This window comes from Dryobates pubescens, chromosome Z, assembly GCF_014839835.1.
Source record: "Dryobates pubescens isolate bDryPub1 chromosome Z, bDryPub1.pri, whole genome shotgun sequence".
Taxonomy (NCBI): Eukaryota; Metazoa; Chordata; class Aves; order Piciformes; family Picidae; genus Dryobates; species Dryobates pubescens.
This window is the reverse complement of record NC_071657.1, coordinates 38,212,903-38,357,081: the sequence shown is the minus strand read 5'-3', so window position 1 is coordinate 38,357,081 and position 144,179 is coordinate 38,212,903. Positions and strand designations below refer to the sequence as shown.

Here is a 144,179-nt window from a genome sequence, read left to right as displayed (position 1 = left end):
CGTCCCTAAATCAGGACAAGTGGCATGGTGGTTAGCCATCTGCTTCAGGAATGGGTGTTTGGGTGATCCTGGGCATGCCACTTAATGTATCCTGTCCATTTCAATAGTCTGCTTCTGAGCAGACCAAGGATATGTCTTCTGCTCATAAATCTAATCCAGTGATTCTGAGTGCTGGAAGAGTATTCCAGGAAACTCCTTGCCTGCAAAATGTCAAGAAACCCTGAGGTTTTCCCTGGAGTCATGTGAGGGTCTGTATTTTTCCCTGGATGCAGGACACTGCTGAGGTGAGCTTCACCACTTAGTATTCCAATTGCCTTTGTGCTGCTTGCCTTTCTCCTTACATACGCCTCCTCTCTCATTAGCCTGTAGCCAGCCATCTCCTTTGATGGCACCATAGCTGCCCCTGTCCTGCCAAGTTCCCTTTCCTGGAGTGCTGATTCTCAGCAAAGTTGCATTTTCAGTGCCAAACTCAGGAACTTTCAACATCCACTTGGAAAACTCTCTCCAGTGTTTTTATGATAAAGAGATAGTGTCCCATGTGCTTTACTTCCAGGACAGGAAATTGCTATCCACTGGGATGAGAAATGGCACAGCCTTATCTTTGGTAGTCTGTGCCATGGAGTGACACAACCTGATTGCAAGCATTGTTGCAACCCAGTGCAAGTGGTGCTGTAATTGCCAGTGGCCCAGCTCCACTGAGCAGACTGCATCAGCACACCACTGTAGAAATTACAAGGTCATGGACTGCAGTTCTTTAATATTACAGGTAACCAACCACATCATGCCACCCAGATCACAAATTTATCATGATACAGCATAAAACTATGTCAGCTTTCTGTCCCTGTAATTCCAGCAGGGAAGTGCTCACACAACCTCATTCCTCTGGTGCTTAGAAACCAGACTAATCACCAGCCTAAATTTAGACACGAGGTTTGGATGTTGCAGTGCTGTGGCAGGTTGTGAGACTTTTCCAAGAAGGCACCTCTACAGGCAAGGACTAGTGTTTCACTTAGTTTTCAGGCATTTAAAAGAGTAAGCAATGCCACCTACCGGCACCAAAATGGAAGATTTAGCTACTGTAATGGCTTGGTGCAAGGGAAAGATCATATGGAGAAAGTTGCCATTGTTCAGATGGTCTTTTGCAACTGAAAGCAAGGTCAAGGCAGACAGGAGCTTTTTTTCCTCACAAGTGTTACTCATTTAAACTCTGTAGGAACCATTCTGCCACTGGCTCACTCACTTTCACCATTTGAGAATGAGCAGTGAGGAAAGCATCGTGTAGATCTGATGTGGATGTGCAGCCTGCATGCCAGGGTAGCTCCTGAACTTCCTCATGTGGTGAACATGGAGTGATCAGGTGAAGTTACACCTTTGCCTAGCAATTTTTGTAGGTGAGTTCAAACTGGGTATAGGTAAAGCCTCTGAGGAAGGCAAGAATCTCATGCAGCTTCAGTAACTGAAGGATCAGGATTTCATTTCAGAACAAGTCACAAATGAAAATTTAAGGCGATGCCTCAGTTACTGAATGGCTTTGTGGATGGATAGCTGGGTAATTCCACTCTCATAATAACACATGGATGCAAAAATATTTGCAAATCATAGGCTTAAGAAATTACAAAGGGGGCAACTAAACTAAGGAAACCTCTAGCACAAGATATTCTTGAGGTGACTACCAGTGTTTGTGTGGCTTCCTCCATCCCCTCTCCAGAGGTCAAGTACACTGAAGTAAGCACTTATGCACAAGTGGAATGCAGTTCCAAAGAGCTGATTAGTTCCCATCCCTGCTCCCTCTAAATTCACAAGTGGGATGCAGATGTGTGCATCTATAAAGCCTCCTCCTTCTTCAGAGAGTACACTGACCTCCAGAGAGCAGGAGAAGCAGAACCCTCAGTGACCACTGCCACAAGCAAAGCCACAGGTCAGCTGTGCCCCCTGGCAGGGGAAGGAGGATGCCATAGTTGGCATTGCACCAAAAACCCTGGAGGGGCAGACTCTCCTGCCGTTCCTTCATCTGCCTTTCACTGACCCTCTCCTGTAAAGGATAGTTGTGGACACTTAATCAACCACTGTTCTTGCAAGCACAGGTATTGCCCCAGGTACCTACCCTAGAGCCATCCTTATGTTCCTGGCTGCACCAAAAAAGGGCTTTCCACTTGGCTTGCCAAGGTTTCCTTTCCTGCCTTCTTCCATGCTCCAGGACAGGGGAAGTTAGAATAGAATAGAATAGAATAGAATAGAATAGAATAGAATAGAATAGAATAGAATAGAATAGAATAGACCAGGCTGGAAAAGACCTTTGAGATCATCAAGTCTAACCTATCAACCAACACCATCTTATCAAATAAACCATGGCACCAAGTGCCTCATCCAGACTCTTCTTAAATACCTCCAGTGACAGTGACTCCACCAGCTCCCTGGGCAGCCCATTCCAATAGCCAATCACTCTTTCTGTGAAGAATTTCTTTCTAACATCCAGCCTAAACCTCCCCTGGCACAGCTTGAGACTGTGTCCTCTTTTTCTGGTGCTGGTTACCTGGGAGAAGAGACCAAGCCCCACCTGGCTACAACCTCCCTTCAGGTAGTTGTAGCAAGCATTAAGATCTCCCCTCAGCCTCCTCTTCTGCAGGCTAAGCAACCCCAGCTCCCTCAGTCTCTCCTCATAGGGCTTGTGCTCCAAACCCCTCACCAGCTTTGTTGCCCTTCTCTGGACACCTTCCAGCAACTCAACATCTTTCCTAAACTGAAGGGCCCAGAACTGGACACAGCACTCAAGGTGTGGCCTAACCAGTGTTGAGTACAGGGGCACAATGACTTCCCTGCTCCTGCTGACCACACTATTCCTGATCCAGGCCAGGATGCCATTGGCCTTCTTGGCCACCTGGGCACACTGCTGGCTCATGTTCCACATACTGTCAACCAGGTCCCTTTCTACCTGGCTGCTCTCCAGCCACTCTGACCCCAGCCTGTAGCACTGCATGAGGTTGTTGTGGCCAATGTGTAGAACCCGGCACTTAGTTGTAGCAGGAACATACACTAAGCAAATATATGGGCACAGGACCAGGATGGGTCCTGCTGAAAGCATTGTCAGTCACGCTGCATACTAAGTGTCTGCTGTGCTCCTGGGCTTCTCTGCATAAATGCTGCAGGAGGAAAGGAGCATGCTGGCAGCAGAAGCATAGCCTAGTCCACAGCCAGGAATCTTGGTCTGAGCCAGAAATCACTGGAGGATTCTTGTACCTTTCTCTGCAACACTTGCTTCTCATTGCAGCTGGATTCAGACATAAGGCTCAATGAACCATGAGTCTGAATCCAGCTCCTGCTTTCCTACCTCTCATTTTTGGCTGGATGGAAGGACACAGATATCTGGCCAATTTTCAATTAAAAAAAAAAAAAAAAAGAGTGTCAGGTCTTCCTTGCATATTTCTCATCTCCCAGGAGATGATGCTCTTTTTCTTCTTTCTGTGTCAGCACAGAGCAGGTCTTTCAGCAGGTGGATTTTAAAAAGGTATATTCATGCTTCCCCGCCTTACAGTCTGTTTTTGACCAGAAAAAAAAGACAAGAAGCACCATGCTTGGAAACACTAGAGACAGCTGGAGGAGGACAGAGGCAGTAACATGGAGGCAAAGCAGAGCTGTATGTGGTGCATGAGACCCTGCAAGCTGATGTCAGTCCTTGCAGCACCTCTGACTGTGGGTGTCCCTTCTGACTCTTTTCCTGTAAAATTAATGATGGCATTAGACATTGATGGTTCTTCTTCCATGCCCTGGCTGGATCCTGACTTCTTCATGACTTTCCTGCTTGCCTCTAACAGGCAAAATCTGTAACAGAGCTGTGAAGTAAGAATGGTCTTCAAGAACAACAGAGAAGTACTGAGAGTTCCCAGTGAGTATAAACATAAAGTAAAATATGTGTGATCACTCTGTTTACACAATGGAGTGCCTTCAAACAGTATCACAAACTATACTATCACTGCAATTTTACAGGCTGAATGATCAAATGCATGGACAGTTCACTGCTGTTGAATTCCCCGTCCAGCTCCTATCAAGATTCTGTGATACTGAACCCTGTGCAAGTTAATAAATTAGAAGAGGTTACAAGTAATTATTTTTTAAAAGGCTGAGATTGAACGTGTCCATAGATGCATTCACCTTCTCCCCTGCCACCTGTTCCTGAAATAATTAGTTGCAAAGGAAAACAAACAAACAAAACCCATACAATATGAAAGATTACAAGCCATAGCTTTGCTAAGATTGTTATATTTCACGCTGGCCTCAGTTCAAAATGCATTTTGCCACAAGCTCTATAAGATGTATTGAAGCCAAAGTTGCTGAAGTAATTCGGAAACAGTGTAAACAAAGCATTGCAATAAAATGTTTTCTGCAAGATAGAAAGTTAGTTTTGGCAGTGGTTTGGAAGAGACTCGTTCAATATCCTTCTCTGCCACATTATTTTCTGCATGATCTAACACTTCATGACATAATAAGGTGTGTACCTTATAGCCTATGTTTAAAACTGCAACTTTGAGTGTGTTGGTGGTGCAAGCTGAACCATACTTATATGGAACATGGCTGTACTGTTTCATTCCAGGTCCAGTAACACCTTTCCAAGAAATGAACTGGGGATCTGACTACAGTATTGTCATAAGACATGTAAACTTAAACTAAATTTATATCATAGAGTCTGTAGTTTATGCAAACGCTTTGGTTTGGTAAGGTAGTACAGTAGAGCAGAAGCCTTAGACCAAGACGTCCATGGGCAATGGAGACAGCATTATATCTGAGACACAGCTGAAAGCTCTCCCTGTTTGCAAGGGGAAGAGGAGCAGAAAGAAACACACACACACCTTTTCAATGCCCACATGGCAACACGGCAGGACTGTTGCTCACTGTTGCAGAGCCCTCCAGGCTTGGGGTGGTTTACCTGCTATCCACCCATCCCTAAAGTGATGCATATCAGCTTTGAGTCAAAACCTGCAGACATTTAAGCTCTGCCTACTACATAATAGCATTGTGGGGATGAAACCCCAGGGTATTGCCCAGATATTGCCTCTGCCCAGCTCTTGTACTCAACACTTTACTAGCCCCTGTTCACATGTGAGGCTTTCCAATATACCACCTTGTCTGCATGATGTTTATGGCTGAGCTTCTGACAGTATGAGTACAGTACCTACTGCCACTGTCTGCAGTTCTACCCAGTTCAGGAACTTGTTGCTGATCTGGCAGCACCTAATTCATTACAGGAGGGTGATGGTATTAGCTGCAAGCTATAAAGGGTACATCACTCACATGGCTGAAAATCATGCTTGTCAATATCTCTCCAAGCACAATCAGCAAGGTGCCTCTCATCCAACCTTTACAAACAGCCAAGCATGGTATCACCATGCTTGTTTCACCACTATGTATTTTTCATGAGTCTGGAAGAAGGTTTCATTTATGATGCAAGCACAAGATCTGCATACCTCAGTTCTCTGGAGAAAACAGAGAACAGTTAGTTGGCATGGTATCAGCAGAAATCACCATCTGTTTCTATAGGTGAGGGCAAAATTAAGCTCATAGAGTTTAAAGCCAAACATATCATCCATCCCAAGCAAATTCATCCAGGGACCACCATGGAGCCCAGAAAAACAAAAACATGGTACTCTGTCCAGGCTATCCAAGTATTATGAGAAGTGACTCAGCAAAGTCTCTGCAGAAAGGTGAGGGCCAGGACAAGCAAGGCATGTGATTGTGTTTCTACACCCCGTGTAAAGGAAACCAAAGGTGTAATACTGTGTCTGAGTATGTTTAATGGTACTTGAAACATCTGTGAGTAGGGACACTGAGAAAACTAGAATGGGCATTTGAGGCTATGATCAGAGCAGATGCCCAGTACTGAGAGAAGTGGAGAGCTTAATCTGTTTAGCTCTTCAAGAGTAAATAAATAGTGCATGACTGCAGTGCAAAAGCATCTCTATGGGAGAGAAAATTCTGGCTCCTGAAAGGCTGTTGAATCAGGCGAAGAAAGGTACAATGGCAACCAATGCAGGAAAGTGAAGTCTGTTGTTTACACTGGATTTAGAAATATTTGTAAAAATTGAGAAAGAATTAACCATTTGATGGGAGGTATCAAGGGCAGTACCCATGGACCTCTTTTGGGAGAACAGATCATGGCTGATCCATTGTACTGACATGCATACTATTAGGATAATGCAGGGAATTTTCCGCCTGTAATGTGAGGCTAAATGCTACAACAGCACCTCCATTGTACCTTTCTCACCCTTGATTTCCTCCACATTATTGTCCACAGGAGGTAAGACTAGGCTGATCAAGTAGCACCATTACCAGCAAGCCTCTGTTTGTCCATTTTTGCCCACTAGAGGACTTTCCTGTTATACCATGGAATTTTGGGGGTTATCTTCTCTCTTCCTTTTTTGAAAAGGAAAACAACAGCTCCCAGAGCCCTGGAATCTGAGGGATTTTATTTTGTATTTTTTTTTCATCATTGTTCTCTATGTGCTTTCCACACTTCTCTTAGGAGAGCAAAACTTCATTCCCAGTTCAGCCTTACAGTGTGAAAGGATACCTTCAGCTAATATACATCTAAATTAGCATTTGTCAGAGTAAAATATAATGGTCTTACTGTGCAAAATGGCTCCTGTTTCAGTACTAATCAATACTTGTTTGATGGATTGCCTGCCAGGAGTCTTTCAGGCACATAATTTGAGCTGCTAGACTTTCTGCTTGCTCATTGCTTAACAAAATAAATAGAGATGAATCATAGTATTTAACATAGAACTCCAACTCAGATTCAAAGCTGCTTAAAATGCACAGTGGTTTGCCCCACTCCATCCTTCCTTTCCCTTTGCTCAGGAAGAATGTTAAGTCCTTCTAGAGCAGGCACAAGGCTGGAATGATAACCACTTCACCAAGGACTGCCCTTTCCTCTGCAATCAGTGACTGCATTCCCAACACAGGGCTCCCGTCCTCATTGACCCCTGAATCAGAAACTGTTTGGGAAAGAAAGAATTGAGATTTATGCCTGCGTGGCTGATGGGAGGGTGGTATTTCACATATGCCTTTCTTAGCTGCTGTGATGCAATGCACAAACTGTTCCCTCTTGCTGCTGCGCCTATTGTGCTACTAATCTGTGTGAGAGCTCCTACCACTGAATTGTCCCCACCTGCAACTGCATCAGATTTGAAACTACACGAAGCAACAAGATTTTTGAGAAATGTTTGGCTTCTCAGTAATAATAAATAGATGTATGGCTCTCCAGAAATCCATATTTGTATTCAGAAACATGGTTGCTGATTTTTTTTTTTTTAATCTGGCTTTTAAATTGATAACACTTTTCTTGAAACCCTATCCACCCACAGCCCACTAATAGCCTTGTAGAGGGTGAATAATCAGAGCAGCAACTTTTCTTGGCCAAAGAGGAACATCAGGCTCATCTAACAAGTTCTGCCCCATCTCTTATCTTGCCAGCCTCATCACTACTCTGCAGTACCACTCAGACAATCAAGCAGGAAGCTTGAAGCAATGTGGGATCCATCTTCAGACTCTGAGCCATGACTCATGATGTGCTGACCCCCACACCAGCAGAAGACTCTGAAGCTAAGATTTGCAGCAAAGGACAGAGACACTGGTGTTTCTCCCACGAGTCCCCTGGTTGTCCCTGCCCACACCACACACAAGCCTCTCCTGCTGCCTGCTTGTTTGTCCTCTGACAGCCAGAAGCACTTGCCCAGCTCTTCTGAGCCAGACTTATACACAGCACTAAGTTTTGGCTCTTCCTTAATTCTCAGCCCTTCAGCCCATTCTGCCTTTCAAGCCCCGTTCCCATGGCAGATTTTCCTTACCTCTCTCCCAGAGCACTGATGTCCCTTGGGCTGTGACAGGTGGTTTTGCATGCTGGCACCATGTTTTGAGCTCTATTCTGGCATGTTTGTGGGGATTCTGCTTTTTCCTCTCTCTTCCCAAAGGCCACAGCCACAAATCATTCATTCCTACAACGACAGACAGGCCTGCGGCTGCCTAGACAGGACTGCTGCTGTGACCCCTTAACTCCTCCAGCAGCACTAGCAGGTGTCTGGCAGGGAATTTGCTGTGTTCTGTGCATGGTGCAGGTCACGCACTCTATCCCTACCAGCTAAGTATGGGGGAGATTTCCCAAAGGCCATACAGAGCTCAGGGCAGCCAGGAAGGTGCCACTACTGGGAGTGTTAACAGGGAGAAATTTGAGAACTGACAGATGAAGAATCAAGAAGGAAGTGTCCCTATCATATGGGCTCAGATAAGACCAGATAACATCTTGGCAAGAATGCCATGCACCAGCAGAAAGAGTTCAGGTACCTAGGAAAACTGTCAGGCAAATGGTGAGGAGTATGGCAGCAAAGAGGCAAATGCTTCACTCTGGCATCTCAGGGTTTTAGAGCAGAGTGCTACACACTGGCATGCAGCAGAAGGACCTGGATGTTCTTGGGGGCAGGCATGCACAGAACTGCAGACAGCAGTGTTTTGGAAAGAGAGAGGAAAGCGGACATGGAAAAGTTGGTGGTTTTCAGACGCAGCTCAGCTCCATGAAGGAGCAATGGTGTCTTTCAGCTTGAAAGCTCTCCTTCTGCACCTCCACCTCGTCATTCTCCACTTTCAAGGGACGCTGTCTGGGGAGGCACATACAAAGCCAGTAGGCATATAGCACAGAGAAATACCAGAACAGCACATTTTCATCCTGTTAGGACTCCTGTGTTGCTTTTGGCAGTAGTACAAATACCTTATGGCTACGTGGTACAAGTCAAGGATACATAGAAACAAGCATGGCACGCTTTTTGCAAGTGAAAAGGCACAAGTGGATCCCTTGAAATCTTTCCATCAGAGTTTTCCTAGCTCAAACCTATAGGAACTAAGGGCTGACATTTTGTAGAGCACCCCGTACAAAAGCTTGCACTCACTGGCAATAATAATGCCGTCTGTAGCTTTGCAGACTGATAAGAAATGGATCTAGGACATTACCAACAATGTTATTTCTAGCCTTAAAATTGAGAACTATTTCTTGTTTTCATTTCATATTAAAATCTTGCACTCAAAACACTTTTTTACAGTTTTGGCAAATCCTTCAGTTTTCAGTAACCTTGTCCCTCATCTTTAGCTTTGTTGTAATCTGACATCTCCATGTTTAATAATTTCTGTGTTAGCAAATTCTTTAAACTACACATAAAGAACTGGGAAAAAAATCAGAGAAGAACTGGAATACTTCATATTAAGATAACATGTTTTATGATTGCTTACAGAGTGAAAATACAGGGATTTGGCCAATGTTGCGTAGTTTATGCTGTACTGAAACAGGAAAACAGAGGCCAATGCTTAGATTTGTTTGAAGCTGTGCCGTCCTTTTCTTACGTGGCAGGATGGAAGACACTAGCAGGGCAGAGCTAACTCTCCACCCTCAATCCAAGCAACCCCTATTCTTCTTCCTATTTTGTTGTTGTTGTTTTTGTTGTGCATAACAAAGAACAATTGACCATAACAAAGTTATGAGCATGGGTGAATGGCCACAATGTGCCTCTTTCCTTTCTTTGTTTAACCGTCCTAACTATTTTGTCTGCTAAACTTCATGCTCTACATCCAGCCACTGCAGCCTTACCCTATTAGCACCTAAATGGCAGAAAGTCCAATAAATCTCTTACCTCTGAGTTTCAGCTGGGATTTAAGCCTTTGGGTCAAAGCCACAGTCTGGGAGGCTTACATGCTGTTTAGCATAGAACTAGTCTGAACTCAGGTGATGACTGTAGCACAAGTGACCACAAATACATCTGTCCAGTTCCGCTGCTTGGTCCAAGACTGTTCTGCACTGAGGTAAGACAGCAGAACATATGATAGAGGTGTTAGTCATAATTGCAGAGATTCAGCCAGTGGTGAAGTCTTCTCTAACAGCAGTTCAGACCTAAAAAAACTGAGAGCAAGAAGGAAGGGTAAGACCAAGAAGGGATGGTCTTCATAAATGAGGTCAAGCTGTCAAAATACTCATGGCAGGTACAGAAGGAAGGAGCATGATTGCCTCTTCTAGGAGAGGGGAATTCACCTTCCACATGTTCTCACAAATTTCCTGAGTGACCAAGTTAGTTAGGCTTTTTGTGCTTCATTTTACATCTAGATACAATATGATGTGGTCAGTTAACACAACTGAAGAGCACAAATAAGCAAGGAATGGCATACTTCAATGAGAGTAATACCAGCTTCCAAACATGTTTGGTGTTTTCTCATAACAAACACAGCCAAATGCAGATCAGAAGTAACCGCAGCAGCATGTCATCATTCAAGGTGGGACAGTGCAAAGACTGCAGAAACTAACTATGTCCTAAGACATACCTGCTGAAGAAATGTGGAATAAAAAGTTTACTTCAACAAGAGGCACCTGAATGGATGAAGAGGAGCATGGGATTTTTTTTCCTTCTCATTTTAATATCCTTTTGCAAGTTCAGGGCTCACAGGAGTAGAATGATAAACCTGAATATTCCACTGCATGAGACTGGATTTGGTTTTCTTCTTTATTTTTTTTTCTTTTTTTTTTTTTTTAACCCACTTAGATGAGAGACAGATCAGACCAAATTTACAGGAGAAGTTCTTTAGGCATGGCACCCCAGAGAATCTACAGTTTGTTGCCCACAAAGCTCAGCTCAGAGCTCAGATGATAAAAGCCAGCTGAGTGATCTTTCTTTGATCTGGGGTCAGTTGCTTCCACTATGGTTTCAGCACCCAGAACTTTTCAAGTCAAACTCCATAATGCTTGAATCAAGGGGATATTTAAAACCCTGAAATTCCAGGAATCAGTCTTGGTGAGTCAGAGGGACTCTGCCCGTTTGATTGATCATCGTATCTGTGACTCAAAGCAAGTACACATTGTTTAAATCGTAAGGATTAATATTTATTACTATTGAATGTGCATGTCTGAAGCCTCTGCTCTGGAGAGTTGGCAATGTAAATAGTGCAGGCAGACCAGTGTGCACATACACAGCTCTGGCCTTAGTCTGCCTCTGGGAAAGCAGAGAGTGAAACCTCCCTGGCTCCTGGACAGAGGCAGATCATGGTGAGGGGTGCAATGGATTTGGCACCTACCTGGAGGAGCAGATCCTTCTCTGTAAATACAAGAGGCTGAGCCCTAGACTGCACAGTCAGTACACGTGAGTCCCTCCAGGACTTCTGCAGCTCCTAATGCTTGGCAAGGAGGCTCCAGCAGTCAGGCTGCATACGGAGCTAAACATCAAGACACATTTGATGAAACATAAGCACAGCAAGAGCCCAGAGGGCTGCAAAATCCCTCTACCAACTTGTTTATGCCAGATATTTTATAAAGTTCAAGAGGAGTTAGCTAGAGATGTGAATCAAATTGTTGTGGGATTTAAAAATAGGATTCATCTTGCCTTGCTCCAGCTATGCTACATTGAGGGTACCCCCACAGGTGTTCAGCACAGTGCAGATCACCCATTTTAAAGGAGCATTACCTAACTTGATGTGTAGATACCAGCCAAGACCTTTGTGATAGCATCAGCTCCCACCTGGAAATGAAGTGATCTGAAGTCACAGTGCTCAGTCATTCTGTTTCTGAAGGGTCTCAACAAAATGCACACTATAGATCAAAGGCTGAAACAACCCAAAGGTTGATCAGCTCATCTTACCTTCCTGACTGGGTGGTAACAAGCCCTAAGAGAAATTATAAGAGAGCAAATAAAAAGCTAGTGAACAAGCAAGTCAGTATAAACCAAGTGTCACCACCATGACAGGCAAGCACATATCCTGGGAGTGATGCAACAGTCTTCAGACTTCACATATAAAGCAGTGGAAATGCTGTGGCTGTGAGATGAAACTAGGCAGCAGATTGCCTAGAAAGCTGATGTCTCAAAAATCCCCAGCTCAAGTGCTTCCCAGGCAGCTGCTTGTGGCGTCAGTTGGAGGCACTGCTCCAGGCTGGAGAAGGGCAGTGCAGCTTACTGATGCAAAGTAAGCTGCATCACAGATGAAGCTCCTGAGGAGGCTGAAGCTGGACCAGCAGCACACATGTTACTGGCTGTCTGAGGACTTTGAAGAAGTTTTCACATCCAACCTCAACAATTACCTTTGTGTTGCTGTAACCCAATGTTCTTGGCCTCTCCAGTACCTTTGCTATGCTCAGAGGATTACCTGCTCATCTGCAGGTGAATGAGCAGCTAGGGGTTACCACGAGAAGCTGCCCCTGTGGCTTCACAGCTCTTATCATCTCCCAGAGTTGGAGGTGCAGTCTTAAAAACAGATCTAATGAGGGATGGTCAGAAAACCAGCCTGCAAGGAGTTTGTTGAGGAAAAGAAAACACCAGCAAAGGAAGAAAAGCTCTCCAAGGTTTCAGTGTGCTGGGTCCCCATCATCTGCCTACATTTTGCCCACACACAGTTTAATCAGCATGCTAGGGTGCCTGGCTCCCTGCCAATGGCAATGCGGATTCTAACAATTTGTCTAAAGTGTAGTGAGAAATTGCAGCTGAACAGAAAGAGCACTTCTTTTGGGCTTTGGTTAGTGTCTGTGTGTATGCATGTGGGCTTCCCCCCCATCCCCTTCCCCTCCCCCCCTTGTTGTCTCCTCCCCCCTCCTGTCCGTCCCCCCCCCCCCCCCCCCCCGCCCCGAAACAATTACAACCTCTAAATGCCGCCCACACCTCAGTTGCCTGAGAAACGCAGCGTGGGAATGGCTGTGGTAATAGGAACTCAGGTTTTACACCATCCTGCTATCACTGGCTGGCTGCAAAAGCCCCCACAAAACTCAGCATGATGAGTAGCCCAGACATGGAGAGTATTCCCACCCCAGGCACAGCCCACTGCAAGATCTTACCATGGTGAGCATCTTTTTTTGGAGAAGCCAAGGCTGTAGTAATTGGTGGGTTTATTCTCTGGTAATTATGCTGGTTGTGGCCCTGACTCCATCCACCTGCATCCATATCCATGCACTTAGTTCTGAACAGTTCAGCCCCAGATGGGATAGGATGAGATGGAATGGGAAAGGAAGCAAGAGCTAGGTATCATGCTTGCACTTCTAGGTTCATGGGAACATTCTCCACACCCACCATCACAGGAGCATCCTTGTCATCACCTTGATCAAATCCACTTCTCAGATAACAGGGTACATGCCTGTGCTGAAAAGCATACCTGCACCAAGTGTCAAGAGACACACGTCTTGTTTAACAAGTGCTGAAAAGAGAAAGGGTGCCTTTTTTTGCACTGTACACCTGGGCAGAGAGGAGGAGGTTGCTCATGCCGAATAAAAATAATCACCTTCCCAAGGAGGTGGCAGAACATGTCTACTGCACACTTCTCAGCTCAGCATTACGAGGCCAGGTACATCAGAAAGACGATTTCTGGCTGAACAAAGATATTTTCAGGGAGGGAGTGTGTGTGTGTGAGAGGGGGTGTGGGGGTGTGTGTGTGTGTGTGTGTGTGTGTGTGTGTGTGTGTGTGTGTGTGTGTGTGTGTGTGTGTGTGTGTGTGTGTGTGTGTGTGTGTGTGTGTGTGTGTGTGTGTGTGTGTGTGTGTGTGTGTAAAACCACCACTCACCCACCCACTTAAATCCACATATTTCGAACAATCTCTGTATGATGGTGAGGGGGAAATGGGCTTCAGCTTGGTTTTCAAGGGTTTTTGTTCTGTCTTTTTCAGCAAAGCTACTCCCCATCCAGCAGACAGCACACAGACCCAAGGATGATGCTGTCTTCCAACCTACAAAGAATAGGCAGGCATATTTGTCTTGGTTAACTCTGATCTGTTTTCCCTGAAAGGCCAGCACATAGCCTGCTGTGCTGACCTCATGGCAGCGCTGAGTGCTCAAAAAGCCTCTGCAAACCATGAGGGAATGAGAACTTTTCACCAGTAGTGCACTTGGACAAAGGGAGGAGTTAGGCAACCTTCACAGGTGGCTAATCCTTTCCCATTAATGGATTGCCTGTTCCACATTATAGTCTGTGTACTTTATAATTGGTTGCCTTCCATTCTTTTTCTTCAGTCTTCTTCAGCTTTATTCTGGCCTCAGGCTTTCCAGTAGTTCCTGGTTACTCTTTCCTTGAGCCTGAGTCTTCTGTCCCCACTGCTATCCTCTGCTTTCTTCTGCCATCTTCTAGCCATCTGTACAGTACATTTCACCTACATTTCAAGACTGCACAGATAAAGGCCCACCAGTGCCCTTACACATGCAGACATGTTTTCCAACTGAGAAAACACAATGCATGTACACTATAGTCTGTTCCTGAGATTTTTTTCAATTCACAGACCTTGTTTTTCCAGTATGTCCTTTTTACTGTTATTTTTGCATTCTCATCATTTTTAACTTGCAGTTTGTGGTCACTGGCACAGCTCCCACATACTTCAAATACTTTCAAGTATTCCTCCAAACATTGTTGCAGTTGTCTAAGTCATTAAACCTATTATGTCTGGAGCAAGTTTACACTCTAAACGAACTGTCCCAGAGACTTTCTCCCCATTTAACTGTTATTTCAGGAAACAACTCCTTCCATTTAGATTGCAAGATCAAGATGTAATGATTTAGAAAGCTAGAGTGTTTAGTGATTAAACAACACCCTGCTACAGAACTGGTCAATCTATTAAGTAATCAATACCCTAATTATCAAGTAAACATGCTATTGCTAATCTGCAACAATACTGTTTTCCACCCTATTACACAGCATTGTAAAGCTGTTAATCTAACACACATCTACTATTCATTAACAAATCCACCACTTCTGCCTCCCTGTGTGACCTATCCCAAGGGTGGAAATCTATCCCTCTGGAAGCCAGCCCCACATATCTGCTTTTCAAGCATAGCCCTGATGGAAAGCCCAGTGAGAAGACCCAATGGCTTGGGTTTGTAAGTCAGCATCGTTGTCGTCTATAGATGTCTGCACTCCTGCTGTCAGAAGACTTTGCATCCATAGTTCTTTACCTGCTCTACTATATTCATCGTTGTTTCTATTTATGAACAGCCTTTTTTGCTACCTTTGTACCTCTCTTTCTCTACTCAAGCTCTTCCCTAAGACATAAAATGTTCCTCATTACTTTTGCCTTGCTGGTCCAATTCAGTAACATTCATATCAAAATCATTGAAGCAATCTCAGCCTTATGCTGAGCTACACCCTGCCTAGATACTGGGGGGAAAAGCCTCCCTATAAATTTCAAGATTGCAATAGCAACACATTACCTTACAAATTCTCTGAGGCAAAGCGGTCTACATAGCCTTGATTCCTCCCCCCCTCATCTCAGTTATGCTTCTTGTCTCAAGAGCAGACCATCAAAGCAAAGACTACACCATCTGTGTACTGATCTACTCAAAAACTAGCTGTGGAATGGGACGAGGACAGATGCCCCAAAATGAACATGACTATGACAGCAAACCCAGGATGTTGTTCAAGTTTTCTAGGATGATCCTTCTTCTAGGAGAAATGGATAGTATGGTGCTTGCTGGTGGCTTTTTTCTTTTTTTTTTTCAGCATTGAAGAAGCTGCAAACATGGAAAGAAAGAGCTGAAAGGTGATGGCTTCACATGATGATGAAAAAATGGGTCATCCTCATACCATTCCCCTTCAGGCTCTAAATTAAAAACTACTGGGTTATTTTGGACCTTTCCTTGACCTTTAGGAGGCCACTGCAGTCCATCAATGCTTGAGTAAGAACTTTATTCCTATTTCTAATCTAGCTGTATCCATAATAACTTCAGACCAAGCTGTGCTCTACTTTTGGGCTATATTACTCTCTCATGCTAAATTACTTATAAATAGCCATAGAGAGGCGTAGCTTCTGTGGACTGTGGAGGTTTCACCTGCATAAACAAACTAGACCTTTCAGGCTCCTGTGTATTCTGTATTTGGAAATTTGAACTGAAAACGGACAGTGGAGAGAATATAAACACATCTGTCTTTCACTTTGGACTCCTTCTGTCATTCTTCTTTTTTCTGTTTTAATGCATTATGAGCAAGGTGACACAACTAATGATTGCAGGCAGAAAAACATCAGAAAATTTTCTGTGTTGACTTTGTCAGCTAGGAAGACAGAATAGGAAAAGATGTGGTGAGCAGTACTGACATTAACATTCAGACATGGTTAAAACATTTATTTGGGCTCAGAGGAGGCATTTAATACATCTTTGTAAAATACTCCCACCCGTCCTCGCCACCACTTTGTTTAGTCTTTTCATAAAAGATGTACTAATCCAAAGCATGTATGGGAACCAAAGGCACTGACTGCTTTGAAGCAACCAGAAGGGAACAGCAATGAAAAAATCATGCCATGGTATTGTGTGAAAAAAATCACATAACCATCTCAGGTGCTGGAGGTCTTGCCATTCTTCTAAAGGCAACATGACGAATCTCTAGGAGGGAAAAATCATCTCAAGATGGTCAAATATTCAAAGAACTTGTTAAGAAAAAACATGTCTTCCCTACTATTGTCTCTAAATCTAAGCTCCCAGGCCTGTTGTAAAGCTTCTCCGTGCCCTATTTAGTATCAGACACACCCTCTTCATTTGCCCTGCTACTCACTCTGCACACAGTATCCTACCTTCCCATGTTGAACCATGTCCGACCCAAGGCTATTTAACATCATTTCTTACTCACTTCCACCTCTTTCTGCACTCCCCTCTTTTCCTTAGTGTCTGACTTTTCTGTCTCACTCCTTGCTTCCCATCCAAGAGGCCAACAGCAATTGCCAACTTTGAGGCTACCCTCAACCAAACTAATTTGTGAAAGTTTTCAGGTCACCCCCAAATAATTTCTGAACAGCAGCTAGCTGCAGCCTCCCTCTTGCAACCCATGTAATGGCATACCCATCTTGGATCAGTTAATTCTCTTTGTGTCTCTTCACAGCTAAGTAGTGGTAATTCTCCAGGCTATACACCCTTTAACAAACTGGAGAGGTGCAGAGGTGAAGAAGAAGAGAGACACACTCCAGCTTCTCTCACACAGAACTAACATGCATGCAGTATCATTGACTCCATTGATTTACTCTCCACCACACACCTTTTCAAGCTTCCTGTAGTAAGGACTTTCTATATACTTTTGTGGGGCTGCACTGGTCTCTGCCCTGTCAGAGGTATTCAGGTCCAGGTAAGGCAATGAGTAAAACCTGAAACCGGTGACTGGCAGAAATCAGAGGTGTGCACTGGACAAAGCACTGCAGCAGCTTCCCTGGGCAGGACAGCCAGAGGCTGATGCATGAGCTAGTAAAGCCACCATCATGTTCTCACTTTAAGTATGCAGTGGTCAGGGCTCCAGTAAAAAACATTCAACTGCAGAAGATTAAATTAATTTGGTTTATTTCTTTCTAAAGTTTGTACATATACATATATCATTATACATATGTGAGATCCTTCACTAAGGTTCCTTGATTTCAATTACATAAAAATTATTGGGAAGCTTGCAGGCTTTCTGTTGCCCGTAAGCAACATTTATTCCAACTTATAAAAACACAGAGGAACAGAGTTATAGTCAGGAACATGGACGTAAGAGAGAAGTCTACTTTATATCTCACAGTTTCAATACATCAAAGGCAAATTATTTGTCTGTATACCGTAGGCTTACTTTATCAGCAATGATAAAATAGAGGAAATTATTTATATACAGTCACCTCAAGTGAAAAATAAAGCAATGTAAACTTAAATTCCAAAATATTATTTTAAATGATATAACAATATCCCCAAAAGTCCTTCTTCCAAGGGGAAGAAGACTGATTAAGTGCCTTCATTTATCAGGAAATGATCATTCTAGTACCAGTTACGTGAAGCAGAATAAGGGAGAGCATCCTGTGGTACCTGTAGAAAAGTGACGACTCTGCTTCAGGAAAGCATCTCTGTGTCAAAAGTGTGTTTGAGTCCTTATGGACGTCAGCAGCACGTGGAAACACCTCCCATGAACCAGGGCTTGACTTAACTCTGCTCTGACTCCAAGCAATGAGAAGTATGCTTTCTGGCTGTGCATGCTCCCAGGGACAAAATGGGGTGCCCTGGTGGTAGAACAGTCTCAGACCTGAAATGATGACCATCCCAAGAGTCGGAGCGGCAAGTCTCATGCTGCTGGAAAGGATTTAGTCATTACCTCAATGCTGCTTCACAGCAAACCAAGAAGTTACCACAAAGCAGTGAGACCAAGATGACATCTAGTGTGTTGCATGATTAACACTCCAGTAATTCAGTGATCAGAGTAAAGTGAGTTCAAGGTTACCAGAAAGAAGGTTACCTACACTTGGCAAAAGGGAGGCCACCCAGAGGAAAGGTCTTTCAAGGACTGCTGTCAGGCCCTGCACGGTTAGGTCTGCACACAAGCAATACACAGGGCACATGTACGTGTGTGTGCAAAATGCCCTTCTGCACTACCACTATCAAGAACTCTTCCCATACGGGTACCATGCAAAGATAACTGAAAATGCAGTCCCTGTTCTTGGCCTAAGAGAAAACATCACTTCAACAGCTCAGGTGGAGGGCAAATGACACCTCCTAACTTGTGACTCTGAGTGCAAGTGCTCACTCTCATCTTCCCACTGCATCACCATGAGAGGCAGGTAACCCAAGAGAGAAGCTCAGCACCTGGAAAAGGATTATAGCTCACCCAAAGCAAGGTGATGGGCACATCCCTCTTCATTTCACCCTGAGCTACAGTCCACTCACATCTCAGTCCTGCAAGACACAGCCATGGTCCAGTGAAATACAAAGCACAACTTCACTAAGGTTGCTCAAGTGCTTCAGGGTAACTGCATGAGAAGAGTTTTATGAGTCCAGGTAAGAATCCCACGCTGAGGCTTTGCTCTCCCTTTCCAAGTATAATGCAGATAATGCTCGTGTTGCCCTGATTACTGCACTATAGGAAAACTCGACAAATTCCCTTATGCCTTCTAACTTAGACCAGCAACTTGTTAAAAGGTTGTTTAAATGTCCTAAGGGAAGCCTTTGGGAGGCATATGAGATGCTCAAGAGAGATATTTCAGCCCTGCTGCCCTTTCCCTGCTGATGAGCCAGACACTTTTCTGGAAATCTGTGCAGCTGAAGAAAGAAACCCTCACTACTACTGGTGCATGGTACATCCACAGGAGACATCACAGATACGTGTTCTCTCTGGACACTCTTGGGCATGATGTCCCTGCACTGAATTTTCACAGAGCAAGGTCAACATTTCCAGAAGTAAAGCTGTGTATTAGATCCCCAGAGTGTGATTTTTCAGAAGTCAGCACAGATGCTCCTCTGCTGCAAGCACTGGCTGACATCAACAGGGAGGGGGTTAGCCCAGTGTTAAGCTAGCAGAAAATCCCACCCAGTAATCATTGCTTAGACTCTCAAACATATGTCTTTGCTTTCAACGTGCAGAACAACAGGCAGCCCCTGGTAGACAACAGACAGAGATCAAGGCAGCTCAAGGGATACCCTAAATCTGCGAAAGCTCTGATGACTGTTTAACCTACTTTGAGAACAACTAGAACAACAAGCATCCTAACAAAATTTGCAGCTACTGAAGTGCTTTGACCAAAACAAGCCTCAGAAAAGAACATCAGACGTTGGAGTGCTGAGCCACAGAAGCCATACTATACCTATGAAATACATACACACATCTATAGGCATCATTTAACACATTCACCATGAAAGCCTCAGATTGTACCTCACGCAAAGAGTAGTGAATTTAAAGTTTTCAAACTGCTGAAAAGCTATGTTCTTGCAGCCAAGCTGTAATCCCAACCTTAAGTAAGAGGACAGATTTGTTATGAATATGTGCAAATTAAAAAACCAAAAACAAAACCAAAAACAACCCACACAACCAACCCCTGTCCTCATCCTACAGTCTTTCAGAACTTGACAGCACTGAATGTGTAAGTGATTAAAGACTGATATCACCAATAGAGTTTGCCCTGTGCAGTGACACAGGCTGGATGTCATTGATCTTCCTTCTCCTAGCAAGAAGCTCAGGGGAGTCAGAGGATTTTGTGTCAAACAAGTCTCCACAGCAGCCTGGCTAGCTGCTCTGGGGTTACACAAGGGTATAACTTAGCCCAAAACAAAGCTGAAATCTTGCCTGCTTAGACAAATTGCCTTGTGTTGGTCTCACATAGGTGAGTTACATACAGGACCAGTGCTAAAGTGACTATGGTCTATGTCAGAAAAGTCCTGCTCTTGTGGTTTGTAGCACTTTCAATCCTTGCATTAGTAAGTGATGCACTTTTTCTTGGTCCAAATAAATCTGTGGCCTACACTCCAACTGATTCCTGGCACAGATATAACATCAGATGCCATGAGAAGTCCTTTACTGTTTAAGCATTTATTATTTGTACGGAGTACTTCATTGTTCAAAGAGAAGGACAGATAATGCTTTGGGCTGGCCTAAATTTGCTCCTGATCATGGGAGCAAAGTCAAGTCAATGGTGATGTCTTTAGGAAACGGTTGCTTGCTTTTACCAAGGGAAATACTCTAACAAATAATTAAAACGCTGCCTCAGTGCAGCTAACAAATCAGACAAACCAGGTACCTTCTCTCAAGCAGGGTTGAGCAAACAGGAGAGCAGTTACTCCCACGTGGTATCCAGACACATTTCTCTTGGACCTGTCCTCCTTATTCTTAATTAAACCAGCCTCCTAGCAGCAGCACAATGACACCCCTGGATGGGGGTGCTGCAGCCACCAAGAAGAGCAACAGGTGGTAGGGACAACTCCTCAAGCAGCACAGGTTATGTGGAAAAGGAAGTCAGCATTTTTAATTACTCCTGGCACTGAGGGCAATGCTTGAGTGCAGAGTCTCCAGCAGGTGACCTGCCACAGAGGGTGACACCGTCTTTCTGACTTCCTGTGCTATCATTGTCCTCTGTATTGGTTCTCAGCTTAGATGACATCATTTCTCTGGAGGCTGACAGAGCCTCTTGTTGCTGAATCAAATGTTCAGGTCCCACATGGTGAAGTTCCAAGTGAAGCAGCTCACTACATCTATGCTGCTGGGTAATCTCTTGGAGAGAGTAGAGGCCAGACATATGACACTGCTTCTATATGTACTAAAATATCCTCTAAAAAGCAGGAGATCTGCTCTTTCTAAGAAATTTCTGAAACAGCTTCTTTGGCTCACCTCTCTAGGCAGCCTAGATATCAGATGCTGGGAACACACACTGGGAGCTCTGGTTGTGCTCTGGAGAGAAATGCAGACTTTATAACTGTCTTCTCAGAGCAGATATGATGTCCCAGAGCCTGGGAAGTGCAACACTGGGGAAAGATTAAACAAGCAGCTGGAATATTTAAACAAGCTGGAAGAATAGAATAGAATAGAATAGAATAGAATAGAATAGAATAGAATAGAATAGAATAGAATAGAATAGAATAGAATAGAATAGAATAGAATTAACCAGGTTGGAAAAGAACTTTGAGAGCATTGAGTCCAACCTATCACCCAACAGCATCTTATCAACTAAACTATGGCACCAAGCACCTCATCAAGTCTCTTCCTAAACACCTCCAGTGATGGTGACTCCACCACCTCCCTGGGCAGCCCATTCCAAAGGCCAATCACTCTTTCTGTGAAGAATTTCTTTCTAACATCCAGCCTAAACCTCCCCTGGCACAGCTTGAGACTGTGTCCTCTTGTTCTGGTGCTGGTTGTCTGGGACAAGAGACCAACCCTCACCTGTCTACAACCTCCCTTCAGGTAGTTGTACAGAGCAATAAGGTCTCCTCTGAGCCTCCTCTTCTGCAGGCTAAGCAACCCCAGCTCCCTCAGTCTCTCCTCATAGGGCTTGTGCTACAGCCAGCAGTGTGCCCAGGTGTCCAGAAGGCCAATGGCATCCTGGCCTGGATGTGTGGCCAGCAGGAGCAGGGAAGTCTTTCTTCCCCTGTACTCAGCACTGGTTAGGCCACGCCTTGAGTGCTGTGTCCAGTTCTGGGCCCCTCAGTTTAGGAAAGATGTTGAGTTGCTGGAGCGTGTCCAGAGAAGGGCAACAAAGCTGGGGAGGGGTTTGGAGTACAAGCCCTGTGAGGAAAGACTGCGGGAGCTATTTAGCATGGTTTAATTGATAAGATGGTGTTGGGTGATAGGTTGGACTCAATGATCTTGAAGGTCTTTTCCAAACTGGTTAATTCTATTCTATTCTATTCTATTCTATTCTATTCTATTCTATTCTATTCTATTCTATTCTATTCTATTCTATTCTATTCTATTCTATGTCACAAAGGCCACAGAGCTCTAAAGGTGTTTATACTGCCCTTGTCTCTGCAAAGGCAGCCAGTGTTTCTGACAACCTGGACAGCATCTCTCTGTGCTTGGGGAACACTAGTTGAAAATGGCATTTTCTAATTTTGTTTTCATACAGCTCCCTAAAAGGCTGCAAAATTTATGGCCTGGTTTGGAAAGCAACCCAACTCCTCACAAACCAGCCTTTCAAGGTTTCCTCACACCATGGGTAGCCTTTGCCTCCCAAGACTTCTTGGAAAGGAGATTAGGAATGTCATAAGTGTCTGGTCTGAATCTGAGAGGGAGAACTTTGCATCTCTGCAGTGTTATGCTAGAGAAACACAGCAGTCTAAAACTCTGTCTTGCACCTCCCAGCTAAAATTGTGGCTGGAAATACAGGATACCAACAAGCAGAATGAAAAAGCTCTTCACAGGGTTATCCATTCAATGCAGCACTGCTTCAGAGCAGGTTTTCTCAAGGCAAGATGGGACAGTCACATATAGATTTCTTCCAAGCATGGAAGGAAAGAGACCTGTTATACAGAAGCAGCTGAGGTGCTAAGATGACAGACAGGAGATGCTTGACAGAAAAAGAGGAGGAGCTGTCAGACTAACTGCAACAAGGCCAAAATCAATTTAGGGATGGAGAATGCAGACACGGTAACCAGTGTGCCATCTGCAGAGAAAAGCCTTCCCCATTTTCAAGAACACTGCTATGCAGTGCTTCAGAAGCCAGTGATAACCGTGCCACCTTTGACTTCCTCCACTGCCACAATCACCTCCCCAGTGAAGGGGCTGCTCTAATCAAGTAGGAACCTCATTCCCAGCTGGATAAAGGCAAAAAAATATTCACTGTTTCGCACCAGAAGAACAATCAGCATTGTTACCAGAAGGCACTGGTGATGTGAAAAATCAGTGAATAATTCTGGTCTCTGGAGATCTCTCTTAGTCCAAACTCCTCCTCAAAGCAGGACTATGCTCTCTCCAGGGGAGCCCCCAGATGTGGACAGACTGCATCCTGGGAGCAGGCAGGATCAGAGGGAAAACACTTAAGGAATGAGCTGTGACAAGCCCTTATAAAGCTTCCGGTAACCATTTACAAGTGGCTGGCTACAGATGAAAAACTGAGTCAGCATCACAGCTAAACAGCTTTCCCCCACAGCTCCACTGCATTAATCACTCTGCTGGCTGAGTTATCTCTCCACATCAATTAAAGACACAACATAAATACTGGATTTAAAAGCTGCAGACATGTTCACTGGTCCATGAGTGATTTATCTGTGAGATGCACACAAACATACAGCTGGCCTAGAGAGTCTTTTGCAGCCACTGCCAAACGAAAAACAATTCAACCAGAACCCTGCATCCAGGTGACTCACAGAGGAGATCACAGTTTTGGCTTTGGGAAAGTATCTCACCTGCTCTGGAGAAAGCAATTTTGTCCTTCCTTGCCTCTCTGCTATCAGGTGCAGACTCAGTGAGGTCCTCTACTTCTACTCTCTCAGTTGGGGAGAGGAAGGTTGAGCCCCTCAAGGGTGAGCAACCAGCAATGCTTCAGAACAGGATGGGTCCCTCTGAGAACTTGGTTGGCATCTTGAGAGGCCAGAGGCAAGAGGCCTTTAGTCCTATCCTGCTCTGCTCCTTGCATCTGCCTTTTCAACACTAAGGTGGAAGCTTTGCCCAAGCCACAGTTGCAAACTGCAGCAGGAAGGACGAGAAGGAAAAATGACAATATCTTGCATCACTGATGTGAAGGTTGGCTTGCATGCCACATGCCCCTGGTGGTTTGCCAGTAACTCCTGCTCAGTGAGCACCCCCGGAAAGCTGCAAGCTGCTCTGCTGATACTGAGTCCACCGTGGGTCCCAGTGAAGTGTTAGAAATGAACAAGAGTATCCTTAGATGTTGCAACAGAAGCTCCTGAGTCACTGAGCACTGATCTCTGCTAAAGGCAAACATATCAGATAAAAAAGGCAGGGTCCTGGGTACCATGCAGAGCTAACTGGACAAAATGTCAGTGGTGCCACAAAAGAAGATGCACCACTGATACCTCCTGAGAACCTGCCAACCACCCTCTACAATAGCACTAGGGGAGGGGGGGAACAAATTACAATACTGCTTAGAACATGATCCTATTCCCGAGGGAGTCCAGAAGCCTTAGGCATTCAAACAGCATCACCTTTTTCTCTTGGCCTCCAAAATACGCTTTTTCATATGGGTGCCTTGGATGCCTAGAATTTGTAAAGCAACAGAGCAAAATGGCATTAATTAAAATTTAAGTGGAACCTGACAAACTCTCAGTAAGCTAATCTGCATGCCTCAGCAATCTCACCAAGAACGCGACAAGCTCAACAAATGTTTAAAAGTGCAGTGGAAAACTGCATTTGCTAAGCCCAGATGAGATTTTAAAAATACACCCTAATCTGTTTACAAATGTACATGGAAATAGAGAATAAAAAATGAAAATAAATTAGCATTTTTGCAGTTCACTTTTTGATTTTTCCTGTTGCTTCAAATCATCTCCTCTGCAAAGACTTTGAAGAGGAATTACCCAGTTTTTGTGTTAAAGCTGGGAAATACATTTTACAGGAAAAATTTCTTTTTGAGCTCAGCAATTTAACTGCAGACTACAACAACCAGAATATTTTAAAAGGGAAAAAAAGTTAAATGTCACTTCTTTGCCTTTTAAAGAACAGCACTCCATAATCACAAGGAGGTTTGCTGGGCATGTTTCAGCCTGCCTTCAACAAGCTCATCTAGACAGCCCTGCCCAGACAGCCAAGCATTTGCCAGTCTGCATGGGTTTTTTTGTTTCTGTTGCATTATTCCTAATGCCATTAACTAAGGTAGGACAAGCTGTCTTCTCAAATGTGCAGGTGACATTCCCCAATTTCATTTCTTCCTCTCTCTCTTCTGATCAACAGCTGCAGGAATCTCCTGGCTTTGTTTCCCCTCCATGACCTGTTGATCTACCATGTCTGATTAATTCAAACAATCCCTCCCAATGAGAGCTATCATGAATCTTTCTGCACTGAGTTTTCTAACAGCATGCTGCACTGCATCACTTCGGCTCCAACAGCAGAGGAAGAGGACCAAATGTTTGCTCTACTGCAGCAAGTATGTACAATTTCTAAAGCTCCACATCCTGGGAAGCACAGACAGTTTCTATCCAGGACTGTGCAGATTTGAGCAATATTGACAGGGTTAGTGGCTCACCTTCTGACTATTAGCATGGAGCAGTGACTCTCCGTGGCAGATGCTACTGATGTGTGTGTATCCCAGCATCACACATGGATGATCTGGTTTGCTGCTGGGCTGCAACTGCAAAGATCAATTTGCTCCAATGCTTTCCAGTATCTGAGAGTCTGTTACTGCAAATGGTGAGCACACCACCAGGAAAGTTGTTGCACGGTGGTCCTCAGTGGGAATAGACAAGTCATGTGGTGTCTTGTTAAGGTTCTTCTCTTTGATCACTCCCTGTCAAGCTTATTGAACTAACAATTCCATAAATCAAATTAACTGATGTGCACCCTTATGGGAAGTCTGGCAGACCACAAATCCACTCAAGTGGTAATTTTTTTGATGTGTGGCCCTTCAACTACTTAGGTTGGACACAAATTCATTACTTAGTCCTTGCACTGATGTTGATGTTTCTTTATTCATTAAGAATTACAACCATCAGGAATGCTTCCCTGTGGCAGGCACACAAAAGTAATAGCAAGGAACAATTTTCAGCTGGCAGAAGAAGACAGTTTGCATCTACTGCTCTGTACAGGGGAAAGGCAAAATGGGAGAGACCTGTCCAAGCTCACCCAGTGGGCCAGTATCAAACCTGAGATTAAAACCCAGGGTGTTCAGTAACAGGTGAGCCAGTGCTCACTGCAGAGCCATGATGCTGCCCAAGAAAGAAGGACTGGGAAGCAGGAAAGTTATTTCTACATTACCTTTCTACTCCATGTGCCTGAAGACTGCTGAGGGTCTGTGGCACAAACAGGGAGCTTTCAGTTCAGTGGTCTCTCCCTGCCCAGTGCTCCCTTCTTCAAGCCTGGTACAGGGTACACAGGAGCGGTAAGGTGGGATAGTTTCCGGTGGGTGGAGGGTAGATTTGCAAAAGCTGATGTTGCCTTATGCTGGCCTCCAAGCATGGAGCAGCCAGGATGGCATCAAACCCTGCCCTGCCTGGAGGACATGCCTGTCCCCTTCTCTGGTCTGCACCAGCCTCTTCCACCTCTGTGGGAGCTAAAGCAGAAAAATGGAGAATCCCTTTCTGAAAGGGCAAAGTGCTTTGTTGCTAGCAGAGAAATTGCAAATATCTATCTGTGCACATCAACAAGGAAAGTCCTGGAAAGGGGAGTATCATAAGGCTCTATATAGCAACTAAGTGAAAGCATATAGTTAAAACCTATGCAGAGACCATTTGTCTTTAAATACAATGTTAATGGCTGACACACACACCAGCCTGCTCCACAAATAAATTTAAAGCCCAGGTAGTGCTCCTGACTGGGTAATCCCTAATCTCACAGACTGCAGAGATAGCATGGATTTGGATACCCCCCAGCCTGCTAACTCAGAAGAAGATGCTTTGCTTGGAACGAAGCAAACAAATTTTTCCAATGCTGTCACCCCTGCATTGCCAGAGGTTTCCAGGTTTCATTCTTTCATGTTCATTGGTCCAGGGTCAATGCAGCAAAGATAAGAAACAGCGGCTATCTACCTGCTGCTAAGTACTTGTACCAACATGCTCTGCACTGACAGGAAACCAGCGTTTCCAGTACCCTAGGCTCTAGCTAGCTTCTGGAGCTGCTCATTTGCACAGCTCTGCTCACAGCTACAGCTCGCATTCACAGCATCGCAGCATTTGTCCAGTTACTTTTCCCACCCACCATGTAAATAAAGTGACAAGTGACTTGAGAGATGAAAGCCACGTGCCGATGGGAGGAGATAAACGGGGAAGAGACAGAATATACGTCACAGCGCTCTACCCCTTCCCCAGCTCCTTTAGAAACAGAACAACACAAAAGTCCCGATGCTTCAGTTGCTTAATGATAAATTAACAAAGCAAGGAAAGCAGGAGCAAAGACATCTCCCACAATTTGCACAGAAACAGCAAAATATACAATAGAAAATGTCACTAACACTCCATTCAGGCAGATGCACTTATTTTTTGTGAATGACAGGTTATTAAAGGAAAAAAATTTGATCACCGGTACTTTGCTGCATGGCTGTTCCCCTAGTTGTCATTTCCAACCTAAGTGACCTTCTGCTTAATGCTGGGTGTTTCTGGCCTGTAGTCCTTCCTCTCCGAGACATTGCGTTTCACCTTGGCACTAACTGGAGACTCCTGATTCAATGAGGGACTTGAGTGGGATTTCTTCAGTCCTGGCGCTTCATTCTCGCCTCCACTCAGCAGCTCCTTCATCCCCTCTTTCAGGAGGCCAACATACACCTCATAGCGATTTTTCTGGGAAATTAAAAGAGAGGCCTGAATTAGTCTGGACGAAATTCTGCAGGAACACTTGAGAGACTGTCTGGCTAACTCGATGGTTTCTGCTGGCATTGAAAGCTGGGAGCCTAATATGGATGCGAACAATAGTGCCTGATGGGGCCAGGAACAATGGTGGCTAATGCAAATTACAGAAAGAGCTTCATGCAGGCTGAGCAAGGGTGCAATTAGAGGCACTCAGTTCTGCAGCACATAAATCCCAGGGCTTTGCCAAATGGTAGCTCCCAGCTAGTTGGAGCACACGGTGGTTCCCAAGTAGCAACACCAAATGAGAGTTTACTAACCTTAGTCACATTCTATGCTCATGAATATTGAGATGTAATGTGCACCATAGCATGGAGATGAAGTGCAGCAAACTACAGGACAACATTCTGCTCTGGTTGGCTGCAGCTCTTTCTTGCAACCCTCTGTGCCCACCAGCAGGTCCTGTTTTCCTTGCTTCAGCCCATGGGGAAGAAACCAAAGCAGGGTCCTGCTAAACTCAGACTGTATCAGTTTGACCACCACTAAGCCCATGCAAGGATGCGCTGCAACACCAGACATTAACAAAAAGAAGCAGATGAGAGGGCTATGACAGCAGCATAGCATGTTCCCTTGACAGGGCCATTCATGATCAACCATGAAGGTTGCTGTCTGTGCAGACCCTTCTATTTTTCCATTAGAGAATGTTGACTTTAGTGTGCCACATGCCCACTTGTTTTGTTCCTTGTTTGAAGCAGAGCTTCCCCTCTCCAATGTGAAGATTTTCCTCTGTATGCCACAGTAACATCTTGCTGCATGCAACAGCTTCACAATCAACAAAATGAAGGTACTTTAACAGAAGATCCCTGCAGGGCCTCAAAAACAGAAGCTGGGGCAGGAGGTCCTGAGAACAGAGCACCCCACCTCCTGGGATCTGACATATCCACTAAAGATATGGTGCAGGCATTGTAATTAAGGAGACCTCAGTTGACTGGGAGACAGAGAAGCAGGGTGTAAACATCTGTTTTCATTGTTATTTTGCATTTCAAAGTGGCAAAGCAGCAGGCAAACTGTTACCTTCCTGACAGAGGAAAATGGCTAAGGAAAATTCTTCCAATTTATAATAAAATACTGCACTGGTTAGGCCACACCTCAAGTACTGTGTCCTGTTCTGGGCCCCTCAGTTTAGGAAGGATGTTGACTTGCTGGAATGAGTCCAGAGAAGGGCAACGAAGTTCGTGAGGGGTTTGGAACACAAGCCCTATGAGGAGAGGCTGAGGGAGCTGGGGTTGCTTAGCCTGCAGAAGAGGAGGCTCAGGAGTGACCTTATTGCTCTCTACAACTACCTGAAGGGAGGTTGTAGACAGGCGGAGGTTGGTCTCTTCTCCCAGGCAGCCAGTACCAGAACAAGAGGACACAGTCTCAGGCTGCGCCAGGGGAGGTTTAGGTTGGATGTCAGGAGGAAGTTCTATATAGAGAGAGTGATTGCCCATTGGAATGGGCTGCCCGGGGAGGTGGTGGAGTCACCATCACTGGAGGTGTTCAGGAGGAGACTTGATGGGGTGCTTGGTGCCATGGGTTAGTGGTTTAGGTGGGTTGGACGCGATGATCTTGAAGGTCTCTTCCAACCTGGTTTATTCTATTCTATTCTATTCTAAAATAATAAAGTCCTGGTAATAACACTTATTCGAGGGCAGAAAGTAAAAAAGCCTGGTAACTGCTTTGAAGTGTGGAGTATACTGGCGGAGGGCGGGGAGGGGAGAAGAGAGGTCACGATTGGGTTTCCAAAGAGTCCTTTGAATAAACAAAACACCATAGAGGAGGATCATAAAGAATCCACCTAAAAATTAAATAAAAAAGCATTCATATAAAATCCATATCTGGAGCTCTGGCTCCATGTTGCCAGAGACAAATACGGGAAGCAGGTAAGATGTGTCATTTAATAAAAAAGGAAATGGAGAAACAGCAAGCAGAACCCTGACGGTGATACTCTGTGCTGATGGGTGATTCATCACACAGCAAATGGGACACCTTTGCAAAAGAGACGGCAAACCAGTGCTCTAAGCTTGTGATCAGCATAATATGCAACAACACAGAGCATGACTCTACTACCATACAGAATTTTGCTTTTAGTTGTTTCAGTAAATACCACCAGGGTAATAAGACCCAGCAATCAGAGTGGAAACTCAGCACCAGTTTCTGCCCCGCATGTCTTCCAACGGCCTTTTTGCCCTAGAGTTTGTGGGCTTAAGAGTCCTATTGCAATTAAGCGATGCATTTGGAAGTTTCTATTTTGATTTCAACTGCAATAAACTTGCTCTTTCACTGATTTGACATTTAAAACTAGGAATTAAAAGCTGGTGGAAATTTTCTCTTAGAAGAAATTAATCTGGAAAATTTTGTCAGCAAAGTAAAAACATTTAAGTTTAAATAAATTTAAAAGCTTCTGCAATGTTATCGCTGTAGCCTGAATGCATATCATAAAAGAGGAAATGTGGTAGCCACCAATCAAGTATCTGGCTTCACCTCTCACCTGACAGCACTCAAATCATCTCTCTCAAACCATGGATTTGCTGCAATGAGCAACCATCAGTTGAGACATTACTTTCTCAGAGGACAAGCAAAGAGAAATCTTCTTTCCTTGGTGTCTACAAGCAAAGAAGCCAGCAAGAAAAAATGTTTCTGGGTGCATCACTGAACAAGGATCAGGAATCTCCTGATTCACCTCCACTTAGAAGGAAACACCGTCTCATGTGTCTTTCATCACAAACAAGAATGAAGGGAAAACCAGTGGAGGAACTAAAAGGAATTACAAAGGTCAATGGAAAAAGAATCTGGCTTCTTCCTTCCTAATGGAACAATGCTGCTTCCTTTGTGATTCAACAGGACCTTTTGATGTGCTTCTGGACATATCTCTGCATGGTCTTTAGTGCATACATGGCTCCAAAGTCTGGATTGTAGTCTCAGCCTGAAAGAGCCTAGTACAAAATACTGCCTCATTTCTCTCCTGTCCTTTTGCTTTGACCCCTGTGGCAGGGTCTGTCATTAGCTCCTGCCTGACCCTAACAGGACTTTGTTCTGGAAGTCCCATAAGAAAATTCCAAAATGTGAGGAAAGTTTTCACTCATGATTTTCACATAGCTCACCAGTTTTTTCTCTCCTTTTTTTGGTAACTGCTTATTGATAACTCAACACAGCCTGCAAAATCTGTGGTAAGTATGAAGGGAACACAGCATAGCACAGCAGCACCTCAAATCACTGTCTCCTGCACAAAAATGAAGCTGCCTGCCTAGACAGGCATTACTGCAGTGATGATCATGTATGTGAACTGCATGGTTCAACTGCTCTTCATGGCTCTCACTAGGGAAGAAGATGTCTTTTTCCTGGGGTGTATTTGTTTTGCCTTGTACTGAGGCATCTGAGGAATATTTCTCTAAAGACCACCATGGCAAAATTGACAGAAAACAAACCACAACCACCTCATTTTCCACTAATCGTTCTAAAATCATCTAACATTCCAGCCTCCACTTCATCCTAATCTATCCTTGCATCAAGGAGCCAAAGCTAAGAAACCTGCTCTCCAGGTGAAGATTCCCTACAGAGTGAAAGTGTGTGGCTCACACTGTACATTTGAGTGCTGTGTTCATTGTGCCATTGAACACAAGCCTTTCATCCCAATTTTTCAGCCAATTTCCACACTACCTTAGTCAAGATTTCTTAGTCCACACATTGTCAGTTTCTCTGTTAGAATGTTAGATGAGGCAATGCCAAAATCCCTGTTAAAATCAAAACTAAACAACACCCACTGCTCTGCCTTCCTCAATCACATCAGACATCTCTTTGTAAAAAAGGCTATCAAGTTGGTCAGGCATGATTACCCCTTCATAACCCAACGCTGATTATCCACAACCAGCCTCTTCCCTTTAATCTATTTGGAAGCAGTTTCCAGGAGAATTTGCTCCACAGGTGGAGAAACAGCTGACCAGTCTGTAGTTCCCTGCCTGTCTTGAAGACAGGAATATAATTTCTTTCCTCCAGTCTTCAGGGACCTACCTTGATTATCATGGCCTTTCAAAGGTCATTGAAAGGGGCCTTGCAATGACATCATCCAGCTCACTCAGCATTCATGGATTTGTCCCATCAGATCCCATGGACTTGCATATGTCCAGTTCAAATATTCTTTAACTTTATCCTCCTTCACAAAGGCTAAGTCTTCCTTGCTCCTAATTTTCCTACTGAGTGCATGTACTTGTGACTGCTGAAGGCTTGTATTAACAGTGGACATCCAGCCAAAGGACACCGAGTACCTTGGCTTTTCCCTGTTCTTTGTGAACAGGTACTCTGCCCCACTATGGAACCCAACTAAGGCCTGTATCTTCTGTAGCTGTCCTGAGGACACCTGAGGAAATCCTTCTTCTTGCCCTTCACATCTTCTGCCAGATTCAACTCCACAAAGACTTCAGCTTTCCTAAATGCAATCTTAACACATTAGACAGTACCTCCATTCATCCCATGTCACCTGCCACTGTTTCCACCTCCTGTACACCTCCTTTTTAGTGCTTTGCCAGAGGCAATTTGTTCATCCATGAAGGCCTTCGGCCATCTTTGCTTTATTTCCTGCTTGTTGAACAATTCCTGACCTTAAAGGAGGTGATCCTTGAAAAGTAGTAAATTCTTCCAAAGCCTTCTTCCCCAGTAAGGCCATGTCTAACAGGATTCTTCCAAGCAGATCCCTGACCAAAGTCAATTCCCCTGAAGTCCAGGGTTATGATCCTACATTTTACTCTGAACCCTTCTTTCATAATCATGAAGTCCAACATCCATGTTTTGAAGTCCAGCAAAGTGCCTCTCCATGCCTGCTAAATGGTCACCTGTGTTAGGGAGTTGTAGTGCACTCCAGAAACATCTTGGATTGCTTGTACGCAGCTGTGTTGTTCCTCCCGTAGGTACAGGGCTGGCTGAAGTTCTCTGTGAGGACCAGAGGCTGCAAATGCAATGTTTCCTCCAGTTTTTTGGAAAAGGCCTAGCAGAGAGCCATCTTGATGTGTCTGCTAATCCTGACCCAGAAGCTCTCAGCTGTAGGTTCATCACCCTACCTTAGGCAAAGTTTCATGTGTGGCCACTAATAACTCACAAAAGACATGACTCCCCCTCCTTGCCATCAGTGTCTGTCCTTTTGAAAAACCCTGTGTCCATTCATGGCAGCACTCTAGTCATGGGAGCTACCCCACTGCCTCACTTCAGTCCTATTGTATTGAACATATAGTTTCTCTTGTTCACATCATTGTGTATCCTTTGCCTGCCAGACCTGTCCACTACTCCCTCGCTTGATTGTTGGTCATATCATTTTGGGTTTGTACTCCCTACACAAAACAGTATAAAAATGTCTATGCATAACATGAAGCTCAGAGTTACAGCAAAGTCAAACCCAAAAGTGCGGTTGCAACCTTATACAGAAGCAAAAGGACACAACCAGTCAAGCTCAGGAGTAAAAAGAGATCCTCCAAAAGAAACATTTAAGACATGGCAAGAAGCTTAGTTCTGGAGGCTTGTGTTGCCTCCAGCATCTCCCCTGGTGGTATCTCTGACTTTTGTCTTACCTGCTCTTTCTTTTCTTCAGATTATGGACTTTCCTTGCCAGGCAGTGCCTATCTAGAATAGGATCCTTTCAGATCCCAATCAACATTGCATCACAGTTCCGGGGTGGGGGGGAAAGCTCAAAGGTGCAGCCATGCAAAATACCAGTTATCTGCTGGTTACCAACTCTCTGCCACACAGACCTACAATGTGGCATACAGCATGATAGACAAAAGCTGCTGTCAGATATGCAGAACAATTTCCTAACGCAGATGCCTCAATTGCACCACTTAATCCCTTTCCCTGCTCATCCTAATATCCAATTCACTGGTACACAATAAAACTGTCTTTGATGAGGCACACCTATGACAATTTTAGATGAACAATTCCTTAAGAGCATACCAATGGAAGACACTTATCATGATTGGCATTACTACAAAATGCAGTCAACCATTCCATAAAGACAGGTTCCAAACATAGCAACACATAGTCTTACAACAGTAGATAGGTCCTGCCTGAAGTATATCAAATAGATATACTAGGAAAGGATAGAGGGTTACACTTTTATTCTCCATTGATGAGGAGCTAAATGCATGGCTAAGGTCACAGAAAGGTCTTACCAGGAAGAAGCACCACATCTTCTGGGATTGATGTGACATATCTGTCTAACAAGAATATACTCCTTGGTGAAGCGTAAGCTGAATAAACAGAACCTCAGGACTGTACCCCAAGTATAAGGCCAGCTGCCCCATCTGCATGCATAGGGTAAAAGTAATATTTTCCATAGATACCTCAAACTCCAGATAGTGGTCCTTCAGCTTGTAATCATCTACTTCCTTGCCCTTGAGCTTCTTGTCAGGAGGATAGGAGCGATGTTCAGCAAGCTCAGTGGAGATCTGCTTCAGCTTAGCTTCATGGGACTTCAGCTGTTCATCCTTCAAAAAGACATTAGGCACTTAAGTGAAGAATAAATAAGCAAAGGATAGCAGAGAGTTCCCTGTAAAATAATACTAAGTAGCTTTTTCTTTTTCTTTCCTTTTCTTTCTTTCTATCTTTATTTTCTTTTTTTCCCTTCTTTCATTTCTTTTTTTTTCTCTTTCTTACTTTTTTGCTTTATTCTTCTCTCTTCCCCCCCCCCCCCCACCTTTTTCTCTCTCTTGCTCTTTCTTTATTTTTCTTCTTCTTTCCCTTAACTAATTTTAATTACATAGATATGATCAGTTATCCCAGAGCTCTGTCCCCAACAGCCTTCTCAAAGACACCCAGGCAAAGTGGCCAACTTTGCAGAAAAAGACAGCAGCTACCAGATGCCATTGGGAAGGATAGAGAACCTGTCATTCCTCACCTTGCTGAGAGCAACAGAAGCAGCTTGCTGCAGAGTACTACTGACAACATGACACTTCTGCTCTAGTACATTTTTTGGCAAATTAATTCAGGCTGTTGTTGTGTGCAGTCAGACCAAGGGCAGAATAAGACAGCTGAAGAACCTGCCACCAGTCTTTGTACTCTCTTTCCAGGACAGAAAGAACATGGAGACAGAGCCCTTCCTTCCATTTCTGCACTACTCTGGTCTGTGGTTTCCATTTGTTCAGAACAATACAATGCATCCAGAAAACGAAGGGCTGTCCAGTCTCCAAAAGGTAATGTAATTTTGCTAAGCTGCTACCAGCTTTTATCCCACTGTGCAGTTGGAGAAATTGAGGAGATGCTACTCCCCCTTCCCAGGCAATTTCCTTTATCATAATCCTAGGCCCACACACTTCCTTCAGTCCATCTGTCAACTAACCTTATCTCAGCTCTGAAGGTTTCCAGCTCCTGCAGCATGGCCTTCTGGCCATTTCTAGACTTGTCTCTGAAATTATGTTTGAATTAACTAAGTTGAAAATACAGACAAGGTCATTCAGCTCTCAGTGACTTAGCTAGAGTCATAACACCGGGTACCACCCAGCTCAGCTCCCACACAGGTACTTATCCTCAGAGGAGGAAACAGCTGCCAGTAGCTGTCCCTCTGTGGTGTGGCTGCGCAGCTTGCAGCTTCATGCCTAGCTCAGACATGCCTGCACTGCAGTGAGAGTCCCAACACGGACTGAGCCGCTCAGCTCACTGAGCTGGAGCTGCAGAAAATTGCAGAGAGGGGAAAACTTCTACAGAGGATGATAGCTAAGCTCCAGCTAATCTTGTGTTTCAACTCTTTCAAAAGAACTGAAGACAGAAACATGGGATAATTTGCCTCCACCTGTACATGGTAGGATTCAAACTGCTCACTATTGGCTGCCACAAATTCTTGTTGCTGTTAGTAACTACCTTGGATCTATCTGCTTTCTCTCTATTACATTGTGCTGAGTCCTTGGTCTCAGTGACATCCTGATGTCCACCTACAGCCTGATGACACGGGATCTTTGAGCACCTATTAATTTGACATAAGTCAAAGGCCTTCTGCAGGGCCTTTGACACAGTTCCCCATAACATCCTGCTTGCCAAGTTGGAGAGAGACGTATTTGATGGGTGAACTGTTCAGTGGATAAGGAATTGGCTGGATGGTTGCATCCAGAGCGTGGTGCTCAATGGCTTGAAGTCCAGAGACCAGTGACAAGTGGTGTCCCTCGGGGGTCTCTACTGGGACCTGTGCTGTTTCACATTTTTATTTATGACATAGACAGTGAGACTGAGTGCACCATCAGCAAGTTTGCAGATGACACCAAGCTGTGTGGTGCTGTCAATACACCAGAGGGACAGGATGTCATCCAGAGGGACCTGGACAAGCTGGAGAGGTGAACCCAGGTGAACCTCATGAGTTTCAACAAGAGCAAGTGCAGGGTCCTGCACCTAGGCTGGAACAATCCTCACTATCGACACAGATTGGGGGATGAGGTGTTAGAAAGCAGCCCTGTGGAAAAGGATTTGGGGGTACTGATGGATGAGAAGCTGGACATGAGCAGGCACTGTGTGCTTGCAGCCCCGAAGGCAAATCACATCCTGGGCTGCATCAAAAGATGTGTTGCCAGCAGATCCAGAGAGGTGATTCTGCCACTTTGCCCTGCTCTGGTGAGACCTCACCTGGAGTACTGTCTGGAGGTCTGGAGCCCTCAATATAGGAAGGACATGGACCTGATGGAAAGGGTCCAGAGGAGGGCCATGAAAATGATCAGGGGAGCACCACTGCTACAAGAACAGGCTGATGAGGCTGGGGTCATTCAGCCTGGAAAAGAAGAGGCTCCAGGGTGATCTAATAGCAGCCTTCAGTACCTGAAGGGGCCCTACAAGAAGGATGGAGAGAGGCTGTTTAGAAAGGCCTGGAGGTATAGGACAAGGGGCAATGTCTTTAAACTAGATAAGAGCAGATTTAGATTGTATGTTACAAACAGGTTCTTCACCGTGAGGGTAGTGGAACACTGGAGAAGTGACTGGGGCCCCATCCCTGGAGGTATTCAACATGAGGGTGGACAGGGCTCTGGACAATCTGATCTAGTGGAGGATGTTCCTGCTTAATGCAGAGGGGGTTGGACTAGGTGAACTTTGGAAGTCCCTTTCAACGCAGACCATTCTGTGATTCTGTGATTTCCAGAGTAGTGGTCATTTGGATGTATATGCACATTCTTGGGGAAAAAAGGGGAAAAAAACCCACAACCCTAGTATGATCTTTTCTAGACTAGCTGTTCCTTTATATACATAACTTTGTCACATCGTATCTCTTCAGTTGGACTAACCAAGATCAGACCCTGATCTGGTTTTGAAAGCAAACTTGGTGCAATGATCTTGCATGATCGACCAGGTCCCATCTCTCTTCCCTTCCCCATGTTAGTTTCTACCTGCATTCCAACTTCTGCCTGACCAGGAACAGGCCTTTTGAAGAAGTCCATCACGATTCAGCTCACAAAATCCTCAATAGCAACCACAGGGATTTCACAATTCATATTTTTTGTCAGCCAAATGAGAAGCAGCCTGCTGGCAGCTTTTCCATACTGACAGATAAAAGCAGACATGTTTCTGCTTGCCTCTGAATTTATCTGCTTTGAACACTTAACATTCTTCTGCCTTTAATAAAAACAGCTTATCTTACCCCACTTTTTGTGTCTCCCCTTCTTTGACATGCAAACCATAGGGCTGTGTTCTGTTTTATTTTCTTTCCAGGTTAAATGGAAACAATGAGACTAGGAAACAACATGTTGAAAGAGCAATCACACAGAATGATGAGTAAAAAAGAGGCTTTTTTTGGTCATTTGAGGTAAGTTATTGAAGTCTCATATAGTATATTTTAAAAGGTATGTGTGAGCAAAATGAGACAAGTCAATATTAATCAATTTTAAACTTTAACCCAGAATGGAAAGTTGGTCAGCATATTGTAAGAAGAAAGGCCATGGAGAGGAAAAAAAGTAGGGCCATTATAAAAAGCCCCCTGCCCTTTGATAAATGCAGGTTATGAGTTAGTGGTCCCTAAGCAGTGTTACTAAGCTATGAAAATGGCAAAAAAATGCATTTAAGAAGTAATCCAGCATGGGCAAATGACTTTAAAAGCTACAGGAGGTTACTTGTAAACTGTGCACCTAGGATTGGAATCTATCACCTCTGCCACTCTGTCAACTTGATGAGTTATGTTTCTGCAAGTGCAGAAGGAATTGCAGGAATGCATTAGAGATCCCAAAGCACGTGGAGCAAGCATCAGAGCGAGGGAGTCTGAAACAAGCAGAAGTGGATGGGGTTTTGTGCAAGAAGTAGTAGAGCCATGAAATCTCCCTGCCACAGGATGCTATGGAAGCCAAAAAGCTTATGTGATCACAAGGGGAGACCAAAGACCTTCATGTAAGAGACAGTTTATAAATATACATTAAACAGGAAATCCTAGAGCTGATAAGGGCTGGAGTCTGGAAAAATGTTGTGGGAGAAATATAACTGATGTTTGTCTGACACATGATCTTTCACCTTTTATCACCCCAGTAAGCCAAAGACCAAGAGTGTGTCCACTTCTTCTGAAATGGCAATAAACACCCAAAATAAAAAAAATAAATTTAAAAAAATCACTTAGTATCTGAAATGTCTATTGCAGAACCACAACCACAGGATGAAAATTCTGTATCTGGTACTGGGAACAGTGGTAATTGCTCCTTTTCTTCACAAATATGAAAAAAAGTAATACTCAGGCCTGCTACTTCTCTCCCCTCGCTTCAAAATTTTCATCAGGAAATGAACTGTGCAAGCCTTCTTCTCCTAGGAATGCTAGTGGAGACAACCACAAAACAATGCCAAGGTCCACTGTGCAGCCTCCAGCCAGCCTGAGAAGTCACCATCATCTACTCTCTCTATAAAAAAACAGCTCACCTGAGATAGCTTTGTTGTGGTGGCTGGCAGAAGTGGGCGACTGAACTTCTTCTGAGAGCCAATAGCTGCTGGAAAAGGTGGTGCAGAGAAGACAGCAGCCACACAGTTAATCTTGTTGATCCAAGTCTGCATTTCTTCTTGGCTCCTGGGGAAGAAATACATACTGAGCACCTCTTGACTTACCCTACTCTACCTCTTCCCAACTCCTTCAATGGTTTTTTAAAAGGAGGAACAACCCGAACTGGACAAGTCTTACGAGTTTGCTCACATAATTTCAGATATCTCAGTCACAGAGTACCTCATGATTAGGTCTGTGACTCACCTTAGCATCCACAATTTCCTAATCCAATTCAAATGACATAGGTGAAAGAGGCAATCAATGCCACAATTCAATCACATGTCCTAAGATCTCAACTGTGCTGGACATCAAAAGATCTCTAGGAGGTTTCACACAGATTTCATTGAAAAGGGCTCAGGCACAAGACTGATGCAAAGTTTTTAATGTCAGAAGTAAAAGGCGGGCAATCTGTTCTATCTCGATATCACAGCCTGTAGAACTTAATGAAATTATTCTTGTATTAAATAGTGACTTTGTTTCAGACCAAAGCATACTTTCTAGAAAGACATCCAGATAGGACCTGATGACATCAGAAGACTGCCTTTGGTCATTTGCTTAAATGATTAATCACCCTCATTGTTAAAACTTTGTGCCTTGTTTCCAAATTGAATTTCCTGCAGCTTCCAGCTGCTGCATCTTGTTAGGCCTTTCTCAGATAAACAGCCTCTTAAAATCTGGGGTTTCTTTCTCATAAACCACTTGTGCCCTATTATCAAATCACTGGTTAATCGTATTTATGATCAAATAAACAGACTGAACCTCTTAAACATCTGCTTTAACCTGTCCAAGCATAAATCTACCCCTCCTTCAGCACTGCTTTCTTTTCTCAATGACTGTCAGGAGAACTTACTGGGCTTGGAAAAGCAGGACCCTCCAATCTGCTGTTTTAAGCTTGAGGACATTGGGTTTCTTCTCATAGTCTGTTGCCTTGGATGCCAGTGCATGATGCACACTAACTGCGTTCTTCAGATCTTCCTCCGACAAAGCCTTTTCTGGCTTATATTCATCCTGCAGAAGTTAACAGGAGTAAAATGGCATCTTATTTCTCCATGTTCTACTCCCTTTCCCCTCAACCTAGGGAAAAATCTTGTTCCACAGTCATGAGTAGTATTAAGATATATGAACTGAATGCGATCTGATTTGAGCACTTGTAGTTTTCACTACCTTTAACATGTTTTTCTTTCACTTCCTTTCTCTTTTTTCTTCTATTTGAAAAGGAGAGAAGAAGCTCCACTACCTGCTTGACAGAAGGAAGGGTAAATGGAGTAGCTGACTGTCATAACAGCTGTGGGCTATTAGTCTCCTTTTCAGGAATCCTTCATGGCCAGCTCCTCTCCTCCATTACTCAGATGTTGCTTCCTGCCCAGGTTATCAGCCTTCACTGCTCATTTTTTATTTTTCTCAGCTGCCTTTGTATGTGCTCCTAGGCAGACTTTCACATAGTGTAGAAGCCCGCTTATCAGTCTCCACAAAGCAAATACAGCAGCCTCTGCTCAGGACAATAGAGCAGACTTTCTGCTCAGGGTCTGCAAATGGCAAACACAAGTACTGTCCAGGTTTCTGACACAACAACAGTATCACTCCCAACATCAAAACTACATAAGGAGGGAGGCAAACTCTGTGTTGCAAGCATAATTCTGTGAGCAGTTTTTGATCTCCTGAGTGACAGAAGCTGGATGAGGGCACAATCATGGTGTAGCCACAAGTTCAGTTGAAAACCCATCTGACTATAAATGGCTAGGGAAAGCCAGGAAAAGTCAATTGCCAGCAATTCTGCTTATGTAAAGTTTCTGAAGTAGAGAGCAACGCAGGCTGCAATTGAATCCATTTTGGCACCTCAGGACATCACAGAAATCAGTCTCATCTGAACATCCACCAAGGAAGGGGGTGTGACAGATGCAAAACAAGACAAATAATTCCCTGCAGGGGTGATAAGTACTGATCCCTCCCCTTGCACAAAGAGTTGTGAGATAGGGTTTAGTAGACAACACAGTGAAGAATACAGAGCATGTGCAGGGACAGCACTAGCTTAAACACATGTAGAGGCATCCACCCTGGAGAAGAGCTGGTTTTAGTGGTTCACAGGGCTTGTATGGCAGCACATAGACCTGGTTGCAGCCAGAGGCAGCTATACTGCTGAAGGCATCTGTGCTCTCAGCCAGGCTGGGTTTGGTCAGGGCTCTCTAGGAAGAGTTTCAACAGATGGGGAATCACCAGTTGTAATGATCACCTCTCAGAAAGGAGGACAAAACACTCCGCTCCTCTCTGTTGTTTCATTCTTTCTCACAAAGGTCCAGTTAGTGCAGGCCCAGAACTTGCTGCTGCCCCAACACTTCACCCAAAGAGATGCAGCTGACCAGCAACATTGTCACAACATTGCATCCACTTGGGGCTGGCCAAGGGTACAACCCACTACAGATCTGGCAGGCCTAGCAGAAAAGCAGAGCACTGCTGCACAGATCAACAAAGGCTAGGTTTCAACCTCAATGTCGAGCGACATAAAGGTTTTTCAAGGTCTGAATACCAGAAAGCTTTGGAGGGGTCCCCATATCTTGATGGACATTTGACTCCCACTTTGGTTACTGCCAAAACTTTCTTCAAGGGAGATTTGGGAAAGGCCCTAGCCAAAGGAAAAGAACTGAAGGAAGCTTTCCACCATCTGGTCCAGCCCCATCTTGAAGGTCAAACCTCATCCTTAAGAGGTATAAAAGCTGTCCAGGGAGACTGGAAAAACTTTAAAGCCAGGAAATGAACTTAGGCCTCAGATACATGATATTCTGGCATTTCTCAAGTTACTGCCTAGAGACAGTGTCAACTATTGCCTCATCTGTTGACTCCCAGCTTCCTCTGTAAGATGTATCCAATGTCCATAACCTGCTCTGGTGTTCCAGAAGAACTCCGCATTTGGACAGTCTAAGAAGCAGTTCAGGCTGATAACCCCCTCTGAGTGACTCAGAATGTTCATGGTAATCCTTGCTAATCCCATCAGATCAGTTGGCTGCAATCTACCTTGACAGCTGGGGCTCTGCCAGCTTCTTCAAAGGCACTGATCAGCATGCTGGAAATATCTCCATGTAGTTGGTCAGCCTCAGAGAAAGCTGGAAGGATGTGAATTTGCTGTCAAAATTCCTCCAAGGCCTCAATCTCTCTTCAACTGTCAGAGAATGCTAGGGGAACAGGAACATCCGTATCTCCTATGCCATCAAGAACAGCATGTGCTCCGATGTGCTGATGCCAGTGTGGAGGTTGTGCTGAAATAGAAGGCAGCTCACTAAAGTTAGACTAAAGCGGTGGCAAGGAATGTATGAGGAGGAACTGTGAGTCTATCGACGGGAGGCTGATGGGAGTGCTGCACAGCGCAACAACATGCCAAATTCATCTTTCTCAGGCTCCTGGAGAATGACTTTCCCATATTCTGTTGACAGAGAGTCGGCATATTTCTGAATCTGGTTTTGCAAGATCAGAGAATGGCATAGGTGTTTTTTATCAGTCAGTGTACCATGGGTGGGTACCTATGCTCAGCTGCATGTGACTGCTGTAAAGCTCTATTTCAGAAAGTCTTGTCACCAAACATCGACATCATTCTGACATTTCTCTCCTTTTGTTACATTTTAATAGAGAAAATACATTTGAGGAAAGTTATTTGAGGAAAGCTATGGACTTCAGGTTACTCAAGGAACTAACTCAGAAGGCACCTTGGGAAACAGCTCTTAAAAACAAAGGGGTCCAGGAGGGCTGGACCTGCTTCAAGAAAGAACTCTTGAAGGCGCAGGAACAGGCTGTGCCAATGTGCCAGAAGATGAGCTGCCGGGGTAGACATCCAGCCTGGATGGGCAATGAACTTCTGAACGAAATAAGGGGAAAAAAGAGGGTGTATCATCTTTGGAAGGAAGGTGAGGTAACTCATGAGATATTTAAGGATGTTGCTAGGTCATGTAGGAAAAAAATTAGAGAGCCAAAAGCCCATTTAGAGCTTAGGCTGGCCTCTGCTGTGAAGGACAACAAAAAATCCTTCTATGAATATATGAATGCTAAAAGGAGGGGCAAGGACAACCTCCACTCCTTAGTACACAGAGGGGAATATTGTAACAAAAGATGAAGAAAAGGCAGAGGTACTTAACACCTTCTCTTCCTCAATTTTTAATAGCAGGACAGGTTGTCTTTAAGACAACTAGCATCCTGAGCTGGCAGATGGAGTCAGAGAGCAGTATAGTTCCCCTGTGATCCAGGAGGAAGAAGTTAGAGACCTCCTTAGCCACTTGGATGCCCACAAGTCCATGGAACCAGATGGGATCCATCCTAGGGTGCTGAGAGAGCTGGCAGATGAGCTTTCAACAGTCCTGGCTCACTGGAGAGGTCCCAGATGACTGAAAGCTGGCCAACGTGATGCCCATCCACAAGAAGGGCCAGAAGGAGGAACCAGGGAATTAGAGACCTGTCAGCCTGATCTCAGTGCCAGGCAAGATTATGGAACAGAGATCATCTTGAGTGCAACCACTCAGCACTTCCAGGATGGCCAAGGGATCAGGCCCAGCCAGCATGGATTTAGGAAGGGCAGGTCCTGCCTCACCAACCTGATCTCCTTCTATGACCAGGGGACCACCTGGTGGATGTGGGGCAGGCTGTGGATGTAGTCTACCTGGACTTCAGCAAGGCCTTTGACACTGTCCCCCACAGCAAACTCCTGGCCAAACTGTCAGCCCATGGCTTGGACAGCAGCACTCTGTGGTGGATTAGGATCTGGCTGGAGTGGTGGTGAATGGTGCCACATCTAGCTGGCAGCCAGTCACTAGTGGTGTCCCCCAGGGATCAGAGCTGGGCCCCATCCTGTTCAATATCATTATTGATGATCTGGATGAGGCTACTGAGTCCATCGTCAGAAAATTTGCAGATGACACCAAGCTGGGGGCAGGATTTGATCTGTTACAGGATAGAAGAGCTCTGCAGAGGGACCTTGACAGGCTGGACAGATGGGCAGAGTCCAAGGGCATGAGATTTAACACATCTGAGTGCAGGGTTCTACACACTGGCCACAACAACCCCATGCAGTGCTACAGGCTGGGGTCAGAATGGCTGGAGAGCAGCCAGGCAGAAAGGGACCTGGAAGTACTGGTTGATAGTAGGCTGAACATGAACCAGCAGTGTGCCCAGGTGGCGAAGAAGGCCAATGGCTTCCTGGCCTGGATCAGGAATAGTGTGGCCAGCAGGATCAGGGAAGTCATTCTGCCCCTGTACTGAGCGTTGGTTACACCACACCTTGAATCCTGTGTCCAGTTCTAGGCCCCTCAGTTTAGGAAAGATGTTGAGTTGCTGGAATGCGTCCAGGGAAGGGCAACAAAGCTGATGAGGGGTTTGCAGCACAAGCCCTATGAGGAGAGGCTGAGGAAGCTGGGGTTGCTTAGTCTGGAGAAGAGGAGGCTGAGGGGAGACCTCACTGCTCTCTACAGCTCTCTGAAGGGAGGTTGTAGCCAGGCGGGGGTTTAGGCTGGATGTGAGGAAGAAGTTCTTCACAGAAAGAGTGATTGGCCTTTTGAATGTGCTGCCCAAGGAGGTGGTGGAGTCACCATCACTGGAGGTGTTTAAGAGGAGACTGGATGAGGTGCTTGGTGCCATGATTTAATTGATAAGATGGTTTGGGTGATAGGTTGGACTTGACAATGTCGAAGGTCTTTTCCAACCTGGTCTATTCTATTCTATTCTATTCTATTTTTTATACAAAAATACCTGAAAGCATTTAAGATTCTGAAGTGCCACTTCAAAGAACAAAAACTTACATACTGCACAGAAAGGTCTGAAAAAACACCAAGGTCCATGTCCTGCACTGCTTGCCCAGAAGCAAATTCTAGCAAGGAAGTGAGGTCAGACTTAATGTCCTCTCCTTATAAACCTCTTCTCCGTATGCACATCACATCCCATGTCAGTCTAGCAAACAGACATTCTGTCAAGATCCTGCTTTGCAATTTCCTCTTGCTATGAACAGAGGGCAGGAAATTAACCTCGGCCTGAGGATGCCAAGGCAAGGCCAACATCCCAAACACGTCAAACCTCTCATTTTATATATTACTGCGCAGCATGTTTAGTTGACTAATTGTGAACACTTCCACTGAGCCCCTCTGGCAGCCTCTTTACTCACCGATTCAGAAATCATTCTCTTTAATCACTCATTTTAAAATAAAGCAATATGCAGCACAGGAATTAGCACTGGAATATTTCTAATTGAAAATAAATAAAATAAAAATGTGGGCACAGAGACAAGACTGCCCAGATAAACTCCCCAGCAAATCTCAAGTGACCACCATTTGCAAACCACTCTCATGCATGGACTTTGACAGCAAAACAAGAACCACACTGGTATGCACCCAGAATGACAATAGAACTGGAATCACGCTGCCCACTGGAGGAATTACAGTTTCTACAAACAATCAATATTTATATTACAGTAGTGTCTTGAGAGAACAGCTGAGTTGCAGATAAAACCAGAAAGCAATAGGGCAAGGGTTTGTACATGTGATCGTGTGTATACAGCACTAACAGTGAGGTTTCTCCCTCTCATGCTTGAATATCACTCAGTGCAATGAGACAATCACCACAGATGTTACCTTCACAGACAAAAAGAGAATGTACAGATAATTAGAGAAAGGAAGAAAATATGTATGTGTGTGCATATGTGAACATACCCTGCCTTACAGCACTCAAACACAATGAAATCCTTTGACAATGACTATTGCCAGAGGCATACACTGTTACAAAGACAACAAGATGTTCCAAAATGCTCCTGTACTTTCTGAAATTAGCGTAACTTCAGTCTCCTGGTATATTGCAAAAGTAAACAACAGCTCAGCCACTTTTATTGTAATATAGTATCTTAAAATTTCTGCTATACCACATGCCTAACAGGCAGGGCTGATGCAAGCCCCTGCTGGACCTTCTGGAGCTGGAGAGAAATTAGAGAATGCTTCACAGCTGCCACAGGCGGTATTGGGGCTGAGCAGGGGCTGAAGGCACCCTGGGGAGGCTCACAGCTGTCCCATCACACTTGGAACAGAGTCAATTCCCATCAGGAATCAACCTTTTAAGGTACTAAAGAAAGAAGTCTTGCTTGTCATTGTGCTACAGTAAAATGGCTGCAGCTGCAAGTGTCTTCATGACCAAATGGGAGAGTGCTGCTTTGCGGAGTCACCAGCCTGTAGTCACTGAATTCAAGTGCTATGACAAGTGAAAGACAGACAAATAACAAACAAATAAGATCAAGAATGCAAGCAACACATTTCATTCTGGAAAGACTCAGTCAGATGTAAAATTACTCTCTAGTGGTTGGAGGGCAAGACTGGGGAAAGCACCATTCTGTAGAAAATTTGCATGCTACATCAGCATCTCTACATTTTGTTAAACTGAACGTGTTTTAAACCAGTATGGCATTGATTCTCATAAAATACTTACTTAAGACTCTAAAATATACAGCATCTCCATTTCTCACCCTTAAAAGTTTATTAATACCCCTTTGAGGAACTAAGAAGAAACTAATTAATGTGTTATGGACAAAAAGCCTTCTTATTTCTTAGTGGAACACACAATATTTTCAGGTGACCTTTTCAGAAATCAGTGCAAGTGACTCCACCCAGGAAAGGGCAAGTACAAAACTGCCATATAGGCCACCTCAGAAAAAACTCAACCTGCTGCCAGCAAATGGACCAGAAGGAAGGCTCAGCTGCAGCTCAGCAGACTTGATATCTTGCACTGGCTTTGAGCATGCCACATCCAACTTTCAGCCCAAATCTTCTACCCTGACCACAGACTGTTTTGTCTCTTTCAGGATTACAGCCCTCTCAGAAAGGTACTACACCCGGAGTATTCAGCTTGTATACTTCATGCTATATAAATTTGATCCAAACCACTCTTTTTCTTCCCAAAGACTATGCAGGCTGGCTCTGATGAAACAACCACCTTCAGAAAGCTTCAGCAGGGGAGGAGGAAATAGCAGCATACATTTTAACTTGTTCTCTTTATAGTTGCAATACACAATGGAAATGTAAAAAGACTTTTCAAAGGAGCACACTTCTACAATACAGGGCAGTCAAACATCACCTATTTAATGAATATTTCACCTACAATGGGTATCAAAAAGCCTTAAAAAATCTACTTAGCTGCTACTGTTTATTTGATTTTGACAGCTCTCACTCATATGCTGCATTTCACATTCTAAGAGTATAGTTAAAACTGTACTGTAATATATTGAAGCTTGTGCCAAAGGACATGAAGGGTTTCAGTTGAGGTTTTTTTTTTTAGATTTCTTTTTCTGAGGCAGCAAAGTTTGTTAGAAACCAGTGTCTCTTCTTGCTTTGGGGGGAAAAAAAGTATCCTTTTATCCTTCAGTTCTGCTGTGGAGCAGAAGCTGCAGATTTCTACCAAGACCAAGCTGCCATTCCATTGTTCTGCTGCTCCTCCTGCAAGCATTGCAGAAAAGTATACTATGAAAAGACAGGAAAGGAGGACAGCTTTACAAGAGGGGAAGTCATACATATGAAAAGCAATGTTAAAGCAGCCTAGAGGAATGTGTGCAAGAGAGGGAGGTCTTTGCTGATCAGACTGGCTATTTTTTCAGCCGTGAGTGGCAGTAACAGCATAAACTGGAATTGATGGGGTACACACGTGGATGGGGACAATAGACCTGAACTTGCACATGTGAAAAGGGAGAGGGTGTCAATAAAGGACTCATGTCTGAATGTGTGTAAACAAGGTGGGGAGACAGATAAAGTAGCTACTCTGTGTATTGGAAAGAAAGCAGGCAGTTATAGTAGAAAGCATGCCTGCTGTTTTATCCCTCTTTAATCAGTTTCCTAAAGACAGTGATTTCCCCTACCTTCTGCAAGTACAGGACCGTTCCCTTCAGCACAGCATAAAAGGTTTTCCAACCTCGCTTTCCCCGGGGAGCTGCAAAGAAAAATGAAAACCCATTTAACTCAGATCCATTTTTACACTTTGTCTAGGAAACAGAAGAGCTACATTACTCCTGTATTAAACCTCCTTTGGACTCTCCTTTTCAAAGGACAATGCAACTTAGTACAGCGCCTGCACAATACCTGCTGTGTGCAAGAGCAGTAAAACAACCTGATGACAGCCCTGGACTGCATCAGAAGTGCACAGCAGCAATGCATAATACAGGCCAGAGAAACCCTGGTTTTGTGATCTTGCAGGTAGACAGACATTGCCCCTACACAGCTAGGTCTGAGCCCTGCACCATGGCAGTTTTCAGACAGAAATACCCTTTCTCCATGCCACAGAAGGCTGGCAGGCACTGCTCTAGGCCAACAGGATGCTGCTCAGAAAGCAGTGCATGTCAAAAGCATCCTTCCCCCTTGCCACTACAAGTTGGCACTGAATGTCCAGATGGCTTCTTGGTCCCTTCCTCTCTTCCTGCAGCCACAGAGGAAGTCAAAGAAGAGAAAGGAGAGGCAACCAAAATTCTAAGGAAAATTAAAAAATAACCTCTCAAGAACCCCAAAGTCAGTTGAAATGTAACAGAGACAACACATTCCTAGAAACAAGCAGTGGAGGTAAAAAAAAGGAAAACCAAAGGAAAAATTAAAGGAAAATAAAGGGGATTCCACGTGAAGGTTCCAGTTTGAAACTCAGCTGCAATAAAGAATAGAAGGCACAAGCCCTCTGGTCATAGTGTATCTAAGCTCAATCTCCACAAAGCATGCACCACAGACCAACATCCACTTGCCTCTATAGACAAACTGGTAACTCAGAAATGTCTCAGAACGACATCCCATTCTGATCTGAAGACAGCAAGTTATGGTGAAGAAGTGATTAGACCCTTGCTCTAGAGGTTAACCATTCTCATCTCACATGATATGCCTTATTTCTAATAGTTCAGTTCAGGTTCTAGCCACTGGTCCCTGTTACATCCTTCTCCTCTAGACTAAGTGCCTTTGCCTTAGTGCTTAGTACTCTTTTCCTGAGAAAATATATACAACATGTTAGCACACCATGTCATTAACAATACTGCACAATCCCTGCAATAACTCAAGAAGGAAATGAAATATGAAAGGGTCTAAATAACTTTCAAAAAATTAGTTTCTTTTATTTGCAACTGAAGAGTCAAAATGTAACTTTTTTCCAAGACCTGCATGACAGTGAGAGACAGACCTCCACGCTACACAGGAACTTCTGAAAACCTGACCTTAATTATATTACTCATAAAATTATTATCTCTAAAATGCCAGCATCCAGTGGGCTGAATAATGAGCAATGTTGATTATTAAAGAAATAATTTAATAAAGGTGACCAGATACAGTTACTTATTAAGGTTAAACAAACGCAAGTTTAATAAAGAGGAATCCATTCAGAGCATCCAGTCATCATAAATAATGAGGTCAGTTTGATTCTGACTTCTCTGGATTTAGTTGCCTAGCTGTCAGCCTCCAGCCTGAAAACACTGACCTCCAATTGGACCTCCTAAAATATACCAGCAAAACATGCTAACACCAAGGAGCTTAGCCCAGCCAGGAGCAAGTTGCAGTTATTCAAAACCCATCGCAAAGTCAGACTTTGCCTTCAGGATTCAGCCTAACAGTCTGAAACATGAGCAGATGATCATCAACAATGATTAGGGAAAACAGTGATTCTTTGGGTAGCCTCTGTTGTTTCTAAGATCAATAGAAAACAAACAAATGAAGACATTCCTGCAACAAAACACACACAGGTGAATCAAAGACCTTCAGTAATTAGTGCACCACAAAGTAGGTGCACAAGAAATAGGATAAGAAGGAATAGGATAATTCAAGCAAGAACCACAGCAGAAAGGCTGTTATCTGGCTTTCTGGCTGTTACTGAAACCTGCTGAACTTCATTGTGTACATGACCTAAGGCTGGGAAAGTCTGGAATGGTTACATCATCTTCCAAGTAGAGAGAAGGAACAGCCTTTCTTTAAAGAAAGACCCAGAGGGGTGGGGAGATTTGAAACAATCTGGGTCATGTAAGGAAAAGGAGAATTATCAAACTACCATGGAACAGCTACTGTAATTCACTTGAAATTGTTTTCTCTTCTATAAACCATAAGATTAATTTTCTTTCAACACAAATGATTCACACTGCTTTACTGTATCACATTACCTATTATGGTCATGTATTAGAGCTGCTGGAAATGGGACTGAACATTGTAAATCCTGGCGAAACTGTGAGAGTTTGATAAACCAATTGCTATGTTGTTTGTTATTGCTGCTGTTCACGCTAATGAAGCAGCACTCCTTGCCTTGAGAAATATATGGACTCATTGAGAGTGACATTATGAAGAGACAAAAAGAAAACAAGGCATTAAGAGTGAAATATACTCACTTTTCTTTCCATCCATATCTGCGTGGATTTTCCGAGCCAGAAACCCAGTTTTATACACAACAGCATTGGGATCATGAGGGATGTCCAGGAATGGGTTATTCGAGTTGCCAATTCGACTGACAGCCTTTGTCTGGCTCCCATTATCCTTTTCATCTGTACCATCTGAATGAGACTTTTTTTTTTCTTCTTCATCCCTTAGAAAGCAATGAAAACAAGCACAAAGGAGGGACTGATGAGCAAAGTTTCAGTTCAGTAATTCTTGCACAATCCCTGTCAAAACTTTACCTCTCTCTTTATAGAGGGAACTGTTTGGAATGAAATCTAAATGTACACCAAAACTTAGCTGGGATATAGCAAAGCTTCAGCTCACCTACCTCAGCCCAGAATATAGAGCCAGATTTTTCTGAAGCCTAGGTTTCCCTACTGCAGTTTCAAAGGGTAGGATTTCAAGGGTGTTATGTGTCCTCCAACTTCACCTATTTTTAATTCCACTAATTTGCTAAAATGGGGAAAGGTTGTTTGCTGGGCTCCCCTGAAAAACCTCCAACTTCTTCAACTGTTCACGTGTAGATTAAAAGAATTAGATTACTATAGATCATTGTGGCTTACCCCTTAGCTTATGAAACACAGACTCTACCTTCTTTTCTTTATTTTCCTCTGCAGACTAGCATAAAAGTAGTAATTTGAAAATAAAACCTATACTAGGTGAATTACGTTATCTGTATTTCAGAAACAAAATGCTACTCAAAATGTTACTTATTAGGGCAATGTACTCAACACAGCTCTTGGGGACAACAATGCAACCCATTTCAGCAAGTCACAAGCATTGCCTAATAAATGCCTTTTTGCTTGTCACAGCCAAAAGGAAAAAGGACCAGGCAACCTAGAAAAAAACAGTGGCTGTACATCGTATGAGTACTACAATTGTCTCCAGAGAAAAACAGACCACTGAATTGGGGTGGATACTGTAAATGGAGAATCCAAATTTCATGTCAGATTACAGAACAGGCCTGTTCCCCACACACTCCCCTCCTGGTGGCTGGGAAAGGAGTATCATGAAGGATGAAGACTATCAATGCAAAGTCATGGTAGCAACACTTCTCCTAAGACCAGCACCTGGCTAAATAGAAGTCATGACCACTTCAGTGTGGAAATGAGTGCACCCCATACAAGTTTGCAGGGAAGTTCTTCTGCCCCTGTACTCAGCACTGGTTAGGCCACACCTTGAGTACTGTGTCCAGTTCTGGGCCCCTCAGTTTAGGAAGGATGTTGAGTTGCTCGAACATGTCCAGAGAAGGGCAACAAAGCTGGGGAGGGGTTTGGAACACAAGCCCTGTGAGGAGAGACTGAGGGAGCTGGGGTTGCTTAGCCTGGAGAAGAGGCTGCGGGGACACCTTCTTGCTGTCTACAACTACCTGAAGGGAGGTTGTAGCCAGGTGGGGGTTAGTTTCTTCTGCCAGGCAACCAGCAACAGAACAAGAGGACACAGTCTCAAGTTCCACCAGGGGAGGTTTAGGCTGGATGTTAGGAATAAATTCTTCATGGAAAGAATTATTGCCCATTGGAATGGGCTGCCCAGGGAGGTGGTGGAGTCACCATCACTGGAGGTGTTTAGGAAGAGACTTGATGGGGTGCTTGGTGCCATGATTTGGTTGGTTGGATGATAGGTTGGACTTGATGATATTGAAGGTCTTTTCCAACCTGGTTAATTCTATTCTATTCTATTCTATTCTATTCTATTCTATTCTATTCTATTCTATTCTATGACACCAAGCTGTGTGGTCTGGTTGACACACTGGAGGGAAGGGATGCCATCCATAGGGCCTTGGACTGGCTTGAGAGGTGGGCCCAAGCCAAACTTACAAAGTTCAACAAGGCAAAGCTGAAGGTGCTACGTCTGGGTTGGGGCAATCCAAAGCACAAATATAAGCTTGGTGAGGAGCAGCTCAAGAGCAGTCTTGAGAAGGACATGAGGGCATCAGTTGATGAAAATGTCAACACAAGCTGGCAATGTATGATTGCAGCCCAGAAGGTCAACCCTGCATCAGAAGAAGTGTCACCAGCAGGACAAGAGAAGCAATTCTCCCACTGTACTCTGCTCTCATGAGATCCCATCTGGACTACTCGGTCCGGTTCTGGTGCCCCCAGCACATGAAGGGCATTGAACTGGTAAAGCAGGTCCAAGGACAGCCACGAAGATGATCAGAGGTCTGAAGCACCTCCCCAACAGGGACAGGATGCAAGAGTTTGGGCTGTTTAGCCTGGAGAACAGGAGAACAGGAGGCTCTAGGGAGGCATTACCGTGGTGCCTACAGGAAAGCCAGGAAGGGACTTTTTAGAAGAGCTTGTAAGAATAAGATGAGAAGGAATGGATTGAAGGTAGAAGAGGGCAAGTCTAGACTGGAGATTAGAAAGAAGTTCTTGACAGTAAGGGTGGTAAGACACTGGAACAAGTTGCCCAGGGAGGGTAGAAAAGAGGACCCTGGAAACTAACGTCACGTCAGCCTCATCTCCGTGCCTCAGAAGATCATCGAACAGATGCCGTGCTAAGGCACATGGTGCACAGGGAGATGATTCAAGACAGCCAGCATGGGTTTACTAGAGGCAGGTCCTGCCTAACTAACCTATTGGCTTTCTATGACAAAGTGACTATGTCAGTAGGTAAGGGAGCACATCCTCTGCATGTGATCTATCTGGAATTCTGCAGGGCCTTTGACATAGTTCCCCACAACATCCTGCTTGCCAAGTTGGAGAGAGAAGTATTTGATGGGTGAACTGTTCAGTGGATAAGGAATTGGCTGGATGGTTGCATCCAGAGCGTGGTGCTCAATGGCTTGAAGTCCAGAGACCAGTGACAAGTGGTGTCCCTCGGGGGTCTCTACTGGGACCTGTGCTGTTTCACATTTTTATTTATGACACAGACAGTGAGATCGAGTGCACCATCAGCAAGTTTGCAGATGACACCAAGCTGTGTGGTGCTGTCAATACACCAGAGGGACAGGATGTTATCCACAGGGACCTGGACAAGCTGGAGAGGTGGGCCCAGGTGCACCTCATGAGTTTCAACAAGAGCAAGTGCAGGGTCCTGCACCTAGGCCGGAATAGTCCTCACTATTGACACAGACTGGGGGATGAGGTGTTAGGAAGCAGCCCTGTGGAAAAGGACTTGGGGCTACTGTTGGATGAGAAGCTGGACATGAGCAGGCAGTGTGTGCTTGCAGCCCCGAAGGCAAATCACCTCCTGGGATGCATTCAAAAGATGCATTGCCAGCAGATCCAGAGAGGTGATTCTGCCACTTTAATCTGCTATGGTGAGACCTCACCTGGACTAGTGTGTACAGGTCTGGAGCCCTCAATATAGGAAGGACATGGGCTTGATAGAAAGGTTCCAGAGGAGGGCCACGAGAATGATCGGTGGATTGGAGCATTTCTGCTATGACAACAGGCTGAGAGAGCTGGGGTTGTTCAGCCTGGAGAAGATGAGGCTCTGGGGAGACCTAATAGCAGCCTTCCAGTACCTGAAGGGGACAGGATGAGGAGTAATGGCATCCAACTAGAGAAGGGTAGATTTAGATTGACTATCAGGAAGAAGTTCTTCACTATGAGGGTGGTGGAACACTGCAACAGGTTGGCCAGGGAGGTGGTTGAGGCCTCTTCTCTGGAGATATTCAAGATAAGGCTTGACAAGGCGCTAGGTAGCCTGGGCTGGTTGGGGATGTCCCTCTTGACTGAGAAGAGGTCAGACTAGATGACCTTTGGAGGTCCCTTCCATTCTGGACCATTCTATGATTCTAAGGATGAGCAAGGCATGTATAAGTCCAAGAGCTCCTTTTGGGCACACTACCACCATGTCTGCTTATGGGACAATCATCCCAAGAAATGTCCTCTAAGAACTGACAATCTGTGTTATCTTGATCTCTGATGAAATCATCTTCTGATGAATAACTCAGTTTGAGGAGATACAGGGATAATAGATTGGTTTGACAACAGTGAAACCAAATCCAGAGACATAGAGGCTGTATTAATGAACTCAGCAGTGCCAAGGAATGTTCCCAGGCATTTGACTTTTGTCACATCATATTACTTTGTGCTTGGCATGGTATCATCCCAGCTCACTCCCAAACAATTTCCAGACCTCACTTAGGAATCTGTACAGTCAAGGACCATCCCAACAAGCAGTATAGAAGCAAGCATCTCCTTCTGAAGGTTGAGACTTTTCAGTGATATGGATGCATCGACATTTGGCCTGAGAGTCAAACAAAGGTGCGAGACATTTGAATTAGTTGTAGACATATAGCCAAGGTGGTGCACCATACCTTCATGGTGTTGTCTTACAAAGCCTACTAATTAAGACAAATAAAGCTTTTACTTGAAGACTTCATTCCTGAAGGGGAGAGCAGTCCTTACATTTTTCAGGCTACTCATATGTATTTTCCCACTCCAGAAGAGAGACATCTGCAAAAAACTTCTGTTGGTCAAAGAAATTAGGATTTCTTCATGCATGCTTTGGCTGAAGCCCTCTCTCAACTGAAAAAGCTTAAGTATTTCTGACTATTTTCATTGTCTCTACCCTTCCCATGTCCTCCGCACTTACTAGCTGCTGGGAAGTCTGGAGCACTGTGGGGCACTTGTTTCTTAGATATGTGTCCATTCCACGAACAAATTCAACAGAAGTCTGTGGTACCAAATCCAGCGCTCAGGCCAGTTTTGTCCTACAGAAGTGCCCTGTGAATTTTGGGATCTCAGCCAAGGACATAGTGGAGTTCTTGTCAGCAATTACCTACTATTGTAAATGGCTTAGCATTTTTTCTGAATAAACTATCTTCTTTGGAGTTCTGGGAGTGAATTACTTTATACTGATCAGCTGCCCTATGGGAATGTAGCAGTGCTCTCATCCAAGCAGCCACAGGTGTGGTGATGAGCAATTGTGGGCATTCTGAACAACCTAGTGCTGGGGGAAGCTCTGTCAAATTCAGCATCTCTGGGATAGCCAGCTATTAAGAGGGAAGTCTTAAACAGACAAATGCAGATGGGGCAAAGACAAAATGGCATCTGCTGTCATGACTGCTGGCAGCACTGAACAAACCTTTAACTCATCCTCTAATCTATAATTGAAAATGGGACATCCTTGAAACTCAGATGCCTCAGGCACTTGTGAGACCTGAGTGTTCTGATGAGATCCATCAGGTCAAGATGCACAAGCCAGTCTCTAAGAGGCAATGAAGAGAATCAGAGAACAATGGGGACTCATTACAGGGAATAAGTAGTGGATGAATAGCTGAGAAAATAGAACTAAAAGAAACTTCCATCTCTCTCTGAATATGAAACACCAGTGGAAATAAAACCAGGGCATCTCAGACTTACTTCTTCGAATACTCCACATTGCTTCAGTGATAATGCATAGGAAGAAAGTAGGATGATTGGGATGACCTTCAAAGTAGCAAAACAGCTCAGGTTGCCCAGAGAGGTGCTAGATGCCCATCCCTTGAAACATTCACGGTCAGGTTAGGTAGGTCTCCAAGCAACCTGATCTAGTTAAAGATGTTCCTGTTCACTGTAGGGGGGTTGAACTACATAACTTTTAAAGGTCCCTTCCAATCCAAACCACTCTATGATTCTGTGAGTGTGATTGGCCTTAGTTTACGTATTCTCCAAAGCTGATTGATTAGACAGGTGCTGGATAGGATTTATCAAGGATGTAAAAATTTGAGCTCACTCCTTCCCAGCCTTCAGGGTATGGCTGCAAGAAGGAACAGCTGTAGAAAAGCCAGTTTTGGATAAATACACCTGGAAAATGAATCTTTGAAATCCCAGCCTGTGAAGGGCTAAACTGCTTATCAACTAGTTCTCACAGATGATTCAAGTTCTGTAACATTCCCCAGAATAAAGGCCTCCAGTGATAAGAGTCAATGAATGATGCTGCTGTGAAGCTATGGTCAGAGTCATGGATCTAGTGTGACCAGGGAGAACTCAGGTCCTTGTCAGAGACTGGTTCAGTGCCTCTCCTTTCCATTTGGTACAAGAAAGAGAACAATTCTTTCACCTTTGAAGAAAAAAATCCCATGTAGGTTCCAACACACCTTTCAGTTGCAAAACATTATCTTGAGGGTCCTCTTAGGTTTGCAGAAGTCTTAAAAGATTTTGGATCAGCAAAAGGAGATCATTCTTGGCTCTGGAAGTGATTCCTCTGGTGACCCCTCCCTGATGAGTGAAAGGGTCTGATGGCTGAGAGCTCTCTGTCAATGGAAAGTAGGACCTACTAGTGACTTTTGTGCAGGGAAGGCTATCACCGGTAGAGTTTCTCCAAGGCTTTGTTTATGGCATGTGACATTTGCAAATTTTCACAAAACAAGGAGCTTCAGTTCCACATTTCTTAGCTTGCCTCTTTTGAAGAGGATCTGCAGACAGAGCAGTAACCAGGGCACTGTTTGCCCATAAAAGCCAGCACACCAAGGCCACGATCTGATTGCTCTATGACTTGAAGACACAGCATTCAAACAGCAATACTTTCCTTCTCAAATGCATGATCATCAACGACTAGAAAGAGTTTGCCTTTCATTCCTAAACACACAAATTTGAGACACATGTAAAAATGCATTTAGGTGAAGAAATGTATTTTTTTTTCCACACCCCAAAAAGGCTCTATTGAAGAAAATCTCTTTTTTGCCTCCCGGGAGAAAACCACCATCTGGGTCTCTCAGTAACAAAATCATTTCTGTACACTCTGGTCTGACTGGAAGCTCTGCTTTGGAAAACTTTGAAATCACTAAGCTGGAAAGACAGGGTAGGGCCTTTAATTTTTGAAAGTCTGCATTTATTCAAATGCAAAACATGCATGACATAACAAAGGGCTAGGTTTATCCATTTAAAGATGGCATTAACAAAAATATCAAATTTGTAGTATCTAATTATATGAATCTGTGGAACTGATAGCATCTGTATTAGGAAACTGACTTAAGAAACCAGTGGAGAGAAGATTGGGCATCTTTCCTAAAGAGAGGACAGAAGAAAAGAGAGCCGGGTGATTACCACTTGACCCCTCTCTAAAACACCCTAGAACTTGGGAGACAAAAAGTTAATCATAACAGGGGAGATTTCTTGATTTGACCTTGACAAAGGAGAGCTTCAGCATATCTTTATAACCATCTTGATCTCAATGTCAGAGTTTCCCACAGGAAACAGAAAGGATTTGGCAGCAGCTCTTTCCCACCATCACTCCTGAAAAGACCTATCTTGGTTTGGCTGGAAGGAGATGATTTTTCCGTGCAGTACAGAAAAACAATAAATAATATGCCATGTCCATGTTTAAACTTCTCTGGCAAGAAAGCTGTCTCATCAACTAGAAAAAAAATAACAATACAAGTGATTCTCCTCATAACTACACTGTCTTGCAGAGAGGAAGCTTTCAGGATACAGCAGGCTCAAATGCAGCCATTTGGCTCTTGCAATCTTGTAAGCAGCACTTTGGGATTTCCTATGTTCATCCTAGAACCTATTTTAAGATGATGATTTTTATTCCTGTCACCTGAACTAGACATAATACCTCAAACAACACAGAACAATAATGTTCACTATCACATTTCCCTACTGACATCATGCAAACAAAACACTTAGCTCTGGAGCCTTTGAAATCAGAAAATTTTTAATTCTTCAGCTTAAAGATGATGATAATTAGCACAAAATCCAAAGGGCGGGGGGAGTGGTGGGAGAAAGAGAGCCATAATATTATAGACAATGGAACTACAGGGATATTAAGAGGTTGGGTAATCCAACCTCCAGGAACTGGCTGGAGGGCCAAGCCCAGAGATTGGTGGTGAATGGTGCCACATCCAGCTGGCAGCCAGTCACTAGTGGTGTGCCCCAAGGATCAGTGCTGGGCCCCATCCTCTTTAACATCTTTATTGATGATCTGGATGAGGGCATCGAGTCCATCATCAGTAAATTTGCTGACGACACCAAGCTGGGGGCAGGAGTTGATCTGCTGGAGGATAAAGAGGCTCTGCAGAGGGACCTCAACAGGCTGGACAGATGGGCAGAGTCCAACGGCATGAGATTTAACACATCCAAGTGCCGGGTTCTGTACATTGGCTACAACAACCCCATGCAGAGCTACAGGCTGGGGTCAGAGTGGCTGGAGAACAGCCAGGCAGAGAGGGACCTGGGGGTGCTGGTCAATGGTAGGCTGAGCATGAGCCTGCAGTGTGCCCAGGCAGCCAGGAGGGCCAATGGCATCCTGGCCTGCATCAGGAACAGTGTGGCCAGCAGGAGCAGGGAGGTCATTCTGCACCTGTACACTGCACTGGTTAGGCCACCCCTCGAGTACTGTGTCCAGTTCTGGGCCCCTCAGTTTAGGAAGGATGTTGACTTGCTGGAACGAGTCCAGAGAAGGACAACACAGTTGGTGAGGGGTTTGGAACATAAGCCCTATGAGGAGAGGCTGAGGGAGCTGGGGTTGCTTAGCCTGGAGAAGAGGAGACTCAGGGGTGACCTTATTACTCTCTACAACTACCTGAAGGGAGGTTGTAGACAGATGGATGTTGGTCTCTTCTCCCAGGCAGCCAGTACCAGAACAAGAGGACACAGTCTCAGGCTGCACCAGGGGAGGTTTAGGTTGGATGTTAGGAAGAAGTTCTATATAGAGAGAGTGATTGCCCATTGGAATGGGCTGCCTGGGGAGGTGGTGGAGTCGCCATCATTGGAGGTTTTCAGGAGAAGACTTGATGGGGTGCTTGGTGCCATGGGTTAGTTGTTTAGGTGGTGTTGGATTGGTTGATGGGTTGGACACGATGATCTTGAAGGTCTCTTCCAACCTGGTTTATTCTATGTATTCTATTCTATGTATATGTATCCCTCTCTTTACCTCTAAGGCTGGATCCACTCCTCCTAACCTATTATGGACAGAATAATCAGTTCACAAAAACCTTCAGTGAAACCACTTCTGTAACTCATCCAGACAAACCTATGCCTCAGGTTAAAAGGTTTATTGCCAGAAAGCTTTTTTTAATATTGAACCCAAACCGCACTTGTTTAAAAGTTAAACCCATCCACAAGGAGTGTGAAGAATAATTCACACCCTTCTTCTCTCTGACAGCCATTGTGCACTGAAAAAGACACAGTCAGGTTCCTGTCCTCTGGCATTCCCCTTTCCCAACTAGAAAAACTGTCTTCAATCTTACTGCTCTTGTTCACAGGACCTTGAATTAATTTCATCTAATGGGTTGAAGAACCAGAGTTTACCATTCAAGTATGAAAAAAATCTCATGGAAATAGCAAGATCCTCAGGGAAATTTAAGCAACATGAAAAATTATAACACAGTTATTGGAGCTAAAGGCACTTGGGGTGCTTCCAGTGACATCACCACACTGAAAACATTGGACTACCTGGATGAAACACTATGTGGCTTCACTGCAGTCAATAGGAACTTCTGCCAATGACTTCAGTGAGGTCTAATCACTATTTAGTGCTTGCTGTTCAAAGAAACAAACCCCAGTCCAACAGCAGGAGAGATCTAGAATTGCAAGCAGTGGAGAAATACAAAATAGGACAAAAGACAGAATAATTGTATTTCTGATGGTTAATTTGTCATATTGCTCTTCTTCCAGGACACTGTTGGACAGCAGCACAGAGCAGAGGGACTTGGGGGTCCCAGTGGACAGAAGGATGACCATGAGCCAGCAATCTGCCCTTGTGGCCAAGAAGGCCAATGGTGTCTTGGGGTGATATTCTAAGGGGTGTGGTTAGTAGGTCAAGAGAGCTTCTCCTCCCCCTCTACTCTGCCCTGGTGAGGCTGCATCTGGAATATTGTGTCCAGTTCTGGGCCCCTTAGTTCAAGAAGGACCTCAGGGAACTGCTTGAAAGAGTCCAGTGCAGAGTCACAGTGATGAATAAAGGTATGGAATATCTGCCTTATGAGAAAAGGCTGAGGGAGCTGGGTTTCTTTAGTTTGGAGAAGGGGAGACCAAGGGGTGGCCTCATTAATGTTTATAAAGATGTGAAGGGTGAATGTGTGGTAGTTTAGGGCGACGCCTTTAAAATTTTGTTACAGATTTTGAGCAGAAAGGTAGAAAAATGTAAATAAATCACTATTGGGTGTAAAAAGGAAAATAAAGGAAAATAAACCTAAACAATTCCACTGGAGATACATCTACTGTAAGACGGCTTGTACCAAAACTCTCTCTTCTCTTGTTTGCTCTTCTCACTTTGTTGCTCTGGAGAGATAGTAACTTGCTTCTGCTTGACCCTGGCTGTGTTGTTTTGGTTAAGTCCAACAGCAACTTCCTCTGCTCCTTTCTCCTCTTTGTCCAGAGGAGTCTGGGTAGGCGGGCTTCTCCTGGTCTCTGACCAGGGGGAATCTTGTGCTGTTTGTTAATTGTAAATATCTGTAATATTGCAAATACTGTATTATTTTGTACATACTCATTGCATTCCATTGTAGATTGTATTTTTGCCTGTAAATACAGCTTTCATTTGCTTCCAACTAAGCTGGTATGGCAAAGTTGATGTTGGGGGGGGAATTTCAACCTACCACATTACGGGAGGATGAAGCCAGGCTCTTCTCAGTAATGCCCAATGGACAAGGGGCAATGGGTGCACTCTAGAGCATAGGAGGTTCCATGTGAACATAAGGAAAAATGTCTTCACTCTGAGGGTGACAAAACACTGCAGTGGGCTGTCCAGAGAAGTTGTGGAATCTTCTTCTATGAAGGCACTCAAAACCCACCTAGATGCATTCGTAGGTGACCTACTGTAGATGATCCTGCCTTGGCAGGAGGGTCAGACTAGATGATCTTTCAATGTCCATTCCAACCCCTAACATTCTGTGAAAATTAAATGGCAAGCCAAGTAAACTGCTGACAGTTTTATGACAGTTCATACTGTGAAAAGGAACCAAAAATGTGGGGGTTGCAGTGCAGAACAGCAGTATGCATTCAAGATGCCACATTCACCAGTTCAGGGTAAATTCCAGGTCATAGTATGTTATACATTTTTAACCTTCTGGAGAACTTGAACCTGGAACCACTGCAGAAAAAGAATTGTAATGCAATTCTCCCTTCCAGAGCTGTAGACGTGCTTGAACTTTCATAAAGGATAAATGATTACTCATACTGAAAGTCTCTGGAGCATATCTGCTGATTATGGTGCTGCTTCTCTTGACTAGAAAACAGGCAAAGGTAGAATTTCTTTCTGTGGGCTTCAGATCAGACTGCAATTCCACTGGAAATGGACAGCAAACCATTTATGTTGATGATACACCTAGCTCACAGCTAGTATGATAAGGGTCATATAGTGGTCTTCCACCATGTTATGCATCACTGTTATCCTCCCCTGTTCATAGACTTACTGTCAGTCATTAATGCACCAAATAATGTACTGTCAAAGCAGCTCTTAAACTGTTGCTTAGCTCATAAGAACAAAATCTTTGATCGTCAGAGGGATTCTGGCTGGAGGAAAAGCATTCTTTCAGCATGCTAGCATTGCAAGGGAGCTTCTGCTGTGTTTTGCAACCCTATTTCCACCTTTGCCTTACCTGCCACTTCTTCCCCTGACAACTGTATCAGAGAAGCAAAGGGATATTCTCTGGAAAGGAGAGAGGATCTTTCTCAATCTCATCACAGCAAAACCCACCACGTCCCCTTCCTATACACCTTTCTCTGCAGACCACGACAGTAGACCAAGAGTCATGCACCTCCCCGCTCTAGCTCAGGCAGCCCTGGGGACCCTTGGGATGATTACACCAACCACACATCTCTCTAAAAGTGAAGAGACAGCTTCATGCTCCCTCTTCCAGCCAACACTCTCAGTCCTAAAGGTAAAGGGATAACCTCTTTGGTGGAGGAGACAACAATGAGAGGTGTACTAGTTGACCTACTGACAAAGAGGGACTGGTGGAGGACATGAAGGCTGGGGGTATCCTTAGCTGTAGTGATCATGAGTAGATAGAGTTCAGGATCATGGGTAGTACGGACAAAACAAAAAGCAGGGTTACAACCATGGATTTCAGTAGGGCTATCTTTGACCTCTGAAGAGGAATTAGATATCCACAAGTCTGTGGGTCCTGATGGGATGCACCTGCAAGTGCTGAGTGAGCTAGCAGAAGTCACTGCTGTGCTGCTGCCCATCATCTTTGAAAGAACCTGGAGAACAGGTGAGATGCCTGAGGACTGGAGGAAAGCTATTGTCACTCCAGTCTTCAAAAAGGTGACAAAGGAAGACCCAGAAATCTACAGGCAAGTCAGCCTCACCTCCATCCCTAGAAAAATGATCAAACAGCTTGTTCTGGGCATCATCTCAAAGCATGTGGAGGACAAGAAGGTCATCAGAAGTTGTCAATATTGATTCACCAAGGGGAAGTCATGTCTAACTAATCTGATAGGACATACCTGGATGAACAGATAGGAGGAGGGCAGTGGACATTGTCTACCTTGACTTGAGCAAGGCTTTTGACAGTCTCCCACAGCCATCCAGCAAGACCTGAACAGATTGTGGAGTTGGGCAGAAATTAAATTGAATAAAAGCAAGTGTATGGTACTGCACCCAGGGTGGAATAAGCCCATATATTAGTACAAGTTGGGTACTGACCTGCTGGAAAGCAGCTCTGTGGAAAAAGACCTGGGGATTCTGGGACAGAGCAGGATGATCAATGAGTCAGCAATGTGACCTTGTGGCCAAGAGGGCACATGGCATACTGGGGTGCATCAAGTAGAGTGTGGCAAGCAGGCTATGGGAGGTTTCTCTTCTCCCTCTGCTCTGCCTTGGTGAGGACTCATCTGCCATACTGTGTTCAGTTCTGGGCTCCCCAGCTGAAGAAGGACAGGGGACTGCTTGAGAGGGTACAGCAAAGGGCTGCAAAGATGTTTAGAGGACTAGCACGTCTTTTACGAAGAAAGGCTGACTTGGGCTTGTTTGGCCTAGAGAAGATAAGACTGGGGGCAGATCTTATCAATGCTTATAAATACTTAAAGGGTGGGTGTCAGGAGAATGGGGACCAGTCTGTTTGAGTTTCTGACTGGAATGGACAGTTGTTTCCTTTGAGCATTCTGCTGGGACAAGTTGGCTTTACACCCACATCCATAAGCATGGCCAGCAAGTTGAGGGATGTGATTCTGCCACTCTACTCTACTCTGCTAAGGCCTCCCCTGGAGTACTATATCCAGTTCTGGAGTCCTCAGAACAAGAAGGACATTAACCTGTTGGAGCAAGTCCAGAGGAGAGCCACAAAAATGTTCAGAGGGCTGGAACACCTGCCTTACAATGACAGGCTGAGAGAGTAGGGGTTGTTCAGTCTGGAGAAGAGAAGGCTCCAGGGAGACCTTACTGTGGCCTTTCAGTAAAGGAAGCCTATAAGAAAGATGGGGACAATCTCTTTAGCAAGACCTGTTGTGACAAGACAGGGGGTAATGGTTTTAAACTAGCAGAAGATAGATTTAGATTAGATACAGTGAAGAAATTTTTTACCAGGAAGGTGGTAAAACACCAAAACTTACATAGAGAAGTAGTAGAAGCCCCATCCCTGTAAACATTCACAGCCAGGTCAGAAGGGTTCTGAGCAACCTAAGCTAGTTAAGGATCTCCCTGCTCACTGCAGGGTAGGGGGTTGCACCATATGACATTTAAAGGCTCCTGCCAACCTAAAGCATTTTATTATTCTATGACCCTAAAGCCTTATTTAAAGAGGATTTCTGATTTCTCCATCTTCCAGCCTGTTTGCAATTTTCCCCCACAGGAATTAATTAGCAAGGGGCATGGAATGGACTGTAAGTGCCAAAGCAGTTACTACCTAGATATCTTATAAATTACATTGATTGAAGCTTATGGGAGCAGAGCCAGGGGTAAGGCAGATCTCACTCACCTGGAGGCTGCCCAAGTGTATTAGACATAGTATGGACTCTTGGCAAGAGCTGGAGAAAAACTCTTGACATCAAGAAAGTCAAGTAATAAATTCTGCTGGTTATAAAGTACCTGTGAAAGAATGTCTTGCAAACAGCTCTGGTGTTGCGACATATAAGTTTCAAACAACGTATTCCAGGTCTGAGACACGCTCTGGCTAAATGTCTCCCACCACGCTTCTTATGAGGCTCATCAGAAATGACATTTCTTGGTTGATCCCTTTTAGTGGCACACCTTCCTCACTACTCTGACATTATCAAACACACTTCTGAACAGTATCTGCAATCCTAGTTAGGACTAGGAGCCCTTGTAAGAGAGACTGCACCACCCTAACAGGAAATTTATTTGCAGATGATGAAATTAAGCCAGGGAAGATTAGAAGCAAACAGGCCTGCAAGTTCTATGGTAATTGTTAGACTTCCAGTACAAAAGGTGCAGGAGCATGCATCCCAGACATATATTGCTCTCAAGATGATGACATTTCAGATATGTAAATGAATGCAGGTAAACATCTTGTACAGCCAAAATAGATAGGACATCATTCTTTTATTTTATGCCAAAATCCACTGTTCTGCAATCAGCAAAATCTAAAGCAGACCCTTCCACTATTTGCTGGCATACCTGGACCACATGAAACCTAAGCACAGAGAAATGTCAACTGAATACAATCAGAAACTGAACCTCTTTCTTGTCTGCAGCACTTGTGTAGTTAACAAGCATTAGCCTGTCGAAAGCAGCTAAGGATAGAGGGATATCGGACTTTGATTTATCATCTTTCATATTAGGTTGTTGGCAAGTTATCCATAGTTAATCAGGAGACAAACCAGGACAATAAACCAAGAACAGGAAACTGAATCTGAGATGCATGTTTATATTCAGTGCTTCTGACACAATGTACCAAAGACAAAGGGAGAAGTCTACTTCTGTTTTATTTATGCAGTCACAGAACAACAGAGGATTTAATTTCTCCCTTTTCAGGCTGAAGTTTCCTTCTAAATGAAATGTCCTCTTTCCTTACAAATGCAATCAGCTCCTATCATTAACAACTCCTTTTGCTGGAGAAACTGATGAGGCAGTATTGCCAGGCCATTCATTAACAGAAAAGCAAATTCATTATGTACACTGGCTATCTACAGGCTGTCTAGCCAACTCAGATGGTGACAGAAGATATAAACAAATTACTACACAGGTACTATTTTTAAACCCCTAATTTTTAAGCAGTATACTTACACTGCCCATTCCAGCTTCTCATTCTTGATTGAATTGTAGAGGGCCTGCAAAGGGAGAGAAATTAGATGAGATTATTGCTTGACCCCTGCTACACATACATTAATATGCTGAGGAAAATTATGTAGCTAATACCAGCAAGTGAGCTGGTACCATATCTGCTCAGGGTAACAAAGAAGTCTTGAGCAGAAATCTCAACTAAGGAAAAAATACCAGAATGCAGGGCTTGAGATCACAGCCATTTTCTGAATCATTTGGGTTTTGCGATTCGTTTGTTTGCTTAATTTTTCCAAAGTGTTAAGATTGCAAAAGCCACAAGACTATACAGCCTTAAAATTTAAGGACAAATTTGATTTCTCAGAATTTGTGAGATTTTTTTTTTTTTTGCCACAGACTTTAATGGGGTCAAGATTTTACCATATGGGCCATAGACTATGACAGAACAGCTACCCAAAGCCCCTGAGCCTCACAGACGCCTGAATACTTTCCCAGTCAACACACTCAAACATAAGCACATTCCATTTCTAAGTGCAAAAGATAAAATGAACAATAGGTGTTGTTTTCATGCTTGAATATCAATGTCTTGAACTGCTGTCTGCTAACCCCTTAAACTCATAGGAAAGATACCAGTAAGTTTGACACCAAAGTTCACAATTCTGTGGTTGATACCAGCCTGCAAAGAAAAGGGTCTAGAGGCTGACTTAAGCCTGGGTGAATATCAAATAGTTGGGATGGATTTCTTTTGAAAAGGAATAGGTACATCACTTGGATAACTGTGCTGATTCCCAGTACCTGATGCATACAATGGATAAATGCCTGCCATTACTACAAGCTGAGGGAGTTTTCAAATAGGCCACTTGACTCAAGTGAAGTATTATGGTATGGAATGTCCCTTATTCTCACACTTAAAATCCACATTTGTAATTTACCTTATATACATAGCTAGATTTACTCCCTCTGGCACATTACTCCTACACAAACTCAAAATATGTTAACGTGTAGAAGAACTGTTGATGCACATGATTACCAAAAAGTAGCACATCGAGTATGAACAAGCCTGAACACCACATACTATAATAGCTATGACACGCTCAACAGAAACATTAGCATTTAAATAGCCTTCACTCTGACCAGCACCAAAAATAATTTGGAAAACTGAAGAGTTGAAACTAGTCATGTGCATATGCCACAGAAGAACTTGCAACAGGAATCCTATGAGTATATCCCACTGCTCATCCTGTGATCCATTGGGTGCTCCTGAATCTTACACCATCTGTTTGAAGATCCTTAATATTCAGAATATAATATTCATAATAATATTCATCTCTCTGAAAATCTAGCTCACCTGAACCATACACAAGTAGGTCAAACATGTTGGTTTAATTTGCCTCATGCTGATGCTATGCATGCAGCAACTTTTAGTCACACTGTACTATAAAAGTAAGTTTCTCAGGGCAACAGAATAGATATGACCATCAAGAGGAATCATGCCACATTCTACTTACACTGAGCTAGCAGAGAGAGGTTTCCACCACTAACAGAGCTTTGCTGTGCTACTCACTGTAATATAATGAAGTATTTCAACTGTGTAAACTACCTATTTCTATATATTTTATCTTCTGATAGGAGTTCTGATCCAAAGGCAAACAGCCAAAGGTGAAGGAAAGGGCATTGCTGGCAGTTTGTAGGCACTTTGCTTAATATTCAGGTAAGAGATACCAAGAGATTTTAAGATTATCCTGCAGCAAGAAAGCAAAAGAAAGGGCTAACATGGATATTATTTCTCCTACCATGCAGGCAGCAGTCCAGCAGAATTCAGCAACCCCATTCTTCTGCACAAGCTGACGACTGAGACTGATTCCCTGGGGTCACTCACTATTTTCTGTTAGAAGCCTCTATTTTTCTAAGGATTTGGCCAAAGCCTTTCTCCTGGTTAGTCTTTTTCTTCCCACTATAACTACAATAATATCCTACATTTTGAGCCATAAAACTACTTGGAAATACAAGGCAGACAGGCTGCATTTTTTTTGCAAGTTGCCTCTCCATTTTTTCAGCACTTTTTATACCAGCTGGTTGGATGAGCTTCTAAAATGCTGTAAAAAAAATGGCCTGGGGTATCAGAAATGCCTTTTGCTGCTCTTGGGCCCAAATGCCTACAAGACTGGGTCATGACCTCTGAAAATGAACACCTGCCTTGTACAGTACTGCTTTTTAAGGGATTTTGCTGCAAGAAGCCTCTAGGGATCACTACAGCCAAAGAGCAGGACGCACAAAAGCAGCACTCCAGATTGGTGTGGGAACAACAAATGCCCCAGGCTTTTGCATTGTGGAAAAGTGACATGTGTTTGTCCTGATCTTCACTAATGAGCCAGACTCCATCTTCCTTCTTCAGGGAGTAGCAGACACCAATCCAGTCATATGGCATATATCTGACAAAGGACAGAGTGTCCCCCATAGAGCATCAAATACAGCCTCTTAGAAAGTCTCTGCTATTTACAAAAAAATAAAGAAAATCCCAACAATCATCTGCAGCCCAGGCAGCTGTACACAGGGCACATTAGGTGTGTCTACCAAGCCTGTCCAGTGAGACCCCAGTGAACAGACCTCTCAAGGGAAGGAGATACAGGAGTTCTCATGCCTGCCCCCGATCCATCTCTGTGGCAGAAACTGATGCCAGGCTGTCCACTCACCAGCCTTTTAGAGATGCTACTCCTTCCTTCTCCAAAGAAATCTACGTTTTATCATTTTCCTGATGTCTGCTGCATGTCTGCATGATCTGGAGAGGAAAAATTTCATTCTCTCATGCTTTGGAACCAGTAGCAGACATGTACATCCCAGAACATGATCTATCATTTATTTCATGGCTGTTTCCCAAGGCTACGATTCAGACAGCAGCTCTTTTCAATAGACACTTCTCCAGAGCATGATTAAATCAAACAAACTTGGAGACAAGCACTTAAATGCTTCACTTGCCACAAAACTGACGAGAGATTATGGGCTGGACATGACTTCCACCTTATTTAATTATCTGCAAGGACAGGTTTTATTAACTCATGTTTTCTCTCTGGAAAAAAACCCAAACAACTCTGACTTAAAGCACTCTTAACAGTTTGACAACAATCTCAGCTTTTCTTGCTAGCCTGGGGAAGTGCTTGGTGAATTTGCCATCTAAGCCAGAAAACTGGAGACTGGACCATAAAAGGGAATGCCAGAATGAATACTGCATGGGTCTCATCTTGCAAGCTGGACCAATATCACTTGGAGAGGGGAAAGACCTTCCGTCTCTTTTTCAACCAAATACCTGTAACCAGCTACCCAAACAGCTACTGAATCAGCATTGTCTGACTTCACTGGTTCCACTTACAAGCTCTACTAATTAAGCCACAAAAACCCTCTCGGACCTTTCCTCTTTCTGAGAATTGATGATCTCTGAGTCCCCACATGTGAGTCCCCCTAGAGAAATAATTTTGGTACAAGAATATAAGAAATTAACTGCTGCAATGGCAGGCAACATTCTAGACACCTTCCTTATTTTAACTCTAGTACTGTTTCCTACAGCTCCAATTTGACCCTTAGCAGACTGTAGTGTAAAAAAAAACAGTGGGATTTCTGTTTGCAGGATTTGTTCATGTATGCTCATAAGCTCAGCAAGAAACTTATAACTTTCCTTTTTGTGAGGAAATCCTGTAACTCTGTAAGAAGTTGATGAATTATATCTCCATTTTTCCTTCAATAAGCAAGCAGGTCAAATAAAAACATGGATTTTCACAAGATCTCACCAGCTGATACTTTTATTTCAACTGGAAAGAGAAAAAAAAAAAAAGCATGCAAAGAGAGCTTCTGAAAAGTCCTGTTTATTTTACAAAACTGCCAATAACTGAAAGGTCACTGGCCATTCTCACCCACCTCAAAACCTTGTCACATGCATGAACCATTGGACCCATTCAAAAGGCACCTGCTAACCACTGGCAGTGCTGTGAGTCAGTCTCTATATGCAGAAGTAGTGAATAGAAGAAAGGCACGAAAAGGCATGCACATAAGGACAAAGACATAAAGAATTACCAAGATACTTGTCTGAATAAATCATCTAGGTAACAACTAGGCACAGGGTCCCCAAAGTCTAGCCAGCAGGGTGCAAGGTCTTCAAGTGGTCCCAGGGCACTATGCAAGCCCTTCCTTTCAAGGGTAACGTAAAGTTGGCTTTTGAAGCAGAAAACTGACTTCTTGTGTACGTAAGACCATACTGAAAAGCCCGTCAAGAGGGAAAGGAATACATTGCAAGTATTTCTTATACCTGTTCCATACACAGAAAGAGCCAGCAACACCTGTTGTGAGGCTGGTAAACAGACAAAACCAAAACTAAGTTCAGAAAGCTAGCCAGGATGACCCAGACTGTCTTCTCCAGGTTTTGTTTCCCAGGCTTTCTGCTCATATTCAGTTTCCTCCTCATTTCAAGAGTCATTTTTAGGGAAATAACCATGTGAACGTCACAGGAGATATCCTGGGTGTCTTCTGCAGCCCACAGGACAGGGATACACTTGTGCTCTCTGATCCATAACCACACCATCCTCCCCTGAAGCCACTGTCAGAAGAAGCCCTGCCTGGGGACATGTCTTTTCCACCTTCAGCTAGTAGCAGCACAGTTGATCCCAGGCAGCCAAGAAAGCCTGAGTCACACTGCTGGGTAAAAATGTGCTTAGTCTTTGCAGCAGAAGTTCTCAGGCAGAAGTTCAACATCTCCCCAAGCTGGTCAGCACGAGTCCACTGGCTCTGCCCCTGGGACCGCAGTAGTTAGCCCAGCACCAGCTGCAGCTCTCATCACAAGTGGTTTATCAAAGGTTAAATAAAAAAAGCAACAAAATTAGCAGAACCCTGCAAATGTAAAACAGGTTACAGCAGCAGCAGATGCCAGAGACCACAGGTGTCTGCATGCAGTCTGCATATAGGTGCAGATGCGCCCATCCTCTAGACTAGGGTGTGTCCCTGCGCCAACGCCTTTTGCCAGGACTTGATGAGGTGTAACACACTGCTATACAGTACTCCGTTTGCTGTTTCAGTTGACTCTCCCCAACAGCTGTTGCTTGCACACAGATCTGCACTGCTTCACCATCTCCTATTTGCCACAATCCTCCAAAATCCAGATCTTGAAATGTTCTCTCTTCATGCATGGATCTGCAACACTTAGCCCTTGACAAGCATTAGGGCCTCTGATCACTTAGCACCTGTAGTTCCTTGACAGGCTCAAAGCCCACACATCCCCTATGCCTTATGCATTTTCTCCATTCTGATCTGGACGTAGCAAGGATGCCAGAGTAACACCCCAAAAGCCTGTGGGTTAGTGCATGGCATGGCATGTCTGTTGATGTTGCTCTCAATTTCAAATTCAACTGGTTTGTACAACAAACGTTCTTCTAACAAGCCAATATACATTATTCATAAAACAGCACAGAGCTGTTCAGCAGCATATGGAACCGATGAATGTTTTTTTAGTGTGGGTGGAGATAGGGTTGATAGGAATGTTTTAGGGGGAAGGGAAGGAAAGGAGATCATTTCACCCAGGGAATTTCAAGTGCGTCACCAACCAGAGAACATTTCTAAGAGAAACTCCTCTGTTAAAAATCTGGTTTGTATGGAGAAGTGGGGGAGGTGGAGAAAGAAAAAAAGGAAGGGAAGATTGTGCCAGATATATCATCATAAAACAGAAAAGGATGGTTAGCTGAGGCTCCTGAGAGCTAAGAAATTAATGCCACAGTAGAAATGTGCCCTCTTGGGGCTCAGGGATTGCTACAAAAGATTTGTTCAGTACTTGCTGGAGTGTTTCATCAGTTTTATTAGTAAAAGCAGCCTACTGAATTATTATGGGTGAACACAGAAGAGGCTACAGAAGTGTTTCTTGTTAGTAAAGCACCTACACAGCCTAGTTCAGAAATTGTCATCCTGGCTGTGTGCATTTGCAGGCAGGACAGGCAGAGGCACTCTGCAATTCAGTCCACGGCTGTAGGAAAACAGTCTGCTGGAAGGAGAGACTGCTGAGCATGCTGGGTTACACAGATGATCCTAAGGTCCTCTGGCTCACCTTGCAAACAGCCTGTGTTTGAGCCTACTCTCCAGAGAGCAACAGTACATCAACTCACGCTGTCCTTTACTTGGGTTCTCCTGTTGGCACGAGGCTGTGATACCTTCCCATAATACACATGGGATGCACTGACTAGTGAAGCCTCTGTATGTACAGGTTCATGTGTGTACGTATGTGTGCACAGAAGCACTACCTGATGTTTTTCAAGGAGATGATAGGTCTTTGGGCTGCCTAGCTTCTTTGACACTGGCAGCAGGTAGACCTTGTATGCCAGCATCATGTTAGTGTTTTATTCACATTGGCTAGGGCATGAGGATATAAAATGCTTTCTAGCTGAGCAAAACAGGCTGAGTCACATAAGTGCTAAGCATCAGAGGAGTATGTTTCTGAGGCACAAATGGGTTAAATCTGTCTCCTGCCCTATGTCAGCTGAAGCAGTCACAAAATCGGGTCTTGATCTTTGTAATTATTTAATATAGAGAGCAGATAAAATACAAGATAATTGAGACACCAATGGGGGAAACACGCCCACACACAAAAAAAAAAATAATAAAAATAAGAGGACAGGTCTACAAATCAAGCCCTGCTTGAGACTGAGGGGATATACATGGCACCGTTGACCAGAAAGCCTAGATGTGTTAAGAGAGATGATGCAGACTTACGCTGACAAAAAGTCCACCTTTGCCAAGCTACACATTGGCAACAATTTCCAGGGCTCTTCCACCAACACCACAGTACAAAAGAGCTAAAGGTCAAATACTAGTATGTGCTCTAAATCAGTGACATCTTATTAAAGTAGATGGGCAGACAAAGAACAGAAAGGGGAACAGACATATGGAAAGAACAGGGCTGCCCAAAATCACAAGACCAATCAGAGGCAGAGTCGCTTCTCATCCTGTCAGTTGGGCAGGCATCACTGATTGGCATGCAGGGATCTTCTCAGCCCCCCATAACACAGCTTTTCCACATCTTAGATGCTCCACAGATAAAAGTATCTTTGAACTAAGAAAACACCACTACAAACAAAAATAAAGCTGCAGTATGCTTCCCAACTTACTGAACCAGGCAGGAGAAGAAATGGGTGTCTCACACAACAACCTACAGCACTCAGGAAGCAGAAATGTTAATCCTACAGAGGGGTGAACAGGGAGCATTCATTACTGCAGTAGCTAACTATGTCAAACACCATCCCTAGGAGAATGTCCCAGCTCTGAGAACATTACACCATGTGTACACAGAAGACACAAAGTCTGGGAGGGGGAACAGAGGTACAGAGACTAAGTGAATCACATGATGTCAAAAGAACGGAGTTTCCATCATATGTAGAGACTCTTCGTGCATAAACCCTTCCATAAATACCATGCAATTATTCTCATTCCTGGGGTTGTAGTGATCACAACAGCAGGGTACCACAGCACTTGCCAGATGCAGCCTTTACCTTGGTGTTTGGTGGAGTAGCAGATACTGCATCAGCAACAACCTGAGAATGATGGCCATGCTGTTTCTCTGCCACAACCTTAGCAGTACACTATTTCTCAGTTATGGTCAATAAGGCCCTCAAAATGGAGGTCAAAAATGAGAATGAATAAAATGCTTCAGTTATTTCTAATTGCATTTGTCTGTGATTAAAGCTCTGCAGCTGAGGCTCTGAAATACCATAAACCCTGTAAGCTGGCAGAGAGTGATCTGCTAGGAACTACCATGCAGCACTGCAATCACTTCACCACAGGAGAGAATGTTTCTTTCAGGACAGATATGAGATTTAGGAGAAGGACAGTACAGGAAGTCCATGAATGTGCCTGCTTGTTTGCATGCACACAGACACAAGACATGGTTAAAGGCCTTTGGCTGATGCTTTGAAATATTTCAGCCTCATTCAACACACCTTTGCAAGTGGTTGTATCTTACAATTGCAAGGCAGAATCAATTTGCAGCATGAATGAAATTAGAGGCTTATTTGGTCACTGCATAAAGTTCACCCAGCACTTGGAGATGCACAGCACCCTTGGGAGACAGCTATTAATGCACTTGCCAGGGTTTTCTGGGTGCCTCTCAGCTCTTGAGCAGGAACAAGGAATGAGGAAAGAGAAGATACTGCATGGAGCAAGCTTTTTTTGCCTAGGAAACGAACAGCTGGGCTGGGCAAGGAAATGCTGCACACAGCCAACCCAGCAGTTCGGTATAGTCTGTGCTACTGACCACTACCATACACTAATGTATTCCTATGAAAGCACAGGTGATGCTTTTCCTAAAAAATACCTGAGAGCAGTATTTAATCATGCATGCAAATGAGATGGTATTTTTATGTAGCAGCCACACCTACTAAACCACAGAGGTGTAGAAAAGGAGCAAAAAAACTATTTTCTTCTGTGGAAATAATTAACGTCCAACAGATAATTCCAAGGACATCACTTGTGAACTCCAGCACCTTTCCCGAGAGCCAGAGCTCAAATTAGCATCCTCACTAGCAAGTTTTCACTGTTTACTACTGTACCAAGCCCAGCGACAGGGCATTCCTCTAAGACTCAGTCACTACCATACACCATTTCACCTTCAAGTCTCTTCTCAAAGCTGCGGATTTTTTTCTGACCTGACAGCAATTCTGTGATCACTGCAGATGATTCCTGCAGAGCATAACCTTTTCAAAACCACCACCTCCACTCCTGGCTAAGAGAAACACTATGAATATTTAGTCATTTACCTTGCTTTCTTTAGTAGAAAACTCAGAGGAGTTGGAGATTTTCATAGATTTTGACCGATGGGACTGCCGCCAGAGAGATTCTTCTCGGGAGTATTTCACCGAACCTGTGGCTCTCACCCGGACTTTGCTGGTGCTCTGAACACTGTTAACTCCGATCATTTCCAAAAGTGAGCGTATGGGATGAGGAAGAAGAAAGCTAATGGCACTTCCCAATCCCCTGCAGAGGAATTGGAAAAGGTCACGTCTGGAGAGCCCAGGCTCAAATAATCAGTGTTTGCTTAAAGCGCACTAGACTGTTTTCTCCAGCATCTTCAGGCACACTGTTTGGAGCCAGCCTGATTGTTCCAAGCATTGCTCACGTCACTGAACAGCGAGGGGAAAAAAAAAAAAAAAAAGACGAAGGGGGAAAAAAAAAAGAGAGGAGGCTGATAGAAACTCCGCCCCTGCTCCATTCCCCTCTTCAGCATCAACTCCCCCTTCATACACTCACCGACAGCCAGAGGGAGAGAGGTGGATAGAAAGATGCTGGAACAAATGCCAGCAGATCAAGCAAGAGACTAATTTGCAGTTCACACGGCCACACTTCCCTGCCTGCAACAGCCTGCCATGCTCATTACTGCCTGTGATAACAAAGGACACCGTGAAAAGAGTCTTCAATCACCTGCCAGTTCCTGAATGTGAGAAATACTGCTGTATTCCCAAAGCACAGGAGAAACGAGTGAACGCCCAGAGCACCATCACGAAGTTCTGGCAAGTCCCTGAGAGAAGACCCAGTACATTTCTGCAACTTTAAGTGCTTGCACTTGTTAGCCAGAGTCCCTGCCTGGGGTGCCTTCCCAGGTGGCATGGAAGAGCAAAACCATTTCCATGCTCTAAGAGGGGTTTAGTGGAAAAGACATGACTTTCCCAACGTGAGCAGTGAAAAAATAGTGGCAGAGCTATAAGAAAGCACCTGGGGACCCATGTCTCCCCTATGCATGCAGAAGAGCTCTGGCTATACCTCTTCACAAGCAGACTGCAGGTTCGTTGCCTGACCCCGTGAAAGACACCCTGCGCTTCCCCTGCAGGAAGTGCAGTGTCCAGAAATGGGAAGAACCACACACAGCAGATGAGGCACTGCTCCAGCCTGCAGGTGCCCAGCCCGTGGGTGTCCAGCCCTATGGGCCAGGCACAGGGGGCAAGGTGAAGACAGCATCAATGGCAGCAGGCACTCCTACCAATCCACTATATAAAGTAAAAGAGAGACATTGACTGAAATGTTGCAAAAGCACTATCATTTATGGCTCCTGGAGACCCAGCACACAGCAGACTGTGCATTGCCATGGCAACCTGCTCCGATGAGAGAAAGATATCTCTGTTGTGCTCGGTACTGTGTGTGGCAGCAGGTGGAGCAGCTCGTGCAAGCTCCAAGGCTGAAGAGGACAAAAGGGACATAACTCTGAACTCACAAGAGGCAAGCAGCTTGTGCAGAGAAAGCACATGTAGCTGAAAGACTGTGTGGCACTGAAACCTCACCAAGGGCTACAAGCCTGCACGGTGCCACCAGCCCACTAGGCAGGGCAAGGCTAACAGCATCGAGGTCATGGTCTGGGAAGACACCAGGGCCTCTCCCACTCTCACCATGACACACAGGGAGCTGCAAGGTCATGCACATGGCCAGGGACAAAGGATTGCTGACCTGAAATGCCAACATGAATGTCCAGTGTCAAAACACACCAGGCAGCCAAAAGCTGGGTAGAGGAGCTCCAGCCTCCAGCCATGTCTAAGTCCCATCTAGTGCCAGCTGAACCACATTAAAGTAAAGTCAGAGTTTGCTCATTATACATCAACATGTGCAACAGCATCCTATAGGTAAGAAGCAGATTAACTGACTGGGCTTTTTCTGTGGTTACACCTTTACAGCCTCTTGCAATAAGGGAGTTAGTGGGCAAATGGCTAGACAGCCACAGCTGGGGTTAGAGTGGCTGGAGAGCAGCCAGGCAGAAAGGGACCTGGGGGTACTGGTTGACAGCTGGCTGAACATGAGCCAGCAGTGTGCCCAGGTGGCCAAGAAGGCAAATGGCATCCTGGCCTGCATCAGAAACAGTGCGGCCAGCAGGAGCAGGGAAGTCATTGTGCCTCTGTACTCTGCACTGGTTATACCGCACCTGGAGTACTGTGTCCAGTTCTGGGCTCCTCAGTTTAAGAAGGACATTGAGATACTTGAACGTGTCCAGAGAAGGGCAGTGAGGCTGGTGAGAGGTCTTGAGCACAATCCCTGTGAGGAGAGGTTGAGGGAGCTGGGGTTGTTTAGCCTGGAGAAGAGGAGGCTCAGGGGAGACCTTATTGCTGTCTACAACTACCTGAAAGGAGGTGGTAGACAGGTGGTGCTTGGTCTCTTCTCCCAGGCAACCAGCACCAGAACAAGAGGACACAATCTCAAGCAGTGCCAGGATAAGTTTAAGCTCAAGGTGAGGAGATAGTTCTTCACAGAAAAAGTTGTTGGCCATTGGAATGTGCTGCTCAGGGAAGTGGTTGAGTCACCATCCCTGGAGGCGCTCAAAAAAAGAGTGTATGTGGCACTTGGAGCCATGGTTTAGCTGTCAGGAGGTGTTAGGTAGTAGGTTGGACTTGATCTCTGAGGTCTTTTCCAACCTGGTTGATTCTGTGATTCTGATCCTAGATGGATTTTTGCTCATAAAAGCCACTGCTGCCTCCCTAGTATGCAGCAACCCTTCAGTCAGCAGTCACTTTTTGCTTGTGCTATCTCCAGTTTGAATACCTACAGATTCAAAGCCTTCCCACAGACTGCAATAGGTGTGAACCATGCTGAAGGGCAATAGTGAGTGGAACATGGAACAAGGAATCTAAGTATAAACATTAAAACTGTCCCTGAGGTGAGAAAGTTCTTATCCCCCACAGATCTTGCCACTGTCCTGCTTGAGGTACAGACTTTCACCTGGGAAACAAGCAGTCCACAGCAGTCAGACCCAGTGAGCCTGTCCCCACCTTGCACATGAAGACTGAATCCCACACATGCTCCAGCCTTTTTACAAAAGTCCTGTCATTGCTAGGAGGCATATGAAGGGACTGAGAACCCTTTTTCTCTTGTGCTCTAAGTTACTTGTGCCATTTCACAGAAAGGATTTTAAGTTACTTAACTCATCTGAAATTATCCAGTGCTAGTGGAAAAGCTTTTCAAAGAAAATCTCTTCTTAGAGGAAATTTTCACTGCAATCAAACAGCTCTGGATGAGCTAAGCAGCAGGTCCTGACAGGTGCTACGTAAATGGCCACAAATCACTCCCTGTTCTAGCAGCCCCCTGCCTAGCAGATTATTCTTGCTGTCAGATTTATAAGGCCACCTCCCCAAGCACCCTCAACACATCTGAAATACTTATATATTCCCAAATAGCACATATAGACCTAGGCCAACATGAATTACACAAAGCAATTTAATTATTAAACACAAGCCAGACTGAATCACAGCAACATTCCTTGTTTGTTGCCCACAGCACCATCACCACTAAGTGCAGCAGCTCTCCAACTAGCATTCCCTGAGCTGAGGCCAGCAGATACTTAGGCAGGACAAGAACCTTAATGCACAAGGGAATAGGTCTGGCTCCGTCATAGCCAAGCATGCATCCAAAACGTCAAGGGTGTCAGTCTGCATTTTTTTCAATCTTACTTGTTTTCCAGTGGAGTATAGAAAACACTTCTCAGCTCATGCTCTCCAAGAATGAGAGCCTCATGAGACCATGCTTCTGAAGCCTTAAATTTCTTCAGCTCAGATTCCACCAGTGCTCCTGATTTTCATCTGCAAGTCTTGTATCCTTGACTGAGCCAGTAGCCCTTTGTACACAATGACTGCCTTCTTCTAGGGAAAGACCACTCTTCAAGGATAGAAAAGTCCCACCATTTTAGAAATCTGCACACACAGAGACTTGGTTTCTGGCTGTATCTGAGCAACAGGGATGCCTGAAGGCAAAGTGGGTTGTTAACGTAAATAGAGGGATAGAAGGGATTTTTTTAAAGAGGGGCTGAAATAGATGGACATTACCAGGAAAAATCAAAGCTGTCTGCACTCAGAGGGCCCTCCAGGTATGTCAAGAAGCCATAATCATCCCTGTGATCAGAGGCCAGCAAAGACCTCTGATAGGAAAGAATATAGATACTTGATCAGTATTTAGTCTGAACAGCCTACTGACACCACTGGGGTGACCAAAAGGATGGTACCTCTATTTATGGACCTTCCCTAGAAGTACCTCTAAGGAGCAAGTCATAAATCGGCAGAAGAATTCAAAACTGTGGTCTAAAACAAATGCAAAAGGGAATATCCACAGTCTCGACTGTTCCCTCCATCTCAGGATTTCAAGGCCCTCTAAAAGCGTTGCATCTATCACAGACACGATAGCAGACATCACCCACAGAGGGAACAAACAGCCATTCCAACTTACTGTGCAATAATCTCCCTTCCATCTCTTTCTCCTACCAGTTAAGCTTCCTTGAGAGGCAAAAAAATACTCAGTTCTTGCTTGGTCCTCCTAGTGTTATTCAGCAAATCAAGAACACAAGAAGAAAAGCTGTGGAATCGAAACTGAAACCCCAGGACCACATCATTGTGTTTGAAGAACTCCAATATCCTCACACAAAGCCACAGGAGTCCATTTGTATCATTTAAGCTTGGTCCCGGTAACAAAAATACCAATAAAGTACATAAACACACACACACATCTGTGGTAGTAGGGCCAAACAGGCCCAGCACAAACCCAGAACAAGTCCTGGTATGTCCAGGCGTGATCCCCCTCTTTCCCTCCCTCCTGCAGGGGTCTGGGGAAACACGGGAAAAAGACAAAGAACCCATGTGTCAGGGAGTCTGCTAAACAGGGATATGTCCTCCCTTTGTGGTAAACAGGCACATGCACTGCCCATGCTTCCCCCAGACTAGGTTTATGTCTTTACCTTATAGGGTCACAGCCTAGGGAAATCCCATTCTATTGGTCACCAATTGGCCAAATTGATCCTCGAGCAAATGATAAAAGTAAAGCCAAATTGTAAACAAGGTGCCTTATCTTGCCTAAGATCCAGGAAAAGAAGCCACAAGCCTTGCCCTGACTTGCAACTCAGAATCTTTGCTGTGCCTCAGCTTACCTGGAAAGATGCAAGCCCCTTCATGTAAGCGGCACTGAAACCACAGTCAGCCTCTTCATGTTGTAAAAGCCCAGGAGCAGCCAGAAGTGTCTTGCTGAGCAGATGGGACAAAGCCAGAGTGAGCCAAGACCCAGAGAACCATCCCCGTGCAGAGATAAATCACTTCCAGCCTAAGCGCCTGCTTCTCAAACCCAGACCTCACAGCGAAGCACAGGGAGAAACAGGCTCCTGTCCAAGAGCCTGAAACCTGGGACAGCCTGTGAATCCTGGGAAGCTTCAAGAGCCGCCTGCCATCGTGCCACAGCTGGCCCGGCCCCTGGGACACTGTGACAACCCTGCTGGCAACCAGCGCCCAAGAGCACCCCAAAAGCCACTAGCGGCTAATGTACAGCAGCAGCAGCAGCACCCCTCCACATGGATGGAACTCCTGCTGCTCTGAGTAGCCTGGACCATATTGCAGCCCCAGACAGAATTCCTGAGAAATAACATTGTGAGTGATTGGTTATGTCTATGAAGCCTCTTTGTAGAAGGTTCTACCTGTCTTAACCACTGCCATCTTGGCAAGGCTCCTGTCGAGTCTGCCCCTAGTGGACAAGCCGCATAACCCCACTGCGATTCTCTTTCCTGGAGTTAGTTTCCCAGTTTGCTTAACACGATTTACGTTGTTAATATTGCCTATATACTGTACATATCAATTGTAATTACAATACAACTGTATACCTGTGCTTATTGATGAGTTTTTTTGGGGGGTTGTAATATTAATAAATAATAACTAGTATTTTTAGCAGTATCTTATTTTCTATATTAACAAATCATAATTCATATTCATAACAACATGCATTACCTAAAATATTTATGCAGAACAGTGAAGTGGCACTACTTAATGCTGACATTAAATGAGGTTTGTTAAGCAAACATTGCATCCTTCATAGGATTGCTTTTCATCTTCCCTAATGCTTGCTTTTATTCTTCTCCCCAAAATGTAGTTTTCCCCATTAGAGACCATTTTCTATTACCAGACCTTTATGGAGGTGCTGGGTGTTATCCCACTCCAAATTTGCCAGCAAAAAAACACCTGTTGATGTCCTTCAGAAAGAACTTTCATTTTCTTATGCTTTATATTGCCTGTGCTCTGAAAGAATCCCTGGGGATGACTCCAATTTCTCTCAGAACACAATGGAAAGCGGTCACATTACTACAGCCCAGAGAAACTATCCCATGTCACCTAGGTTACTATAGCTATAAGCATGTGCTCTCAGACCCCCTCAACCATGCAGCAAAGTACATCAAGTCATGGCACCAGGGAAATGCATTGCTCCTATGACCCCATGAGAGTCTGTATGTCATACTTTATGCAAGAAGCAGGCTAAAACCACATCCACTACCAGCTGGCTTTTGGTCACAGATATGAGTCTTCACTACTGACTTGTTACATTAGTAAGCCCTGAAAAGACAGCAGTGTCAAAGCCATATTGGCTGGTATCACTGTACCAAACTGAGCCAAAAGAAACCACTCCTAAGATAAGTGTCCTACTGAGAATGGTCAGAAACCTCAGATTTAATAAAAATAAGGTCTTTAATAGCAGGGATGCAAAGCAATCGTGTCCATCTTATGCTCATTAGCATTGCAAGTGAAGAGACATCATCACCCATCTTCATTTTCCTCACAGCATAATCGAAAACAGTTCTGTGTCACAGACTAGCTGCTGCATTTCCTGGCAAAGCACTACAGTCTCCAGGGGGAAAAGTTTCTCCTCTTGCATTCCTCCTTTTGGAAACTCCTCTACTGCCAACAGAGCTGACAAAGGAGGTGGGGAAAGGGAGGAAAATGGAGGAGGGGCGAGGGAAAGCAGAGAAAGGTAGAGAGAAAGGGGGAAAAGGGAGGAGAAGGGGATGGAAGGGGGGGTTGAAGGGAAAGGATAGGGAAGGGAGGGGGAGAAGTGTGGGGGGAAGGAATTGAAGCCACTTTGAGAACCACACAGGTTTCAGGTGGGTGGTGCCTGTGCTTAGAAGCATGCAAGCAGCAGCTCCAGGGGGTAAAATGGGCCTAATTTTTGACATCCCTTTCCTCCACAAATGCATGTACCTATTAAGTTGATGTCCAGCAGTCTTGTTCCAAAAGCAGGAGAAATCCTTCCTAATTCTCACAGGTCCTGCATACTTTGATTACCCAAGGATGTGTGGCTTTGGAAGAAAACTAAATGTTCCACTTAACATCACAGGAATGGAGGAAAAGAAACAAAAACAGAATTTAAGGAGTAACCCAGTGCTCTTACTTAAAAGAAAACAGTGTAACTGAGTCAGAGAGAGAACCATTCAAAGTCATTTGCAAAGGGTGGTGATAAACAGGAGCAAGGAATACCAAAGATTTATACAGCAATAATTCTAAAATTGGTGGAAGTAATGTTTTGTCCTCTATTTTTTTTTTAATATGGTATAAATTATATTCCTACTCCTCCTTCCCTTGAATTGCAGCAAAGAACTTAAATTTCAAGCAGATCAGTGGGTGGAAGATCAAAGAATGTTTTTCAGAATTTGTTTTCTACCTACATGGAGGTGGGAGTAATATGTCATAGGGACCAAAATGTATGTGTGACATTGTATTAGAGATTTCCCAGCTCAAAAAAGCCCAAAATTCCTCCTTAAAGTGGCTGAGCACTTCACTCCCAAAGACTACCAGTCTGTATCCTCCACACCAACAGCATGAGTAATGGGAAGCTCTGAAGCGTGACATTCATCCTCAGGAGCTGCTAAGCATTTCAGTTAAACCAGGGCACAACTGACATCATTGGCTATCTGACAGGCTGGAGAAGCTACACACCAGAAGACTCACTTGCCTAATCAACCTGGACAAGACACTGCAGAGACCTGGCTTCCACAGATGAAAATCAACCCCCCAAAACATTCACTAGGAGCCTGGTATTGAGCCATAAAACTGCTCCTAGTAGTAATGGAAACTCTTAGCTGATTCTGCTTGGGTTTCATGCCTTGCTGACACAAAAGACTGGTGGGCTTATATCTTTTGAATAACATTTCGGAGAGCAAAGGGATGAAAGCCTGGAGGAGCAAAAACTAATTCAGAGAAATGCAGATCATGAAAGCAGAAACAGGCCTACCCTCTGAAACACTTGCTTTCTAGGGGATAAATAATCCCCAGCACCACATCTAGACCATAGAGGAATTCTTATTCCTGGATCGACATTACAAAATTTCAGATTTTAGGTTCTAAAGTTCTGCCTTTCCTGCTCAAGAAGAGCTGGTAGAGAGCTTGCTTCTAGGCTTTTGCTATTGCTTGTGTTGCTTTCCTTGACACAATACCTATGCTTATTTGACTTGAGAGAAGTGCATAAAGATTTTTCTCATTACATGCATTCAAGCAAGTTCCTAGAATGCAAAACAGAAAATACATTTGCATTTCAATGGGGCAGGGGAATGTTAGGATGTTCATTATTCATGGGACCCAAAGCAGTGCATGCACCCTCATAACCTGGTCCAATTCACAGTTCTGCGCAGGTCTGCTTTAACTAGACAGGACAAGCAGCACTCCCCAGAAAATCTCGAGTCAACACAAATAAAGGTTATAGAAGCAGGAAGGTCCTGGATGAGGATGGGGGCGGAGCAAAAATAATCCGGGTGTTCCCTTCAGTCACTGTGGCTTTGTGGCTTTTCAGAGAGTGAAAGGAAAGTGAGCTTCTGCAAACAACTGCTTAAAACAAGGATTAATGATTTTGTCCTGCATTCCCTGACTTTCATACTGCCAGATTAGACACTGCTGTCTCCTAGCAGCTGAAAGGGGCCTTCGGATCTTTCATTTCAAACAGATAAGAAACAGCTGCCCCAGAAACATTTTAACAGGAAACAACTTGATTTTGGGGGAGAAATAAGGAGGGAAGTGTGCATAGCCAAAATTAGGCTCTTTCCAAGCCAATCTCCCCTTCCTATTCCAGACAATCTCAGGAGACCAGCTTTGAAGAAGGCTATGATCACATAATACAAACCCAGAGCATCATCAGTAAAGATGGTATATCACTGCACCAGATTAAAACTGGTGTGAGCACAGGAGGAAGGAAGGAACCATGCTGCAGATAAATTGCTCCTATGCAGTACTCACGAGGTTCTTGACATTGCATCAGAGTGATTTCATTTCTCTTCCAAGCAGGGAGACCCCTTCCTATAGAAATAAACTACCAGCAGTCTGGCCGTGATTCTCTTAGGCTAGCAACCCATAGGTGGGACTAAGTTGTTTCTGATGTCTTCAGCTCTCTGTTGCTTATGGTGGTGGTTCATCCCTCCACCTCTTTCCTCACGATCCGCAGCAGCACCTGTGGCAGCTAATTGGGGACATCAGGTACATCTGCTGTGAGGAGATGAGTGAAGAAGCTGGATCCCTTGTTCTCTCTCAGTCCTGGTAAATCTGTCACTCATCCCCACCTGTAAATGCTATCGACTGTGTGACTCATCATCAGTCTTAGGAGCGAGCACTGAGCCCATTCATAGCAGAGTACCACTGCACTAATTTGAACATGGGCAGTCATAACACTTGGTCTTTGGCACTCCTTCCAGGTCTTCAGCTCTCCAGAACAAAGGAACCCTTGCTATAGAAAAGTGTAAGATCAAGGCTGAAATTCAAGATCACCTTGCCTTATCACAGCTTGATACAATATAAAATTATTTGTCTGCTTGGAGTGTGAAAGCTCAGAGTCAAAGGACAAGAGTTTCAAAAAGGTTTCCAGCTTTTGAAAAATTTCCCTTTCAATAACCTCAATCTACCTTTAACAGACCTGACTGACTTTCTACATCAGTCAGACCCACAGAGATAGATACTCTTGATTTACACCAGAGAATCACAGAATCATAGCACTGTTTCAGCTGGAAGAGACCTCTAGGATCATCAAATACAACAACAGCTTGAGATGCTGGTTCTCATTCACAAGAACTATGCCCCAGTATGAAGGTATATAGGAGCCCTGCAGCAAGTATAAACTACCACTCCATAGTAAGCATGCAATTACAGTACATAACCAGAAATCATGCTACTGTCTTCATGTCTACTCTTTACTAGCATCTGATGGCAGATTAACAGGATGTGTGACAAGACAGTCAAAATGCAACCAAGACAGAATGAAAGGGAAGGTACACATATCTGCCTGTCTGGCAACGTACTGAATATATGAACACTACAAACAGATCCCATGGGGAGAACCACACTTTAAATCCCAGTTTGGCATATCTGCCTTTAAGGGTCCCAACTTTAAAAGCAACCTCAGATCTGACAAAAAGAATGAGGAGGAAAAAGCGGTGAATCTTTGTGTAGACATATAGAAAAAAGGAAAATTCTTTCCCATGTTAATGAACAGACAGAAAGACACAGGGTGGGCAAGACCACATTATCATTGTTCATGTCCATCTCTAGCCAGAATAAAATTCTCTGTTCTCAAAGCCACTGGCTTCCCCATGCTTCCCTCACCAGCACTACTCAGCCAATAGGTGCTCAGGCACTCACTCCCACAGGGGCACAGTGCCACCCTGTGGAAACAGTCCTTCCTCTCCCGGGTGGCTGGGAAAGGATGTGGAGCGATGGCTTGCAAACTTCACCAGCTCACTGGCTACACTGCTAATGAACCAGCAAGCCATATGCACTTTGGCACTGTGCTGAAGCAGGGCTCTCTTAATTTAATTTATTGAGACTAATGCAAATTTAATTTCTGCTAAGTCTTTGTAATCATGTATCTAGTGGCAGGGCGGCTGCTACACAGTGATGTAGCTACTGAAAGGCACAATTACTGCCACTCACTCCACTTGATAAATTAAGACAAGGGGAGGATCATCAGCAAATCTTCAGACATGCCAGATGAGAGACCAAGGCTGGGTCCCCAGGACATCAGGGCAGCATGCAGAAAACAGCAGAAAGTGTCAAACAAGGTGGGACACTGTCTCTTGGTTTCTTCCTTTCTGCTACACCCAAAAAAATCTGAGCACAGGCCTTTGCTTTGGTGGGCCAGCAAGGAGCCAGGCAGCCTTTAGCAGAGGAATATCAGCACTAAACACCCAGATGCAGCCCCCACTGGGTAATTCTGCCAGCAGGAAAATAAACAGCAGGTGATTACCAGGTGAGTCTCTCGTCAGTACACTCAGAAGGTTATTTAAACACAGTCTGGAGACCTATTTATTCAGTGAGGACTGTAATAAACCTGCAAATTAATCTCAACACGTGCCTCCATGGCAGACTGAGAAATGAAATTCCTTGGAGGGAAAAAACCAAACAAAAAATAAACCCAACAAACTTAAGCATTGCTGCTAAGAGATGAATACTCTATACCCAGAGGTAAAAAATAAAGGCTTTAAATCTAAAAGCAAGGGGGTTGAGTTTATATTCCTAACTCCTTAGTAAGAACTGAGGGCCAAACAAGAACCTTCCTGAAGAGGCTGGAGAAAATGAAGAAACTATCAATACTAGGAAACAAAGTCTGCAACTTGTAACTATGTGGGTACAGCTGCATCTCAAAACAGGCCTGACATAAAACCCACAGCAGTTCTTCTAATGTACTTTGGTAGGCCTTGGGTCATCTCTCAGATGCAGCAACTCATTTTTATTTCCATTACCAAAAAAAAAATAAAAATTATGAGCTGTATTGTATGTGCTCCTCTGTTCCTTCAAACTGATTACCATTTCTTGTCAGCAATCAGACAAAGGAGAAATGAAACATTCTCATTACTATTGACAATGAAACAAGATTTGTCCTGCTCAGCCTCTTTAGCTGTTTTCCAGATTTAAGTCCCGGCACAAACTTAATGAACAAAACCTGAAGCAAAGCAGTCTGTGCCAGACAACACATTCTAATCTGAAATTACATCTCATGCTCTAATGTGAAAACCTTAAAGTTCCTTTGATGAAAAAACATACGCGCCTTCCAGATATGCAGAGCTCAGGACTAGCCCTTATGTATTCAGTAATGTCAACTGGCTGCTTCTGTTTGCTTTGAAAAGGAGACAGAACTTTGGGATGGCATGAGCTTACAAGACACAACTCTGGAGCTGGCCCTATGGAGTTCAGTCTCACCTCTCCCAAGTTGCATAGACTCTTGATCACAGCCAAGTGAAGGCAAGAGGGAAAACAACAGAATGAACACTGTATACATTACATGTGCTATGGGAGGAGAAACATGCCCATTGCTTGTCATGTCTAACAATTCAGAAATTGCAAGTAGGGTGCTCTGTTTTGAACCATCTCTCAATTGAAAATGAAAACCATGTTCTGCTCTTCATTCCTTACCTTCAACAGTCCCTTTGGGAAGTCTTTGCCATCGTTCATCCCCTGGAGGTTAGCAATGAATTCCTGGCAGGTCATCTTTTTCCCAATATTCTGGAAGGGGTGGTAAAGAAACACAGCATCATATTCATGCTGCTTTCCTAAACTATGTAAAAAAGCAACCTCAGATTAATTGCTCCTCCCTGCTCTCATTTAAGCCCAAGGCAGGCAGCTCTAAGAATGCATTCCAAAGATTATTCAGAAACAAACATCCTTGTGTAAAAATAATTAGGAAAAGGAAGGTGCATTTGGACCCCAAGTCCCCCAAATTCATCTAAAACCAGCTACATACTGGAGGGTAATGGAGGGGTGATAATGAAGCTCCCTGGTATCTGCATGGTGCTTTACACTTTCATGTCCCTAGAGGTTTTACCAGCCTCTAACAGAAAAGCTCTACTTGATCCTGCTGTGGGGCATAAGGAAACAGCCAACTTCCACACCCTTTGTTTACAATTTCCAATGCTCCATTCCAATTGCCCTGAGTTGCACTAAGATATTCAGGAGCAGCCACCGACTTTTCTGTTCACACACCGAGGCTGCCTTGACATTTCCACAGGATTTCCCTCTTTTCTCTCTGCCTGGCTAGTTCTCAGACTGAAAGTTGCCCGAGACACACATGTGGGCAGCAACTTGTAAGTGGGCAGCAACAACAGCACTGAGCTGGTGAAAAAGAGGTCTAATGAAAGTGAGGCAGCCTGGGACAAGCCATGACACACAGGCAAAGGCAGGGGGGAAATGGGGCCCTGTGAAGACCCCACAGACCTTTGGAGATGCCACTGCTGCCAGTCAGGAGAAATGGGTGAAGATGATTTCTCCATGATCAAGATATGCCATGACTGAAGAAATACAGTGGAAGAGTTTTGGTCACAAGCAGTGATTTGTATTAGAATCAAGAGGCCAGACTAACACAGAAGTAGAGCCCAAAGAAGGACACCAATCAGTAATACAAGCCATTCAATGTTACAGGTGCAGGACAGCTTGAACTGCGCATCCTTAACTCCCCTCCATAAGGCACGGAAGGCAGGGAGACATGGAAAACCAGCAAATGTTGCCTGTGAGCCTCATCCCACCACCTATGAAAAGCATAGAACAACTGAAAGAAGACAGGCAGAAACTTTCTCTAGCACCAGGTCAGCTAGCAACAGATGGAGTACATCTGTCCCAGAGGAGGAGAAAGATCTTAGCACATGAGAATGGCCTATGCCCCAAAGGGAAAAAGGTTCTAGGAAGGGAGTTGGCAGGTCTCATTGACAGGGCTTTAAACTAGATTTGAAGGGGGAAGGGGCTGAAACCAGTCCCCCCCAGGCAGGAGTCTGGGGGTGATAAACTGGAGTCAGGGGTGAAACCAGCAGCCCAGCTGAAGTGCACGTATACTAATGCACGCAGCATGGGTAACAAACAAGAGGAGCTGGAAGCCTTGTTGCAGCAGGAAAGTTATGATGTAGTTGCCATCACAGAAACATAGTGGGATGACTCACATGACTGGAGCACTGTAATTGATGGCTACAGGCTCTTCAGGAGAGACAGGCAAAGGAGAGGGAGTGGAGGGGTGGCTCTGTACATCAGGGAGGCACTAGATGCCATGGAACTAGAGATCAAGGATGATCAGATTGAGTGCCTGTGGGTGAAAATTAGAGGGAAGACCAACAAGGCTGACATGCTGGTTGGAATCTGTTATAGACCACCCAACCAGGATGAAGAAGTTGTGAATTGGCAGCTAGAGGCTGTCTCAGGATCATCAGATCTTGTTCTTATGGGTGATTTTAAAGTGCCTGATATCTGCTGGGAACTTAATACAGCAGAGAGGAGGCAGTCTAGAAGGTTCTGAGAGTGTATGGTGGACAGCTTCTTATCCCAGCTGCTGAGTGAGCCTACCAGGGGTAAGGCTTTGATTGACATTCTTTTTACAAACAGAGAAGGGCTGGTGGGAGATGTGGTGGTTGGATGCTATCTGGGGTCCAGTGACCATGAGATAATTGAGTTTTTCATATGCAGTCAAGCTAAGAGAGGCAGCAAAAAAACCTCCATTCTGGACTTCCAGAGGGCAGACTTCAAGTTACTCAAGGCACTATCTCAGAAGGTACCTTGGGAAACAGCCCTTAAAAACAAAGGGGTCCAGGAGGGCTGGACCTGCTTCAAGAAAGAACTCTTGAAAGCACAGGAACAGGCTGTGCCAATGTGCCGGAAGATGAGCTGCTGGGGCAGACGGCCAGCCTGGATGGGCAATGAACTTCTGAATTAATTAAGGGGAAAAAAGAGGGTGTATCATCTTTGGAAGGAAGGTAAGGTTATCCATGAGAAGGTTAAGGATATTGCTAGGTCATGCAGGAAAAAACTTAGAGAGGCAAAAGCCCATTTAGAGCTTAGACTGGCCACTGCTGTGAAGGACAACAGAAAATCCTTCTATAAAGATATTAATGGCAAGAGGAGGGGCAAGGAAAACCTCCACTTCTTGGTGGACATGAAGGGGAACATATTAACTAAAGATGAGGAAAAGGCAGAGGTATTTAACACCTTCTTTGCCTCAAATTTTAATAGCAGGATAGGTTGTCTTCCAGACAGCTGGCCTTCTGAGCTGGCAGATGGAGTCAGGGAGCAGGATAGTTCCCCTGTGATCCAGGAGGAAGTAGTTAGAGACCTCCTTAGCTGCCTGGATCCCCACAAGTCCATGGAACCAGATGGGATCCATCCTAGGGTGCTGAGAGAGCTGGCAGACGAGCTGGCCAAGCTGCTCTCCATCACCTTTCAACAATTCTGACTCACTGGAGAGGTCCCAGATGACTGGAAGCTGGCCAACGTGGTGCCCATCCACAAGAAGGGCCAGATGGAAGAAACAGGGAATTCCAGACCTGTCAGCCTGACCTCAGTGCCAGGCAAGATTATGGAACAGAGATCATCTTGAGTGCAATCACACAGCACTTCCAGGATGGCCAAGGGATCAGGCCCAGCCAGCATGGATTTAGGAAGGGCAGGTCCTGCCTCACCAACCTGATCTCCTTCTATGATCAGGTGACCCCACTGGTGGATGTGGGGAGGGCTGTGGATGTAGTCTACCTGGACTTCAGCAAGGCCTTTGACACTGTTCCCCATAGCAAACTCCTGGCCAAGCTCTCAGCCCGTGGCTTGGACAGCAGCACTCCGTGCTGGGTTAGGAACTGGCTGGAGGGCAGAGCCCAGAGAGTGGTGGTGAATGGTGCCAGATCCAGCTGGCAGCCAGTCACTAGTGGTGTCCCCCAGGGAACAGTGCTGGGCCCCATCTTCTTCCAATATCTTTAATGATGATCTGGATGAGGGGATTGAGTCCATCATCAGTAAATTTGCAGATGACACCAAGCTGGGGGCAGGATTTGATCTGTTACAGGATAGGAGAGCTCTGCAGAGGGACATTGACAGGCTGGACAGATGGGCATGAGATTTAACACATCTGAGTGCAGGGTTCTACACACTGGCCACAACAACCCCATGCAGTGCTACAGGCTGGGGTCAGAGTGGCTGGAGAGCAGCCAGGCAGAAAGGGACCTGGAAGTACTGGTTGATAGTAGGCTGAACATGAACCAGCAGTGTGCCCAGGTGGCGAAGAAGGCCAATGGCTTCCTGGCCTGGATCAGGAATAGTGTGGCCAGCAGGAACAGGGAGGTCATTCTGCCCCTGTACTCAGCACTGGTTAGGCCACACCTTGAGTCCTGTGTCCAGTTCTGGGCCCCTCAGTTTAGGAAAGATGTTGAGTTGCTGGAAGGTGTCCAGAGAAGGGCAACAAAGCTGGTGAGGGGTTTGGAGCACAAGCTCTATGAGGAGAGACTAAGGGAGCTGGGGTTGCTTAGCCTGGAGAAGAGGAGGCTGCGGGGAGAGCTTCTTGCTGTCTACAACTACCTGAAGGGAGGTTGTAGCCAGGTGGGGCTTGGTCTCTTCTCCCAGGCAACCAGCACCAGACCAAGAGGACACAGTCTCAAGCTGTGCATGGGGAGGTTTAGGCTGGATGTGAGGAAGAACTTCTTCACAGAAAGAGTGATTGGCCATTGGAATGTGCTGCCCAGGGAGGTGGTGGAGTCACCACCACTGGAAATGTTTAGGAAGAGACTTGATGGGTTGCTTGGTGCCATGGTTTAGTTGATTAGATGGTGTTGGATGATAGGTTGGACTTGATGATCTCAAAGGTCTTTTCCAACCTGGTTAATTCTATTCTATTCTATTCTATTCTGGAACCATGCACTGCTTCCTGCATCAGGAAGGCTCCTGACAACACGGTCTGGCTGCAACTCTGGCTCTCTGGGTGCTAAGCTTGAAGACCACAGCTCTTAATTGCCGTTTTGGATGCAGGCTGGAGGTTTTCCAGTAGGCTTCTTCTTCACCCATGAGGGTGGTGAGGCACTGAAATTGGTTACCCAGGTAAGTTGTGGAGGATCCAACACTGGAAGTGCTCAAAGCCAGGTTGAGCAGCCTGGTCTAGTAGGAGGTGTCCCTGCCCATGCCAGGGAGATTGGAACTAGATATGATCTTTAGGATTCCTTCAAACCCAAACCATACTGTGATTCTATAACTTCATGACTTGTAAATGTTTTCCCTCCTGCAGTTTTCAACTTCCCCATGCTAACCAAAAGCAACAGCAGTGTGGCTCATTTCACCCACTGAGGCAACCAGCATTGCAGAGGAATGGCTGTTTTGCTCCAAGACTAAAAGCTAACATCTCCACACAATGTCACACAAGTTCCAGAAGATGTGCCTGGCAGTCTAGAGATCCTTAAAGTCTCTAGCATCACAGTCTGGATGCTGATATCCTTGCACAGAAGCAAGCAAGCATCTTCAAGACATAGCTAGCAAAAATGATTTAGTTACAAAAAGAGTGAAATGTAGCAAGACAGGGATAAATTAAGAGGTACGTCTACAAGAGTTAAGGGGAAGTGTGAACTGAAGGCAGAGCAGCTGCACTGCAGCCCTACAAGCAGCTGAGCTTATTGTGAAATAAAGTGTCCACATTTATGAGCAGTATGCCAGCAGCAAACGGAGCTCACTGTAGACAAGTCCTATGACTCATCTGCTTCCTGTCTCTAGCAGAATCATGGATAGGATGGCTCACAGCATTATCTTTGTTAGAAAACAGGCAATTAGTATATATCTGGAAGGGGCTGCATTTCAAGTCAAAAATGCCCAACTTACCACCTGTGTGGAAAAATGGAAAGCAGTAAGAGGAAGACCAGAGAGGAGAGAGAGAGAGAGAAAGGAGACAGACGCAGAAGTCTGACAAATGGTACAGCTGCACACATGTAACACGCTCATACTGCTACAATAAACCTCCTAAGTTACACACTGCAGCAGCCGGTCAGCTTCAGCTGCAAATCCTCACCAGTGATGATGGGTCAGAGCCAGATTGCTTACTCTAGTACCTAATAAAGACAGTAGGGTCCACTAAGGCATGGCAGGAAGTGACAGGAAATGCCGTCAGCCCAGTGAGCAACTATTTGGCGTCTCCCCCTGGACTGCAAGGCCAGGCAGGATGGAGAGCAGCAGGTGTCCAGGCTGCTCATCACTCTGGAGATCAGGATACCAGCACAAGCAGTCTCAGGTGTGCACAAGAAAATCAATGTAATCCAAGAGGTACACCAGGGCACATTCTTGTACCTCTACTCACCTTCTCAGGCAACTGACATGCTCCTCAGTCAGGAAAGGCTCATGCTTCAGAGAAGGAAAGTCCTTGCAACTCCCCCCTCCCACTCATACAACTTTCAGACAAAGGCATTCAGTTAATAGGAGGTAGACATCAAAACATCTGGGGAAGCACAGCAGACATCCTTTGCAGAGCTGTGCCCACAGGGACCAAGGAACCCTTGGAGACAAATCCAGGATGCCTTCATCTCTTGCTGCCCAAGCTACCACCTTTACTGTGCAAAAGTGCCCAACTGGGGCAATCCTGAAAGAGCCCTTGGTAGTGCAGTGGAGGAGGGTCTCAGAGGAATGCCCCAAGTTACTTGTCTGAAGCCACTGCTTCTGCATGCTATCATGCCAGTCTTCCTCTGCTTTCCTCTTTTCATCTTGACCCCAGGGCAGAGGAAGCCTCCTGTCAACACGGGAATACCATGCATAGCAGGCATATTACGCCATGGGTGCCTAAATACACATTCTGAGCCTGCTGGCACCTGCTACCAGCATGATGAAGAGGACTGAAACTGGAATACTGTTTCTTTGGAGGAGGAAGTGGGAAGAGGTGTGCAGCTGGGAAACACAGGGCTCCCACTCAGGATGCCTGTTTCTCTTCTCTCTCATTTTTGGGGACACCTGTCATCACCCTGATTGAGCAGAACTCTGAAACTGGTTCTACCAGATCTCCCTCCCTGCAACTGGATGCCTGCAAATATCACCTTCCCCTTGTGACCTTCTAACCACCTCTTCATCTCCCTTTTGCCTTCCCAAATGTTTTCACACACTGGAGAGCCAAATCCAGTTTCAACCACAACTTCCTGGCCAGAGAGACAGATGCTGTAACTGGGGAAAGATAAGAAGCATACCAGAAAGACAGGCACCTGAGGATAAGGAGAATCCTCACACACTCTGGCAAAGCCAAGTACAATGCCAGCTTACACAAGACTGATTCAAGATGCTGGAAAGCTCTGCTCAGAACAATTGACTGGGAGCACAGCCATCCCAGTGCTTGCTGTCTGCAGCAGTGTTTTAGGAACAGGCCACTAGCAAAGGGACTCTTCTGCCAGAAGACCACCCTATCCAAGGAGTGTTGATGGGAGCAGCCTACACAAAGCTGTGCATACTTACATGGCCATGCAGGTCTGTGTTCAGCAGCATCATGGCACATGTGAGACAGTGAACTCCATCTGCAGAAAGAGACATAACCAGAGTCACACATAAATCCACAACTGGGCCTTTAAAAAGAGCTGAAACTGTGCCTCATAGTCTAATTGAGTCTGTTCCCTAAATGAGAATCTGTTTTATCAAGAAATATACATAATTAAATAAATGAACAGTGAGGTCATCCCACAGCTCCCAAGCAAGAACAGCCTTTCTTTCATCTTTTAATGACTGTCAAAACTATCTTGCAGCACCCATGGATGAAGTAAACTGGACAGGAAACCATGCCGTCACTCTTTGCTTGCTAATATCAATACCACAGCCTGGATCAACCCCTTCTTCATTTATTTCAGGACAGAAAGGGAAGCGTAAAATACATCCACTCTTGTCTGCAGCACACCAGCCCATTTTCCTCCTCCTCTAGTGTCTTCCTCATTCAGGGCTCAATTAGACAGAGAATTTTGAAGAATTCAGTCAGCTATTTAAGCTGCATTGGTTTTGTATTACTTAGGGAGTACTGGCCCTAGCTCCAGTCCTGGAGTCCCTGTGGCAGACTTAAGAAAGTTAGCATACATTGTCATTTGCAACAGTGGACACCAATTTCATAGTCTTCATTTTCCAGACTCCTCTTTTAAAACCAGAAGTATACTGGCTGTGCATAAATCCAGATGAAGGTGACAGTACCTCTGAAAATCCAAATGCCTCTAGCCAGTTTCTAGATGTTAAGAACACATTAGGAAAAATATTTTCTCCAGTCTCTTGCTCATTAATGTATGGTGCTACCTTTCCTTCCCTCAGAGCCATTTAAGACACATATACACTATAGGCAGATGTACATAAAAACCTTTGTAGCCAAGTCCAGGCAATGGCTATGCACAGATCTCTCTGTGCTGTGAAGTCACACTTGGTGTGACTATCACAGGCTCAACTCTGTGCTAGCTGAAGTCATTACAAAAAGATGTTCTCCAAGTTAAGGACCATGTTTTCTTACAATGTTTATACAGGCCCCGGCACCAAAGAAATGTGGCTGAACTATAACAGAGCATGAAATGAGAGAATTACTACCACTAGCAGCAGTAAGGCTGAAGCAGCTTGAATCTGGGGCTGTGGTACTTCAGTTTAGGTCTATGCATTTCTCTAGACTAGCCAGTACTCTCATTTCCAAACCACAAATGCATCCAGAGGGTGAAAAAGGAAAAAGGGAAAAGACAGGCAAATGCAGTCCTGGATTTCCATTGGAAGGAACAACCATCATATTTCTGCAGTGTAGCACTCCACCACTGACAGGAAATGACGCTGAATTCTGGGAGAAGTTTGCAGAACTCAGTATAACCTAAATGCTTACTCAGGCTCAGAAGTGGTAATGTTCCTTTTGCACCCAGGACTAGAGTAAGGCTGACACATCAACATACAAGACATAATTTCAGTCTGGACATGACACACCTACTTGACTACCTGTGGTGTGTCTTGACATGAGAAAGATATTAGGAAGAGGACAATGATATCATGGAAGCTGATGCTCTCTTACAGCCACCTCTTACCCTCCCCAGCATGCCAGCCAGTAAAGCTGAACTGGCACAAAGTGGACAAATATGACCTTACTGCTATGAGAGCAGGTCAAAAAGCAAGGGGTAAGGAGGTGTGGAAGTACCTCCAAGTATAGCAGCTCCTTCTCACTCTTGAGACTAAAGTCTTAGCTTAGCCAGTTCTTATTTTCTTTCCCTCCCTCCTCCCTTTCTCAGTGTATAATCAGCCCGTGTTGCAATGACAGGGCTGCATGCTTCTGCTGATGCTGACAGCTTAATGCAGAAGCTATGCCAGTGCACAGTTTATTTTCCTCCCCATTACCAACTTCCTCAGGTTTGATCTGTGTGTTGCCTTGTTTCTTCCATCCATTGCCAAAATGACTGAAAACACTGGCAAGAAGGCAGCAGTCTGACTGATGTTAGCTAGCCAGGGTCTGAACACAGCACCCGAAAGTCAATCCCACAACTGGCAAGAACTGGCATTCCTGCTGTCAGTTCATGCAGAGACCCAGGCACTGAATGGAGCATTGAAAGCAAACAGCTTCTCTTCCACAAGCGATGGGATCTATTCTCATCCATGTGCATGTAGCTACTGTAGAGGTAGCCACAAACGCTGGAGGTCAGAGAGACCAGAAATCACAGATGAAGTCATTCAAATTTGGAGATGCTACAACTGAGGAGGCCTAAATACCTTTCCTCATTATGGATAAATACATATTCTTATTTTTCACTGCCTTACCATGATGATGTGTGGAGAATGCGGAGGTTTTCAATGCTCACCACAGGCAGGGCAATTAAACACCTTCAGCTCCCAGGCATGCACCATAGATGCTATTGAAAGCAGAATGAAAGAAGAGGAAGATAATCTAAGGCCTTATATCAGAAATAAAGTTACCTTGAGAAGAAATGGTGTTTGGGTTGCACTGGTAGTATCTGCTGGAGAAGTGGATTAAAACTCTCTCTCTTTCCTGAGTTTCTCCAACAAGTGAAAAGGCTTTAAAGAAACTCCTAAAAGAAAAGTGGAAAAAGGTGAAATTAAAGTCATAAATCCCTTTTTGAGCCCTTTGCACACAGAGCAAAGCACACTTTGCAGGAAGAAGTCCATAACAGCACACCAAACAGTTCCAAGAAACCTTTGTAGGAAAACAGGCTGTTATACCATATGCAGTTAATCCCAACATCGTAGTAAATGAAAGAGGAGTTAAATTACTGCTAGTTTCAGCCACAGAAACACAAACCAATGAGCAACTAAAACATTTGAAAAACATGTTCTTATTTCTAAGACTTTTCTTTTCTTCGGGAATGGAGTGGAACAGGTGTTGTTTATGCATGACAGGCATCAAGGGCATCCTCTGTCCCTTTCCAATTTTTTCTTACCCCTTCACCTTTTAACTTTACACTCATAGTATTCCCACTCAAATCAGAGGAGCTAGTCCAGGCAGTGAAGTCAAGCAGATGCAGTGCATACTCATTGCAGTCCCCCTTACGGAGGGTCACCTAAAAAAGCAGTCACCTTGCAGAGGAAAGCATGACTACATAACCTGCAGAAAACATCTGGGGACGAGGGCAGAAGAATCACAATATCTCTCAGTGAGCTTCAACAGCAGAGGGAGCAACCTGGCCCACCAAGGTCCCTGCTCATAGGAGCACAGGGCTGTTGTATATCTGGGCACACTGGTTAGACATAGTGAGCAAGCCTGTGCAAAGAGGTGGGACACACAAACACCTTCTACTCTTCATCTGACACTCAACCATCCCACCTCTTAACCACACCACTGATCTCCCTCCTAGATAAGCTGACCTCACATACAAAGAACCCCTGCACCTCCCAAAATCCCTGCATTCTGAAGCCAAGAGATGACCTCAGCAATTATCAAGCCTATGCTTATTTGTCAGGATGCTGCTGAGAAAAGCCTGAAGCACCAACCTTTTGGGTCAGATGCAAGATGGCATACAGAGCGAATGCCTAATACACAATTTTAAAATACCCCATGAGACTGAAACTAACACCAGATATGAAGGACATGGACTATGTTTCTGGAACATTCACGTCTGTCTAGTCTGGACAAATAAACATTGACTTCTCCTCCTTTAGGCAAGGTCAGAGACGGGCTGTACTTGTAACAATCTCGCACCCATACACAGTGTGATCTGCCTGGTAATAACTTAATTTCACATATAATGTATTGCAAATAACCCAATTCACAAGTAGATAAAACTGAATCCTTGCAGGGTTTCTATTCCCTTCCTACCTCATGCCCTCCTGAGACATTTTCACAACTAGCCATATTTCTTCCTCCTCCAGCTCAGGCTCCTTGCCTGACATTGCCCTGCCCATACCAGGCACTATCAACCTACACCCTCTCCTCCTCTTCAGCAGCTTTATACCCCCTTGAAAGCTGCCTCAGAGAGGCAAGCAATGAAACAGCATTTGATAAATAAACAAGGCAGGTTCCTCACTCTCGGAGCACAATGATGTGGCTGAGGACCACAGGGGTGAGATTCTGCCCACTGGGAAGACAAGGATGGACTCTGAGAGGGACTGGAGCAGGGGTTCCACCTCCTTCCCTCCTATGGTCCTGTGGAGCATGTGAGAGATGCATTCAGGAGATGTATGGGCAATGAGGGTCCAGGGTGTGGAAGCAGAGCAGGATGATGAAGGAACAACCCACCCATGTTGCAGACTTGCCATTGACAGGGATACATAGAGCACAACCACATCCCACATCCTGGGAGCAGTGTGGTCCTTGGCTGCTGTGATGGGCTTCAAAATGCTTAACAAACCACAGCTTGCCAGGGAGCCAGCAGCAACAAAGCAGTTACTTCTCATTCTCTGCAAGCATGAAGTAACACACCTTAGCTGCCCCAGCCTTCGCAACAGTGTTGTGTTCCTGGCCTTTCCTGTGTGCCCAGGGCATGTACCCAGCAGTTGCTGTGGCTACTCCTGAAACCTCAGCAAACCCCTGGCACACCTAAGTCCCAAAAGAGCCAGGGCATATTTTAGAGAAGGTCATGACTACTAATATTAACAGGAGGTCTACTGGGAGCAGAGACCTTCTAAATATGTGCCTCAAAGCAATTAGGTGTTATATTTCACAATTTAACAGATGGATATATTTAGCATCATACTTCAGGGCTGCTAAAACCCAGAATGAACAGCACACTTCTTACTGCTCCAGCTGCTCCCACCCTGTGCTTGGGGGGTGCTCTGTCTCAAATCTGTTATCCTGCCGCAGGAGCAGGTGATTCCCTCTTCTACACTTTTTGCCATCTTGGGCAGGCAGGACTCCTGCTTTGGGGTCTGCCAAGGTCTCCCAGAGCCCAGCCCCTGGAAATGCATTTGCAATGGAATTGGCAAATGCTTGTGGACCTCCTGGTTTTGTATCAATCAAAGAAAGAAAAATAACTCACTTGAGTAATTCCAGATTTTAAACTCACTTTAAATCCCAGATACTCACTTAAAATACCAGAACACCATACAAATAGTGTTTTTCCTCCTAAGAAAAGAACTAATGACAACAAACACTGTTGAGGCCTAATTCTAGTGTAAAAATGAAGGAAAATTGAAGGGCTGGGCTTCCAAAAACCCACACTGGCAGCTACCAAACTCTCAACAGCATTTTCCATGTGGAAGCTTTTGCTGTTCTGCACATTTTTGGATGCCTCAGAGGGATGTGGTGAGGGGAGATGTAGAGCCACATCAAACCCTGGCCCTGGATTTGTGCACTGCAGCTGGGCAGAGCAAGCTCCAAGAGGCAGCAGCCAGAATTTCTGTGTGGCTCAGCTGTGAGCAACACCTTCATTTCCCAGCAGCACCTCGCAGACTGCAAGTCCCCTGTTTACTGCATGACAGATCATTTTTCTCCCTCTTCTGCATCAAGGACCATCCCTAAGCAGGTCCGCCCCCAGGTTTCCCTCTCCAGGAAATGCCACTGCTCCAAGAGCACTCCAGAGTACATTGACATGCCAAGCCAAACAGAAAAGAAAAGCTCCATCCCAAAAATGTATCACATCCCTCTTTTCTTCTTCTTCTTCTTCCCTGCCTCCACAGGGCAACCACTTCTATTAGGACAACACAGCAAAGAGCACAGTTACTAAAACAAGAACATAAGGTCTGCCAGTGGCTACGTACCTGAGTGAGCAGTCCAGCGTCATGCCTGTGAAGTCAAAGAACTTCAGGTATTCTTCAGCTACAAGCTTGCTGAATTCATTGCTTTAAACAAACAAGTAAGTAAAGGTTATCATTCAAGAGTGGATCCTTCCAGAACCAGCAAGAAGAACAAGGTGGCCAAAGGCCTCATATTGGCACATACTTTTTACCCAAATGCTTTGCCACATCAGAGCGTTTGAATCTCTCCAGATGGTAGAGGCGCTTAGCCAGGCGCCTGGCTGCTTCCACATTGCCACTGCTGCCATTGCTGAGATCATGGCTAAGGGCTCCCGTGACATCTTTCTCCTGAAGTTCTTTGCTCCCCATGGCAGCACTGGAGTCTAACGCCATATTCTGAAGTTCAGCATTGCTGTGAGATAGAAATAATAAAAAAAAAAAGGAGAAAAATGAGATGACATTACAGTTTCAAGAAGGATTTAATTCCTCATAAACCAGAAGGCAACTAACAGTGAAGAGGCAAGATTACACAGTACAGCAAATTCCACTTAACTGAAGGAGCTGCATAGAACAGGGACATTTTATTTAGCAGCCACCAGAGGTTAAAAAAGTCAAACACAGAGACCCAATTATGGGCTTTCCAGTCCAGAAACACTTTCTGATTGTGCTGAGTGTCCACAACACTTACTTCACAGATGGCTGTTTGGTATTATCAACCTACACCTGACAACACTGGCTCCTGTTCTGCTTCTTGCACTAGTATTTTTTTAACCCAATCACTTGCTTGGCTTTAAAGGATTGCTGTAAAAGTAGGCTGTTAGCAATTTTTCAGGGGAAAACGCAGCAAGCAAGGGTGTTCAGTAGCTCTGAGCTGACTCAGCACAAGTCCCCTTCCTCATTCTTCCCCAGTTCTCTAGGAAACAACACAAATCCCTAAATTTAAAACAACATCCATGATCTCTGTGGTTTCCATGCCACCATGAGCCATGGATAGGCACCATTAGAAAAAGCAGGACTCAAAGCGAGGAATCCAGTTTGGGGAATAGGAGAAAGACACAAGCCACCAAGGCTAGCCTGGAGAACTGCTTGCTTTCCTCCTGCTCCCTCATGTTGAGAATAACTTCCTTCACCAGCTGCTCAAAGTCAGGATGTTCAGCATGGCAATCCCAGGGCACTTTATATAAATCATGCATTTATGGATTCCTCCCACTTAACTACCGCAGGAAAGCTCTGGTTGAGCTGTGTGCCTGCTTTGCTTCTCCCATCAAAGAGGTAAGAGCTCTCCATACCAGAAAGCACACCCACACACACACACCCCTGCACAGAGGCAAACTTTTAACTTTGGAAAATCTTTTCTCTGACACTGCCATGAAAATTCTTGCAAATTCTTAGCTCTGTGTGTGTGTGAGTGTGTGCACGGCAGCATTGCTGTTTTAAAAAATACAATACAGAAATTCTTTGCACAAAGCCCTCATTTACACAGACCTAATGAACAATCAGCAGGGATCAGGCACAGGGTAGACATGAGTGGAAGGAGTTAAAGATGATTTTAAACACAACTCTTCAACATGCCACGGTTTCACACACCACTGTAATCTTTGGGCTTGGCAAGCCAGAGTTAGACAACCAATCGCTCCATTCCTGTTATAATTATCTACTGAAATGTCTGCTAGCCACTTATTAACCCTTTAAAGATGAGATTTTCATATAACATGAGCTTAAAAAAAAATATTTACTGTTCTGTATGCATCCTTGCACACAAATCATCACCTGTGCCCTATCTCTCTTTCTGTGCATGGCTGAAGAGGAGGAGGTATGTGGTACTCCTACAGGAAGGAGACTTGTCCATTTCATCTCTGTTTCCATCTTCCTAGTGCTGCTATAGCATCAAATGCATCACACATACACACTGTGGGGTACAACTTTTTTTATACAAGTATTAGTGGAAAACTGAAATCTAACTGGTTCATAAAATCTAACTAGGGATTAGATCTTGCATTCATTTCAGTGTAAACAATAAGATGCTATAGCAAAAGGGACTTTAGTCTCAGTGCTCTAGTAGGGAGTTAATACCATAAAAACAATTTCAACATCGTTAACATCTGACCACCAGCTAACCTAGAAAACAAAAAAAAAAGCCAAGCCCTTCCTGATACTGATATTATGGGAAAGGCCTACTCAGCCCTTTCTAAAAGCTCTAGCCAATGGCTGCAATTCTCTAAATTTTATCTGCTCCAAACTTGTGAAGAAAGCAAATTCCCAAGTCCTCTGGCATATGCCTATGACCTATTGTTCTCTGACAATGCCCTGTCCATTTAAATCAGGTAGAATAGAACAGAATAAACCAGGTTGGAAGAGACCTTCAAGATCATCACGTCCAACCTGTTATCCAACCCACCTATCAAGTAAACCATGCAACCAAGCACCCTATAAAGTCTCCTGAACACTTCCAGTGATGGTGACTCCACCACCTCCCCGGGCAGCCCATTCCAATGGGCAATCACTCTCTCTGTGTAGAATTTCTTCCTAACCTCCAGCCTAAACCTCCCCTGGTGCATCTTGAGACTGTGTCCTCTTGTTCTGGTGCTGGTTGCCTGGGAGAAGAGACCAACCTCCGCCTGTCCACAACCTCCCTTCAGGTAGTTGTAGAGAGCAATAAGGTCTCCCCTGAGCCTCCTCCTTTCCAGGCTAAGCAACCCCAGCTCCCTCAGTCTCTCCTCATAGAGCTTGTGCTCCAAGCCCCTCACCAACTTTGTGGTCCTTCTCTGGACACTTTCCAGCAAGTCCAGGTACAACTACTTTCAAACTTCCAACTCTCAAACAACCAACAAGAGCAAAGTATAACCAGGTGAGCTAACACCTCTTTACAGAGTCTTTCACTTACAAATGCTGCTTCAAAAGTCATGCCAACTTGCAGAGCCTCACTCATAAATCTCAGTGTTGTTTCACACTGCTCTTTATTAAAGGCAGTATTTATAGCCCTGAAAGATGGCCAAAGCTGACAAGAAACATCTGCAACCTGCTAGGAACCAGGGCACTACAAAAGTCAATGTTAATATAAACCACCACAATTTCAGAAAGAAGGAAGGTGCCAGCATCTGCCAGTTAAAGAAATAAAACATTATGGTAGCTCCTGGCTTCTATTTTGCCTGTGGCTGGGATGTGAAGGAGGAATACCCAGCAAGGAGGAGACTGTGCTCTTTCTCTTGTTTGCTAAAACAGCCAACAGGACTGTATAAGAAACTTTATCTTTCAACCTCCCTGATTTAAGACTTCATCCTGATGGGGGCCACTGTACACATATCAGGTCAAAGAATAAGAAATGTTTCCTTCATTTATTCTGACAGATAATAAGCTTATTAATAAGCACAGAGTGGCAATCAAATCAATAATATAGGTTGTCTATAACATAAACCTCTTGTTCAGGGAAGATGTCAGATTGTTAACATTAAAATGAGAGCTCAGTTCTCAAGTTTCTCAGATAGTGAGAAAGCTTTGTGCCCATGTCACTGAGGCTTAGGAAATGAAGTTACCCCGTGTGTAACTATTGAAAGCTGCCCTCTAGGCAGGTCATTTTACCAGGGTCTGGGCAGTGTTATTCAGGGAAAAGACTGACACCTCTTCTCACCTCTAGTCTCTCTTTCCATTCCATGCCTCAGTTTCCCCAGCTGCTGAACACATTTAGAAGACTTGCCTCCCTCTGTAAAGTGCTTATAGTGGACCCTAATCAAGGTCTATGAGTGACCAAGAGTATAAATAGGTCTGTCTTCCGAAGTCTACATTTTCTGCACAGAGTCCACAGCAGCATTACCAGCAAAATAGAGCCAAGAAAGGACTCTGCGACGCAGAACAAGAGTAGATTGAGATTTCTCACAAAGCTATACATATCACATAAAAATGAGAAACTTCCACTGAAAAAAGTAGGCTGAAAATGTAATAGATCACATTCTCCCCAATCTTTGATTCAAGGTCAAAAGGAACCCTAACAATACTACTGGTAGTAGTATTGTTGATGATGGTCATTCAGAGACTCTTATATTAATCTTTGCTATCAGAAACCACAGAAAACAGAAACTACAAAAAACACCAGACCCTTTGGTCTCACAAAGCTGTGGCCAGAATCCAGGTCTTTTGACCTTCTTATTCCTGTCCCCAACAATGCACTCTTGACACATACTCCCTCAATCTGCCAAAGTGTCCCTAGGTTCACAGTCAATGCATAGAAGCTGTGACCATCATATCCAGCAGAAATTACAGCAGTTTGATAAACAGCTGCTATGGTAAATGTAATACCTTCTAGCAGCAGCAGCTACCTCTCCATGCTCACAGGTGAAACACAGGCAGACTAACATCTGTAAAGTTGGTTTCCCATAACACACTGAAACAACTAGGCAGACTCTGAAGCATTTTAAACTGCTGTCTTCACTTACTCCATTATTGACCAGATCTACGGTAATTTAGCTCCCAGTGGCAAGGTACCTCAGTCTTGCCAGGCCTAGCACTTTAGCACACTTGATCTGTTTAAGAACAGTCTAAATTCACTTGTTCCCCCTGCCCCATATCCTGGTTTTCACCAAAATAAAAACTATCTACAGCTGTTTGGGGAACAGCTGCAACTTCCAGACAAAAACAGAGCAAGGTCAGTAATATAATGGCAGGGATACAGGCACCTCACATCTCAATGATTCCTCCTCTCAGTCTGCTAGGCTGAAAGCTTGGCATGTGTACCTGCAGTTTCATGTGCCTTAAACCTTGTGACGCTCTTTATCTTTTAGCAAAACCATGGGAAAAACCTTCTCTCTTTTGTCCCAAGGAAGAAAAGCATGCTAGTGTTTTGCTTTATGGGTGAAGAGCTCAGACCCAGCACAGAGCAATCACCCCAGCCACTTAAAAAGAGATGTTTGCAGTTGACACTGAGTGGCAGGGTGTGACAACTCAGTCTATGTGCTGTCCTCAGTACAGCCACATCAGTGAACCCACTGCCCGCAATTCTCGCTGCATGCACAGCATATGCTTCTGTGGCACACTCTTTCCCTCAGATGCACACGGGGCACTTCCATGAGAAAAACTAATCCATCTGGTATGCACTGGATGCACTGATATCAAGGGGAGCTTGTATGATATAGGTCTAGGACCTTTACAAGTCTTTTTATAAAGAGAGGAGGAGGAAATAGGAGGAAAAACAATTTTTCTCTCAAACAAACCTGCACAGCTCTAGCATAAGCTTTACTTTAAGGCAGGCTAAGTCAGGCATTTGCCAGCAAAGATCATCAGAGCAAAACGAAGCAATGATTAAAAATAAGGAAGGGTGGAGAGGCATTCTGGCACACAGAAACTCAGGCCAGAACAAATGTTGTTTTCAGCAGGAGTACAGTATCTGCCGGGGAGCCATGCTGGGGCTGATAATCACCTCCTGAAGCACCATACTAGCCATGTTGCTGATAAAGACTTTACTCTGAGCCTTCTTCATGTTCCAAAAGAAAGAAGACCTTCCCCTCAACCATATCCATCAACGCTGGCTGCGAAAAACACTCTCTATTTCTAATTCAACAGCCCCTCAGCAGCAGCTCTCACCTCACAGCATGGCAGGGACATCACAAAAAGACAGATGCACTTGAATGCCCCTGACACTAAGCCTAGGCTGCAGGGGGAAGAAAACTTCCCTCTGCAAAGACTCCTGCCCTGAGAGAGTTAATCCCTGCCCTACAACCCTTCAGAGACATGTATGCTTAGCCACTGAAACTCTTCCACATTTTCAGAGCTCACCAAAAAGGATCGGTCACACAGGCTGAATTTTGTTTTAAGGGAGTTGAAAAGTCGTGCTTGAACAGCCTGGCTCTGAAAGGAGAAGCCCCACCAGAGAAAGTGAAGAAATCCCGGCAGCAGGGGGACATCATGAGTCAGTTCCTGCTACAAATGACCGACCACGCAGACAGGCTGGGAACAGCTCTAAACTGGCTTCTCTGGGGGCCAGGAAAGAGCAAGCACAAAATCAACATCGAGCAATGATTTACCTTTACAGTTATTTCCATCTCCAGGGCTCTTCCAAGATAAAACTGTAGGAAGGGGAGAAAAGTAATAAAAATAATGTCCTTTCTGAGCAGTTGACTCACTGTGCTATTTTACTCTGAATGGTTTCCTCAGCTTTGAAGTCCTACGTATGGATTCTCTTCAAAGAAACACTTTGAAGTGGGTCCCTCTTTGAGGACTGACACAGCTGCGCTTTGCTGCAACTTGATTCAGTAGGTGTCTTATGAGCACAGCACCAGCCAGGACACATGGAGGGAGGAGGATGGTTTCTACAACCCTGAGCATTCACCAAGGATCCATTAAAATCTAACTCAGCCATTGTCATGTCACATAGAGAGGAGCAAGATGAAAAATACACAAACAAGCCCGGTACACTCCTATTGGTTATCAATAAAACGCATACGCAGTCAGTTTCCAAGGCTGAAATGCACGCTGCTGCTTGAAAATAACCTTTTGCTCCCGGTAATCATCTGCCTTTTTCTCTGATTAAAAGTAAGTAGGGACCTAAGAGCTAAAGCATTCAGAAAACACCATTTCTGGTAGGCTTGTATTGCAGCAAATGCAAACACTACCATTATGGGATCACAGCATCAGGACAAGAAGACCTGTCACACCACAAGGAAAGTATTGCAGCTCTTTCTAGAGACAACACGTTCTTAATAACACAGACACACCGCTTTTATGCCACCTGAAGTACAAGCATTTTGCTAAAAGTAATTCAGGTTTGATTCCACTTCAACCTCAGGCTCTTTACGTCACTGTGAGGGTGAGTGATCACGCCACATTAATACCTCCATGCCTAGCCCTTGAGATAGGGAGTGTCCAAGGGCTCCCCTTGCAATGGCTATTTCTGACAGATGCAATGACATGTCAACTAGTCTCTTGGATACATCAGGATAGTCCCACGCTCAGGATCTAGCCCACTTGCCCCCAGGCATGACGAAAAACTAGATCCACAGAATGCACTGCACACCTGTGACCCTGCTCAGAAAACATTCAGATCCTATGTGTTTCGGAAGCCTGCAGGCTCTCTTGCCTATGCATACCCTACATGCTGTGGGTGCCAAAAGCCATCCCCTCACTCAGTGCCATCCTCTCCAGAAGGTTTCTGCAGGGTCTTCTGGGTCAGAAGCAAGATAAGGAAGCTAGTGGAGTACCTTCCCCCTCAGCTGTGCTCACTTTAACTGTTTGAAGACTGGAAGTGCATGCAGGGCATCTGACAGGGAGCAAAACAGATGCATAAAAATATGTGTGTTTATGTCTTTTGGTTATGGCTTCCCTGCAGATGTGCAGATAGAGCATTTCAGCACTAGCAGTAGCATTACACAGGAGCTATATATTGCAACCATGCAGCAAAATGAATAGGCTGTCTGCAGAAAGAACAGTTAATAATACTAAAAGACAGAATTCCACAGTAAAGGAAAAACAATCACCAACCAACCCATGGCTCACCCAGCTGTACTTGTAAGGATTCTGCATACTACAGGCATTGTTCTTTTCCAGCTGGTGCTCCTGAAATCACATCCAAAGCTATACCTGCCTCCACACTGCCCTGCTAGCTGCCAGGCTCTGCCTCTTTCTACCCCAAGAGACACAGGAGCAGAAGAATTAACCAGCAATAACTTGGAATGGGACTTTACTGCCAGCCAGTCATGGGTAATGGATTAGACACCAGGCCTACTTGGACCTACGTGAAGCTGGCAGACACCTCCATTTCAGTGAATGAAATCTTCCTGACCTAAATGGCTTTGACTTTAATGGAAATATGCCAAGAGATGCCAGCCTAGAAGCTGAGCTGCTGACAGCTTTACTGAGGCACTTTGTGCACTGATCAGCTGCTCCACTTTTTTTTTTTTTCTTTTTCTGTTTTGATTTTCCTTTCTGGATCCTAGTTTTGTTTGTTTTATTTTCAGAAGAGTATGGGAACTGAAAAGGCGAAACAGTTTAAAACAACAGTTTATGTAGCAACTGGAAGCAGTTTTACAAACTCTCACTAAAAAGGTGTTGCAAGCACCTTATTAGCCAGAGCAAAGCCAAACTCACACACTGTATTTCCAGGCCCTTGATAAGGACACCACCTTCCTGCAGGGAATACCAAGGTGATCAGTGTGGATTAACATTTTTGAAGTTACTAAACTATGCAACAAAGAGGCAAATTCTCAGCTGCCAAAATGCCACCAGCATAGAGATTTACTCCTACAGATTGTGACACTACCTTTACCTGGATTTAACATATCCATGCCAGCATACTGTGTTTACAAGTGGCTCAACAACTGACATGCTGTAGCCCATGTGCAAACAAAAATGGGCACCAGTATGTGTCCTCTTGTTCACAACCTTCAGATTCATTTGACACATTTGCTCCTCTAGAACAACCACCAGTGGTATCTCTCTGAATAATCTGCTTTATCCAGACATATGGATAGCAGCAAATATGAAGTATCACCTTATGACAGTCCTAGCTCTCTTAGGTCCCAGAATCTGTTGTGAGCTGAGGCCAAAAATTACTCACTTAGGAACAGATTTGTCAGATTTCACATCGAATGAAAAATTCAACCAGTTTGCAAGATGGAAAGAGTTCTACCAGACTGCCCTTGGACAGACTAATAGAATGAATCAATACAGGTTATATGCTAGTTATGTAAATACTGAGTCTCATATCTGCATTGAAAATCAAATACAAGCTGCACTGGACAAAAATACTAGAATGCAAACGAAAAAACAGAAGTATAATTGGCATATAGGATACTGAAGGAGAAGGAGACTTAGGGAATCAACCTGGAGAAAGGGATTAAAACTGCATTTAACTGTCAGTAAAGTTTATTGCCTCAAAGTAAGAAGAGTGCCAGTTAAGAAACTGATGGAAACAGCCCATAGGCAGATGAAAGAAAGCAACTATGGGAACTACTATGAGAGGCAGAAACCATTAAGAGTAACAGGGCAGCCATTGGGAAAAGCAGTCTATGATCCTTTGCATTTACTCTGAAAACAACCAGACTGCTTTAGGGAGTTTGTTTTCTTCCCCCCACACCTTGAATTAAAAAAGAACATACATGTGACTTAATTTGTGTTTGCATCTCTAGGAAAAAAATAAAATAACAAGGCTTAAAAATTGTCTGAGCACCAGCAAGTCTTTGAAGATGATGGCAGGTGGCAAATACTTAGCATTTTTGAGAATTAGGAGCTGCAATACAGATTTTTTTTCTTTTTCTCTCCAGATTTAGAAAAATATTGGGCAATGCCCTACCAATGGAGACTGCATATGACAAGACAACTCAGGGAGAGAAATGCCGTAAGTTTTTTCATTTGTTTTGTTTTAATTTCTTTTTCTCACTGCAGTATACAAAGGAAGAGGGAATGGGAACTCTGTTATAAAGAACACAGAAACAAAAGAAAGATTAAAGAATTTCTTTCTGTCTTTAAAGTCTGAAAGTAGGAAAGAAAGGCAGAGAATATTACTGAGAGCTTCATACTTCACTTTTAGATATACTGATGCTCCATTGCTCACTATGAACATATGAAAGTAAACCTATTTTTCTCCTTGGCTGCATCTTACTGCTTTGCAAATACATCCCCTTCCTCTCACACTGATTGGGTGTAAATGATTACACCTAGCTTAGGTGATGCAAGCTCATGCTCAGTGTCAGGATAGCATCTTGCAGTCTTTCTTATTGACTCTGTGAGTATGACTAAACTCCATATACCAAGGCTGAGCCTTGCTCCATCTCATCACAAGTTCACTGGCACAAGAAGGGGGATGATGTAGTAGTATCTGGGGCATGGATGCAACAGTGGGGACTGCATACCTCTGCAAGGACAACACAGAGGCATGAGGACCAAACACAGCACAAATGCAACATATTGATTGACACTGAAAAGCTCCATTACCCTGGCAACCTGTAGCTCAGCATGTTTCACGGGGACCCCATTGTGCCCCATTACATAGCAAGGCTGTCCCTCAGCTCTGACACTTCACACACTCCCACTCCTACTCCAGTTCTCCCACCCTCATCTGGGGAAACTTAAGGCTGCTTCAGCTGCAGAAATTTGTTATTCTCAAAGAAGGACGATCATTACACACCTACAAATGAGAATCAGCCCCGCAAAAGACACCAAGAGCTGAAACGGTTCCCGAGGGAGGGAAACCTTCACACCCTTCTCCCCTAGGTATCCCTCCTCCACTGTCCAGGCACAAGGGGCATCTAAGCTATGCAAAGGAAGGACTACTTGCAAAAGAAGGACTACTTGCAAAAGAAAGGCAACCTGTCCTGCAGGAAAACCCAGGGACCAGCTGACATCCTCCTGCCTCAGGAAGTGTGGCGGGTGGCTGTCAGAGCAGGCATGTCTCACGGCTCTCGCCAGGACTTACTGTGTTTAACCATGTCCAGCAGCTGATAGGGAGAACAGCAGGGATGAAACATCCAGACACCCAGGAGCCCATAGGAACTTGCAGACTGCAAGCCTCTAATCTCTCTTTTTTTTTTTGTCCTTTTTTTTTTTTTCAGTTCTGAAGGCATGTGACCAGCCTTCACATACCAGAGCTGACCCCTCCCAGAGCTAGTGATTTCCTAAGTGCAGAGAAGGATGTTACCCTCCCGCTTACTCATTACAAGACTAGGTTTCCTTGCCTTGCACGTTAAAAACTCACGCCATCTAGGGACCGCATGTTACTTATGCTCAGGATTTCTCCAGAGAGATACAGAAGGTGCTGTGGTGCTATTGGGAGGGCATGGTATGGGGAGCATCTACTCCTCCTTTCCTAAGTGGCAGATGACTTTCAGTTTCCGGGTGCAAGCCATGAACTCCCTTTGCTCGCATCCCCACTCCCCTTCTGTACCCGACCATGAAGAACTGCCAGTATTTCACACTCTGTTCCCCCATAAATCAGAGCTGGTACTTGGAAGTGTGCTCTTTCCCCACGCACTTTCCCACATATTTTTTTATGTTCCCGAAATACCACGGCACAGGGAGGTGCTGAGAGTTTGGGTTCAGTTGTTCACCTGGACTGGCAGCAGAGTGTCTGGAAAAGGGGGTACATGCTTCCTCTCGTGCCTGACTGCAACATTGCATTGCCTTGCTCCCAAGCTTCCTTCATTCCAAATTTCCCCCACTTCACTTTGCACTTGTCACTTCACATGCTGAGACCCCACACCTGCCTCCAGCCCTACAGAATAGGGTCTTCCAGCTGCTCTCCGGCCTGTACCTGCCCTCCAGCGACTACACATGGCGGGATGGGCAGGGGGAGGTGCGGGAGCCCTTGCCGCAGGCAGAGCCGGCAGCTCTGCAGCGAGCACAGAGACCTCCGGTGGCTCCACGATGTATAGCAGCCAGGCTGCTGGCTGCCAGCTCCCGCCGGTTGTTGCGGGATGTCAGGCCAGGGAGCGCTGCCTGCATACAGCAGGGCGGTGGGCTTGCCTCCTGCACTTTATCCTCCGGTAGATCTGCACCACTGCTCCACCGTGCGGGCACTACGTGTGGGAAAACACAGCCCCAGCAAAGCCCCAGGTTCCCAGCACCATAGGAAACGAGGACTTACAGCAGAAGACACAAGGTGCCACAGTAGCTACCCCACATGTATTACACTTGCAGACTTTCAGTCAGCTCTTTCAGACACAAAACCAAATCTGAGATCGCTTCAGACAACACAACCACACACGGAAGCTCTATAGAAAAGTCCCCACGGCTCAAGCTGCTATTACTGGTTAACCTGAGCTTGACAGTGGCACACTGACTTGACCTCTTTGCAAATACATCCCATGTAGCCCCCAGCATGCAATCAATGGTCTTCATCCACATACTGTCACACCATGATTCATCACTGGTTCCAAAAGTATGGCACAAATGATCTGTCAGTCACCTGTACTGTGGCACAACACCACATAGTTGAACATTACAGAGCAGACTGGGTAATAAAGTTATTGTCCAGAGCCTTACCATGTTGGGCACCTCTATGGCCGGCTGTACTGCTGCAGATACACTTTATATCAGCACCTCCCTTAACAGAGCAAGCCCTCCAGGCTCATCCTAACCCAGCCCTGCAGACTCCAAGAGCAGAGCTTCCTACCAAACCCACTGTTGGTGACACTTCTTTCCTCTTTTTTAAGTAAAAAGGAAAAAAAAGAATAATTTTCCAAAACTGTTGGTTTATTACTCTGGCTGCCAACTTAAACTAAAAATAACATTTCCTAACAAAATCCACACTAGGTAGGCACCTTATGTGTCTCTAAGCATTATCTAAGCACACCTGGTCTTCAAGACACCCTCTGTCTCAATGGGCTCATATGGGCCTTGACAGTGGTTTTTAAATAGTAGATAATGCAGCTATGAGGTAACAGAATCAAGGTCTGTATGTGCTGCTTGCCCTCCACTACACTTTCAAATGAGCTTTTGGTTTCAGTACAGGCAAGGAGCTGCAAGTGTCAGGACTAACCTCAGTTGCTGGCTCCATATTGCCTGTAGCAGACTAGCAGTCGCTTACTCCTTACTGACACCAAGCAGCTCATGGTTGTAGAGTATTTAAACACCTTTCTTCCAAAAGGACTAACAGCAAGAATATTCTAAACTGCTACATTCTTCTGCCTGTTCTTTTAAAGGCAAACTGTACTTTAATCTGTAAAGTTCACAAAACTAATCCTGCCCAAAGGACTTCTTTCTCACTAGCACAAAACAAATAAAGCAGATAAAAGTCCTCTCACCACTGGCTCCCAGGGAAGTTGAGACTAGACTAGTTCCATCTAAGGGAATCATCTAAGGACTCATAGATAACATGTTCCTGGGCAATGATAGAGATCCAAAGCATCTTTGTCATTCATGAGGTCACTCATCCCACTGCAGATTGCTGCCTTTGGTTTGAATCCCCACTGTGGCAGTTTTAGGCTATGCTTTTAACATTCAGCTGCTTCAACCCACCACACCCCACTTTGCCCATCACTCACCTACAGCTAAGGACAGTTCGAATGTCATACTCATAGACTGAGTTTCTGCACTTACACAGTATTTGCTGACCACTTAGCCTAGTTTATGCTTCTTACATGACTCTTCTCTTAATAGGTTTTCTTATCTGTCCCTTTACCTAAATGGAAATTACTGACATTTTTGCAATACTCCCTCCTCCCAGACAGTAACTACTGCCCAAACAAAAGAAGCATCTAACAGTCTCTAATCCCGTAAAAGTGGTGGGAGATAAACATTGTCCCAAACGTGGAGAAACTCCCACTGACCTTAAGACAGGAGAAGCTATGTGCAGACATTACCTTTAACACCCAAATCATAAAATGCATTTGGACAACGGCATTTGTGTGCACTGGGTGTTACTGTTGTCAAAAATGCTGCCCCAGTATAACTGGAGCTGCTCCAGTATAACTGGAGCTGAGCAAATTTCATTCATATCTGGTAACTAACTCATCCATGGGCAGTTCCAAGAGATGTGACAATACCAGACAGCCTTTTATTCACGCAAGTATCATCTACAAAACTTTCATAAGATAAGACTGTACTTTGCTAACAAACAGCACCCATGTGCATGGCTCACTTCTCTCTTGCAGCTCATTCTGTTACACCAGAAATTATTCTGTGCAGAAAACACAGTGTTAGAAGAGGCAAACCTACACTCTGTGATAGTCCACTGAAGGAAAGAGACATCAGGAAAAAATCAGCAGGCATACAGAAAGCTCACCCACTGCTTTTACCTTTCGAAGCAAGGAACTTCCATGACATCTCCTCTGACGAATGTTTCGCTTGCATCCCTTAAGCCATTGGCGATGCCTTCTCCGTAGCCCTTCACCTCTCTGTCAGGAGGAAGCTGCAGGACATCTGACTGTCCTGAGGCTGGCATTCGATCTAAAAACTGTCCACCCTCCTTCATGCGCTGCTGGATCATGGGAGTAAGTGGCATCTCAAAGCTGAAGTAGCTATCAGGCTCTGAGTACAATGTCTCCAGCGACTCCGCACTGTAGTACAAAGATGCATTGTCTAGGATGTTTTCAAACTGTGAGCTGTACAGATCAGTGAAGACATCAGAATGCCTCTGTCCAAGGACATCTTCATATCCTCCAGTGGCTGCTTCCCCCTCCTCCACCATCCTGGAAAATAATTAGAAACAGCTCATTTCAGGTCAGGGGCAAGGTTTAGACCTCTGGGTGTACCTTCTTGCCTTCCATCTTTGCAAACAGAAAGGTCAACATGGTTTCATGCAGGAAAGAACACTGCAGGTAAAATACTAGTTTCGCCTTGCACCACCTGCCTTCATGACTGGCACCATCTCCCTCTCTGGGGATACAAAAAGAAGAGGGGTGTGGGTAGAAAGCCTCATATTGCTTAACAGATATCAGCTGCTTATGTGCAAAGGAGGAGAGCACTCATGAATGTGTAATGTCTCCACTAGGCACCACTGCCATGAAAGAGGCTGCACAGGTTGAACACGTGCTCTCAGATGGCACTTCTGCCCCTACAGGACAGCTTGCTGGCCCTGCAGTCCTAAGCCTGGGATCTTTGGCAAACACCTGGAGGACATCCCTCCAAAATGCAAAGGGAAGGAAATACCGCTAACACTCCAGAGCCATGAGAACCAGATTTGAAGGAGGACGACTTGGCCTGCAGATGTACGGGGAACGTGTGGCATCCCCCTGCATAGTTTTCTTTTCTGATGCACCAAACACTGTGGGCCTGAGCAATCCTGCATGCTATCTAAAGCACAGATCCTGAGGTACTGAGGCAGGAGCACCTCACTTGCCAAGATCCCATTGTTTCAGAAGCAGACACTCCACCAGGTCAAAGCAGGCAGTTTTCTGGAAGGGTACCATTGTGATCTTTTGCATCAGAAAAGAAAACTGAGCAAATCAGGATACTCTGGTAAACAGAAGTGCACATTTTTTTGCAAAACACACAGATAGAATTATCTATAAAACATATAGGCAGGGAATACAGAAAGCACATCACAACACTTACCCTCTTACAATATACAAAGCCTTCAGTAAAAATATTTTCATTATCTGATGTCTCATGAGGTGCTTCCACTGTTCTTTATGAAATCTACCCAAAACCAGCCAGCCACATAAAGCCAGGCCTGCATGCTGCCTACTTGCTATGTCCATATCCCATTTACACCTACTACGAATCCTTCGTCATGCAGCCGCTATTCCACAAACAGCAAGACACAGCTTCATGTTTCCAAACCTGAGCTGGACATCAAAAATTAGCAAGGTGGTATGGATGAGGTTTAGTCCCAACTTCATGCACTAGCCACCACCAGGCATGAACCATTGTCACAACACTGCAGACAGCAGACAAACATGCATTTGTCAGCAGCTCCTAAAGGGGTAGGCACAAGCCACATTCTTGGGACAAGAGAAACCCTGCCTGGCCCCTGTGCCTCCCCACCAACGTCATCTCACCTGCCCCGGCCTCTCACTAGGACAGCTGTCTCCTCCTCAGCATGGTTCTTCTTGTCCTTCACAAGAACTTCATCCTCCCCACTTTCATCAAGCAGCGCCAGAGGAGCATCTCCAGAGGCAGCTGGTCCTATTCTTGGGTCCTCACAAACTTCATTCCAAACACTGTCTGGTGAGGAGACCAAACCTGGGAAGGATATTGGTGCCACAGGGTAGCTGGATGTTTTGGGGAATGCCTTCCTCTCCACAGACACAGTCTCCAGCAGCGAGTGCTTCTTTCTTCTCTGCTCCTCAGCTTTTTGCAGCCATAATATCTCCACCCCTTGAAATTCTACATGTTTGCTCACAGCTGCCTCTTTAGAGAGCCTCCTCTCAGGGCCCATTTGCATTTTGCCTTGACTGTGCACTGAAAACTCCTCAAAATGCGCCCACCCCTCCACTCTGCTGGCTGCTTCCAGGTTTGTCACAGATGGTCTGTGACAGCTTGTCTCCTGTGCTGCATGGACCTCCTCAGCGTTATTACTGATGGATTGCAAGGACTCAGACTGCTTTTCCCCAGTCCATATTGCAGCCAGATCTTTCTCTACAATCAAATGCATTTTTTCCTCAGCTGTTCGTTCAGATGGAAGAGGCATGTCTGAGGGTTTTTCTTGGCCTGTTGGAACTGGTTCTTCGGCTGCCTGCACATTTTGGCTGCCAGTACCGCTCTTTTTTTCCATTTGTGTCTCTGATTCTACAGAAGTATTTGCTCTCTCTTGCACCTTTGCCACTTCCAGACATAGAGAGATTTTTGTAGTCTCTGGCAGGCTATCCATAGGTGGAAAACCTTCTGTGGCACACAGCTGCCCTGACCCAGCATCAGATCTCAAACTGTCTGCAGAAACCACAGGCTGAGGAATGGGCCTGCCAGGTACCCACTGGTGAGGTTCTGAACTGCGTGCCACAGGCTCTGCCTGGCGTGGCAATGAAGCCCTCGGTGTGTCCTCACTTGGCTCTATGGTGCCATACTCTGGAAATTCATTGATGATGGTATGAGGGAGTGAAGTTCTGCCTCCATGGCCACCACCTGTAAAGAAAAAAAGAAGCACAGGTTTTATCTTCCGCATACATAAGCAAAAATCCTGAGCTCCCTTCCCAGCCCTCACCTAACAGAGTAACTATACTCTTCCCTGCAAGGAAAATACTGCTAAGTTTAACACATTTCTCCTTGTTTTCACACTGCAGTTATCCAGAGCTGGTCCTTTTAAATGAAAGGTTTTGGGCAGCCCTAATTTGGGAGCATGCACGGCCAAGAAAGAATGCCAGAAATGTCTGCTACACTTCAGAAAGGTCCCAGTGTCCCATGAGCAGTCTGAGGCCACAGGCCAGAAATTCAAAGCTCTGACATTCATCCACAGTATGCACCATACATGTTGGGTTTACTTTTAAAAAATTAGTTTTAGGTCATTTCCACTTTTAAAGATGAAACATTGGGAAGACAATTAGCCACACCCCGTATATTCCACAGCTTTGACAAAACCAATTAACTAAATTACAAAGCAATCGGCAAGTAATTCAACTTTCTGTCAACACTTCCTTCTTCCTGTAAGAACTCAGGTAACTGAAAGTCTTGTCACAGTAATTACGCACACTGAGTAGTTCACGTGTGCTGTGGCAGCAAATTCAGCACTGCACAAAAAGCATGCTACCCTTCCCCTGCTCATGCTGCTTCTTCAGCTGATGTAAACAAAGCAGAAGCAAAAACAGATGGTCCCATTTTCCAAGTGCCCAGCACCCAGTGGCTCCCATTGTTGTGGGGTAACAGAGAACTAGCTGTCCTCAGAGGGAGCAGACAGATGACACAATGACAGATACTTGGCCACCTTACATTACAATTCAAGGAGGAGCTGAGCTTTCAAAAACACCAAAAAAAAAAAAAAACCAAACCCAACAACAACAACCACCAAAAGAAAAAACAGTGACAGCTGCATTGGCTGTACCCTTCTGGACAAAAATGGTATGAAACAAACAACAGGAGGGACAGATCCACCCAGATACCTACTCTGCAAAATGACAGAGGTGACAGCTCTGAAACCAGAAACCGACTTGCATTTCCACACTTTGCCCCATTCAAGGTGCATCTCTAAGTGCTGCACTGCAAACTGATCCCTATCTCCACTATGAGCAAACCGGCCACAAGCCATTTCCAAGGAGCAAGACATGCAGCTGTGCTTAATGACAGACCAAGTTCACAGTATCACAGTATATTAGAGGTTGGAAGGGACCTCAAGAGATCATCAGGTCCAACACCCCTGCCAAAGCAAGGTCACTTAGGGTAGTCAACACAGGAATGCATCCAGGTGGGTTTTGAAAGTCTCCAGAGAAGGAGACTCTACAACCTCTCTGGGCAGCCTGTTCCACTGCTTCCTCACCCTCACTGTAAAGAAATTTCTCCCCGTGTTGAGGTGAAATTTTCTGTGTTCAAGTCTGAATCCATTGTTCCTTGTCTTATTACTGTGCATCACCCAAAAGAGCTTGGCCCCATTCACTTGACACCCACCCCTCAGATATTTATACACATTGATGACATCCCTTTTCAGTCTTCTCAAGATTAAGTAGCTCCAGGGATATGAGTCTCTTTTCATAGGGGACAATTCAAGATAATTTAATGCCAGCTCAGCACTGTATTAACATGGCTATTTTTCTGCCAGAGGTTTGTAAAGATGAGCAGCAGCTCACAACTGCCAGCTCACTATCCACTGTATGTGGCCACAGAATAAATACCACACTATGTGTATGGTGCAGACTCACATGACACCAAATGACAGTCTTTTCACCAATAGGTTCTCCAGTTATCTTCATGCTTATTAATTACTCCATAATAAAACTTCAGTGGTTAGGTTTCACCTAGGTGACTTGTTTGTTGTTGAGCAGGGATCTTTCCCATGCTGCAAGGTGTGAGGAATATGGATGCCCTGTCCACTTGTGCATCACTAGCCTGCCTTTATGGCATGGTTTCCAACACACAAATGTGGGTACACTGGGAGAGTACTTTAGAAGACAGCAAGGTCTCCCTCTTCATATGAGCATTTCCAGGCATGATGCTTTTTTTGAGTGCCTGAAGCCCCAGAAAAACAGCACCCTTGCACAAAATTTAGTTACACTGTGCTTCTGTAGCCCCAAGCCCACCCTCTTCCTGCCACAGGTGCCAGGACAGATTCACAGACAAGAACAATGCTGTGAAGCTGCAACACCTCTACACCTGCAGAGGGACCAGCCTAAGCAAGCAAAAGGCCCTGGCTTCCCACCTCACAGTGCCAGTCTGCTCTAACACAGGACATTAGTTCTTGCTGCTCTCTCAGCACGTCTAGGCATGGAATTTTTTAAGAAAGAACTGCTGAGATAAGGAGCTTGTCTCTATAAATGCTACCATAAACACTCCTCAGTGGACACAGCTCCACCCACAGCAACTTAGCTTGCAGGCTTGCAAGTGGATGGTGTCCCATTTAGGATCACCTCATGCCCTAGGAGCTCAGGAAAGCACTTGGCCATGTTAGTGCCTGGGCTACGTGCTTCTGCCCAAAGGAAGGTAATGTATGATGCCCCCTGAGACTCCCTTCAATCCATGCACCCCACCTCACTGGGATTATGCCTGGAGCACAGATCCCTGCTGGTTCCCTCATGGGTCTGGGATGCAGCCAATGTGCACTAAAGGTCAAGCCCTGACAAGGCACTGCATACAAACCCCGCCAAGGGGCCAAGCACATCTCTGCAGATTGCTTTCTTCGCTTCTGAATTGACATGAGGGAAACAGAGACCACCTGATTTCTGACAGTGAATGATAAATGCCAAATGCAACAGCTGCTGCTGACAGCAGTAAGCAATCCCAAGCAAGTTTCTGAGTTACTTCTTCTTCTGAAGTTCATCCCAACCAAACTTTATCTTCTGGTGAGCCCAGCAGACTCCAGAAGAGATACATGCACAGAGAGCATACATGCATGTGTGGCTACAGAGATGTGCAGGAGAAGGGAGCTTGCACACAGGTACTCCTCTCTGCCACTCATAAGCCATGTTTCACCTGGACAAGAGAAGCACTTCCATGACAGAAGTTTAAGGCCTTTTCTAAAGTGAGGTGCAAGCAATCCTGCTCTAAAAGGATTGCAGCTTGTGCCATATGCAAGCACAAATCAGCAGGATTCTCACCTTCATGGCATCCTGCAGAAACACTGCCTAATTCACTGCCCAATTCAAAGAAAAAAATCACATATGACACCAAAGCAGCAGTCTGTTCCCATTACACTAAGTACCATCATGCACATGACTGCTGAGATCTTCACTTCTTGCTGTAAAACACCGCCAGTTACCACCCCCTCCTAAAGAGTATCCAGCCTTCGCCTTTGCTCAGAGTGCTGTTTTAGGTACCAGAGCTCAGAGGAGCTTGAGCTCTTTAAGGGAAACTCCTCCCTTATTCCCATCCACCACCACAGCATCATGTCTTGCTGCAGCTACTGGCATATCCTGTCCAACCCCATCCCCCAATATGACTGCATTAGAAACAAGGGTAGAAAGGCAGCTACAAAATTTAAGGACCGCACTGAAGATGAGCAGGAAAAAAAAATTCCCATCACCAAACAAACAAAGAAAGGACATACACTATCAGGTAACACAAATTTCTACTTTGCATTGAAGGTGGCTTCTTTCAACAAAGAAAATTAAAAAAAAAAATAATTAAATGAAGAGAGAAAGCTAAAATAGAAAGGGAGTGGCTAGAAAACTGAGACTGGGCAAATATAATCTAACAGCAGCTGGCAGCCTTTCTGATAAATAGAGGTTGAAAGAATTCATTACTTAAATCAGGCACAGATGTGGTTTTGCATAGGTAAAAAACCATTCCATATCAAGCAAGCTTGTCTACAGCATAACAAAAGGAAATGCTAGGAAGCAAAACACAAGTTACAAGCATAGACATTTTGTTTACAGGTACATTTTACAAAATAATTGTGTGAGTAGCTATCTCGAGAAATTAGATATATTTGCTTGAATGATCTCCTTACTCACAGAGGTTACTGTAGCTCCAGCAGTTACCCATTGGTCACAGAAATAAAATGCACAGATCATCAGTTTATCTATAGCGAAACCAGCTAATTCAATTGCTGCTGTTCTAGTCAACTGGAATCAAAATAGTTTCAAATTTCCTGGAAGCTGCTGCCCTGCACTGCACACAATGAGGTAAATGGATGCTTTCTGAGTATTATGAAACTGATGGGGGAACTGCAGTCTCATTCAGTCTATCGCAGGAGCTAAGGAGTCCACCTTGGCAGCTTGCGCGGGAATTGGGGGGGGGGGGGGGGGAGGTTGGGGGGGAATTTCCTCCAGCAAGGCTGCCTGACAGTATGCCAGGGAAATGCTTGTGCTTAGTTGCCATTTATTATAAACACATCCATAAGGGAAGAAACTGCCACAGTGGCAGTCCTGAGGGTCGTGTGCTGGTTTCAAATGCGCTTGACGCATTTCAGCATTAATGAGCTGGAAGGTTTCACAAAGCAGCCCAATCGTCTCGCATTTTATTTCCCTGCAGCTCCTTGCGCCGATCACAAGTAGCACGTGGGTGAGCTTGCATGCAGCATCGTAACAGTTGTGATTTCTCGGTACTGGCCTTTCTTGCCATTATTTATAAATTAAAATTAAGGCAAGTAAAAGTGATGTGTGCATTAAGAGGAAATGAATCTCTCGGTGACAAGAGTTTAACAAACAAATTGCAGGTCTTATAGCATTGCATCCTTATCTCAGTGCTAAAGAGGACAGTCGCATGTCTCATCATCCTGCACTCCCTGGAGTTACAACTTCTGTGGTTACTGAAACTATTCTGATTTATAAAACAGTAACCGTGCACGCTGAGATGGAACAGCCTCCCACTATGAGAGGGGAGGGATGTTGCACAACCACTGGCAGCCTTGCGCAGCAGCCCTCTTTCCAAATGAAGTCATTCTCCGTGCCGTGATAGGTCCTGCCTGGCTGGAGGAGGTCCTTCCTTAGCCAAAGTCGGGAAATTAGCATAATGCAAGCAGCCTGCTTTTGTAGCTGGACTGCAACGGTCTGAGCCACACTGGGCGCAGTTTTTTCTGCAGCTCGGAGCCGTTCCAGGCTTTTGGGCAGTTTGCTTCACCAGAGCAGGGAAGGCAGGCCTTCATCTCAGCAAAGTTACAGTGGCATTATGAACAAGAAGTTGGTGGAAATGGGGAAGCTGACTGAAGGCAGGGGAGACAACAGAGGGAAGTGATACGGGAGAGTTGCCTAGAAAATAAGCCCTGCTTAAACACCACAGTCTGTCCTGCAGACACACAGGGAAGGTGGAAGTGACCAGAGGTATGGCAAACCCTATGCAGAAAAAGCAACCATGTTGACTGAGATTCCTCACTTCAAAAAGAGTCCCTGCTGCTGCCAATGAGAGGTTGACAGAGACCCAGCAGCATGCGCCTGGCAATCACTGTGCTAGAGCAGTCAGGCAGTGGGGCAGCAGCCAGGGGCTCAGGGTTACCAGAAATTAAACTGACCGATTCAGGAAAGAAAAATTATCCCCTTGCAAGCACCTAGGGGCAGTGTGTTGCTCAGAAAATCCCACCCCCATAGCTTGCTCCACACTGAAAGAAGTTATCAGAGAAGTACTGCTCACCACTGCTTTTGCATAGCTCCCTAAATACTAGGGGATTTGGGAAACCAGAGGCTGTACTAGGTGAGCCTTCAGTCTGCCACTGGACAGCTATTGCCAGCACTAGGTACATTGCTCACCAATCTCTCCACTCACCACATCACAGTGCCTGGAGTCAGCTAGCGACCTGATGCCCAAGTTGTCATGGCTTTGAAAAGACACAGTGAGAAAAAGCTGCTAGTGAGGAATATAAATCCTGCCCAGGAAGAAAGCAATGGCCAAAACAGCAGGTAAACATAAGGGTCGTTGCGTGTATGTTTCAGCAGGGGGTGCGGGGGTGTTGGGGGTGTTTCATGCTTGCAAACCTAACCCTGTTCCTGATGAAAAGCTTTAGGTAAGCAATGATATGACCCTCTGTTGCTTATTTATTTTCCCCACAGATTTTAACTGTCTTCCCAGTGGTAAACAGGAATTGGGAGCACTTACACATCCACAACTGCACTAATCACAGAGCCCTACACTCTTCCTCCAGCTGCAGAAAGGATGGCATCTTGCCACTCACAGGCCTACAGTGAGCTCAAAACAGGCCAAAGTCCAAAACTAACATGCAGCATATGCTGGGAGGGTATGGTGTGAGGGATTATCCACTACAAATTGCTGTATGGGCCACAGATGGTCAGTGAGGTAGTTCAGTCCCAGGAGTCAGTTACCCTGGAAAGCAAAAGGGATAAAGCGAAACAGCTGCTAGTGAACAGGAGGAAATACAAAAGGACTATCTGGGCTCCTTAACCTGATGTAAAAGTGCAGGTGAATCTTACTGTATTTAATGCACTTTTCTTTAAAGCCCCACCTCATGGAGTGATGTGGCTTACCAAATCCCAAGTTTCTGTTTAAGACTTATATCTGGAAGTCTTAAACCCAAAACTCAAAAGACTGATGAAACGTGAATCCAAAACTTTCTATGTTTTCATAGCTCTGATTTAGAAACAAAGTGTCTAACAAGTGGTTTTCTAAGTGTAGGTACACACAATAATAGCAAGAATTACTTTAAAAGCTCTCTAAGAGCCTTCAGCTGAAACTTCTGGAGCAGTGACAGACAGCCCAGAGTTGCTTTGACACTTGCAGCATCTACAAAGGTTTCACAGTCTCTCTGAATCCACTTGTATTTAATATTACATATTTAAAATACTGTACTTTTAAATAATCTTTTTTAATCTCTCCAAAAAGTTCTTCAAATAGAAAGCCCTCTTCAGATTAAAAAAAAAATATCACCAATCTTTGAACAAGCAACAATGGCTTAAAACCCCCACATTACTACTCACAGATCTCAGAAACTCTGGACTCTGCAGCAGCTGCTGAAGAAACCAGACACATCCACAGGAAGAAACATCCTTTAGTGCATTTGAGGGTTTGGAACCAATTACCCAGGCTAAAAGAAAGATTGCTAGGCAGTCATCAAAGGACCCCAGGAGCTGGATATTAAGTTACACACACAGCTAAAACAAAAACAGGGCACAGAGGGACATGTACATCTCTCAGGCTCCAAGTATTTGCTGCTAAAGGCATAGCTGGACATCTCATGGTAGCTTTTGAACAAGCTTGCACAGAGATTCCCTTCCTCAGGAAGCTGGACAGAGTTAAATAAACAATATGGAGGTCTAGAGCAGAAGACACTTTTGAAAGCAGTGAATTGTGAACAGGAAAAATACTTGCTGTAACCTGTGTTAAACTTTTTCAGTATGATGCTAGCCCAGAACTGCATCTATCCACATAATTTTAATTAAACATCTTGTCCATTTTCATTATCAAGTCATCTCCAGTAGCAGGATAACAAGCATCTTGTCCTTCAGAAAGCTTCAGTGATGATTCAGGGTTACAGCATGATGGACAGCTTGTGCTCGTGTGCTGTCTGTCTCACCAGGTTATGGAGCTCAGCCAAGGAGAGAAGCAGAGCCCATGGTGAAAACAAGCAAAAAGGCAGCTTTGCTCCACCACACCCACCTACAGAAAGCCAAGTCAGCTGTCTGAACCTCTTTTCTTGTGCCTGCTAACCTGGATGCACTCCTTTCCAGGTGTCTGACGGAAGAGATGGGGCTGACCACGTCTGAGAAAACGTTTCTGAGCCCTGCCAGTTTCAGCTAAGCTCAGCCTGCACCAAGTGTGCTCAGAGCATATGCACTGGCCAGCATCACCAGGCTCCCAAATATTTGTGCACTCACGTCAGTGCAGCTCTCAACTTCAGCCAACAGCCCACAGACAGGGAGGTAATTACTGCCTTAACTCTGGCATTTCCTAGCTTTTGAGTGCTTAATTCTGAACCTTTAAAAAATAATAAACAACAGCCCATGTTTTAACAATTATTTGTACTAAACCTCTGGACATCAAACAACTCTGTTGTTTACCACGTCATGGATGGGGTAATCTCCTCCCAGTGGCAGTATGTTAAGATAGCTTGAACTGCAGAGCTTTCAAGAGCAGGTCACAAGACATCCAATTTCCTCCTGCAAAGCATGGGACTTAGCATAAATGCCTCACACCCCTTTAGTTTTCCTTTCCCTAGGACTGGAAATCCAGACATCTGTCACACCACACCTGATGACTCTGGAGCATGTCCTAACTTTGCCCAGCCTCAGTAAGCAGGATTCAGAAATCCAAAGGGGGAGACAGCAAGACAGCTCCATGTCATGCAGCCAAGATGCAGAGCACAGTGCAATCTTTCACCCACATTATTTTTATAATAGAAACAGTCAGACATGCTCTTCTGACAGCACTGTAAGAGACTGATGGTCCTGAGATATCCAAATAGTTCAAACCACCTTGTTTACCCCATGTTGGAGTGGAAGAGGAGCACTGGTGCTGGTGACGGAGAGATAATCACTTCTGAAAATGCAAAAACTCAACTTAAGAAGGACCTTTTAACAAAGTACTCCTCAAGACTTAAGACATTAATCACCTCTTTGCATCTTTGCCAAACAGCAACACCAAATATCAGGGATATCTACAAGAAAATGTGTTCATTACACACTATTATGTAAAAAGTCCTGCGGGTCTTCAGTGTGCCTGAAAATACAGTGGAACATTAGAAACAACACCAAAAAAGACCATAGTTAAATACATACAACATGATGATGGAGTTTTAATCAAGTGTGTGGGGACACCACAGGTCTGACCTTTCCCAATTCCAGCCTTGCATGTCTCCCTAGTAAATGTTGCACAAAATAGTCTTAAATGCACATCTGAGGTACCTATCCTGTCATTAAGCAACATGAATGTGAAAATCAGGCTGCCCATCAACCCTCAGAAAATGCAGGTTTGCACCTTTCAGAAAAAGCAGCTGCAGAAGAAGATACGAGACTGGGGAGCCCAAACTTCCAGGATTGCCTGGAGATAGAAAGAGCAAAAGATGAAAACATAATGAAGGGTGGTGCATTGAAATGGAATGTGATGTGTTTGAACCACTGGGCCAAGAACTACGGTCATGAGAATGATGCAATGTATGAGTGAGTGTGGTCTAAGGGCAGTTTTTAGAGTACTTGGCCTTCATGTTTACTTAAGCAATTATTTTGTATTGTGCCCCTCTCTTTTCCTGAAGGAATCACTTCTTAGGAAGAGGTCACATTGTTTGAACTCTTTTTTTTTTCAGTATTTAAATATATTAACTGCAAAGTCATAAAAATCCTCACTCTGTAGCATGCCCAAGCCTAAAGATAAGGCTGCTCAATAGAGATCAGTGTTTCCACAGCTGATTCCAGAAAAGGCTATGTTTCCATATACAACAAGCACCCTTTATGCCAAAGAGGCAGAGACTTCTTGTTCAACCCAGACAAATTAAATTTTTAAAATCCAAAATGTTTTCTTTTGCTGGAAGGCAGAAGGCTGGTGTTTTGCCGAGGAAGGCAGCCAGCCCACACAGCAATGTGTGGCTCTGTATCGTGCATCCTCCTCACTCCCACAGCAGCAAGAAGCAGCCTCACAAGCAGTGATCTGCAGAGATGTGTGGTCCTGAGCCCTCCCTCAAGGCAATGAGAGCATCCAGGGCAAGAATTATACAATCATTAAGGTTGAAAAATACTTTTAATATCACCAGCCTCATTGCTCTTCTCTGGATGCCCCCAAGGCGCTCAATGTCTTTCTTACACTACAGCACCCAGAACTGCACTCAATACTCAAGCTGTGGCCTCACCAATGCTGAGTACAAAGGCATGATCAATTCCGTACCCCTGCTGGATTCACTGTTCTTGATTTAGACCAGGATGCCATTTGCCTTCTTGGCCACCTGGGCACACTGCTGACTCATGTTCAGCCATCCATCCACTAGCACCCCCAGATCCTTTTCCACCAGGCTGCTTTCCAAACACCCTTCCCTAAGACAGCAGAGTTGCTTGAAGTTGTTGTGACCAAAGTGCAGGACCCAGCACTTGACCTTGTTAACCTCATCCCATTAGCCTCAGCCCATCAATCTAACCTGTCCAGATCTCTCTTGCAGAGCCTTCCTACCCTCAAGCAGATCAATACTCCCACTCAATTTAGTATCATCTGCAAACTTGCTGAGGGTACACTCAACCCCCTCATGCAAATCATTAATAAAGTTAGTAAACAGAACTGGCCCAAATACTGTCCCCTGTAGGACAGCTCCCGTGATTGGCCAACAATTGGATTTAACTTTGTTTACCACAATCTTCTGGACCCAGCCAGCCACCGAAGAGTACACCTGCCTATGCTATGGGACTCAAGCTTCTCAAGGACAATGCTGAGGGAGATAGTGTCAAAGGTAGACAACATCCACAGCCTTTCCCTCATCCATTAGGTGGATCACCTGCTTATAGAAGGAGACTAGGTTGGTCAAGCAGGACCTGCTTTTCTTGAACCCACGCTGGCTGTGCCTGATCACACTATCATCAAGAAGATGAGCAACAGGCAAGAGAGGATGGGAGCCAGACAAGGCTTCACACAATGAAGAAGAACACATGAAGTACATTGGGGATCACAAATACCTCAGATAAAACCAGACTGAGAACAGGAAAAGAGGGAAATGAGGTGGATTTGTTTTTTTTAAGTTGGTAGCTTTATTAGCATTTGAGACTCATTGATGAAACACCTCTTCTACAGGCATTTAACTTCTTTTTCTCTCCTCTCACCTGTGAAAATGACAAGCTTCTGCCTGGAAAACAAAAATCAGCATAGCAGCTTATTAACAAATTCTGCCATTTCCCATCTAGGCAAAAAAGTGTTTGCTACAATTGCCTCCAATTACTCTTCCTTCTTTGTGAATTGATTTGTCTGATGCAAGTATTTTAGTACCAAATTTAAAAAATTATACCCTCAACAGCATCCAGCAGGGCTTCAGTAATATGATTGTGGATGAAAGGGAACAGAGGAACTGGGAAGCAGAAGTAATTAATCTGTTTAGCAGCATACATATTACATTCTCAGTTTCTGAGACAAACCAAAGCATGGGTGAACTGCTTTGGGTTAGATAAAGTTCAGCTTCACTGCCCACAGTGACAAGCTGTTCTCTTTACCCACTTTAAACACCAGCACCTCTCCTAGCCCTGTTTCCATCACTTTTTTTCTTGAAATTTTTCATACTTTGATGCACAAAAAGCATGTCTTCTTTATTGTAAAGGCAATTTCAGAATGTAACAGGGTTGTTTGGATTTTGGGTGGTATTTTCTCCCTCCCATCTAAAGCAGAGAAGGACATAGAGACACGTATAGCTGCTTTCCCTTGAAACACAGGTCATGAAATATTCAGCATATGTCAATCAAAGGGAGGCAAGATTTGGTGCACAGAGCCCTGGGCTGGTACTACTGTGCCTTCAGTCACCCCATTCTCACTCATCCCCAATTAATAAGCAGTAAAAAACCTGCTTACTTGATGGGGAAAAAAAAAAAAACCAAAAACAAACCAACAACACCCAAAACAGAAGGGGCATCAGCACTCTCAATTATCCATTGTGGTCGAACATCTGCCTGGAGGAGGAGGCATTTGTCTGTCACAGCATGAAACCAGTCTAGGTAGGTACAGTGTCACAGTTTTCTGGTACAATTCACAAATGTTAATGTTAACCACCATTAAATATTTGGAAACTCTCCCTTGAAGTCTCTCCATTTTAACTAATTCTTAGCCCCAAATGGTGGTTTCTGATTAACAGAGGAAAAGATGAGATTCAGAAACAAGGCAAGAGGCAACAGAGGAAAACTAAACATATACACATAAGCCAATGTGTCTGACTTTTTCTCTCCTGCCCTTTATTTTAAGGTTCTGTACTCAGTCAGCTCACAATACCCAACATATTTGATAATTGTTGTGGTTAGTAATAACAATAGATTGACTTGGATTTATTAGACACAGCATACTTATTTAATGCCAATCTGCAGAAATGTACTAATGCCTGCTGACAGTGCTCTCGCACTGCGTCTCTCCAAACACGAAATGAGGTCATTGCGATCCATGTAAAAAACTCATCCATGTTTTGTGCCAATTTGTAGAAGTTTTTTTAAATTCCTAAACAAAGGCATTTTGATTTTTATTTTTATTTTCCCCTCCATTCTGCAATTAGGATTTCCCACATGGAAGATCAAACCTCAGAAAATCCAAGGAGAATCTGTTTACTCACTTTCCAGCCTTCAGTTCTGCTTTTTTCACTCTTGCCTCTTCTTTTTTTCCCTTACTGACATGGAGAAGCCTACACAGCTTGTTTCTGTACAAAGTGCTGCCCTTCTCTGGCAAGAATAGAGTATTCTTTAATTAAAAGTGACATGCCAGGAAGTTTGCAATTAGAAGGGATCAAGGTGCAATGAGAACAGCCTGAGGAAGTATTTTTGCAAAGAAGGCAGCAATTGCTGATAATTGCAAAGAGGCAAGTGAAATTGGTATAGTAACTACATTTCTTCTAAGCTTGGGCTGTGAAAAGGTAGAAAACACCCTGTATTTCAAGCAAATAAAAGAAGTAAGGCTGATTCTTAGGCATAATATTAGCTACTACACCTAAATTTCTTGCATCACTGACTAAAGGACTAAAAGGACAATTAAGGGTCTGGAGCACTGCCTTATGAGGAAAGGCTGAGAAACCTGAAGCTTTTTAGTCCAGAGAAGACAAGACTGAGAGGGGATCTAATAAATGTATATAAATATATGAAGGCTGGTTGTCAAGAAGGAATGAGCAACCTCTTCTCACTTGTGCCCTGTGATAGGACAAGGAGCAATGAATGTAAACTACAGCACAGGAAATTCCACCTCAATATGAGGAAGAACTTCTTTACTGTAAGCGTCACAGAGCACTGGAACAGGCTCCCCTCTCTGGTTGTGGAGTCTCCTTCTCTGCAGACTTTCAAGACCCATCTGGATGTGTTCCTGTGTGACCTGTGCTAGATTATATGGTCCAGCTCTGGCAAGGGGGTTAGACCCAAATATCTCCAGAAGTCCCTTACAACCCCTAACATCCTGTGATCCTGCAAAGAGGGCACAGCAGTTCAGGTACCACCTCAAGTATTTAAATTAAAATCTTATCTACCTCTAGCTGTGAGAAGCACAGCATGCAGACCATGGAGGGCATTCCTAGAAAGATCCCCACACAGAGATAGACATCTTTCAGCATGTGGCTGAAAGAACTCCACTACAGAGAAGTACTGGGACTCTCTCCATAAATGTGTTCTCTGGCACACAAGTTCTTGAGGTGGCCCAGACAAACCAAAGAGAAAGGTGAGGGCATAAGGCAGGGAATTGCCATCATTTTCTGGGCTTAAACCAGCAGGCTCCTTTGCTCTGGTACTTGTGGTCCAGTGAAAAGTAGCATGGCACAGTGCATCCCCACCTCATGGTGTCATTAGGGCGCAACTGCTGCAAAACCTTCTGAGTCACTTAAGAGATTTTTAATTTACTTTTTTTTTTTCACATGAAGTAGTAATAAACACCACTTACCCCTTTCTGAAGGCTTCTCTTCTTCCAAGCCAAATAAAAATTCATATTTGGCTTTGGCAACAGTCTGGGCGTGAGCTGATACATCATTATCCCACACAAGTGCTTCTGCCTGTACAGTCAAAATAAACAAACCTTATCTACCTTTTAGTGAAAAAACAGCAACAGAACATGAAATCCCCTCAGATGGGCTGACATGTAGTATTTTCAAAGTGCTCACTTAACCAGAGAAGACATAGGCCAAGTGCTTTTGAAGAACCCACTTCTCTGCCTTTGAACCCAACCATTTCAGTAATAATTAGTAATATTAGAGCACCCACCTCCTCACATCTTCAGTTTGCTTACCCACTACAAAGCCAGCAGCACTGGGCAACCATCTCAGTAATACCAGTTAGAGTTAAAAATGCCTAAGGAATAGTATCAGAAATAGCAAATTTGAGGATGGATGTCACAGAACTGGGACCCATGGGAAAGCCATAAATGGGGCAGGCTGTTTCTCTGGGAGAAGACTGAGTGAGGCAAAGAAAGGGAGCAACAAGGATGATTAAAAAATGGGAAAAAGATAATAAGGTATGCAAACATGGTATAAGTCCATTTCAGGCAACAGCCCAACCTGGTTTTATGACCACAACACACAAATTAAACCTGCTTCTATGGCCAGGAGTGGGGAGGGAGCATGGGGTGGTCTCACTGGCTAGCACAGGAGCACCTAGGTGTATAGATGGACAAATGAATCAAGCATCCCAGTACCACCCAGGCCTGGTGCCACCAGCAGTTTCCCTCTGCTTCCAAGAACCAGTTTCACAAAGCAATGATCCAGTTTCTCAGAAGAGAAGGGCTGCAGGACTAAGATTAAAATAATTTTCTTAACAGGTGTGGAAAAATCAAATCTCCAAGACAATGCATACACTGACAATAAACTGTAGTGCAAAAACTCTGCAGTCAGCATTAAGTTTCTTCCCAGCTGGGCAAGAAGGAGCTTGTAATTCTTCTGTCTGAAGTGACAGATGAAATAAATTATTAACTCTGTAAATTCTTCAGTGACCTATATATTCATGCCTATGTTTGAGGCGTAGTTTGTTACAGCATAGCAAGTCATTGCATGGTTCACATTGGAAAAAGCCTTAGCTTACAGAAATACTCTTGGAAAAAAAAAAAAATAAGGAAAAAAGCCAGATGGAACATTCTGCCCCCCAGGACAATAATAACTTTTATGCTCTTCCACCAAATACCTTAGGGTAAGCGTCAGATACAAACAGAAATTCAAAGTACAGGAGACATATAATTCAAATGAACACATGATGAAGGCTCTTTAATCAGAGATGGATGTAATCACAAATATATACATTCATCCAAGGCCAGCTCTCCAATAACTACATTTTCTTCCAAGAGTATAATGACAAACAACTACCTCACCCCATGCCCTAGAACTGTTTTGCTCCAGGTTCTACTGGCTTTTTGCCCTCATTTCTTCTCTCACCTTTCTGCACTGTGCTAGTTCTGCAGGATTTAGTCCAACACACCTCTGTAGTAAGTGGGCAATAGATCTTATGCAGGAATCTTGAATATATTTGTTTACCTTTCACTGGTCCAACTATTTACTGCTAGGGCTACAATGGGTACTCAGATGGACTTGCCAACACTCACCCACCAAATACTCGGGGCAAAAAAATGGTAAAACAGATGAAAAGCTTTCTAGCAGAAAAATAACTCCCATAAGCATGATGGAACAAGCTTGGAAGAAGCCTCCATGTCTCCTCTGCTTTTACAAGCCTGCACTCATTTGCAGGAAATGGGGCAGGAACAACTACAAAAGGAAAGCTGGATCCAGAGCTCACTGGAGAAGGCTTTCAGTCTGCAATAGCCTGGACACGTGTAACAAATGGAGCAAGACAAAATTCAGCCTACTCGGATATGAAGGGATGGGATGGCTAACAGCTGTCTGGTGCCAAATCCCACTTACAGACTAATGAAATGGAAAATGAAACAGAGCAGCCCAGTGTCTAAACAGTCAGCAATTTGTGATTTACACACCTCTGGGACACAGCATCTCCATCCCTCAGTCCTGCTTTTCCAGGCTTCACAGACATCTGCTGATCTGACCTTCCCTGACAGTAAAAACCTTTTCCAAGAGTCTGCATTTGTCTATACTTTATTGTAAAGCAATAAAGAAGAGCTTGGTTCACCATGTCCTCTGCATCAACCAGTAGCAGGCAGAAATTAACCATTAAATTAATGTTTTTTCAGTATACAGGGCAGCATTTATCAGATTTAGATGCCTAAGTGGAGACTACAAAACCTTTGCCTTGGCATCTGAAAGGGGTAACCTGATTCTCAGACATGCTCAGCACCACTGATAAGAATTACAAGTAGTGTCTTGTGCATGGAAACCTAGTGTCTATTTTGTTGTCACTGTACTATAGGTATGTGTAAAGGTAAAGCAGTTTAGAGTCTCCAGATGCAGGCTTAAGAGAAAGTTTATAGTACTTCATCCAAACGAGACATTTAAGAAAGAAAGCAAGATGGGGAGAGAGTAGGAATTGTGATGAGCGCAGAGTTGGCTTTTTAGACCATTGCTTTACTGTTATAGAATAGGATGGGATAGGATAGGATAGGATAGGATAGGATAGGATAGGATAGGATAGGATAGGATAGGATAGGATAGGATAGGATAGGATAGGATAGGATAGACCAGACCAGGTTGGAAAAGACCTTTGACATCATCAAGTCCAACCTACCACCCAACACTATCTAATCAAGTAAATCATGGCACCAAGAGCCTCATCCAGTCTCTTCTTAAACACCTCCAGTGATGGTGACTCCACCACCTCCCTGGGCAGCTCATTCCAAAGGCCAATCACTCTTTCTATGAAGAATTTCTTTCTAACATCCAGCCTAAACCTCCCCTGGTGCAGCTTGAGACTGTGTCCCCTTGTTCTGTCACAGGTTGCCTGGGAGAAGAGACCAACCCCCACCTGGCTACAACCTCCCTTCACACAGTTGTAGACAGCAATAAGGTCTCCTCTGAGCCTCCTCTTCTCCAGGAGACAGAATTTTAAAAAAAGAAAAAAAAAAAAAAATCAGTATGCTCTTCTTTTCTTCTTTCATTCTGTCACCTACCCAAACATGACAGAAGTCATCATGTCCCAAAACCAGGAGCCCTGAGAAAAGCCAGACAAATATTCATGGTGCTTTTCAAGCTGCATTAGCAAGGATTAAATCCAAGCAAGATTGGAAGAAACAGAAAATTCCTACTTAAGCTTTCTCCCTCAGCTGAAGAGCAAAGAAATCTGCACCCGGGTCAGCTCCCTGCATAACTGCTTCTCTCAGAGGGCTTTAACCACCACCTTTGATGTATCTGGTGTTTGTCACTGCCAGAGCGGGTGATACTTGCTCAGAGTATCAATCTCCTTAAATCAGCCCAGCTGTACATACATTTCTCATGAGCCACATACACACTGGTTTTCACTCCAATTACACTCAGGGCAGAGCAACAGTAAGTTCCTGCCCATCCATTCACCTCTCTTGCAGCATTTCCTGACAAAACAAGTTTGATCAAGCCTACGTCTCTGGATCATGGTTCTTGGTCAGAAGCCGGGGAGGCTGCATTTGCCACTCGGATTAATTTTGCGTTAGCATTTGTGAGGCTGCATTAGCTCGGACATGGCAGTCCTCACCCCTCAGACCTCCTGCCAAGACACTGGACCAGCTTCTGCTGACCTTGCATAAGACATGGGCATGGGTCAACAGAGGTCCCACCTCCCTGGGCTTCTATCCCTTGCTGAGGGAGCAGAGATTGTTTATGAGGTGCGAATGCTGTTCACGCTTATTTCAGGACAGCATGGGAAGTGAAGCTGTTGAATCCATATCTCAGCACTGAACAAAACAGCATTAGGATACTAAGGCATCAGGATCTGGCTCCTCCAGTGGGAGCTGCCACAGACAGTTGTCAGCCTGGTGTGAAGCTGCCTCTGCTCTGCTTTGCTGTCTGAACCTGCAAACTGGAGAAGAGACTGAGCAGCTGGCAAGGGGAAACCATTGCCAGAATCCACTCCTGAGAGGTGACTTTAGGCAAGACTCCCAAGCTGCTGTCTTTCCTGAAGCATAGTCTCCCTCTCTGGAAGAATTTTATTTTGATTCAAGCCATGATCTCCCTTCAAACTGTGCCACCAAAATTGCAGTTGATTTTCAGATAGGCATGGTGAGGCAAGCCTGAAGAAAATATTTCTTCTTTCTCTATGGAAGGAAAGCGATGGAGCATCCTCTTTTGAATTCAACAGAGGTTCTGGTTGGGGCCTTCTTTGGGAACTATTTTCTTCTTGAGGCTTTCTTTTTAAGTACCTACATCCCATGTTAAAAGTCCTGTTCCCTCACCACCATTTGCAGCTGAGCCAGCAGGAGAGCTGGGGTTTACTTCTGTGAGTCACAAAAAGGAGATGACATTGTCCATGGCTGCTGGCACAAGGAATAGGTCAGTCTGAGCACAAAGAGCTTGCATAAACCCATGCCTCCTGAAGCATTCACAGTTAAGGTCATCTGATTTCTTTGAAAACTACCTGAAAAGGACATTGCAAAGAGGCTGGTGCTGGTCTCTTCTCACAGGTAATTAGTGATAGAACAAGAGGGAATGGCCTCAAGCTGCAAACTGGACATTATGGGGGGGGAAATTCACAGAAAGAGAGGTCAGGCATTGGAATGGGTTGCCCAGTCTTTAAGGAATCAAGCTTTGTCTCTACTTAGGTTGACAAGCCCCACAACAACCTGGTACAAATAGTGGCCAGCCCTTGCTTTCAATCACTGCTATCATTGCTGTATGGGTGTGAGCTTAGCAAGCCTCACTGCTTTTGACAGGTCAAGAGCAACTGGTGATCCACCACATCTTTTAATACAACAGTCAGAGGATACCAAATAAAGGTTAGGAGTCAGCATCACACTGAACAGGAGATGGCTCCTCACAAAATTTGTAGTCAAAACCACAGACCCTCCTGAAACGCAATGTCATGGAAACCCAGGTCCTGTTGGGGGCTGAAAAGGTGAACAAGCTCAAAGGTTATAAATCCACAACATATGTAAGAAATCACATCCCTCTCATGAAGCTCCAAGCTGAACTCCCCAGGCATCTGCTGACATCCATAACTACATGCTCCTGGGCTATACTGACCTTGGATCCAAAACAGTGCTACCAGCCAATAAGCTCACTGGGCTTTGGCATGGCACCGAATCAGGCAGTCCTCAAGCTCCATACCAGCCAGCCAACTCCACTCCTCAGAGATCACCACAGTGTGCCCCACACCTTCACCCTAGGGATTCACCAAAGGCACAGGGGGCACTGGAGATTTCCCAAGCTGCTCCCAGCACTTCAAGATGTCTTCACCAGGAGTATTGTCCTGGGAATTGATCAGGCTGGAGAGAGCAGAGATACTACTGTAGCTGGCCTCTCTACTCAAAGGCAGACTTCAGAAAAGTTCAGTGTCTGATGAGAGGCTCAATTCAGAAACAAAACAGAAGAGTTCTCACTTTAAGAAAAGACCAGAGGACCATGACAAAAAAAGGGATGCCTTAGCAGGAGTATCACAGAGTTGAAGGCAAAATTTGCTTTCAGTACAATCCCCTTAAAGAACTGTTTGCTTTTTTGTTTGGTTGAAGTTTTTAGGGAGCAGTCAGCTATTATACTGAATTAAATGCCTTTTATTATGCAAAGGCTGACACTGCCTGAGCTGTAACTGTGTGAATGTGAACAGCATATTAATTCATACTCCATATAATTACACTTTACCACTAAAGGTCACTCAGCACTTTGTATCTGCCAAGTCAGTGATTTTTCATGTGTGCTGTATGGACCTCCAGATGTATATACAGTTTTTCTACAGTATGTGCAAGAATCAAACCAAGTCCATTGAGAGGCAGGCTTCAGCTCACTGAGCAAACCACCATGTTCTTACATATAAAATACAAGGCTAGTAAAAAAGATTAATTCAAACTCCATATGATTACACTTTACCACTAAAGGTCACTCAGCACTTTGCATCTGCCAAGTCAGTGATTTTTCATGTGTGCCGTATGGACCTCTAGATGCATACACAGCATTTCTAATGCATGTGCAAGAATGAAACCAAGTCCATTGAGAGGCAGGCTTCAGCTCACTAAGCAAACCACCATGTTCTTAGATGTTAAATGCAGGGCTAGTAAAAAGGATCCAAAACTTTTAATAAAGCCACAGTGGAAGTATTTTACTGAATAACAGAATCACAGAATCACCAAGGTTGGAAGAGCCCTCAAAGATCATCGAGTCCAACCTGTCACCACAGGCCTCATGACTAAACCATGGCACCAAGTGCCACGTCCAATCCCTCCAGGGCTTGAACACCTCCAGGGGTGACTCCACCACCTCCCTGGGCAGCCCATTCCAATGGCTAACAACTCTCTCAGTGAAGAACCTTCTCCTCACCTCAGCGTCAAACAGCACTGGCATGGTATCTTATTTTAAAAAAAATTGCACAGAGACAGCATCTTTCAGAGAATTCAGTGGTGCATATACTCAGACATCTTGCTTTTTTATTTTTATTTTTGTTCAGTCTGTTCCAAGCACATTTACTAAATAGTTCTTTTTAGCAGGTATGCACTTCCATCATCTTTAGATATTTCAGGTGCCAGAACACAGACTCACAGAACCACAGAATATATTTGATTGGAAGAGACCTTCAAGATCATCTAGTCCAACCTTTGAACCACTAAACCATGTCCCCAGGTGCCAGGTCTACATACTCATTAAACACCTGCAGGGACAGTGACTCCACCACTGCCCTCAGCAGACCATTCCAGTGTTTGATAACCCTTTCAGTGAAGAAATATTTCCTAATATCCATCCTAAACCTCCCTGGTGTATACTGCATCCATTTCCTCTGGACTTGCCGTTTTCCACCAAGGAGAAGAGGCTATCCTCCTCCTCCTCCTCCTCCTCCCTCACTTCAGGTTGTTGTAGAGAGCAATGAGATATTCCCCTAGCCTCCTCCTCTCCAGACTGAATGACCCAAGCTCCCTCAGCCACTCCTCATAGGTCATGTGCTCCAGGCCCTTCATGAGTTTCATTGTGCTTCTCTGGACACCCTCCAGCATATCAAAGACTTTCCTACAGTGAGAGGCCCAGAACTGAATACAATACTTCAGCTGTGGCCTCACCCCTGCTGAGTACAGGAGCATGATCATCTCCCTCATCCTGCTGACCACCATGTTCTAATACAAGCCAGGATGCCATTGGCTTTCTTGGCCACCTGAGCACGCCACTCACTATGTTCAGTCAACTATCAACCAAAACCCTCAGGTCCCTCCACATGTTGCAGCTTTCCAACCACATATTCCCAAGTCTGTGGCTTACCATTGGGTTGTTGTGACCCAAGAGCACTTAGCCTTGTTGAACTTCATACAATTAGCCTTGGCACATTGGTCTAACCTGTCTAGATGCCCCTGTAAAGTTTACCTACCCTCTAGCAGGTTGACACAGACACCCAGCTTGGCGTCATCTGCAAACTTACTGAAGGTAAACTCAATCCTCTCACCCAGATCATTAATGAAGATATTAAAGAGAACAGGCCCCAGTACTGAACCCTGGGGGACACATTTGTGACCAGACAATGTTTAGACAGCCTACAAGCCTGCTCCACATGGTTTTCAACTCCATGGAAGCTAAAAATTGGATATGCCCAACTGCCTCATGAGCCTACCAGAGGCTGTCTCTGCATCTTTAAACAACTAAATTCTTTCCAAAATCCAAGCCAACATCTGCTGAGTCTTGAGAACTTACAGGACACATTCTTTCCCATGTACTTCACATTCTCTGTGGCCAGCTAAAAAAGTACTGGATGGAAGTAAAGAATGATGGGATATCAGGAGAGCTCATCTGCCTTTTTCAAATCAGTATTACAAACATGGTTTAAGATAAAAGTGATTAAAATGCTCTTTGCAGCTCAATTTAAGTGAATAGTTTAAAAAAAAAAAAAAGAAAGAAAGAAAAGCAACAAATCACATCTGAAACCCAAATTACTCTGCAAACAAGCAACTGGAAGAATTTACATTTGCAAAGGTGTAAAAATCTGCATTTTCTCTGTGGCAAGGGCAAATTGTAGAGCAATAGGGTATGCAAAAAGTGGTATGTATCTCTCTCTAACTTAGACATACTTACTGACCCTGCATGGTAATTCCATATCACATATTTGATTTTGTAACTTTCTCCTCAATTCTCCTTTCTAAACCTTAACTGCATTTAGCAGCCTTTTGGATCAGAAATTTAAGTTGATCTGAGCTTCCTCCTCCCAGTCACAATTGAGGTACAACCTACAGGTCACATCAACAAATTTCACATAAACCTCCTGCTGTGCAAGTACTTGGGGACTGAAAAGACATTGTTTCAAGGGCACCGTTCGCTTGCTACAAAAAAAAAGAGTTAAGGAGTGCCAGAACCAGCATCCTCAGGCAGTTCTGGCCCCACAGTCCGAAGCCACTAGGCAGTTTCAGCCACAGCAGAAATGCAAAAGACACCAAAGGTGATATATTCTCTATAGACAGCACAACACAGGTCAGCCGGCACAAGTGCACCACTGATGAAGAAGTTAATGCCTCCTCTTTCTCCCTCAATTAGGCTACAGCAAGTCCACAGACAAGAAAGCTGATGAAACCCAGAACTTGCTGGTACTAGAATTTATTTTCTTTTGAGAGAAGGGCTTTCCCAGTAAGGGTTCTTCCATTAGCACTGAAATGCAGTCATATCTCATGCTTAAGTACATCTTGCCATCACAGTTGGCAATTTTTCAGCCTGGGAGATGTGGTTCTTACCCCAGTGACACTTCCTGTTTGAAAACTGTTGTAAAAAAATAATGAGTACACTTAGGAGACAAGTCACCTTCTTCCACTAGTGCTATTTCATGCTACGAAGAGAAAGCAAGCCCCATTCCTCACTTCTGGTGGGGGGGGAAATTAGGCTTGCACTGTATGTTTTATGCTGGCTCAGTTTTCTCCCACTGGTCGCAAACTCCTGTATCACAGACGCAGCACAGACCCCTCTTGCTCAGTCCCCTTCCATCAGCTCCCAAAAAATCCAGCTTTTGCTGCGATGTGAAGACCTCAGCAGGCATGACAGTCACCAGCATGCTTCTGCCTTGACAGCCCATCTTCAAAACCAGCTCCAGCCTAGTCTCTTTAGGCTTAGCCCAGCAGTCGGGGCACTGGAAATCTTTTCATACACTTAAACTTCGCAAAGCCATAGGTGGTGGCTAAGGTGCTTGGTGGCAGTGGAAATGTAGAGCTCCCAGTTTGATCCCCAAGGACAGCCCGATCCAATGCCCCAGCAGGTTTGTTTGCTTACAGCATCGAGGAAGTACAGTCAATTCAGGAGCGATTCAGCCTTCAATGGCTAGATAATACCTGAGCTCCTCTGACTCCTGATTTAACCCTGTAGCAACCTAGCCTGCACCCAGAGGGCTAGCCCTCACCCCACCCTGCTTTTAAGCCCCACCCTGCGTTTAAGCCCCATCCACAAGCCTGCCCTGCTCATTTCTTTAATGCAGAGAATAAATGCTTGGATGCATTAGCATCCCGGGAACCTGTGATCTCCTAAAGGAACCAGCAAGAAGCATCACAAAGCAAGGAGGGGCCTTACTGCAGAAGCATGCTTCAAACAGTGCCATTCCTGAGAGGAACAGAGCACTTAGGGATGGACTAAGTGTAGACACTCAAATAGCTTTTTCATTCTGTGGAAGCACCCCAAACTCACTTCAGGGCAAACAGGGGAAAAAAGACTGGAAACAGCCTCTGTTAGCCACGGGTGCCAGAGGACAGAAGTCTCTCCACAAAAAGACTCATATGTTTAAGACATAAATTGCTGTAGACCTGTATTTGTCAACTTGCAGTCCTACTTCTTTGCATGGTGAAGATCTGGAGTAGCTCTATCATCACACATACCCCTTTCTCAGTCAGACATCCACAGGGAAGGCTCCACACACAGCTCACCAGGATGCAATGAACCTCCCAAGCCACAGAGTGGGTCTTGGTGGGAGAGACAGATCATGAGATCCTGGCCCCACCACATGCTAACTTTCTATCAGGAAGCAGCTGCAAGAAAATGTCCCTTCAAGAAGAATGGGTAGCATGTCTCTGAGCCCAGAGATGTCAGTCCCATCTTTTGTGGATGAGACTACAAACCTTACACCAATCAACTCTACCTGCTGCTGTGCTTTGAGGACCCCCAGTACCCACACTGCAGAGCTGACATGGAGCAGAATAGTCTGGCTAGTGGCTGAGTGCCCTGACCTTTCAGTTATGGCAGCACTTTACAGTTTTGCTCAGCCTCAGCTGGAGCACAGCAACTTGGCAGATGGCTCTCCAGTACCCCAGGGACCCACCTAATCTTATTCTCCAGATGCTACCTCCTCCCTGCCTTCCTTGGGCTCCCTTTTTTGAGCCACTACATTGTACTGCCTCTAAACTGTCTTTAAACCATCACTCAGCAGTACCACAAGCTCTTGGACTCTTTCAGGACCCTTGTAACTAAACAGGAACTCCAAAGAGAAACAAATGCAGGATCTCAAGAAAAATCATTCTGGGTCTGCCAGCCCATCTCTCTATGCAGCAGGGTTCATTTCAAGCAATCAGCTCTGCTGTATGCACAAGGACAGTTTCTGTGCCACAACCAAAGCATCCTTCCACCAATGGCTGCATGTAAGGTGTGACTTGTGCCACCTCAACAATTCAGCCTCAATGCTGAAGCTCCCAGCACTTGGTTTACAGCACACACATGGAGACAACCACTTGTATTCACAGAGATCCTCCACAGCACTGGTCCATGATACTCCCAGAGACTGACTTGACTGCATCTCCATCTCACAGGAACCAAACACCAAACCACCTCTTAGATCAAAACTGCAAAAATAAACAGCAAACTTTCCTGGTAAGATCTGAAAGAATAGAAAGCACTATTGTGGGGGGAAGCAGGGAAGGGAAAATACTCTTAATGACATCCAGGCCTTTCAGCTATACAGCTTGACAACAGTGAAGAAATTCTTGCTGAAGAAAACCCAACACTAGCTTGTTCCATATGATCCTCACTGCTCTCTTCCATCTCAATCTGATGGCACAGAAATGGCAATAGTAAATCAGACAATCTGCCAAGCAGCAATGCCACAAGTGGACCACTTTTGAACAAGTAAGCTGTCCAAGAGTTTTCTGTATGTATCAAGAAGTATTTTTTTTAGTGTTGTATTGAGTTCTGAAGAGAGCAGCATACAAGTTTCTTGGAATTGTTTTTAACACCATCACTGCTGCTAAGGATTTTCTCATACTCTTTTCCACAGTGAACTAAGGCCGTAATGGAACACAGGTATTTGCACTGTGACTCCTACATGGTTTAACCTCAAATTCTCTCCCACCAAAGCCATACTCCAAAATCCAACGTCTCTATAGCCAAACCCTCAGTCAGGCTAAATCAATACAGCTAGGTCAGATTCATGACTGACTTAAAACTGGTAACATCTACTGAAACACATTAATTAGGGATACAGCTGATAAAAAAGCATTTGGAACAGAGAGAGGTTTCTCTCTACTAGCTAAACAAGAAAGGCCTGGATTATTCTCAACTGTCTATTAAAATTGCTTCAGATACTGGGTGTGCAACCACCAGTTTCATTAGAAAGACTGCATTTGATTTTCTGTCTCTATTTGAATGGCCATACTCACAGACAAAATTAAACCATAACTGAAGGGGCAAAAGCAGCAAGTAACTGCAGTTACCTATTACACACCCAAATCGCTTCAGTGACATAGATGTGCTCTGCCTGACAATATACTAACCGGAACCTCCTAGGAGCCAGGTAACTCTTGTTTACAGCATGGAAATACTGGATCTATATGGGAAGCTACCATTTTCAGTGAGTTTGTGTAAAGTTCAAGTCCATTACAATTCTATGTTTATACTCCCATTCAGAATCACAGCTCCAGTCCCTTCAGTTCCTCGGTAGCAAGGAAAAAATGCACAGGACCATTACTGTGTAAGTTTCATGTTTTAAAACTTCACAGGTCTGGTGAATTCATCTCAATTCCAGTACTCCCCAGAAAGCACAATGTCTCTGCTTAGGCAAAGATGCTGGCTTTTTCACAGCATCGCATCTAATTCGAGAATTTGGAATGATTAAGAGAGCTTGTCAGTACGATCGCAGCGCTGATTTGTTACAAAGACAAGTTCTCTGGAGACACAGGCAAAACCTGCTCAGGATGTAGGTTGGGGGTCCCAGACCTCGGGTGGGGTTCCCAGTGCTGCCTTCCCTGGTGCAGCTGGTGACTCTGGGGATCTAGCACTAATGAGTGCAGAAGTGGGGTCTGAGTTTTGTTCTCTTAGGGAAGTGTGAAAAGAAGGTAAGAATTAAAAAAAAAAAAAAAAAAAAAAAAGGAAAAACTGAAAATATGAAAGAAAAAGAAAAAAATAAATAGAAGGAAAAGGGTAAAGAAAAACAAAAGTGAGATGAAAATAATTAAAAATAAATAAGGGGAGGAGATACTAAAGAAATAAAAAGTAAAAGAAAAAAAAAAGTATAAGTAAATGAGAGAAGAGTGGCTCTGCCTAGAGCACACCCCCCGCAGCCGCACACGGGCACACGCCGCCCCTTACCGCACCGCCGGTTCCTTCCATCTCCCATCGCCGGCCGCGGCGGATCTCAGCCGCCCTCTCGAGAGGCCGTGCCGAGCCAGACCAGGCTGTACCGGGCCGGGCCGGGCCTGACCGTGGCGCCCTGCCGGGCCGCAGCGCCGGCGGCGGGGCCGGGCAGCGCGGCGCCGGGCGGGCGGCCCCAGCGCGGTGGGCGCGGAAGCGGGCGCAGAGCGGCGCGGGCCGGGAGGCGGGGCAGCCCGGGGGCGGGCCAGGGCTCGGCCCGGGGGCGGGAGGGCTGACCAGCGGTGGGGAGGGAAAGAGTCTAGTCGGGGGAGTGTCGAGGCAGGGGGTGTCCGGGCGGAGGGGGGTCGCCGTGAAAGGAACGGGAGCGCAGTTCACCACGTGCTTCTCAAAAAGACTTGGGGGGGAGGGAGGGGAGGGGCGGCGGAGGACAAAACAAATATTATTTCAGGATTAGCAAAGCTGAAACAAAAAAAAAAAAAAAAAAAGTGAAGAACGCAGCTGAAACCGCGTGGCCACAGTGACGGCGCTGGGGAGGGACGCGTCCAAAGCCCGCGGGGTCAGGACGTGCTGTACTCTGCTATGGGCCTAAATCCTTTCAGCGCGGTACGCAGCTGATAGTGGGGGGGGGGAATAAGAAACGAGAAAAAAAAAAAAAACCAAAACCCAACCTAAGCGCCTTTTCTAGCCCAGGGGCTTTCCTCTGCAGCCCGACCTCAAAAACCAAAGGAGCACAGATGTCTTCAGAGTAAGCCCATCTGAACATTTAAAAGTTATTTTTTACCCAGTTCACTGGAAGTTCTTTTGCATCATCACGTTTCTGAGCATGCAGCCACACTGCTACAATTCCTCTAAACAGGTACTCTGCAGGTTGTCCTTTTAAATAATAGTGGGGGTTCCCCGTTAGAAGCTGCACTTTAGAAAATGCCCCTGTAGCTAACAGAGCAGAGAAAGAAGGATGTTGGTTTCTGTAGTTTCGGTTTATATGCATTTTGATCCGTAGTAGTTGAAAGCTTTTACATAGGTTGGACTCGATGATCTCGAAGGTCTTTTCCAAACTGGTTAATTCTATTCTATTTTTTAACTTGACAAAATTGCCTGGAGCACGGATTTGGACTCACTAAACTTACTTATATTTGCTCCTTCCTCCACACCAGACAATATAGGCGTGTGTTAGGTGGCAAGCAAGGTGATTCCAGGTGCTTTGCTGTTATGAAAGACTTCGGACACTCATGGTGGTAGAAGTGCATCATGGTGAAATGACTGGCAGAAGTGTACCACACCCAGACACAGCAGCATCTCAGTAGTCAAGGAGAAAGCATAGCCCTGCCTTTTTCCTCATGAGCTGTCCTGTTTACTTCTGGAGCCACACTCCCTGCCAGCACAGGGTGACCTCAGTCTTACAGTTCTCCAGCACAAACCCAAAAGCAAACACACAAACAAAAGGTTTCTGGCAGGATAAAAGCAAGTTCAGGCATAGAAAAGGATGCACCCTGTCTGCTGGCTGAGAAGTTTCATTGTGGGTAGTAACACAGGGGTGGCAGAACCAACCCTGGGCTATTCCACGTGGTCTGGAGGGTCCATCCAGCAGTATCTCTCCGTGCTCCTCCCAACGGGGCTGCGGCACGAAAATCTCACGTTGCTCCTCCTCCTAACCCTAATCCCCTCTTTGTCACACCCCCCAGATCCGTACTTAACTGAGCAGCACTGCTTCTGCTTTCCTTCCATGCCACCCCATGAGAGACTGCACTGCCTCTCTCATCTGAGTGTATCAGGCCTGGTATACCCTCTATCTCAGAAGGAACTTCACCTACAAGTTCCCTCCCACATCCCAAGCCTCCTGCCAGCTCCCCAGCAGCATGGCAGTGCCTACCCACACATCCCACGAGTAGGACAGGATCTGCCTCCTGCCCTGCTAAGCAGCCCTCCAATCCAGTTATTTCTGTCCTCTGGGAATAGCTAGTCAAAAAACTGTTTTTCTCTTCCCCCAGAATGGCTGGCACAAGTTCCAAACAAGCACCTATTTGGGCCTGCAGGCACCACCTGATTCCACTCTGCCCAATGTGCCAGCACTGAGCCCAGCACCTATGGGAGTAGCATATCCCTGTGATGGAGCCCTGTGCCTTTCCATCTGTGCCTGACACATGCCATGGACTCTGGTGTCTCAGCAGGGCACAATAATATTCTGGAGCACTTCACCCTTCTGTTCTAGACAGGGCTGTGATGCCAAGTACATTTTGGCCCCAGCAGGGTATTATCCCATCTGTTTCAGGTGCCTCTTGAGGCCCTGGGAGCCAGTGAGTGGGACAGGGTACTGATTCCCCATCTGTGACACATCTGAGCTGGCTAATGCAGCAGAAGAAGAAGCCTCCCAGTGCCTGAGTCTCTGAGGAGGTGACGTGTTCTGCCTCCCTCCTCCCCATCATGGCTGAGGTAATGCTGCTGCAGGCCAGAGGTAGCTGGGAGCAAAATCTGGATTTGCAGGGGTAGGCTGGTCCTGCTCCTTGCCAGGCAGCTGCCCATCACCCAGCCCCGGGCACCTAGGTGGCAGCTGCAGATGCTGCACTCCAATTTGTGGGGGGTTTCCCCTATCTGTGTTGAGTCAAGAAGAATTTTACCTTCTCTCTCTGATCCAGGCATTTGGTCTGGGTCATCCAGACATTTAGGCCCCTAGGAATAGGCTCTGTGTAGTAGGACTGGGAGAGGAGAGCATTTGCTAGCCTTGGGAAGGATGATTCTGCAAGTGTCTGTCTGCCACACTGGCATTCAGTTGTTGGTTTGCTTCACTGCTAAGGAGGGTGATGGGTTTCAGCAC

The 144,179-nt window shown here is 44.8% G+C and overlaps 1 protein-coding gene across 3 annotated transcripts; it reads right to left on the bottom strand.

Annotated features, from left to right (window-relative positions):
* Positions 1-25,467: 25,467 nt before the first annotated feature.
* Positions 25,468-141,542, bottom strand: LOC104305774 (PH and SEC7 domain-containing protein 3). Of its 3 annotated transcripts, XM_054179039.1 has the most exons (16): positions 141,365-141,542; positions 128,716-128,824; positions 114,168-115,230; positions 112,464-112,856; positions 98,951-99,157; positions 98,770-98,850; positions 95,533-95,645; positions 93,079-93,137; positions 86,281-86,370; positions 65,105-65,148; positions 49,987-50,180; positions 47,506-47,576; positions 39,496-39,653; positions 38,528-38,672; positions 34,003-34,146; positions 25,468-27,631 (listed from the first exon to the last, which is right to left on the bottom strand). In XM_054179039.1, exons 1-16 carry the CDS (start codon positions 141,383-141,385, stop codon positions 27,419-27,421), a joined length of 3,105 nt encoding a protein of 1,034 aa, XP_054035014.1. In that variant the 5' UTR covers positions 141,386-141,542; the 3' UTR covers positions 25,468-27,418. The 3 variants fall into 3 exon arrangements, with proteins under 3 accessions (XP_054035014.1, XP_054035013.1, XP_054035012.1); XM_054179038.1 differs by lacking the exons at positions 128,716-128,824; positions 141,365-141,542 and adding an exon at positions 119,202-119,410; XM_054179037.1 differs by lacking the exons at positions 86,281-86,370; positions 93,079-93,137; positions 95,533-95,645; ... (4 more) ...; positions 128,716-128,824; positions 141,365-141,542 and adding an exon at positions 73,879-74,231.
* Between the last annotated feature and the right edge of the window lie 2,637 nt (positions 141,543-144,179).

Bases quoted from the DNA above. Each gene is read 5' to 3' on its own strand.
- LOC104305774 (XM_054179039.1), bottom strand. From the start codon at position 141,385: ATGGAAGGAACCGGCGGTGCG. The intron at 98,851-98,950 runs GTATGTGCCAAT...GTTTGTTTAAAG, and splicing joins GCAAAGCATTTGGGTAAAAA to CAATGAATTCAGCAAGCTTG. The intron at 27,632-34,002 runs GTATCTATGGAA...TTAATTTCCCAG, and splicing joins ACCACTATCTGGAGTTTGAG to AAAAATCGCTATGAGGTGTA.